Source organism: Pseudonaja textilis, chromosome 2, assembly GCF_049901715.1.
Source record: "Pseudonaja textilis isolate UNSWEBS1 chromosome 2, rPseTex1.2, whole genome shotgun sequence".
Classification (NCBI taxonomy): Eukaryota; Metazoa; Chordata; class Lepidosauria; order Squamata; family Elapidae; genus Pseudonaja; species Pseudonaja textilis.
In genome coordinates, this window is record NC_141991.1 from 143,772,235 (window position 1) to 143,915,802 (window position 143,568).

The 143,568-nt window shown below is 39.5% G+C and overlaps 7 protein-coding genes and 1 long non-coding RNA gene across 23 annotated transcripts; 3 read left to right on the forward strand and 5 right to left on the reverse strand.

Annotated features, from left to right (window-relative positions):
- Positions 1 to 16: 16 nt before the first annotated feature.
- On the reverse strand, positions 17 to 8,187 carry LOC113443362 (sperm acrosome membrane-associated protein 3-like). Its single transcript, XM_026711542.1, has 4 exons — positions 8,049 to 8,187; positions 7,067 to 7,225; positions 6,030 to 6,108; positions 17 to 83 (listed from the first exon to the last, which is right to left on the reverse strand). The coding sequence occupies exons 1-4, from the start codon at positions 8,185 to 8,187 to the stop codon at positions 17 to 19; spliced, it is 444 nt and encodes a 147-aa protein (XP_026567327.1).
- A 13,993-nt stretch (positions 8,188 to 22,180) lies between these two features.
- Positions 22,181 to 28,921, forward strand: LOC113443283 (immunoglobulin lambda-1 light chain-like). Its single transcript, XM_026711395.2, has 3 exons — positions 22,181 to 22,345; positions 24,305 to 24,667; positions 28,461 to 28,921. Exons 1-3 carry the CDS (start codon positions 22,186 to 22,188, stop codon positions 28,781 to 28,783), a joined length of 846 nt encoding a protein of 281 aa, XP_026567180.2. The 5' UTR covers positions 22,181 to 22,185; the 3' UTR covers positions 28,784 to 28,921.
- Positions 28,922 to 30,551: 1,630 nt separating this feature from the next.
- LOC113443421 (lysozyme C-1-like) lies at positions 30,552 to 38,556 on the reverse strand. Its single transcript, XM_026711626.2, has 4 exons — positions 38,427 to 38,556; positions 35,667 to 35,825; positions 33,509 to 33,587; positions 30,552 to 30,642 (listed from the first exon to the last, which is right to left on the reverse strand). Exons 1-4 carry the CDS (start codon positions 38,554 to 38,556, stop codon positions 30,576 to 30,578), a joined length of 435 nt encoding a protein of 144 aa, XP_026567411.2. The 3' UTR covers positions 30,552 to 30,575.
- Positions 38,557 to 46,027: 7,471 nt separating this feature from the next.
- On the reverse strand, positions 46,028 to 75,088 carry LOC113443434 (lysozyme C-like). 3 transcript variants are annotated; one of them, XM_087925622.1, is made up of 5 exons: positions 74,910 to 75,088; positions 60,306 to 60,522; positions 48,880 to 49,038; positions 46,696 to 46,774; positions 46,028 to 46,222 (listed from the first exon to the last, which is right to left on the reverse strand). In XM_087925622.1, the coding sequence occupies exons 1-5, from the start codon at positions 74,985 to 74,987 to the stop codon at positions 46,156 to 46,158; spliced, it is 600 nt and encodes a 199-aa protein (XP_087781748.1). In that variant the 5' UTR covers positions 74,988 to 75,088; the 3' UTR covers positions 46,028 to 46,155. The 3 variants fall into 3 exon arrangements, 2 of the variants coding, with proteins under 2 accessions (XP_087781748.1, XP_026567425.2); XM_026711640.2 differs by lacking the exon at positions 74,910 to 75,088 and adding an exon at positions 74,515 to 74,704; XR_015741960.1 differs by lacking the exons at positions 48,880 to 49,038; positions 60,306 to 60,522; positions 74,910 to 75,088 and adding an exon at positions 47,180 to 47,267 and having other exon boundaries at positions 46,163 to 46,222.
- A 20-nt stretch (positions 75,089 to 75,108) lies between these two features.
- Positions 75,109 to 83,046, forward strand: RBM3 (RNA binding motif protein 3). Of its 9 annotated transcripts, none has more exons than XR_015741961.1 (9): positions 75,109 to 75,147; positions 76,118 to 76,230; positions 76,318 to 76,424; positions 78,323 to 78,425; positions 78,530 to 78,638; positions 78,718 to 78,785; positions 81,431 to 81,538; positions 82,350 to 82,422; positions 82,584 to 83,046. XR_015741961.1 is itself a non-coding variant. In XM_026711668.2 (7 exons), the coding sequence occupies exons 2-6, from the start codon at positions 76,128 to 76,130 to the stop codon at positions 78,782 to 78,784; spliced, it is 489 nt and encodes a 162-aa protein (XP_026567453.1). In that variant the 5' UTR covers positions 75,109 to 75,147; positions 76,118 to 76,127; the 3' UTR covers position 78,785; positions 79,146 to 79,762. The 9 variants fall into 9 exon arrangements, 6 of the variants coding, with proteins under 6 accessions (XP_026567453.1, XP_026567456.1, XP_087781750.1 ...); XR_015741963.1 differs by having other exon boundaries at positions 78,721 to 78,785; XR_015741962.1 differs by lacking the exon at positions 75,109 to 75,147 and adding an exon at positions 75,352 to 75,597.
- A 3,458-nt stretch (positions 83,047 to 86,504) lies between these two features.
- On the reverse strand, positions 86,505 to 88,899 carry LOC148127137 (uncharacterized). Its single transcript, XR_015741966.1, has 2 exons — positions 88,804 to 88,899; positions 86,505 to 87,913 (listed from the first exon to the last, which is right to left on the reverse strand). It is a non-coding gene; the product is annotated as an uncharacterized LOC148127137 (long non-coding RNA).
- A 1,055-nt stretch (positions 88,900 to 89,954) lies between these two features.
- LOC113443394 (cold-inducible RNA-binding protein) lies at positions 89,955 to 103,137 on the forward strand. 6 transcript variants are annotated; one of them, XR_015741964.1, is made up of 8 exons: positions 89,955 to 90,022; positions 92,654 to 92,768; positions 93,624 to 93,730; positions 94,760 to 94,853; positions 94,950 to 95,028; positions 96,680 to 96,743; positions 100,369 to 100,442; positions 102,231 to 103,137. XR_015741964.1 is itself a non-coding variant. In XM_087925630.1 (7 exons), exons 2-6 carry the CDS (start codon positions 92,666 to 92,668, stop codon positions 96,741 to 96,743), a joined length of 447 nt encoding a protein of 148 aa, XP_087781756.1. In that variant the 5' UTR covers positions 89,955 to 90,022; positions 92,654 to 92,665; the 3' UTR covers positions 102,231 to 103,137. The 6 variants fall into 6 exon arrangements, 4 of the variants coding, with proteins under 4 accessions (XP_087781756.1, XP_087781755.1, XP_026567378.1 ...); XR_015741965.1 differs by lacking the exon at positions 89,955 to 90,022 and adding an exon at positions 90,177 to 90,290; XM_087925630.1 differs by lacking the exon at positions 100,369 to 100,442.
- A 10,749-nt stretch (positions 103,138 to 113,886) lies between these two features.
- Positions 113,887 to 117,832, reverse strand: ABT1 (activator of basal transcription 1). The gene is given in 5 exon segments (XM_026711569.2): positions 113,887 to 114,707; positions 115,656 to 115,814; positions 115,816 to 115,832; positions 116,388 to 116,722; positions 117,690 to 117,832. Coding segments are annotated over 4 exon segments (786 nt in total). The 5' UTR covers positions 116,659 to 116,722; positions 117,690 to 117,832; the 3' UTR covers positions 113,887 to 114,368.
- Positions 117,833 to 143,568: the final 25,736 nt, after the last annotated feature.

The window sequence follows — 143,568 nt, forward strand, 5'->3', positions numbered from 1 at the left end:
CTTTTTTCTCTTGGTCTCATAGTTTGCATCCTTTCAACCAGGCAGACAACTGTAGGCCTTCACAATTTTCTTTCCAACCCATCCTGAGCAAAGGAGACAGGGGAGGGGAGAGGAGAATCTTATTAGCAAATTCAACCAAAGTAAATAGCACAAATGGAAAGAGTACAGTTTAACCCTTTGTATAATCTCTACAAAGAACAATGCAATTACAAAAGCTCAATGAATGACTTGAAGAACGCTTAACTGTTCAACCCAAGAAATGCAAGGTAGACAGGTTTTTCTATCTGTAGCTTCACAATTATTGCTAGGCCAAAGCTGCACATGCATTCATGCTTAAGACATGCAGTCATCCATGCCTCATACATATAGGACTTTCATGTCTGACTTTACACAACCCCCTCAGTCTAGCAGCAATATTAGAATAAGGAATAAATGAGTCTTCAGTTCACCACCAGAAGCTTGTTTAAAGATCACTGGATCCCTCCTGTAAGAAGCAATTTTCAGTAGATGGGAAAGAAGATTATTGTAACCATTATAGGTAGTCGATTTAACAACCACAACTTGAACCAGCAACTCGGTCATTAAGTGAAACAGTCATTAAAAGAAACCACAACTGTTTATAATCTTACTTCAATTTACCGTTGCTTTATAGACCTGAAAAAGATCATAAAGGTGAGGATTTGTCACAAAATGGTCATTAAACAGAGCAGTTGCTAAACAAGGACTATCTGTATATTGATTGTGAGAATACAATTAGCTTGGGATGTATAAGGGAAATTTCAAGCTAGAAATGCCTAGATTGCATTGGAAATAAAACTTACAATTAGTTAAATGAAAATACCAATTTCTTGGAGGTTAGTTTTGGTAACTACTTGTGTCTTTTCATTTAACTAATCATAAAAGTTTTATTTCTGATGCAGACAATCTCATTTCTAGCTTGGCATTTTCATTATACATTCCCAGAAAACATTGGTGTTTGAAATAAGAAATCCAAATGGCATGGAGTATTACCACAAATGGGAAAAGATACACCAGGATATAGTCATTGGACTGTGAGCCAATATATGCCTACCAATATAGTTCAACTTGACAAATGCAGTACTGGAATGCTAGATATTTTCCCTTGGCTGAGGAACTTTGGGAATGGAAGAAGCCTGTGTGGAACCAGAATAGGTGTTATCCTAGATTGTCAACAATGTCTTGAGTATTTCATAGGGAAGAGCTGATCTCTGCCATCAGTCCTGTCCCATTTGCTCTGCCCTACACTTTGGAGAAGCTCTTATAATATGCATCCTAATTGCCTGGGAGACTCCATATAATGGAAGAGAGGTTTGTTAGTAAAAAGAAACTCCTTGGCAGACATTTTTCCATGCTCAAGGAAATGTGATGGGGCTACTTAGCACTGCCTAGCCTCCTGCTTTAAGAGGTTGCAATTTTGCAAATAGCTCCAACATAGGGTTAGTCCCATAGGGTTAATTCCTACTTAGCTGTGCCATATGCTCAGTAATCAAAGCTCCATTTCATCTTTCTCATAGGGTAGATATGATAGTTGGAAGGATACAACAGAAAGGGAACATGATAACAATCCCAATCTCTTTGGAGGTATAAAATAAAATGGTTAAGTAATCTATGGCAGTGGCTCTTAACCTGGGTGGAGACCATGACGTCGCCACAGAGGGTCCACAAAGACTTGGAGAAATATTATGATTTAAATCTTGAGTTAAATCTTGGTGGTCCATGGCCATGGTCCATGCCCACAAAAGATATTTAAAGGGGGTCTGTGATGAAGAAAAGATTGAGAACCACTGGCCTGTGGATAATATTAATGAGCCAAAACATTGCCAAATTCGGGTGCTGAAATGCAAATTCAGTGACTCCACACTTTCAGAGTAGCCACTAGATGGCAGCACATACAGTAGTCACTCTATGGCTATACAGTACAGTGTCTATACCTGCAGTACAGTTGTGTGATTAGCAATTAATTAGCACAAAGTAAATCCCCAGGGGAAGAAGCTTTGCAAATAGAATGGGAGAAGATCATTTTCATAAGTTGAAAATACCACCTAGGACATTTTTGCAAGTGTTATGAGATGTGAAGTTGTTGCATCAAGTTATGGTGTTCAGATATTGAAGAGAAAATGTAGGACATTCTCTTCATCAATTACTGTGTTGGTGTTTTTAAAACAATAGTTTGGGGCAACCATATCTAACCTGCAAAAAATCCATAAGACCACTAGATGGCAATCAAGAGATAAGAAAAATTCTACAGTTTTATTGCTCCTTCACTCTTTCCTCTCCCTCTCTCAAGCTCTGACTGCAGGTGACAACCCTACAGGTGAGTAATTTATAGTGTTTAGATATTTTATAGAAGTATTTAGTGCTGTTACCAGGACTGAAAATTAATAAGCGTTAATCAAATATGTGGAGCATTAATCTACGTAGATTCAAGTTAACTGTAAAAGACACCCGCCCCAAAATCTAGTGATTTTCAGCAATTATTATGTTGTTTTGATTAGTATGAAATTCCAAATATATTATTCAGAAATGTACTCAGTTAAGAAGAGATTTTCATTCTGATATTTGTAGATTTTTTTTTAAGTTGTCCTCTTCTTCAAGTTGCCATCTTTCATTATTTTAGTATAATATACGTGCAATGCATTTTCTGTCTGTCAAATTATGTTTTTGGTATTTTCGTGTATTCCTTGGTTAGTATCCAGAAAACTAAGCTTCATTCCGTCATATTCAAAGCAGCCTTCTCCAACCAATTATCCTCCTTACGGCTTTGATTAGAACTCCTAAATGGACTGGACTATCAGAAAGATACTCAGTTGGAGAAGGTTACAGAAGGTGCAGAAGATGGAATTAGCAGCAAATGTTGGATATCTGGATAGTGACTTGATTTTTTAAAAAGTCTTGCATAAGACAATGGGATATATACTCTTATTTGGGGTTTGGGGTTCCCCTCCCCCAAGTTCAAATTTCAGACCTCTTTCTCAAACAATTCCCAAATCCATCAATGGCTTTTCTTAAAAATAGGACAAAAATCATGATGTCCATGCTCAAGGTCTGTGGTGCACATGTGAGTGACCACGCAACAGCCAGTGCACCTTATACATAAGACTCATTTTCCTACTCATTATCAAAGATAATGCACTAATGAAGCATGTCTTTGCAAATCGAAAAGCAAAGGGGGAGAGAGAGAGAGAGAGAAAGAGGGAGAGAAGCCGCCTTTCTCCTTCAGGAGTTAGGCCGAAGCCTGAGCATCTTCTGGTAGACTCCAGGCAGAAGAAGGAATGGATCACTAGAGGGTAGAGGGATCAAAGCAAAGGGGAAAGTTAAGGGGAGAGAAAGGGAGGAGAGGTTCACACCTAGGAGCTTGGCTGAAGAAAATGTTAAACAATGTGTTTTTTTGATCCCACCCAAATGTTAAAGCATATAGATCTGTACAAGATGATAATGATATTAAGAAACATAAAAACCACAGGACTTTAAAAATTATCGTGGCTAAATTAATTAATTAATTGTACTGCAACTAAGTGCTAAGGAAGCCTGTAGCACATAGGCTAAGAAAAACATTTTCTTCCACTGAAGATAGTGGTATATAGTATGACTGTCACATGCAGAAACCAAATTTAGTTGTGATTGTGCTGGTCGAAAGTCATGGCATTCGTAAAAATTGATTGCCTAAAGAGACATTGCAATGAAAAAAAAAGAATCCCTTCTGGATGAAATGTGCAAAGTATGAAAAATTCAACAAGGCAATGGATAAAACAATTAGTAAGGAAGTGAAATACTAATGTGAGTTCAGACTTTGGTCTGCCATTTCCATGAATGCTTTAGTGCAAAACACCCACAATCACATAGCAAATTGGACTACACTTCCAAAAAGATGGGGCTGCAAAAGTTATACTTTGGAATTTGTTGCGTGTATTAACCATGTTGTCTTCCAAAATGTCATGAATGATATTGAATGTCTCTTATCACACATTAATGGTAGGTGAAAGTAGCAAGATTCCAATTAGTAAAGTCTGGGTTTTATCTATCAGTGATATCACCCACCTGTCCATGGACAGAGAGGTGAGGCGACAGCAGCGCTACTTCCCTGGCCGGCAGGTCTGGCAGAGAGAGCCCGAAGCCGCCTGTCCCTTCCTCCCCTCGCCCAGCCTGTCCCCATCCCCACGCATCTCCAAATGCGCTGGCAGCTCCAAACGCTGCAGCAGCATGAGCATTGGGCAGAGGCGCTCACTCAGCGGGGCTCAGCTTGGAGGACGACACAGAACAGGCCGTTGCCTTGCCTCCCTGTCCATGGATGGGTAGGCACTATCACTGCCTCGGGCAGCTGGAGGGACTTGGGAAGGAAGCCAAGCTTGGGTCCGCATGGCTCTGGCGGGATGAGTGGAGGGTCCGGCGGGGAGGTGCTCGCTGCCTTGGCGGGAGCTCCACCGCTGAGCAGAAGGGCCCGCCTATCAGCTGCGCTGGGCACCCCAGGCGAAGCTCTTCGTGCTCTGCCCAGTGCCAGGCAGGGATGGCGGCTGGGCACTTCTCCTGGGGTGGGCCGATCCTGCGCTGTGGCCCCGGGAGATTCGCCTCCTTATGTGGAGTTGGGCTGTCCTCTTGGGCAGGGGAGGCTTTGTCGTACTGGTGGTAGGGTGTCGTTTTTAAAAGAATTGGCTTTGCCTTCGAAGGCGAAGGGAAGGCGGCGACAGGAGCGCCTGAAGCCTAGTGTCTCTGCCGGACTCCAGTTGCAGGGAGGAGACCTGGCTGGCCACGCATGGCTGCGCCAAACGCCGTGGCGTTGCTCTAAACGCCGCGGCAGCACGGGGAGAAGGGAAAGCAAAGGTGGCGGAAGGTTTCCCGATATGAAGCGCCCCACCAATGCCGAGGTCAACATCCAAGCCGTTGCTGCCCGAGAATGCAAGGGGGGGGAATTAAGTCACCCCCGAAAAGACGGCCTAGCTGTTTTTGGAGGGGGGGGGTCAAAAAAAAAATAAGGCCCAGCCTTATTTTGTGAGAAACACGGTACATTGCTACTGCAGCTGAAAATGTTGTTTTGGCTGAATTGGTAGAAATACTGTATACTGTGCATTACACTAGTTGAGGCTTTGGAATTTGCTAAGGCCAGGATAGGAAATCTGCCCCAAAGTGAAAACATTATTACTAGCATTGGAGTAGTGATACTGTTCTCTGATTTCTAAGTAAGTATGTAACCATCTGGATCAGAGTTGGTATTCAGCAGGTTCTGACCACTTCTGGAGAACCGTTGGCAAAAATTTTGAGTTGTTCAAAATGGCAAATACCACCTCTGATGAGAGATTTTACGTTCTCCTTCCCCTGCCACGCCCACCAAGCCACGTCCACAGAACTGGTAGTAAAAAAGATTGAATCCCGCCACTGATCTGGATGCCGAACTGAAAGAGTGAGTTGCATTTAAAACACCAACATTACAAGAGCAAAATTATATATTTGGGAATGAAGAAATTCAAAATCGGGTGTGTAAGTATGCAAAGATTCTGAATTTGTCACCTTTAATCAGTGTTTGCTTAAAATGTGACCTATACTATAAAGGATATAAAATCCATCTATCCATATCTATCCATCTTAATAGATATAATAACTTTTTTTCTGGAAAAGTGACAAAAACAACAAAAACTATGAAGAATCAACAATTGGTCATGCTGATAATAAAAATAATCACTGATAAATTTGATTAAAAAATATTAAATTCAAGCATTCCTATTTAAATTATTTTTTTAATTGTTTTGATTCGCAGATGTAATTTGTGCACAATAATGTAATCAGCTGAATAAAAACATTAACTTCTCATTTAAAAAAGTAATAATTTAGAGAGCTTTATACATAAAGTATATTGTGCACTTCCCCCACCCCCCCCACCCACCCCTCAAAAATCACTGCCTCGCTGGCCCAGGAATGCTCAGACCAGCCCAATTGCTGCTTAGAAGGTATCATGCTTTGTGCATCTGCTTGCCTGTCTTAAAAGGGATCATTGCCCCTGCCCCAAATGATTTTACCAAGATCCCAGGCCTCTGGGTCCTTGTGCAATCCGCATGGCACAGACGATATCGTCGTTGATATTACTCGTCAGCAGATCTGTAATAACAGAGAAGACGGTATCAGGCACTGAACTGTAGCTCCTGTTCCTTCAGAGCTATAGAATTCCTGGGGGCCTTCCTCAACCATTTGCTTAGGATGCTATGTTAGGGAGGCCTTCTAGCTTAATCTAAAGTTCAGCACATCTCACCCTTACAGCAGCTCCTAGACCAGGGAACCAATGAAATTCGATTTTATTGAGGGCCATATCAGGGTTGTATTTGACCTCGGAGAGGGGGGGGACATGTCCAAGGTGGGCATGGCCAGCCTGAGGTCACTCATGTCAAGGGTGCCTGTGGTGCCTGAGCGCTCTGCCTGTGAAAACGGGCTCCCAAGTTCTGTTTTCGACTGCAACAGCCTCCTGCAGCCCTCTGCCAGTGAAAACAGAGCTCAGGTGGGCTGCGTGCAGCCCCCCCCCCATACCCCATTTTGGCCACGATGACCTCCCGCAGCCCTCCCCAAACTCAATTTTTGCTGGCAGAGGCTCCGTGGGCCGTTCCTTTGCTGTTTCCAGAGTGGCCCTGCAGGCCAGATCTAAGCAGCCCATGGGTCAGATCCAGTCCACGGGTCTTGAGTTTGACACCCCTATCCTAGACTATCTGGCACAGAGTACCAGCATGCAAGGAAAAAAAAAATTGTAAAGCTTGCTTGTGAGTTCTCTATAGTCTACTAGTGTTGCTTTTATCCAAGCATCTTCTAATAATGGGAGATAATAATTCTATTAGATCTTTCCATGTCATATATCTTGAGCCATTCAGTCTTCCCACTGACCGGTATGCACAGATCAGTGACTTCCTAGCAATAAATAAGGGAAGAATTACCCACTGAGTGGTAATTGTAAACAAAAACTAACAGTAAAGGCTGAGCTAGATCCTAGTGACGTTTTCTTATATGGCCGCCAGGCAGCCCAGTTAAATGTCACTGTAGAGAACTGAAGCCAACCCACTTGAGAGCTCACCGCTGCAATGCATTTGGCAGGCATTTGGTTCCCTGTGTTTGTAGTCTTCACACCACAAGTGACTGTTAATCTGAAAGATGCCATTACTGGTGCTGCCATCAGCTTCATGGTCCACAAGCCCCGAGTCAAAGTGGCTCTCATAGAAGGCTAAGCAGACCCCTGTATCATGGAGAAGAAAAACGGGCAATTTGGAACTCTTTCCAAATTAACACAACATAGGATCTAGGGAAAGCTTGATGATGGCCCTTGGAAGAGGTATACTAATTCATCTAAGCATTTCTGAACACAGACCCTTGCTTATTGTAATGCAGAGGTGGTATTCAGCAGGTTCTGACCAGTTCTGGAGAACCGGTAGTGGAAATTTTGAGTAGTTCAGAGAACCAGAAAATACCACCTCTGACTGGCCCTGCCCCCCATCTATTATCTGCCTCCTCAGTCCCAGCTGATCAGCTGGGTCTTCTTTTGTTGCCCTTCACAGGAGAATGGAGCTGGAAAGCAGGTTAGTGGGGTGGGGAGGGAATGGAGATTTTACAGAATCCTTCCCCTGCCATGCCCACCAAGCCACGCCCACCAAGCCACGCCCACCAAGCCATGCCCACAGAACCAGTAGTAAAATAAATTTGAATCCCACCACTGTTGTAACGGTTTTGGTTCAACTGTTCATGGGAATAAGTAAGTCACCAGCTGTTCTTAGACTATGACTTCCATCGCCTTGTTTGTTGGCCGTGTTGACTGGAGCTGTTGGAGTCTGGATCCCAATATTTGAAGGGTGACTTAAGAATCTAGTTTTTCTCCTTTTCTTTGGAAGATTAGCTTATAGTAGTTTGGACTGTGACTTTTTTCTGCTCACATGTTACTGTCGAAATGTATCAGTCTAGTGCCAATAGAATTACATTTCTAAATAATGGGATTCAGCTCTGGACTGATAGGATTGCTCTCGCCTAGAGGTGGGAAAATGGCAAAGAAAGGATGAAGGACTCACAATCAGCCAGGTTGTATCCACGATATCCCTCCAAGCCAGCTTTCTTCAACACTCGGGCCAATTCGCAGCGTCCAAAGATCTTCCCCACAACACTAACTGAAAGGCATATGAGGAGAGACAGAAGCAGAAGATACTTCATCCCTAAAAAAACATTGAGTAGAAGGAAGACTATCCCAGGTGAAGGGCTGTTAAGGTAAAGGCAGGAGGTTCCAAGGTGGCCTGTGAGGAAAGATAAATGCATTATGGACCTTCACAGGCAGAGATTCAAGCAGCCAGACCATCCATTTATTCCATTGCATTTCATTCATTCATTCGTTTATCTTTCCCTTGCTTGCTCTCTAACTCATGGGAAATGTCACCCGTGGGCCAACTTAACAAAGTGCATGTTTTATTTTGATGCTTCAGTGCTTCCCTTTAAAGGAAATCATCTGGCAGTGAATATTTGAAATGTTATCATCAGCAAAAAGCTATGTTCAGGTTTCAATTTGACTGTTTTCACCTTTTAATTTATTTTTCTTTAGAAAAGGCAGTTAGCTGTAGAAAATGTGCAGTTTTCCATACAATCCCTCATTCTACAGGAAACCTAGGCTTCAGCGCTCCCTAGAGGTGGAGATAGGTAACTACTGGCCTTAATTGCCTTATATAGAGGTCATCTTTAGCTACACATATCACTTCAGTTGCAATCAGCATAACTATCACTTCTCTTCTTCCCTGCCCAGAGTTCCTCCATGTAATGCCTTCTATGTTCCTGTTACCTTAGAGCAATTCTTCACAACTGTAGCAACTTAAAATGTGTAAATGTCAGCTCCCAGAATTCCCCAACAAGCATGCAGGAGTATTCTGGGAGCTGCAGTCCATAAATCTTAAAGTTGCTGGGGTTGTAAAACACTCCCTTACAGCAAAAAGAAAAAAAGAAGTGGGATAGATAGATAGATAGATAGATAGATAGATAGATAGATAGATAGATAGATAGATAGATAGATAGATAGATAGATAAAAGAAAGAAAGAAAGAAAGAAAGAAAGAAAGAAAGAAAGAAAGAAAGAAAGAAAGAAAGAAAGAAAGAAAGAAAGAAGGAAGGAAGAGAAGGATGGAGGGTCAGTTCCAATGCAGTTTCTTATTTTAAACAACTTCAATCATTATATCATTTTTATTTCCTGACTGCTGAAATAATAAGCATTTGTTTCTGCTGCCTGATGCATAAATACCAAATATTGCTTTTCTCTTGTAGCCTTTAACATACACACAATAACATAAGCAATTACAAATATGTATGCATTATAAAAGTAAAAAAAATAAAAATTTAAAAAAAATCTAACTGTAAAAAATGTTTTAAATTTTAAAACAAGTTTTAAAACTGGGGGGAGGGATCACAATACACTGCCCCAGTGAGCACTAACATCCCACGGCAGTAGTTGCTATTTTCATTCCCTTCCCTCTCTGACTGGTTATTGGGGATCCTAGGCTGCAAGGCTTCAAGCCAGCCCATGACACAGCTCTAACTGTCCCACTGCGAGTATATACAGGATTATAGGTAGTCTCTGGCTAAATACCACAAAATGGGGAGGAATTTCTATCAGAGGGGTGGGTTGTCTTACTCCCCTCCCAAAGGCAACTGAAACACCAATTCATAGAAAGGCTTTTTTTAAAAAAAAATACAACTGCCTAAATCTCCCACTCTTTCAATTCTGCCCCAGCTTCCATCATCCAAAGTGCTGCCAGATGTAGCTTTCCTCCAATTTCTTACCCCAAAAGGAAAGCACACTCCTCTCCCAAATCAGAACAGAGGTGGTATTCAACCAGTTCTAACCAGTTCTGAAGAACCAGTAGTGGAAATTTTGAGTAGTTCAGAGAACCGATAAATACCACCTCTGCTGGCCCCGCCCCATCTATTCGCTGCCTCCCGAGTCCCAGCTGATTGGCTGGGTCTTCTTTTGTTGCCCTGCACAGGAGAACGGAGCTGGAAAGCAGGTTAGTGGGGTGGGGAGGGAATGGGGATTTTGCAGTAACCTTCCCCTGCCATGCCCACCAACCCACCAAGCCTACCAAGCCACGGCCACAGAACCGGTAGTAAAAAAAATTGAATATCACCACTGAATCAGAACTGAAGAAGCTTCTTGGATGAGAAACAAAACATCTTCAAGGAAAAACAAAACCCAGTTGCCTTGTGAAAAAGGATCTTTGGGACAACCATGACCTTTGGGACTGAGAATCTCCATAGTCATCCTCCCCCAAATGTTTCTCACCTTTCAGAAGTTTGGGGGAACTATATACTAGAGTCAATTTTCTTTAGAGAGTTGGAGACAGACCCTTATCATTCCAGCACATTAAGCACATACAAAAGGCCTCGGCCCTGTTTCTCTTGCAGATAAACTACAATTTAGGAATCTAGCTTCATGCACCTCTGCCCTTCCGTTTGTCCCAGAAAACCACATGTCCATCCTAGAGTAGCGGATAAGGGTCAGTCTAAAGAATTCACACCCAACCTGGGGCTTGTACTGCCCTTACTGAGAGCCACTTACTGAACAATCATTGAATAAGTTAGACGAACAGTCTGATTCTCTCTGGAATTGAAAGCGGTGGGTTCTAAGTCACAGGTACTTCTAGAACCCAACTAGACTTCTGTGACATTGCTTTGTGTGGACTTGAACATTCCTTTACCTCTGCCCTGGACTCTTGCTGCAACTTGCACCCTCTGGCCTTTCCTTACTAGTGGGTGCTCAGAGCATTAGATATAACTCTTGATATAATGACACCTATTCCTGAAATGTTGCATTTTGTATTTTGCAGTGCAGAAAGCAAGAGGATGAATCCACGTAAACTCTGGGCTGAGGCAAGGCCAGTATCTTTTGGACAAGGGATAAAATTGCAAAGTCACTTGGTGATACTGCAGCACTCTGTTGTTGAATGTTGTGTGGTCACAGTTCTGCATATTCCAATATGATACTCCCTGTGGGCTACCTCGCTTTGTGCGATAGTTTAAATTTTATAGCTGACATAGCTCAGGATAAGGCAACTCTAATTAAGACTATGTTCAGCTAAGAGAACTATATTAGCCCACAAATATCTATCACCCAATCACCAATATTGTATAAGACAAATATAATATAAAGTATACGATATAAAGCAGTGGTCAGTCTTGACTCCCAAGAGACTATCCAAGGAGTTGATAAATGGCTGGAGAGCCAAAGAGAGGGTGAGTAAATAACTGGAGGTCAATAGGTGATTGATAAATAATGAAAAGTAAATTGGGGTCAGTTCAGTGGTGGGATTCAATTTTTTTTTACTACCGGTTCTGTGGGCATGGCTTGGTGGGTGTGGCAGGGGGAAGATACTGTAAAATCCCCATTCCCTCCCAACTCCTGGGAGAAGGATATACTGCAAAATCCCATTCCGTCCCCACCCCACTAACCTGCTTTCCAGCTCTGTTCTCCTGTGTAGGGCAACAAAAGAAGACCCAGCTAATCAGCTGGGGCTCAGGAAGCAGAGAATAGATGGGGGCAGGCCAACTATTGAAAATTTCCACTACTGGTTCTCCCAAACTAGTAGTAACCTGCTGAATACCACCTCTGAGTCAGTTAGTCTTTTGGGATCTCTGTACAGCTCCAAACCAGTCCCAGGCCCTGAAGATGTGGTGACTACCATAGTGGTAAGACTCAACCATCATCTAGAGCAGCCTTGAGTTGTCTCTCTTTATTGTAACAAATAATTATGGTTTGTCACACAGCAAGCCAAACGTTTAGACTGGATTTGGTATTTTTATCCAACTACTGTCCTTTCCCAGTGGCAGCCCTAAATCTATTTCAAGACGGATCTGGAGAATCTGAAATAGGCAGGTGTTGTTTGATGGTGTTAAAGATATTGTCACAGGATGTAACCTGTTTCAGGTAAAGCTGCCTTTTGCAATTGACTGATGGTGATTTTTGTCAATGCTAATAATGTTCAAGTGGGGCACCATTTGTTTTGCAATTGCACCCACAATGCCTATTACCTATATTGGTACTGTCTTTCCTTTCTTTTGCCACAGATGTTCTCCTTCTATTTGTAAGTCTTTTGATTTGTAATTTAATTCTGGATTTGATTTAATTTAATTCGTAGTAGTAGTAGTAGGTAAAGTATTATTTATTAAATCATTTCATATAATACATATTGAGGGGGTCACGGAGCAATCTGTAATGTCAAGAAGGGCTCAGTGGACTGGTGTTTGGAAAAACCTCTAATATAAAGTAGTCTTAAAATAAAAGGCCAATCTTTTTTCCAGTGTTGTACATTAACAGTTCTAAATACAAATGAAATAAAGACTACAAATGTATTTTTTTTTAAAAAAAATCATAAAATGTAAAAGAAAAATAGGATAGAATGGAGAAATGAGGTCTTTCATCAATGTTAAACAGAAGGGGAATAAAAATATATAGAAAAAGCTGTTAAGGAAGAGGGAAAGCGTGGAAAAGAAAAAAAAGGAAGAAATTCAGATACAACATAACTTGACAATATACCAAGCCACTAAACAAGAAAGGAACAAGTTAGTTAATATGTTACAGTTCAGATGAATTCAAGGAGGAAAATCAAAGGTATCAGTTTTCAATCCTGTTAGGAAGTCTTTTATTGAAGCCATTTAAGAAGGGGATTTTAAAAAACGATAACATTCATGTTGAATGTTATTCAACATCCTTTCAATATTTGAGGATAGAAATCAGGAACTGAAAGAGCAGAAGTACCTACTGTTTCAGCTTTAAGTCCCATTAAAAGGGTTTTAGCCGAAACTGGCGTTTGAAACTTTTGGACTCTCCCTGATAGTTCATACAAAATATAAGGGAGAACTGCCTAACATATTGCAGCTGGACAGATTTAGCAAGATTCCGTCCTTTGGAAGTTTCTTCTCTTGTCTGCAATCTCCTTGGAACATTTTGGGCAGGTAGATATTTTATTCTTCTTAGGACTCCGCTCCAGTTGAGTTTATGCTTACCCTTGTCTAGATCTGTGTGGTATCCCATATCTTGTGGTAACATGCAAAAATTCAACAACAGCAATATTTGAACTGGTCCCAGCAAAGAACTTCACACAACGGAAGCTCCCAGCTGGAGATGGCAGTGAGAACTTACACCTCTCGTATATTTTCTCTTTAAACTACATGAAATTCTGCACTGCGTGGACAAGATTTTGTCAAAGCAATTCAGTTTTGCTCTAAATATGTCAGCTAAAACCAAGAAAGTTTCTGCTACAACACCAGCATGAGTTGTGTCACCCTCTTTTATATCAAAAAGCAGGAGAGGAAGGTGTCTGAGTATTTATTAAAATAAATTATTTGCCAATTATAAGGTTGGAAATCAATTTAAGAACCTCTCTTTTCTTTGCAAGTAATAACTACAGAAATTAATAAACCTTTAAACAGATCCAAAAGAAAGTCTCTATCCTTGAGGATCAGATAAAAGGTCGGGAAATGGTGATGTGTTACCAGGTAAAGGAGAATATTTGTAGCTCGGGGTTGAAATGAGGGGTCCTTGATGCTCTCTGAGCTTGCTTGTTTTCTTGTAGACACTTCATTATCCTAACTAGGTAACATCATCAGTCATCATCTTCATTTAACAACCCCATAATCCATTGTGGAGTGGAGTCTAGGCAACTGAATGGAGCTAGTAGAGTGTTTTAATGGCCTGGATGCCCTTCCTGTCACCAATGCGGAGTTTTAGTTCAGCAGATATATTCTCAGTGTACCCAGAGAAAGAAATATCTGCCTCTATCTAGGGTTAAACTCATAGCATCCTGATTGTGAGGTGAGAGCTCTACCTCTAGACCACTGCACCACTAGTAGGTAACATCAGTGCTAGTATTGAATTATCACATTAGCCCCCTGGACTCTCAGCTACATGAAAAAATAAAAATCTGTGATTGACACTGAGAATATTCCTAATCAATTTTGCTTTGCAGAATTACTGGAGAATTTTTAAAAATACCTTCTTTCTTTGCCTTCTGATTTCTTAATTGAAAATGAACTCCACTGGATAGGTCTTGCCAGATGGCTGATCTCAGTGTGCATGTTCCTAGCCATGTTTCACTTCTTCAACCTGGAGAAATTCTAGATTGCAGTGGAAAATAGCTCTGATGTGTTGTTGTGTTGCAGTAGCAACCCCAAAAGCAACCTCATTCCAGAAAGGCGTGTACCTGACCGTTTATCCATTTTCAGCTAAGATTTACATTTATTCCATGAATGTCATACCAATGTTTTAATCGTAAAATACTGAGATGCTAAATCTCAATATAATAAAAGAAACATGCTAAGTATATCTGAAAAGAAAAGCCCAGGTTGTCAGTTGGCAAGAGGTCTAATATGGAGACAAAATCCTAACTTGGCAGTTTCATTTGGACACAAAAGGAAATCTTTTAATTTAATCAGTACATTCCCACATTCTTAGATTTCTCTTTTTATTTTTTAACATTTAAAACCTTGATATATTGGTTTACAATGTTGACAAGCAAAGGAGGAACTAAGTAAAGTGTTGAATAAACAACCAATTAGTACAAAAATCTCAAGAAAATGTCCTCCTCAGGGCCCGGTGAGCATCAAAGCATTATGATTTATGTTTAAAAAAACTATTATAATTTGCTCCTTCAAGAACTCAAAATACTTTAACATCATGTTTGCTTGGACCAATCTGGATTGGCAAAGAAGGGCGATTATTATCCGTTTGTTTATCTCCACACTCCACTAACTGATGTAAATCCTGCCTAGTGAACCATGGTGCTGTCAGTTGACATTTAAATTTGAAGTTGAGGCGATCACTCTGATGTGCAAAGTACACGGCCAATGTGTGAACTCTTTCTCCAGAATAAAAGAGTTGGGGGCGGCTATCTGGGTAGCATAGTCTTGCTTTATTCATGCCAGTCTCCTCCTTTTCTAATCATTCTTGGTGAGCTGCTGCTCGTATTTTGTCCTTTTTTCCTTCCCTGTATGGAAACTGTTGGGACAATTATTGAAAATCACGCCCGTGTCTGGTGTTCTTCAGGGTTTCCACCCTCCCCTCCCCCATTTCTATCAGATTGCTAGCACTTCAGGATCTTGCTACATGGTGATGGCAAGAAGGAGAAGAAATTTGGGTTCATCCCCCATTTTCTGACCCATCTCATTTTTGCATTTGGGTACAGTTTTAAATCCATCCCAACTACAACTTTCCATTTTGGGTGCAAACAGTAATGCAAGTAGCCAACATCTTTATTTACTCTACAAAATTTTCACTAACAATTTTTATGACATATTTTAAATGTATTTTCTCTTTTAAAGATATGTTGGCATATATGTAGCTGGCAGAAATAAATGTTTAGACTGCATGGCAACAGAAAAAGACTTTAAACATTATTTACTGGAATGCAAAAAGCTCTTTATAATATCCCTAGCATTTAATTCTAGTGATTTGAAATTGCCATAAAGGAGAACATATGTGGATAAGGGTTTCATTGTTGAGTTCTTGGTGATCTTTGAGTTTGTATCTTTCACTGCAGATCTTGCATTATAAGGCTAGGTAACATTATTATTGCATGAGAGAATGGAGTTTGCTAGCTCTTTATTTGTGGTAGCTTCTCTTACCATCTTTGATTGGGGTATTGTTTCTTCTTAATTTGGAGGGGGGCATTCTTTGTTCTTTTATTGTTCTTGCTTATCCAACTGGTACCTGCTTATCTGGGTGTTGGTAAATAGATGTGATAAGGAAAGGTCTGTGTAGGTCTTTGCCACTTTCCTTGATCTTGGGTTGCTTCCTTTCTTGAATGGTGTGAAGATGGAGCTTATCTCAATGGGTCTTTTAATGGCTGATTCATCGGAACTATGGGCATCTAGGAATTCCCTTCCAGTTTTGGATCTGGCTTACTCTAAGATGTCTATAGTTTCCCAATCAAAACTGGAGTTATTGTGAGATAAGGATGTTATATCCGGCCTTCTTGCTTAAAATTATACTAGAGAATTAGCAAGAAAGCACCACAGTGTTATTCTTACATTACTGTATTTAGATTTATTTTACTTTACATCTTATGAAGCATCACCTTCCCACTGAGACATCCTTTTTTAAGTCATTTTAAACTGAATCTTATACAAATTAATAGCTAACAAGTAACCCAGTACCTCAAGAGCCTCCAATACTAAGGATAAAACACTTATTTGGATTGTGCTGTTTGCTTTTTTTCAATGTGAAGCAAGTAAATTTAAATTGAAAAAAATAATCTATTCTGCACCTTTCTGTAAGATCCATGTGTAGAGTTAGATAACAATTATTCACTGAGAGCTGGGGAAAGAAGTGAAAATTGTTTGATTTAGCCTATTTAGCTGTGAGAGTAAATGACCAAATAACATGGACAGTGTCACAAATCTAAAAATGACAGTAGCCATTACATTTTTAAACACAGATTCTATTTCACAAAATAAATGACATTCAACACATTTTTGTAGAGAATGTGTCTTCCATTAAGAAAACGGATGTTTGCATTACCTTTTTAATGTAACATTTCCACATCAGATAAAACCCAAATGAGATTTGAGCCTATTTTCCCCAGTTTTATTCATTAGGCCATTGGTCACTTCATTTTTTTAAAAAAATATTTTAAGTAAACCATTAGAGTTGCCAATGAAAGATTTTGAAATCCATTACACAAGGTTTTTTTAAAAATAAATGCATTAAGACTACTCTTATCTGAAGTGATACAGTCTTCCCATCAAAGATTAAGTGAACAAGCATTCTAATCTGAGAATTTAATATACTGTTCCTCATAATTAAGCTCTGGTGATGCATGAGCTAAAAATTAGCATTATACTTTATTTTATGAAGCAATGAAGTTCATACTTTAGTAGAATGCAGCTGATTTAATAATTAAAAGGATTGAAACCTGAAGTTTTAACTGATTTATAAAGATGCTGCTGAACTGAAATGGATATAACTCTGGATTCTCTTTCTTATTCTCTATTTCCCTCTAGTTTCATATTTTTCCATTGCCCTCCCTCACAAGCAGTGATGAATAGAGGGTTGAGAGGGGTGAAGTGTGGATGTAATCCGAATTACAGAGGCCCATCTGTCAGGTCAAAGGAAAATTTCAAGATTTTGAGAAGATTCTGATCCGAAAGCCTAGCTAGGAATCCAACCATATACACTCCAATGAAATAAATACTAAAACAATTGGACACTTAGCCAAAAAAATGAACAAATCTTTATTAGGGTCAGAGACAAGAGTAAAGAAGTTGGGTTACAAACAATAATTTTAAAAGGCTAAAAAATAGAAAAACAAAAGTTACACAAGGTTAGAAAGCCCATGCATTTATAATTTATTTTAAATATATATGTATGGAAGGAAGGAAGAAAAATAAAAAGAATCTAAAGGGAGGAGTAAAAACTTTAAATGGCTCCAGGGGAAATATTAGTGTACGGCTAACTAAGTCTATCATAATGTAAGGCCCTCTTAGTGGCTTGATGCAAAGGCCATCCAATATCTGATGGATTTTAGATGCTATTGTGCAGAATCTGGCAACATTATATGGATAGGATTGTGCCATTTATCCTGCATATTTATATAATAATAGTGAGTTGAGGTGAGTGCAAATGTCTTGATCTCACCCCATTCCTAAGAGGTCTGTAAGGGGGCGTGCATAAGCCCATTATGTCCTACTATTCACTTTTATTCGTACCCATTTCATGTAATCATAATCATGTTCTAATTTTATCTGTTATCTAATAAATGTTTGATTAAATAAATAAATAAATAATAACAGTATGTATGCTGTTGTTTCTATGTGTCCAGAGTCACAGGGGCATGGTCTCTCTGGGTGGAGACCTAGCCCATATTTAATGATTGGAAACTACTTCAGTTCTGTTGGCTCCACCACGGTTTTTTGGAAGCCTTGCAGACACGCTCTGGAGCGCGCGAGTGGTTTGCGGTAAAGTATTTTTAAGCCTTTTAAGAAAACAAGTTGAGAAAAACATTGACCAGGTGTGTCAGAATCATCCATCCCCAGCCTATAATTAGCTCAGATGTATTCCAGATTGATCTCAATTCATTTGACTAATGGAACTGAAAAATAGCTGAATTTGCAAGACTAGGCCTCTTTGTCCATCAGGTCGCTCCTTCTTCACCAATCAGGTGCTGACGTGTCAGTTGTTAGGAACTCATGTATCTGCTGATACTTGGGTCCTTAGAAATCCCACCGTAGTATGCTGTCTCTGTTATGAATGATCAGAGGTCCTCATTTCATGAAATATTGCTCCCGTTCCTATCGTTATCTTTAATTTTGGAGTTGGCATCATGGTTTTCTAAAAAGCCTCCTGTTCGTATCTTAGCACTTTTAAAATTACTTTTAAAGACAGTGCCATACAGGAAATATGTTTCAGAATCAACTCAAATGTAACAATCCACTCTAGAGAGCTTCTATTTTGTACATGGATCTCACATTCCATGTATGCTTCTTATGTAGTTTTACCTTCAGAAGAATCACAGGCATCAGTTTCCAAACATGACAGACACATAACTGCGTGGAATTTGCTGAATGCTATTTTCTATCATATTGGCAATATGATTTCAAATAAATGTAATTATACAGCATGCTAGATGAGAATTTTTCAATCAGTTTATCAATAGATAAACTTTTAAAGTTTTCTCTCACAAAACTCCAATTTCAAATTTTCTTAATTTTTTTTACCTAATTATATATGAACTATTTTCCTATCTAGAAAAGTTTCTAGTGAAACTCCCCCTTGATGAAACGTTATTTAACTGGCTGGTTTTCAGAAAAATTATGAGAATGAATGACAGATACTTACTTCTTTCTTTTCACGTAAAATAACAATCTGTTTTCAAGATACAAATTATACATATCTAAGCTAATAGAAAATTATTAGTTCAAAAGAACAGTGATAAATAAATATTGAGCAATAAATCAGTAAATCCTCTGCTGAAAAAGCAAAATTTGATCATTTCACATGGACCAAATATAATTTAAGAGCTGAGTAGTATTTTGAGAAACTAAAGTAATCTTATCAATAAAAACTGTTAAATTAATCTGGTATTTCCAAAGGCATAGTGTGGTTTCTCATTCATCAATTTGAGATCAACACCTCTAACCTTGACAATAAAGTTCTCAAAAAACAAACAAACAGAGAATAATAAGGTTTAACCGAAGATATTTCAGTTTAAAACAAACTTTCGTTATGACACGTAATGGTCATCCAAAAAAGAAGATTAGAAATGTCTGCTTTTAGATAAACCAAAGGTGATAGTTCACTTATTCAGAACTTCACTATTCACACATGAAACACAATAGCAAGATAACTTAAGGAGGCCAGTATAGTATCATATTCCTTTGCTCTGGGAATGTGAAAGGAAATATCCTGTTTCCAAGCTTCCATGATGGGTTTATGACTGTAGAATGAGTTTATTCTCCATCCACTACAAGGCTTGCCTTAAATTCAAAGGATGAAGGTTCTTCAAGGTTTTGGGATTAAAGAAAGGAAAAGGAATAACTCCTAACACCTTATATGGGTAGGGACTAGCCAAACTTTAGAAAAAAATAAAGTAGCTTTGAATAATACAGGGTGACCATACAGTGAAAGCTACCAGATTATTTCCGCTCAACCCCTCCTTGCTAGTTGCATGACAAAGTCTCATTCTTATGCTCTGATGTTACTGTCTCCTGAACAAAAGGTCAAATGGAGACAAATGATTCAGAAGAAGGTAGATAGACCAAATATAGTTCAAGATTTACTGAAGGGTCTCTGAATAATATGCAAGGATTTTTCTGACTCCATTTTCTACACCGCAAAAACAAAATGATTTCTCTACTTTCTGAAATTATAGGCCACTGAAACAGAGTAACAGGGGGTGGGGGGGCGGGGGGGAGAATCTCAGTCTACACTGAAAAATTTTAAAAGGCAAATATTCCATTGCTTGATGATATGTAATTTAATAGACATCTGTGAAAACCTCTAAGCTCGACTTCTTAGTAGTTTCAGAGTGTATTAAAGCACAAATATATAACTATAGTAGCCATTGGTTTATAACATTATTTGGATTTTCCATATACTGTATATACTACAAAGAATAGATTTGTAGAAACTTTTATGAAATCAAACTTTAAAAGATTAATTTAAAAACTTAAGACAATTGTAATGTTCAACCAACAAATGATACAATTTTTAAAATTCTACCAGCAGCAAGGCATGTATATATCCTCTTCATTTATATCCTCTTCACACACACACAGACACACATAATAACAACCTAATGAAAACAACAGCAAAGATTTTCCAAGTCTGAAAAATGGACATTCCTTGTTTAAATTATTTGAGATGCCTAAACGAAGGGAAAAGATTAAAGATGGGTTTGCTTTTGTTGTATATACCTCTAATAGAAATCACACACAGAGAGAAAAATATAGACTGCTCCTCCCAAGTACAAAATGGTCTATTTCAGGTAGAATCTGCCTGACCAAAAGATGCTGTCAGGGAGGTCAATAGATGCCAGTCCCTTCCTGTCAGCAAGGAAGACATGTCCAAACAGGAAGTACAAATCATGAGTGCTAACATTACCTTCACTGCAAGTTTACAGTGACAGGATCTTGCCAGTCTATAAGTACTGCACTGCCCTTGACTTCACTTTCCAGAGAACTGGGGGAGGGGGGGTCCTTTTGAGATGCTTTGTACACTTCTTTTGCATGATGGTTGTCTAGGATGGGGCTCTTCCGTCTGTGTCCCAGGGTCATTCCCACAGACCATTACAACTTCCCACTCAGTGAGAGATAGGACAGCACAGCATCTGCCAACAGGGAACACAATCTGCTTGAGAGCTGGCACCGCATCACCTTCCAGGTCATGCATGTTTGTATGCACACACATAGGAAAGAGGTAGGACTTCAATTGTGGCACCACGCCTGCCATTTTGCCCATTTTTACTCCTGTATGAATACCCCTGGATAGGAAGAAGGACCCTGGAAATGAGAAGTTTCTGTTAGGACACCCTTTGAGAAATTTGACCCTGAGTGGCATTTGTCTCTGTTCCCCAAAACATATGAAAAGTGATTAAATTTATTTTTTCATAGAACTTTCAGGAACAGATGAGTGGCGTGCTTAACTATGGTATAAGCATGTTTTTCCCCATCTTTTGAGAGAAGAGTTCTGTGGAGAAAAGGAATTTAATATATATTTAGGCATGTTTTGCCAGTTGCCATTATTGTCATTTTGTCATTTTTTGTGTATTTGTAGACTATTTCTCTTTATGGATTAGATTCTGTATACTGCTCAGAGTTGTTATACTGAACTGAGGTAGAAATCTCAGTAATAAAGGGTCCTTTTAAATTCAATTTATTAAATTAAATATTAATTCTGAACGGTTTATTAAATTTTAAATAATTATTAATTTTTTAAAAATTACATATGAATACATTGCATATTAAATTTAAATTTTAAATTATTTACTGATTAGAATTATAGACCCTCCCAAAACTTAATGCATGTTGGAAATCAAATTTAAAGAGTACTTTTAAATCATATAGCACTTTTAAGAAAATTATCAGAACATTCAGTATTTCGGATATAAACCATACTGGGAAAATAATTATTCCCTTAGTTATACAAATGCCTGCATAACAAGATAAATGCTAAAGGACACTTTAAAGGAATGCTAAAAGGTGGGAAGGCTAGTTCAACATTTCCAGTAGAAACCAACTAATTCATCCTCAGAAGTTTGTAAGAATGGATGGAAAATAATTAACTAGATAGAATACGACACTAACAAAATTGCTAAGACTTTTTTTTAATCATTAAGAATCTAACAATTAGGAGCAGCAACCTTTCTTTTTTTTGTTCTTGTAATCCGGAAATCTGCTTTAAATAAAGGACTTATTTGTGAATGTTTGGTCTTTTCTGCCTGGATGCAAAGGATTTTTTTTTTTAAACGGAATAAAACACATTGTTAGGATAACTTCCATTATCCCAATTCAGTAGGACCACACTGTTTTGGAAGAAATAGAACCTGTGTACATTCAAAGCTTGAAGAAATCCCCCATGGAAATCCCCCAGTACAGTTATAATCAGCTTTATGCTCTGTTGCCTTAAGCTCATCACTAAGCTATATTGCCTGAAAGTCAGGAAAGAAGCTGGTTTTGTAAGCAAATGCTTGCAAATGAGTTTGAGACCCATAAAACACTGTGCCTGGTACGTGTTCTCTACGGTGAAGATCTGAAAACCGGCTTCGCTCCAGAGACCCACCCTGAGCAGAGAAGGATGAGTGCTAAGATCTTGCTGTGCCTCTCATTGGCTCTCTCCATCCAGGGTGAGTACATGTGCCAACTAAAAGAGTGAGAAAAGAGAAAATTAGGGCATAGATAGATAGATAGATAGATAGATAGATAGATAGATAGATAGATAGATATTTCCATTTTTTTTTCAGGTACATGGAATAAGCAGGAATCTCAATGACAAGTAGATAGAAACAATTATTGTCATATTGGTCCCCTGAGCAAATAATGCTCAAAGTGGCCTCTGATGGTCTGTGGGACAATACCACAAGATCAAGAGACCTCCACTTTGAAACGTCTGCAAAGTTCCTGCGGTGATGTGTATTGGAGATAAGGCTAAGAATCCCAAGCTCTCTCCCCTTTGTTACATAGCCAAATGCCAGTTTTGAGGTGTGCTGTAAATTGTTTTCCTTCTTGCTGTGATTTTTTTAAAAAAAATAAACTAAACTAGAACAGAAAATACTGTATTACCCCGCTTCCATCTTTCCAATCATTAAAACCTCTTTCAAGTTGTGCTTGACTTCTTGGAGACTAGCTTACAGCTCTGAATTTTCCCCTTGTCTCTCATCTAACTGCTAATTAGTTCCTTTCATTAGAGTATTTTTGTTCAACCAAGATTACCTAGATTTTGCCACCAAGCATGGTTCTGGCCATTCTTTAACCAATACTGAACTAGCAGCGTGGAAAGTTTCCTAGCAAGTATATTTTTTAGTTCTGTTATCAGGCCGTACATTGAATACACAAATACTTTGTATTTGTGGGACTGTGGGATATTGAAGTTATGATCTGTTTAAATGTATTAATGGGATTGTATTAAAGCTGACAAATATATAATGTTACCATTTATGATACACTCACAGCATGATTTTTTTGTTATCTTCTGTGGGACATGCATACATAAGTCTGCTTGGGACAAATTCTCACCAAAACCTCTGTCTAACTAGGCACATTTAAGTTTAGTATATAAGTCAACCAATTGTCCTGTGCTTCTGTGAATGGCTGAGAGAATGGCTGCCATTGCTGAAAAGCAAGATGCTACATAATGTTCTAAACAACATTTCCCTGCAGGTTTACAATGGAAGGTTGTTAGCAATATTATTGCAATGTATTTCCCTTTCTTTTGGTCACCTTAACATAGCTTGCAAAGTAGCAAAAGAGATTGTTCTCCCCCCCCCAAAAGGCACAGCCTCATATTACTATTAATTAAAAGGCCATGTAATACTATTTAAAACAGAATATCTATGGAATCACACTTGTGAATCTTGAAAGTCCCCTTCAAAAACATGAGCTTTGTTCACTTTGGCAGACCAATAGGCTTCTGAAAAAAAAAAATCAAGAGCTTTTGAGCCATGATAGAAAAGCTGCAGAAACAGAATATACTTAACATAACACTTAGCAATAGCAATAGCACGTAGATTATCTACCCCTTCATAGTGCTTTTACAGCCTTCTCTGAGTGTTTTACAAAGTCAGTATATTGTCCCCAACAATCTGGGTTCTCATTTTACCAACCTTGGAAGGATGGAAGGCTGAATCAATCTCGAACCCCATCAGGATTGAACTGCTGGTAGTGGGAATAAGAGTTAGCCGGCAATGCTGCAGATTCTAACCATTGCATCACCATGGACCTGTATGGCTATGAATTCCCTGTTTTAAGGAGAGGATGTCAGTGGTATTGCAGAGTATACTGAACCCTGAGCTAATCCATGGGTCAAGATAGGGATAACTAAGTAGCCCAAGTTAAAACCAAGTTTAGGATATTCTGCAAATTAGAGCTGCTCTGTCTTGAATTAATTTAATTAAGTGTGTTGCACAACCAAATAAAAATGCTTTGTTTAATGGGCCCAACCAATTTTCCTTCTCTGGAAAGGGAAGTTCTCCATACAGATCTCAGGCAGGCAGGGATGAGCAGATTCTTTCAAAAGAAAAACGAATCAAGGTGTTTCCAACTTTCAGCTGTAGGGTAGATCTCTGCTCCTCTTCTTCCTTCTTCAGGGGGAGCCTTGCAACCCGTGCCTATCCAGCCACCTCAGGCCTCATATGCTGAGGGCTCTACTGCTGTCCTGCAGTGCCCTCTGCAAAGCGGCAAGATCCAGGACTACCATGTCTTCTGGTTCCAGCAAAAGCCAAGCAAAAGCCCAGCCTTCATCCTGAAGCATGGCAACGATGGGAACATAGACCGATCCTCTTCATTTGACGCACGTTTTGTGCCCATCCGGGATGCCGACACCAATGCCTACGTCTTGCAGATCCAGAAGGTGCAAACAGAGGACAGTGCCACCTACTTCTGTCTAGCAGAGGGAAATTATTTCCAGATAGCAGTCTCAGGGAGTGGAACACGGCTCAGCATCACAGGAGGTGAGCAGGAATAATACATAACAGATGTAAAGTAAAGGCATTTTCTTTCTCTGTGTCTTTACAAAGGAGGGAGGGAGGGAGGGGACAAATGCTGCTAGAATACCAGAACAGGGAAAAAAGTAGTGAGATGCTCCCTTGAGCTGAACCCCCTGAAGCAAAAGAACTGAATGTTTTGTTTCTGCCGAAGATGAGGACAGTCTATAGCCATGATGGCGAACCTATGGCACGCGTGCCACATGTGGCACGCAGAGCCATTTGTGCCGGCACGCGAGCCGCAGGCAAACTTCCTTCACAGCGCATGCATGCGCCTCATGGCTGATTTTCGGCTGGCCTTTTTCGGCCTCCCGGAGGTTTGAGGAAAGCATCTGCAGGACCTTCAGGCCAAACAATAGACACATTTCATCACTTGCTGTATTTCCGGAAATACTGGAAGTGACAAAACGGGCCTATTATTCGGTCTGAAAAGCCTTCAGAGGCTTTCTTCAAGCCTTTGGGAGGCCGAAAAAGGCCTCAAACCGGCTGAAAATCAGTTGTGAGGCATAGTGCAGATAAGAGGGGTGGCAGGGGGGAGTGTGTGCATATGTGCAGGGAGCATGGGGGGCGTGCATTGCCTTCTGGGTGCTGGCATGCGAGTGTGAGCATACGAACACAGGAGCCCCAAAAAGGTTAGCCACCACTAGTCTATAGCATTTAAATGTTATGAAAATCTGGGTTGCCCTGAGGTTTTAGTGCAGGAGTCCCCAACACCCAGTCCATGGACTGGCAACCAGTCCATGGCATGCCAGAAATCAGTCGTTGCAAATAAGCGAAGCCCCATCCAGGGGATGCAAGCAGCACATGAAATCACAACCCCTCCGGTTCACGGAAAAACCTCTCTCCATAGAACCAATCCCTGATGCCCAAAAGGTTGGGTTTCACTGCTTTAATAACTAACAAATGGGGTTTGGTCTTATTGTGAGAACAGCAGCCATTGGCTAGGCCTCCCCTGAGAACTCTACATGCAGCTGAACCAAATAACTGAAGGCTGCCAGCTTATGGAATGCTCTATTTACAAGGGGCCACTAGATGGCAGCAAAGTTAATGTTGATATTGCTTGTTATCCTTTAGTGGGGATCCGGCTTAGACTGAATTTGCACAATGGTTCTGTTTCCACAACGCATATATCCCCCAATCCAGAGGTGGTATTCAGCAGTTTCTGACCAGTTCTGGAGAACTGGTAGTGTAAATTTTGAGTAGTTTGGAGAACCGGCAAATACCACCTCTGACTGGAGATTTTACAGTATCCTTCCCCTGCCATGCCCATCAAGTCACACCGACAGAACCAGTAGTAAAAAAAAATGAATCCCACCACTGCCCCAGTCAGCTATTAACTGAGTCAAATCTCCTTACCAGTGATTCTGACAGCACTCAATTCTGTCCTATTAATTGAGTGGAGAAACATGGAGGACAGAGTAGAGCAGGGGTGTCAAATTCATGGTGTCATGGCAGCATCACATGACATATATAGGGACTTTTTTTCCCCTTTGCTAAATTGGGTGTGGGTGTGGGCAGCGCATGATGCATCTGGCCTATGGGCAGGGAATTTGACAGCCCTGGAGCAGAGCAATTAGACCTGAATGGCAAAAATCTTTACTACTATCCAGTAGTGGTATTCAATTGTTTTTACTACCGGTTCTGTGGGTGTGGCTTGGTGGGCATGGCAGGGGAAGGATACTGCAAAATCCCCATTCCCTCCCCACTCCAGGGAAAGGATACTGTAAACTCCCCATTCCCTCCCCACCCCACTAACCTGCTTTCCAGCTCCATTCTCCTGTGCAGGGCAACAAAAGGAGACCCAGCTGATCAGCTGGGACTCGGGAGGCAGATAATAAATGGGGGCAGGGCCAGTCAGAGGTGCTATTTGTCGATTCTCTGAACTACTCAAAATTTTCTCTTCCAGTTCTTCAGAACTGGTCAGAACCTGCTGAGTATCACCTCTGCTACTATCTAATAGTAATGTGGATTTCTGCAGCTAGATCTGGAAAAAAATGTCCATACAGCTTCTCCAGGAACTGATATCCCGCAAGGCCTTGCACTAGAAGGGAACTGGCAAGATTACACGTTATCACTAATCCAGTTCCAATTAGCCCAGAAGAGAGCAATACAGGTAGTCCTCGACTTACGACCACAATTGAGCCCAAAATTTCTGTTGCTGAGTGAAACATTTGTTAAGTGAGTTTGCCCCCATTTTATGACCTTTTTTGCCACCGTTATTAAGTGAATCACTGTAGTTGTTAAATTAGTCAAACTGTTGTGAAGTGACTCTGGCTCCCCCATTGTCAGAAGGTCCCAGAAGGGGTTTACGTGACCCCAGGACACTAAAACTGTCATAAATATGAATCAGTTGCCAAGCACCTGAATTTTGATCACGTGGGGATGCTGGAACAGTCATTAAGTGTGAAAAATGGTCATAAGTCACTTTTTCAGTGCCCTTGTAACTTTGAAGGGTCACTAAATGAACAGTTGTAAGTTGAGGGCTACCTGTAGGTATAGCTTGACCATTTCAACTGTCTTGTGTCTGAAATGCCTAGTCTGTGTCACTAAGCTTCAGAAGTGAGTTCTGTAATAGAAAGGCTTAGATTTTTTTTTAATGGAGGACCAGAATTGCAAAGAGGCCAATTGATATGTTTTGATGGTTCCCACTTACAACTGACTGGTGTAAGGCATCCAGAAAGTATCCATGATATCAATCACTCCGAGACATATTCTCTCCAATTGATTTATTTAGGAACAGATCTGGTACATCTAAGGCAATTTCCCAAAGTGAAAGTATTTTCGTGCCTTACATAGAATCCACCTTCTCTCTTCCCACTTCTACACTTCATAAATCACGAGAACCAATTAACTGCAACTGGAATTTCTTAGTATGACATACAGAATAACCTTGAACTTTTCAACTCCTCCACCCCCCTTCCATTATATGTGGCAGCTGAATTTCAAAGCTGACAACTGGATCTGTTTGGATAATTTTTTTTTATAATTCTCACAACACATTAACCTCTCCTTGATTCAGAAGCAAGTTGTGAAAAGATGGCTAATAGATAGTAAAAATCATCCATAGAAGACATGAAAAGGCTCAGACTCATCGGGCAGCAACTGAAGATCTGTTGCTTTCTAAATGCCAGACTTCAACTGCAGAAGTCGCACCTTTACACCAGTGGTGGGATTCAAATATTGTTGCCACCGGTTCGGTGGGTGTGGCTTGGTGGGCGCACTTTGCGTGCGTGCACACACTTTGCATGCACACAGGCACCAAATGCGCACTTTGCACAGGCGCAGAGGCATTCTAACTCGCCTCCTGCAAGCCTGCACGATCCCAGTCGCTTCAGCAGCTGCCACGCAGCACTATTCTGTGCCACACAAAGCAGCTGCGCTTCAAATTTAGCAGATAAAAGTGAGTATGGGAACCTGGGCGGGCGGATGGGCCCAACAGCAGAGTGGCGGGGAGAACCAATTTGGTCTCTGCTGGTCATCGCTCCTACTGGCTCACCAGAACCAGGCCGAACTGGTCGAATTCCACCACTGCCTTTACAGATCTCAGTGTTGAGTGAGTGCTGCTGCAGCTAATCAGCCAATCCAGCAGGCTTTTAGACCAGATGACCTACAAGGTCCCTTCCAAGGTCTGTTAATCTGTACCTGTATCCGATCTCAAAAGGCAAGGGTTGACTCCAAATTGTAGAAGTATGGTTCCGAAACAACAATATTATGGCTGTTTGGGAGAATGGCAAGACTCAATTATCCTTGTTCTCCCCAGGACAATCAGTACAAGTACCATCATCCGTCATCATATTGTCTGACGTTTCCCAGAAGCCAGAATCTTCTGATGTCCACGCCATATGTGTAGTTGAAGACTTCTACCCAGGCTTACTAGAGATCAAGTGGAGTGCTGCTGGGAAAGATATAACTGAGGGAGTGACCTCTGGATCAGTGATCTTGAATGGGGATGGCACTTACACCACCTCCAGCATCCTGAACGTATCGCGCAATTTCTTTAACTCTGTCACCCCTATTCAGTGCTCTGTGAGTCATGAATCTTCTGGGGCCAAGATTGAACGGAGCCTGGAATGGTGCATGTAGAAGTAAATGGTTTCACCTCAACGCCTCCCTTCTTCCCATGCTGCTACTTCTCATTCCCCTTTAGCTCTCGGCAAAGTGTGCCCTGCTCCGTGCTTTGGCTCCCCCCACCCACCCAGTAAACATATATTCACCACTTAATGCTGTCTGATTATTTATTTATTTATTTATTTGGGAAGAGCACGGAAGGAAGTTGGGCAGTCTCTTGTAATTTGAATGGTGCTTGGTCAGTAGCTGCCTCCCCTTGAGTTCCACTGCTGCTGCTGCCTTGAATTCATGCATCTCCCCTATTGAAAGACTGACCTCTGATGAAGCCATTGTGCTTACATGGGGCTCGCCTTTAAACATGTTATGAGTTGGCACAAGCCCTTCCATCATAAATGAAATCAGTGGAGCTGAACTTACATTACTTGCTAAGTTCCATCCCCATTAGCCAAGGTTACTACTAACTGAACATCCAACCTTAAAAGTTATGTACGTGCATCTCTATGTTAAATGGAAGTTGTCAAATCTGATGATTTGAGTAAAGCTTTCAAAATGCCCATTTTTCATTGCCCCCTCCTTATCCTCCCCTTTATGGAAATGAAGGAAGAACTTAATAAGCCTGTTGTACGAAGGCATCCATGTGGCGTTGTCTGTATATTCAGCAGCATTGTCTATCATGTGGTTAAGTGTGATGAGACTACAGCCTTTCCATAACTTTTTTTGTTTATCCATGTTTCCCCCTTGTCGCCCCCTTTCCAAATTTTGCTCTCAGCTCACTCACAGTGACCATTTTTTTTGCCTGCCATGTTGCTCTACTGTCAACACATAAAATATTTCTCTGGTCTTTTAGAGTGGCCAACAGAAAGGGAGGGGGCAGTAGTGTAGCAGCTGCAAAACTGAAACTGCATTCCATGAATATTTCATAGATAGTTTCCAGGTGAAGTTTCTGCCGTGCAAAATTCTAACTGGAGAGTGTGATTGATGACTCTCGGCTATGGATGTGTCCCATTGGAGAATATGAATTATGATACACCCGGGGGTGGGGGAAAAACCAAGGTCAAGGGTGACAATGAATGATGTGCCTCAGAGTCAGCTACATCCAGGCAGCACTGGCACGTCTTCTCCTAATAAATCTTTGAGCTTTGAAAATCAGGCTAGGGGCTCATGATTTACATGGGGGGTCACTACCGGAGCCCTGGCATCTACCTTATGAGTAATATATATATGTACATACATATATATATATATATATATATATATATATGTGTGTGTGTGTGTGTGTGTGTGTGTGTGTGTGTGTGTGTGTGTGTTTTGTGTGTGTGTGTGTGTGTGTGTGTATTTGGTATCTGGCATCACATTCTTCACACTGGCCTTGCACACGTTAATGTCAAAACACTGGAACGGGAAATTGCACTAAAACAAACCAACATGATGGCAGTTCTAGTGGCCTGCAATTATAGTGCCGTGGGTAAATCAAACTGTGGCTTTCTTCTGCATCTTCCTACATCTCCTGCAGTTACAAGGTATGAACTTCCTCCTTACATTCTAAATACTAATGGTGTTGCGCAGAGCTCTTCATTAAGACATCTCTCCATCACAGTGTATCCCACATAGCAGGAGCTTCATTGCAGAATCTGCTGCCCCAGACTTTGGTGCAATTAGCAAGAGGACAAAGCGAAGGAATGTATTATGAGCATTTTCTGTCAATAAGTGGAAATTGAATAAACCAATGAAAGAACAAAGAAGGTAAGTTTTTTAAAAAAAGTTATTTGATACAGGAGAGGTGAAACAGACTGCAGCCAGTTCCTTTTCAAATCTTACACCCGTTTACCCACTTTCTCATATCATGGTTTTCACAGTGCTTTTTCCACTGGTGCCTGTAGTAAGAGAAAATGAATCAGAATAAACTGTATATGCACATGTACTATTTTGATACAAAGCACAGTATCAGCAAAAAAAAAAAAAAAGCCAATGTTTTTCTCCCAGTGGTAGGTTCATCCTTCCTTCCCCCACCCCCGCTTTAACTACTGGCCTTCTGCAAGATGATGAAAGCAATGTTATTAGATGGGCTTTTGAATCCTGTTAGTGGCTTCAGATTGCCACTTTCAGTGACAATCCTATTGGGTGGGGTGGGTTTTAAAATATTAAATTTGTAATTTTATTCTGATAGGTTTCTGCACCCTCATTTTATTTCACTTCTCTGAAAGCCTTCCATACATATCTTAATCATGCATATAGATACATTTCATAAATGTGGCCATATGCATGACCAGTCAGTACAGTAGTTGATAGGCATATTTATGCACATTCTAATTTTGCAGTGAAGGCCCCTAAAAGGTCTTTTTTTTAATTTTATTTTAAAATAAAACCATCACAGTTCAATTAATGGAGTCTATAAGATTACGTGTTTGTATCTTTGGAATTTGCTGGCTGGGCTCACACAATTCTGTAGACTAAAGTAAAATGGAGTTGCTGTTGTGGTTCAGCATATTGCAGTGATCCACCACAAGTTTAGTGAGTTGTGTAAATTAGACCATCATGTTAAGTCATAAATTAGCATTTATGTGTAGTACTATTTGGACATTATAACTGTGTTTTTTAACTTTTTTTTTTCTTCTTACTTAGGCTCCCATGTCTCTATCAGCCTGAATATAATTGCCTCTCAAAGCGACTAAAAACTGGGGTTTTGTAGCTATTTTGCTGTGAAAGACACATAAAATAACATTAGGAACTCTAATATTGCTTTTTTTTAGAATCCCTCTGAAGTAGATTCCACATGCAGACCCAGATGTGGTAAATCAGCTGTTCTTTATGCTGAAAATCCAGATAGATTACAGCAGAATTAGTTACCTGACAGTATAATATAAATTATTTGAAAATATGAGGAAATAAGCCCAAAAGAGGCAGGATTTCTACATCTTCAGTATAAATAGCCCTCATTTTTCTTATTCGGTGAGTTGCCGTTTCACATATTGGCAATGAGAAAGTAGAGATCAGATTTTGCAATTCATAGTGAAGAGTTTCATGTATTTATAGTTTGGTTTATGTGATTCTGTTTGAAGAGAACATTTGGAGTGGGGGTTTTAATGTTACGAATATGAAAAATTGCAGAGATGCATTTGCAGATGCATAAAGTACATTTTTTCAAGGTTTTCTTGAAAAGGTTTCCACAATTTTCTTATCCACAATTGTTAAATTGAGATTAAGAACCCACACAAATTACAAAATTCACCTGCATTTCACAAAAAGGAATAATGAAGCCCAAGTTGTTTAAAAGAGTTGGGAGAGGGAATTGTTAGGCAATCTGTACCTGCAGACTTTTCCTTTCTTTAAAACAACTCGTAATAGACAGGTCCACTAGTCTCCAGCAGTCGCCAACCGGTGGGCCGCAGCCCACTGGTGGGCCATGAGAAAATTCTGGTGGGCCGCAGAGAAATGTCACCCCCAGAACACCCCCCAAAGCAATTAATCCAGGATGAGCAGGAAGATGCCCACATGGCCCACGGGAACCCTCCCCGCCCAATCACTCCTTACCCGGCAAACTTGCCTGCTAAATTGCTATTTTTCCTTTTTTTTTTTTTTTGTCCACCAGTTGTTCTGCTTTGCTGGGAGATTTAGATTAGCTAGGAAGTAGGAAATGGTTGGATTTCTTGCTTTCTAGCTAGTCTTTAGATCTTCGGGTCTGCTTTTAAGCACAGCCGAAACTCCCTTAGGACTGAAGGTTCTATTATTCAGTGCAGACTCACGGCAAGCAAATTTTATGTGACAGACTGACCTAGCCAATGTCAGATAGATAGATCTCTGAATGAATCTGTGATTTTGTGAGCAACTCAATCTGCCTGCCTGTTTTGCCTGATTTTGGGTAAAAGTTGCTTTTTTAAAAAATAAAAAATTCAATATTTATATAAATATTTATAATATTTACATACAAGCCATGCCCATCACCACCAAGCCACACTCACAAATTAGGCCATGCCCACAGAACCGATTAGTGGTCCCTGGGATTTAAAATTATGAGTTTGGTGGTCCCTGAGGTCCAAAAGGTTGATGACCCCTGCTCTAGTCTGTCTATCACATTTTTTCTATTATAGGGGTGTTTCTTGTCATTTTGGTAACAACAGCTTCAGATACAAAATGCAAGTGAAAAAAAGTTACAGTGGTACTTTGCTATTCATCATTAATTGGTACCAGCCAGGAGGCACGATGAGTACCAAAAATGATGAGCACCAAACAATTTTCCCCTGTAGGAAATAATGTAGTGAGTCACAAGGCAGCCGACAAGTTCTAGTTTGTGCGTTGAGTACCAAACAAACAATTTTTCAGGACAAAATTTTCACATCAAAATGCATCAAGTACCCAATTCAAGGGATTTCAAACCAGTTGAGTACCCAGATACCACTGTACCTGTTTAATATTAGCCATAAAAAGGACAGGGGAAGGACAGGGCAGAGAACTGGCAATTCTATTTGAAAACACATTTCCAAAGGACATATTATCACATGTAGATAATGAGGCTGAAAGAGACAGCCAGGTGTTCTTCAGTATTTGAGATGCAACCCACAACCTAGAACAAAGCTTGTTAGAGAAGTTGTCTGAAACAGGATGCCATCCATGGAACCCAGGTTTTTTTAAAAAAAAACTGATCTAAAACATTCAGGCAGCACCAAATTATCCATCTGTGAGCTATGTGAGATTGTCCTAGTCTACTTATCATTAGACAGAGGCAGCCATTTGTTCTCCTACCAGGCAGCCATGCCAGTGGAGCCTTTCACAATCTTTTTGGCACACATGATGTCATCTTCAAGATCAGGATTCAGCAAATCTTAAGAGAGAGAGAGAGAGAGTGCACAAGCAACAGAGGGAGATGATAGAAATATGTGAATAAAGGCAGCAGACACAAAGTTGGAAGAAACTCTTTTGAGGCAGAGAAAAGACTTCAGGTAGTCCTCGACTCACAACAGCTCATTTAGTGACTATTCAAAATTACAACGGCACTGAAAAAAGTGGCTTATGACCATTTTTTTCACCCTTATGACCTTTGTAGCATCTCCATGGTCAGGTGGTCAAAATCAAAATGCTTGGCAACTGGTTCATATATACAATGATGGCAATGTCCCAAAATCATGTGATTACCTTTTGCAACCTTCTGACAAGCAAAGTCAATGGAGAAACCGGGTTCAGTTAACAAGCGTGTTACTTCAATGATTCACTTGACAATTGTGGCAACCATGGTTGCCAAATGGGGTAAAATTCATTTAACATCTGTCTTGTTTAGCAAAATACATTTTGGGCTCAATTGTGGTTGTAAGTCAAGGACTACCTGTACTTATTTATTCCATGACTTTAAAAAATGCTGACTCTATGTAGACTTCTGGTGGGTTTATAAAATAGTCTAGCTCTAGTCAAACTTCATTTACACCATAAAATAGCTCAATCCTCCTTCAGTGTACAATCTCAGTAGCAATAGCAATAGGACTTAGACTTATGTGCCACTTCACAGTGCTTCACAGCCCTCTCTAAGCACTTAACAGAGTCAGCATATTGCCCCTAACAATCTGGGTCCTCATTTTATCGACTGCAGAAGGCTGAGTCAGCCTTGAGCTGGTGAGGCCCGAACTGCCAAATTGCTGGCAGCTGATGATCAGCAGAAGTAGCCTGCAGTACTACATTCTAACCACTGTGCCACCGTGCAGAATTAAATATAAAAGGCTTCTCTCTTTATTGCCTTCCCAAATTCTATTAGGGAAGGCATACTCCAGATCTCCAGAGGAAAATAATTCCGTCGGAGTGGAGTGAAGAGTCACAAGGATTTTATCCTGGTCCCCTGGCCCCTTTCCAAAATCTCACACAGGAGGACTATCAATCATCACTATCAGTTCCGACATATATCAGATTCTGTCCACCCCGTAAAATTTTGCCAGCACCAGGGCTTGATAATGAACCTGTACAAAATTGAAGTTTATATTTAGATTTAGATTCAGAATGCCAATAAAGAGACCTAAACCCTTGGCAAAAAGAATCCTACCAAGTTTTGGTTGCTTGCTTCCCCAAGATCCTGGTTCATGATAAATCTGTTTTCTTTTTACCCTAATATAGCAAGAGGGCAAACTATTGTTTGCTTGCTTTTCTTAATTTTTCTGTACATCACCATATGTAATGGTAATTTATCTGATCCTGCCCCCCCCGCCAATCAAAACAATTGTACCACTCAAGAAGTATTGAAACATCGCCACCTGCTGGCTATTCAAATTACAGATTGGAGGGGTGTCAAATATTTAATTGAGAAAAGGTAACTAAATGCTCTCTGGGGTTTTTTTTTTTTTTTAGATTACTATTTTCTTCAGCCCATCCTAGCACGTTTAATGGGAAGGGACTTTCCAGTATGTTGGCCTTCACCTGTTTTGTGTGGCCCAAAAAACAGCCTGACAATGCCCTCAAAACAGCCCCATAACAGCCAGAAAAACAGTCCAGAAAATAGGCCATTTTTAAGACCATTTTCAGGCTGTTTTTAGGCCATTTTCAGGCCATTCAGGCCCGAAAAACAGTCTGAAAATGGCCCCCAAATGTCCTGAAAACAGTCTGAAAAATGGCCTGGAAATGGCCTGGAAAACAGTCCAAAAACATCCTGAAAACATCCCGAAAAACTGGTGGGGGGCAGGGCCAGCCAGGGGTGGGATTAGCCCCAACTGACTGAATCCTACCTCTTCCTTTTAGGCATGGGCCCAAAGGCAGGGCTGGGTGTGATGAGTGACGTCACCCACCCAGTCACATGACCAACTGGCCATGCCTACACAGTCAGAGAACCAGTGTTAAACAATTTGCAGCCCACCACTGGTTACTTAATTTTTTCTAGTCCTAGGGCACAAATCCACCTTGTGTGGGGGGAGAGCTGGAAACTGACCTAAGCAAGCTATATCACAAAGGGCCTTTGATAAGGAATTATTTTCTCTACACCACAAACCACTGTTGATATGGAAGATGCCATAGTCTTTGGTGCCACCTCTGTGATGATCAATCGTCTTGGTGTCAAAGCCAGTTTCATAAAATGCCATGCAGACCCCTACAAAGAAGAGAAATCAGACAAGTTCCTCGGGAGTTCATTTTACAGCCTTCCACTCATTCTGACTCAATATTCCAAAATGTAACCAAGAGGCAAGATTTTGTAAACTAGAGACCTAGATATGAAATATATGTATGGAGAGTATTCAACTACTTTCATCCCAATATTCTACTCTGACTTGCGGTCCTTTGTATTCGTGGGACTTCAGTCTCCATCATCCCTACTTTGCATGGTCATGCCAAGATGCCTTTGTAGAAAAAGCTTTTAAGAAAGCCCTCCTTTCAACGTTGATTCTAAATTTGTTTTTAATCTTCCCACTAGGCATTTTGAGACAAGCAGATCTTCCCTCCCCTATTTTTTTTTAAAAAGAGCAGACAGGAGTCATGTCAAAGGGTTATATGGAAAGCAACATTAATAGACTCTCCATGAACAGGTAATTAGAACTAATCTTTTGCTAATGATCTATGGAAATGGCAAAATGTGCATCAAACTGGTTTACAAAAGGGGAAAACATTACTGGAGTTTGAAATGCTTTGCCTGACCTCATCCAAAGCAAAATTGCTAGGGACTGATAGGAAGTCTGCCCAATTTTAAACTATTACCATTTACTTAGAAACAATTCCCTTTCCTTTCAAACTTGACATTGAAAATTATGGTACATCTTATCTAGAGCCCCAATGCCTTTGATTTCTTCAAATGTGAGTGCAGCTGTAGGTAAGGAAAGGTGCTCAACTTAGTTGGAGAAGCACCACTAAGGGTAAAATCTTTAGGCATAAAGAACATTGGGAAGAGAGTTTAACAATTGTTCTGAGCCACGTATTCTACTGAGCTGTCACTTGAAGACACATTATAGAGCATCCTTGTAGATGCAAATGACAGTATAAATGTTAAGGCGTTGGACTGGGACCAGGGAGCCCAAAGGTGAACCTCAACTTAGGTATGCAGCTCATTAGGTGATCTTGGGTCAGTTACTGCTCAGTCTCATCTATCTCACACAGTTGTTGTTTGTGAGGACAACATGAGGGTTATTCTCTCTTTCCTATGTATACCATTTTAAGAACTCAGAAGAAAGATAAGCTCTAAAGGTAATAAATACTACCAATAATAATAACAGTAAAATTATTTATGGCTTTGCATTACATCCTACAACACCTTGACTCTCCAAATACCTATGCAAGGGTCCTCCTTGTAGACTTCAGTTCAGCATTCAATACCATCATTTCAGACATACTTCTAACTAAACTAAAGCAGCTAGCGGTACCTGAACACACTTGTAAATGGATCATAAGCTTCCTCACAGACAGGAAGCAGCAGGTGAAGCTAGGCAGAATCATATCTTATACCTGTACAATTAGCACAGCACCCCCCCTCAAGGCTATGTGTTATCTCCACTTCTCTTCTCCCTATATACCAATGACTGCGTCTCAAGCGATCCATCTGTTAAAATACTGAAATTTGCAGATGATACAACAGTGATTGGTCTCATTCGAGACAATGACGAATCCGCATACAGGCGGGATGTTGTACAACTTGCCTGGTGGTGTAACCAGAACAATCTGGATCTGAACACACTCAAAACCATAGAAATGGTGGTAGACTTTAGGAGAAACCCTCCCATACTACCACCTCTTACAATACTAGACAATACAGTATCAACAGTAGAGACCTTCAAATTTCTAGGTTCTGTCATACTGTATCACAAGACTTAAAATGGAAACCTAACATCAAAAACGTCATTCAAAAAGCACAACAAAGAATGTTCTTTCTCAGAAAGTTCAAACTGCCCAAGGAGCTGCTGATACAGTTCTACAGAGGAATTATTGAGCTTGTCATCTGCTCCTCTATAACTGTCTGGTTTGGTTCTGTAACCCAACAGGACAGACACAGATTTCAGAGGATAATTAGGACTGCAGAAAAAACAATTACTATCAACGTACCTTCAATCGAGGACCTGTATACTGCATGAGTCAAAAAGAGGGCTGTGAAAATATTTACAGACCCCTCACATCCCGGACATAAACTGTTTCAACTCCTACCCTCAAAATGTGACGCTATAGAGCACTGCACACCAGAACAACTAGACACAGGGACAGTTTTTTCCTTAAAGCCATCACTCTGCTAACAAAACGAAAAAAAATTCTATTCCATTCCCTTCCAATTCCAATTCCTATTCTATTCTATTCTATTCTATTCTATTCTATTCTATTCTATTCTATTCTATTCTATTCTATAGTAGCCAGCAGTCAGATCTGACTACACCAGTTTGCAACTTACAGATAATCAGAGCTGGAAGGGACCTTCTTGAAAATCTCAAATGATGGCTTGCTAGGGATTTGATCAGCATAACCAGAAATGAGAACCTGTTAGCTTCAAATACTACTATTCAGATCCAGGAAAGAAGAGGCATTAATCATGTGAAATTGTGGGAAGAGATCTAACAAGCTGGAGCAAGTTCCAGAGCAAATAAAGCAATACCTACTTATGGAGATATAAAACAGGAAATGCTGCTTAATAAAAACTACATTGGGAATATTTAGTGTAGGCCGTTAGTCCAATTTTCATTACTTCAGTACTTGTTATCCAGTGAGGAAATGCACTCACAACTGGCTAGGTTGTAACCTTCATATCCATCCATCCCATTCTTCTTCAAGACATGAGCCAACTCACAGCGATGATAGATCTTGGTCTGTACAAAGCAAGCTAGAAGAAAAGTCTGTAGGAAGAATGTCATCATCTTGGCCCTGGGATGTATGATGGGAGGTAGCTGATCCTTAAATCAGAGCACACTCTACAGTCTTAGAAGGTCATTCCTTTGAGGGGAGAAGGCAGAAAAATGGGTATACAGATTTATTGAAATATAACATTTCAAAAGCAACAGACAGAATTGAAAATATCTTTTCTATCCTCCAAAAATAGAATATTTTCTCTCTCTAGATTAGAATATGAAAATACGTTGCAATACAAGTATGAACCAAAGAACTGTAGCAGTACGTCCTGGCCAGCATTAATGGTATCACTAACAAATAGTTCTGGATCAATGTCATTTCCTGAAGAAATTTCCCAACTATTGTTCAGGTGGATATGTTTCATGTTGATTGATGCTCAGTAACAGATAACTTCATGTAAACTATGTATAGGGATAAACCTATATGTATAGCTATAAAGTACAAGTGATCCTCATTTAGCAACTGGTTCATTTAGCCCCAGAAGAGAAGGGCTTTTAGGTTGGCTGGTCTTTGCTTGAGCTTGATAGCTACACTTTTAAGAGAAAATGTGACAATGCCTTAAAGCAGGGGTGTCAAGCTCAAGGCCTGTGGGTTGGATCCACCCCATGGGGTGCTTAGATCTGGCCCACAGGGCCACTCTGGAAACAGCAAAGGACTGGCCCGTGGTGCCTCTGCCAGCAAAAATGGAGCTCAAGAGCTGCGGCTTCATTGGCAGAAGGCTTCAGGAAGCCATTGCAGTTGAAAACAGAGTCCAAAAACAGAGCTCTCCCTGGTCCCACCTTCCTCTGCTGGAGACAATGGATCCCCCAACTCCACCCAGGCTACCACAAGTGCCCGTGACACAAGTGACGTTGAGCTGGCCATGCCCACCCTGGCTATGCCCACCCGGCCCTGAGGTCAAACACAAAAATGAAATTGCGTTTGACACTCTTGCCTTATTTACAGACCCCTCAAATCCCAGACATAAATTGTTTCAACTCCTACCCTCAAAATGATGCTATATAACACTGCACACTAGAACAACTAGACACAAGGACAGTTTTTCCCCCGAAAGTCAACACTCTGCTAAACAAATAATTCCCTCAACACTGTTCAACTATTACAAAGTCTGCACTACTATTGCTGTTAATCTTCTCATCACTCCTTATCACCCATCCCCTCCCACTTGTGACTGTATGATTGTAACTTTGTTACTTGTATCCTTACGATTTATATTGACTGTTTCCTAGTATGATTTGATTGCTTATTGTACCCGATGACTATCACTAAGTGTTGTACCTTATGATTCTTGACTAATGTATCTTTTCTTTTATGTATACTGAGAGTATTTGCACCAAGACAAATTCTTTGTGTGTCCAACCACACTTGGCCAATAAAGAATTCTATTCTATTCTTAAAGGCTGTGGAAAAAACCACTTGCAATGAATTTTTGGAGAATAATATTTGCCTCAAAATTAGAAGCGCCAGACAGAAGAATACATAGCAAGTGATCAGAAGACACAGCAAATTTTTTAAAAAAATCTTAGATGTAGGAAGTAATTTAATATTAATTATTTTTAAAGGTTGGACATCAAGTGAAATAATTTCCAGTTTCTATAGCCATTGAAGTTGCTTTGCTGGAGAATTGCTTCATTCTAGCAACCTGTAAAATGCTCTAGGAGAGAATCAGAACCCAGAATTTGTGGTATAATGTTCATGTTTGATGTAGGTTACCATCAGTGTGAAGTTGGCCCCTAAAACCAGTGATATTAAGAGCATCTGCTGTGAACTGTTAAGGCCTATCAGATGGATGTAACCTCCCCCCGCTCCTTTATTATCCTCTTTCCTTTCAATGAGGCAGCACAGGATACTGCAGCTCAGGTACTTGAGGGTCTCATCCAGTCACTTCAACCAACCCATCAAGCTCACCATCTGTAAGAAGAGAAGGCTTCTTAGGTCAATAGGTGGCACTGAAACTGGAGGAAACACAGCCACCCTTGTTTTGTCATAGAAGCTATAGATGCCCTGGGATACCAGCCCTCTTCTCCTCTTGAGAATATCTGGGGAATTCTAGAATGGCAGCAATTGTCTTAGAGTACATTTCATCCAAAGCCACACAGTGCTGCAGACTGCCAAGGGAGCAGGTGAAATTCTGCAGGATACAACTGGGGTGCTGCTGCTAAATATTTTGCTAAAATGCTCCCCTCAGAATAATGCACAATGATGGAAGAATAATGAAGTCCCCCAACGTGACAAAATGGAGGATGAAAATGTCAGGAATCACAAAAAATGGCAAACTGATCTGATGGTCAGAAGAAGAAAAAACAAATACTTTTTGAAAGACTGGAAATCTTATATCCATGAGGGTGAACCTATAGCACGCGTGCCACGGGTGGCACGCAGAGACATTTGTGTGGGCACACGAGCCCCAGGCAAACTTATCTCACTGCGCATGCGCACGCCTCCCAACTGATTTTCAGGCCTTTTTTGGCCTGCCAGAGACTTAAGCCTCTTCAGGCTTTGCAGGCTGAAAAATAGGCCCGTTTCATCACTTCCTGTATTTCCGGAAATACTGAAAGTGCCGAAACGTGCCCATTTTTCATCCTGCAAAGCCTGCAGAGGCTTTCTTCAAGCCTCTGGGAGGCTGAAAAAGGCCTCAAATGGGCCGAAAATCAGCTGGGAGGTACAGTGCAGGTAAGGGGATGGTGGTGGAAAATCGCACAGGCATGCGCAGGGGCCATGGGGGGACTGCATGCATCGCCTTCTGTATACTGGCACACGAGCATCTGAGCGCAAGCAATTTTTGCCACAGGAGCCCAAAAAGGTTAGCTACCACTGCCTTATATGAACATTTTACTAACAGAAGAAAGAAGCAAGAATGTACAGATTTGAAGATTAAGAAAGACAGGGATCAAATGAGGGGATGAAGGGACTTGTATAACATTTAAGAGGGAGGAGGGACAATAACATTATACAGGCAGTCCTCAATTTACGACCACAATTGAGCCCAAATTTTTTGTTGCTAAATGAGACTTCCATTAAGTCAAACCTGCTCCATTTTATGACCTTTCCTGCCACAGTTCTTAAATGACTCACTGCAGTTATTAAATTAGTGACATGGTGGTTCAGTGAATCTGGCTTCCGCATTGACTGTGCTTGTCAAAAGGTCACAAAAGGGTGGGACCTCGGGACACCATCATAAATATGAGTCAGTTGCCAAGCATCTGAATTTTGATCACATGACCATTGGGAAGTTGCAACAGTCGTACGTGTGAAAAATGGTCATAACCAGAGGTTGTATTCAGCAGGTTCTGACCAGTTCTGAAGAGCTGGTAGTGGAAATTTTGAGTAGTTCAGAGAACCAGCAAATACCACCTCTGACTGGAGATTCTACAGTATCCTTCCCCTGCCACACCCACCAAGCCACACCCACACAACCAGTAGTTAAAAAAAATGAATCCTACCACTGGTCATAACTCACGTTTTTCAGTGACATTGTAACTTTCCACAGTCGCTAAACGAACCCTTGTAAGTTGAGAACTACTTGTAATCATCTGCTCTGCTTGGACCACTCTTACTGTGGTACCTGATTGGTGGATTTCCCCATTATTTTACCCCTTCCACTCCTTCCTTTTCTTTTTTTTTTTTTGAAAGTTTTATTTGGGTTTTCACAAAAACAAAATACAAATATCTTTTTTGAAAATAGCATGGTCCCAGGTTATCACTTCTTCATACAGACACCAAACTCAATTTCATGCTCATTTTTATATTCTATTCCATATCTTATTACCGTTTTATATTTTCTACATAGTTTTTCCCCTCTTTTAATTTTCTCAGTTTTATTTTAATTATCTCATCTCAATCAAATCATTATATTTATGCTTTTGTCTGTCCTGTTTCAATTTCATATTATCTTTTCTTATTAAACAAGTTTTTCCCTGTAGTTACCAATTGGAGTATGACACCTTTATATCTTTTAATTTTATCCATTCAAACTCTTATTTAAGCTTCAGTGTATACCTTTAAGATTATAGCATTCAATATAATACATAACTTCCAATCGAATTCTGCTTGGTACATTCTTAAAATACACACTATATTCTTAAAAAGAAAAAATTATATATGTGTGTGTAAATAAAGCACACATTCCATTCCAATTCAATTCTATCATTAATATTCATTAAAATCTTAACATCTTTAATATTTCTTTTCAATTAAATATCATACTTCCTTGGGAACCCTTATAAACTTTCCATAGTTAATTCTTTTTTTTCCATATTTCTCACTTATATTTTTATAAATCATTACTAATAATTAAAAATGTTCCCATTTAATTCTCTCACTCATTTTAATTCATTTATTTATTACCAAACATTCAACTACATTGCAGTAAATATTTTATTCATCATTTTAATCATATTTTCTAAAAATATTTCTATTTATAATATAACAATGCTATCTTATGTACCTTTGCAGAATCTCTTTTGCAATTAAATTTTCTCCCATTATCTCTAAACAAGCTTATGGTTACAATCCTTATATCTTTTCCCTGTTTCTCCATTTCTTGTTTCTGTCTTTTACAACTTCTTTTCCTTGCCTTCTTCCCCCTCTTCTTCTCCCTCCCCTTTTTACCCGCCCCCCATCTCTCTACTTCTAACTCTCTCATCTGTAATCCCCTCTTCTGTTGCTTTCAAATATTATACTTATCTTTCAAATTATTATTCTTCTTTTTGGTTGTTTTTTCTAGTCTTAAACCTTTCACTCTCTTTCCCCCCTTTTCTTTTTCCCCCCCACTTAAAATTATTTGATAATTAAAGATGGCTTCTTTTTTGTCCCAATCTTCTTGTTCTGCAAGCGTTTCTTGTTGTTTCTCATAGTTCCAGATCTCCATTTCTAAGAATTGAAATACAAAGCCAAAAGAACCTCTCCCTTCTTGTGCATCTTCTTTCCATTTTTTAAGTTCCATTTTCAGTTGTTCTAAGAGTGATACCATTTTAAAGACTTTTAAACAACCACCTGGTTAATTTTAGTCATCCAGATGCAAAAAACAAAAATCACCAAGTAATCCACATAATCCAAGGTTGTTTCTTTCTGCTTCTTTTTTCCACTTTCTCTTCCTGGGGTTCTATTATTTTGTTACCAAGTTTCAATTAAGATGTATCTTTGAGGAATCTTGTTGAAATTTCACTGTAAGTTCCTTTTAGTTACAGTTCCATTCCTTAGTTCCAGGCAGTCTCCTCCATTTATCCAGATCCTGCTCTTTTATTCTTTTTTTTTCTCCTTTCCTACTTTTAAAAACTTTTAAATATCCAGAAATCTTTATTATCCCTTTGACTTTTATTTTCAGCTTAGATGCCTATTAATGTCAAAGTGGATTTTTTTCAATTTCTTGCTTAAGTCTCTTAGCTGTCAGTATAAGGAAGGGAAGAAAAAAAACCCTAATCCTTTCCCTTCTCTCTCTCCTTTGCAGCTTCAAAATCTTCTTTGGGAACAATGTAATTAAATTTAAATTCCAGGGTACCTTATTTGTTGCTTTCGCTGTTTGACCTGGTCAACCAAAACTTTCTCTTCTTATCTTCCTCCTGCACATTCTTTTCTGGTCGAGTTCTTCTTTGTGGTGGCCATTTCTGACCACCGCTGCAACCGCCTTCGGGAAAGGGAGTAATGGCCAGCTGGGGAGGAGATATGCGGCTCTCTTCAACCCTGCAGGCAGTCTCCCCCTTCTTCACCACCTCTACGGGGTGGCTTAGCCCCGAAACCAGCCGGCTCGGGGCGCTCCAGCGGCGAGCAAGGATCGAAGCCTCGCAGAGACGAGGTTTCGGTCTGTCACCGAAGAAGCTCAAACCGGAAGCCCACTCCTTCCCTTTCTATATAGATGGAACTTAGTGCACACATTGTTTTCACTGTGTATTGCGTGTCCCCTCTTCTGAGATAAAGCCATCTTCTTGTTCCACCTCTTTTCAGTTTCTGATGCTTGCTCCGCCAATAAATAAGGGAGAAATTGCTACGGTAGGAGAGAAATGAATCCATCTACCACTTTACTGCAGAGTCAATCCCCAAAAACTGAGGCAGCAGAGGACATTCTCAATGTCTAACAATTTTGTCACGTATCCTGTCAGTTCATTGGTTGGGGCAGGGGGTGGAGTGAGGGTGGGGGGACAAAGAAGCTGAACATAAAAGCTGGCATGGCAGCAGCTGCTACGTAAAAGACTTTCAGGACATACTAATGGCAACCAAGGGAAGGAAATACTCTAAAGATGGCGAAAAGCCAGGTGGAAAAATAATTTCTACCTTTTGTAAGCACCCTAAACATTTCTTAAAACAGGCAAGGAATTATGGCAGGTTTTCAAAGGCTGCAACTCTGTGAAGACCAAGGCGGAAAAATCTTCCAAATACAGACAGTCCCAGGTTTTGGATGATTGATCATAGGAAGCCATAACACAGTTACAGCGAAGAGGGGGAGACGTGGAGTTATGGACAATTGTGATAGATTCTTGTGTCAGTAGTATTATAGATGTGTTGTTTCAAGGAAAGAAATGCTGCTACACAAATGGCAGGCTATTATTTGTGTTTCCAAGGGTTATCTGTGTTCTCACAGCAGATAATTCTTGGCTCAGGCTGCCTCCCATCTCCCAGCATCTCAACTGCAGCTAACATGCAGAATTATGAACATTTCAGGAGTTAAAGGTTGGGATTGGGTGGGAGGTGTCACCATGATGTGCTAAGAGACATAAGGAAATGCTAATACAGTAATGTATACTTTTTAACATATACTGTTTCTGCTCAACTTCCGGTCAGAAAAGGCAAGCTTTCGTGGCTTAATGGTTCTTTTTGAACTATAAACTCACAAAGATATAAATATGCTTCTTGCCTTTTTCTGTCTAACCTGAGCTTTCTTATTGCTATCACAAACTGAGTTTAAGCATAATCTAGGTGTGGTTTCTTAGCTCTCAGCACCATCTTGTGGTCTGCCTAGGACATTGCATGCATTTTCTTGAATTGCTTTTAAAATACAGGTATACAGGTATATATATGCTACACATAAACAATCTTTTTTTTAAAAAAAAATCGATTTTATTGATCTCTTATGAGATTAACTTACCTCTGAAAAGGTAGGGAGAGAAGAGGAAACCCTAGTTTCATGCATCTATGCTACAACGTAAGAAGATTGCATCATATGAGTTCTTTCTCTTTTTTTCCATTTTAACCTTTTTATTGCTACAAAAGGCAGCATAGGTAGTGAGAACTTTATGTCTCTCACATACTGGGATTAGGGGAAGAGTTCCAGTGGAGGTTCCACTGAAAGACAGGTAGTAACTCTGTCACTAATCCAAAGCTGGGCTACAGAACTTGATGTTCCAGAAAGTTTCGGGGAGAGAAAGTTGAAAAGTCTGGCATCCTAAGTTTTGATCCAACCCTTCACCACCATCACCATTATCAACACCCCCACCTTTTGCCACAGCCATCCTTGATCAAACAAACACATGAAACTTAATATCTCAAAAAGAATCTTTATTCTGTAAAATGCCTTTGATCAGATTGTACTCTGTGATCACAACTGAAGAGCACAAGCAGATAAAGAAGCTGATTAGCAGATGGTAAATTCGGTTGGTGGTACAATAAATTCACAGTTTACAAGTAGCTGTCCAGTAATGCAGGTTTTTTCCACGGCAATGATTTCGCCAGCCATCCCTAGAGGACAAAATTAAGAAAAGAAAATACAGCTATGTGGAAATTAAAAAACAAAAGGCAGTGAGATAACAACAGAAGTAGACAACTATAAAGTAGCCCAGGGTCTTTCTTCCACAGTATATACACTTAGAGTGTTCCCTACCCATCTCTGAGTCAACAGAGAATATTCCACCATGAAATATGTTGCCCCCATTATGAATTCTTCTCCTGGTTGTGCTTCAAATCATTGCCTGCCTCCTGACTTTCCTTTGAAACAAAAGCCTACCCCACTCCCTCCCTCTCCCTCTCTGTCTGTCTGGGAACAAAATGAAGGCATGATGATGAGGGCTCAGCAGAAAAAGATGTTGCAGGGGCATGTTTGAGCCAGAATTGGGTGCAAATGGGGAAATGCTCAAACTGTATTCGATCTGTGACTGGATGGGCTGGGTGAAGGAGAATGGCAAAGCTGACGAAAGATAAATCTAATTTCTTACCAGGCTTCCAAACCATCTGGACCTGCTACAGCTCTCTTGACACAAATTATATCATCGATGATTTCATCAGTCAGCAAATCTAGTGAGTAAACAGGAAATAATTGTGGCGTGAATGGGACATATTTGAATAAACAGATCTAACAACTCTTCATATTGAGCTAGTCAACCTTTGCTTTTTAGGAGACTAGAATCCAAAGCTTCCCCAGTAAGGGAGATGCTCTTTAATTGGGAGATGCTCAGGATTGAAGGTGGGACTTTTAGCATGGTAATAAAAAATTAAAATGCATGCCTTCTTTAATTGGATGACAATTACAGTAGAAATGCAGCATTTGTCAGGACAAGTAAAATATCCTGTTCTATAAAATACCTTCTTATGGATTTAAGAAACAGTAAACCTTGAAGCTCAACCATATATATTTAAATGCTAAGGAACATGGATAAGGCTGGAAAAAACATCTGTTTCAGACTTGCAAGTTTCTCTTACCGTAACTTACAGTGAAGGTGGTGTTAGTATTCATGACTGATACTTCCTGTCTGGACTATCTCAAAAGGCTGACTTGCAAATCTCAAAGTACATTTCCCTCTGCTGATGAGGAGTGGCCATGATTGGCAACACTAATGGGTTACCTGTGAGGTAGGCCAAATATAAACCTTCTCCACAAAAATAGTAAAAAGGAAGGATAGGGCCACATTAACCCCTTGCAGTAGGAAACCAGAGATGGATTCATACATGTCAGAACCAATAGCACCCAGCTGGCAAAACGAATCTCTTTCCCAGTTTAAATGGACTTTTTGGTAACACAGGACTACAACCCAGTACTGTTTTTAAAATACAGCTTTAGCATGAAAAAAAAATACCCTAGCATTCTAAAGAGTGCACTAAATCCATGAATGTGGGATATTTGGTGTGTGTGTGTGTATAAGGAATCTAAGCAACTGCATGTCTGTCATTGATTCATTGGTCCTGTTTATGGGCTCACTACTTCAACCTAAGAATGGAGATTTTTTCCAATTTTATGATTCCAATTACTCTACAATTTAAATGTTCACTTGCATATTTCTAAACTTTATAATCAAGGTCATTAATATATGGGTGTTGTTGGGGAGGTAGATGTGTGAACAAAGATGTTTTATATTGAAAGTGGTACAAAATACATAGACTGAGAGTAATATGCATGGGAAATAACATGCAACATTTGTGAAAAGTAAATATGTTCAATGAATAGCTGTGGAGTGCTTTGGTGTTCTCTGAGCTTGGTTGTTTCCTTATAGATATTTCATTATCTGACTAGATAACATCATCAATGTTAGTGAATGTGGAGTTTGTGTTCTGTTTATACATAGTACCCTGCATGTCAATGTTGTTGGCTAATAGAGAGAATGTGTTTTGGTCTTTTTGTTTCTCTCTTAGCTTTTTTTATAGGGGGCCATGGTGAGCTGCTGGTTAGAATGCAGTATAATAGGCTAACTCTGCCCACAACCAAGAGTTCAATCCTGACAGAGCTGAAGGTTGACTCAGCCTTTCATCCGAGGTTGGTAAAATGAGGGGCCAGATTGTTGGGTGTAATATGCTGACTGCCAAGACAGTGCTGTAAAGCACTATGGAGTGGTATATAAGTCTAAGTGCTATTGCTATTGTCTTTTCTGAATGGTGAATAGCCATGGTTTATCTCTCTGTGTCTGTTGATGGCTGATTTATCTCAATGCCAAGCTTCCAGGAAATCCCTAGCATTTTTAGATTTAGCTTGGCGTAGGATCTCATGGTTTTCCAGTTGAAAGAATGGTTGAATCTGTCCATGTCTTATGAAACTAAGGAGTTTTCATCATGTCTTCTGCCTGCTAGTTTGTGTTCATGGATGTTCTCTGCTAGTCTTCTGCCTGTCTGTCATACAGCATATATAGTGGCTGTCCCAGTCCTTACACTGTATGTTGTAGATGACTCCTGTTTTTTTCTTCTCAGGCTACTGGGTCTTTTGTCAGGTACAGTAATTAAACATCTGCAAGAAAACAACCAAGCTCAGAGAGCACCAAGGACTCCACAGTTCAATCTTGACCTACCTATATTCTCTTTAATGAAAAGCTTTGACAACCAAAATGAGAAATTAAAAGAAACCCAGACCCAGACCCAATATTCTATCTTTATAAACTGGACTTTAACATGAATATTTTCAAAGGAACACTTACCACGACAAGATAAGCTACAGAGGTTCCTTGAAGTGCTGTGTTGATCAGCACACCAGGAGCGACTGTTGATCTGGAAAATGCCATATTCAGTAGAACCATCAATGTTCTGGGTCACCTTACCTGTGTTGAAACCACTCGCAAAGTATGCCAAGCAGACCCCTGAAGGGAGAAAGTGATGTACAGATTGACATCTGCATAGAAGTTTTCAGAAAAGAAGCAGATAAGAAATAAGATCGTGCTAGAAATAAGACCGTTCTTTTACAGGCAGATTTTTTTAGCATTACATGATGAATCCAGTTTGCCTAAGACTTGAATGACAATGGCACACAGGGTAGCTGGTGGCATCTGTGTGAAGATATGTGTTGTGGTTCGCCGGCAGCAGGTGTGGACAGCTGAGGTCTCGGAGAATGAGGACTCAGATGAGGGGCCTGCGTGTGATGCAGGGATGGGGCCAGGACCATCAGGGAGTGGCACGATGCCTTCGGAGATTGTGGAGGATGGCATCAATGATGAAGAGGTCCCCGAGGAGCCTGTGCCCAGTGCAGGTACATGCAGGGCGGCTCGAAGAAAAGAGCAGCTGCTGCAGCAGGGGCGACTCAGAAGTAAGGCTGCAAGGTAATGACCCCTCCCTTAAGAGAGCTGAGAAATTTAGAAATATTAATGGGGAAACAAACAATCTGGTGCATAAGCAGGCTTCAAGATCAGCAACAGAAGACAAAAAACATGAATGTAGAAGGTCAAACAGAACTGATGAATAAAACAGGTTTTTAAGATTGAGAAGAAAATAAAATATCTGGGTATCAATTGGACAAATATGAACGGTATATTATTTCAAAAGAACTATGTTAAGACATGGAATAAAAACCTTGCAGAGAGAGAACCTGTGTAAGAAAATGAACTAGTGGAAAAATGATGTTTGCAGGACAGGATATCAAATATTTGCAGATATGTAAACATTTATACTCATAAATGTTTGGAGCCTTATTCTTAAGCATTATGTTGCTCAAACATGTGAAATGAAAGTTTTTGGCTGAACCGGGATAACAAGTAACATCTAAATACCCTGGAAACTTAACTTTGTTAAAGATACATTTTTCCCAAAGAAGATCGTAAAAAGCGGTGGACAAAACTTAAAAGGGAAAGTTTGTTTTTTCTCACTCTCCTTCCCTACGGAGATAGCAGATGGAAATCGGAAAAACCCGTTTTGGCACCAGCAGGTAATTAAATTTGAAAATTAAAGCCAAGGGGACATTAAAGATTTCTGAACATTGGAATTAAAATATATATATATATTTGCTATAAGAGGGAAGGGAGAGGAAAAGAATTAATATTAAGATTTTGCTGGAGGAGGTTGCATGGAACTTATAAGATCAGAGTTAAATTGTAACAAGACTTCTAAAAGATATACTTTGGAACTTTGCAATTGAACTGTACCTCAGGAAGAGAAAGTATAAAAAGAAGAAAGTGCTAAATGAAACTGTTTGTGTCTATTTGGATTGCTTGGTGACTTTGGGACCTTTGGAAATTATTATTTGAAAGATTAAAAACATTTGGGTTGTTGAAAAATTTTTCACAATGGCATTACTTGTTGATGAACTGAAAATGGAATTTAAAAAGCTAAAAGAAGAGGAACAAGAACGGAAGGCCTCTTCTGGATCTGTTTTTCATTTCTTAGAAATGGCGAGTTCTACCTACCAGAAATTACAAGAACAAGAAGGTTGGGATGAAGAAGAAGAAGCCATCTTTAATGAACAAACAACTTTAGCTGGGGAAGAAAAGGGAAAGAGGGGAAAGAGAATGGAGAATTTAAGACTTAAAAAAACAACCAAAAAAGGGAAAAATAAGGTGAAAAATCGATATAATGTCAGAAAGCAACAGATAAGAGGAATACAGAAGAAAGTGCAGATTAAGAGGGTGGAGATCAAGAGACAGGGGGTAAAAAGACTAGACTGGAGAAGAAAGGAAGGGGAAAAGGGAAGAGAAGTTACAAAGGTTTGAAACAAGATGTAAAGAAACAGGATTTAATCAGAGATAATGGGTAAAAATATAATTTAAAAAAGATTCTGCAAAAGTACATAAGATTGTATTGTTGTATTTGTATTTGAAATAATGTTAGAAAACTGGAACACTATATGATTATAAAATGGGATAAAATATTAAAAGGAATATGTAAAATGTTTAAGATTTAATGATAGAGTTTAATTTGCTATGGATTATTGTTTTAATTATATTATAAACTTATTATTTTCCTATTTTAAAATATAGTACGTAGCTTTGGAATGTACTAAGCAGAATCAGAATGAAAATTTTATATTATTTTAAGTGTTAAATTTAGGGGAAAGATATAAAGGCGTCATACTTCAATCAGTGATTACAGGAGAAATTTTGTGTTAATGAGAAAAGATAATTGATAATTGAAATAGAACAGACAAAAGATACAAGTATAATTATTTAAATTGAGATGAAATAAATAAAATAGAATTAAGAGAGTGAAAAGAGGGGAGAAGCTATATTGAAAATGTAGAATGGTAAACAAGATATGAAATGGTATATAAAGTGAGCATGAATTTGATTTATGTCTGTACAAAAAGATGTATCCCAGGATTAAGCCGCTTTCCAAAAAGAAAGCGTTTTGTTTGTGTATATTTGTTTATTGAAAATTAATAATTTTTTTATAATAAAAATAGAATAGAATAGAATAGAATAGAATAGAATAGAATAGAATAGAATAGAATAGAATAGAATTGAATTGAATTCTTTATTGGCCAAGTGTGATTGGACACACAAGGAATTTGTCTTGGTGCAAATGCTCTCAGTGTACATAAAAGAAAAGATACATTCGTCAAGAGTCAAGAACTATAAGGTACAACACTTAATGATAGTCACAGGGTACAATAAGCAATCAAATCATACTAGGAAACAGTCAATATAAATTGTAAGGATACAAGCAACAAAGTTACAGTCATACAATCACAAGTGGGAGGGGAAATAAGGAGTGATGAGAAGATTAACAGTAATACCGTGTTTCTCACAAAATAAGGCCGGGCCTTATTTTTTTTTTTTGACCCCTGAAAAAACGGGTAGGCCATCTTTTCGGGGGTGACTTAATTTCCTCCCCCACCTAGAGTGGTCCATACACACGTACCTCGCCACGAGGCCGCTTCTATCAGCCGACGAAAGCTCCCCGAAGGCAGAGTCCCCAGCTGCTTCAGGGCGTGGCGTGGCTGCCCATGTCCCCTTGCCTTTAGGCAGTCTCTTTCAGGCAATGGAAGCTCCCCAAATGCAGTCACCAGCCACTTTGATCGGCTGGTAGAAGCGGCCTTGGGGTGAGCACGCACACACACACACTCCCCTCGCCCCGAGGCCGCTTCTATCAGCAGACAAAAGCTCCCTTGCAGGCAGAGTCCCCAGCCGCTTCGGGGCGAGGTGTGACACACACACACTCCCCTCGCTGCAAGGCCACTTCTACCAGCTGATTGAAGTAGCTGGTGACTGCATTTGGGGAGCTTCCATCGTCCGAAAGAGACTGCCCTAAAGGCGAGGGGACACGGGCAGCCACGCCTCACCCCAAAAGCGGCTGGGGACTCTGCCTTCAAGGGAGCTTTGGTCTGCCGATAGAAGCGGCCTCGTGGCGAGGGGAGTGTGTGCGTGCACTCGCCCCGAGGCCACTTCTACCGGCCTATCGAAGTGGCTAGTGACTGCATTTGGGGAGCTTCCATCGCCCGAAAGAGACTGCCTAAAGGCAAGGGGACATGGGCAGCCACGCCTTGCCCTGAAGCGGCTGGGGACTCTGCCTTCAAGAGGGCTTTCATCTGCCGATAGAAGCGGCCTCGCATCGAAGGGAATGTGTGTGTGTGCACTCGCCCCAAGGCCGCTTCTACCGGCCGATCGAAGTGGCTGGTGACTGCATTTGGGGAGCTTCCATTGCCCAAAAGAGACTGCCTAAAGGCAAGGGGACATGGGCAGCCACGCCTTGCCCTGAAGCGGCTGGGGACTCTGCCTTCAAGAGGGCTTTCATCTGCCGATAGAAGCAGCCTCGCATCGAAGGGAATGTGTGTGTGTGTGCACTCGCCCTGAGGCCGTTTCCACCAGCCGATCGAAGTGGCTGGTGACTACACTTGGGAAGCTTCAATCGTCCAAAAGAGACTGCCCTAAAGGCAAGGGAATAGCCATGCCATACCCTGAAGCTGGGGACTCTGCCTTCAAGGGAGCTTTCGTCTGCCGATAGAAGCGGCCTCGTGGTGAGGGGAGTGTGTGTGTGTGTGCACGCTCACCCCAAGGCCGCTTCTACCGGCCGATCGAAGTGGCTGGTGACTGCATTTGGGGAGTTTCCATTGCCCAAAAGAGACTGCCTAAAGGCAAGGGGACATGGGCAGCCACGCCTTGCCCTGAAGCAGCTGGGGACTCTGCCTTCAAGAGGGCTTTCATCTGCCGATAGAAGCAGCCTCGCATCGAAGGGAATGTTTGTGTGTGTATGCACTCACCCTGAGGCCGCTTCCACCAGCCGATCGAAGTGGCTGGTGACTACACTTGGGAAGCTTCAATCGTCCAAAAGACACTGCCCTAAAGGCAAGGGAATAGCCACACCACACCCTGAAGCTGGGGACTCTGCCTTCAGGGAGCTTTCATCGGCTGATAGAAGCAGCCTCATGGTGAGGGGAGTGTGTGTGTGTGCTCGCCCCGAGGCCACTTCTACTGGCCGATCGAAGCTCCCTTGAAGGCAGAGTCCCCAGCTCCTTCGGGGTGAGGTGTGGCACACACACACTCCCCTCACTGAGAGGCCACTTCTACCGGCTGATTGAAGTAGCTGGTGACTGCATTTGGGGGGCTTCCATCGTCCGAAAGAGACTGCCCTAAAGGCGAGGCAACATGGGTAGCCACGCCACGCCCTGAAGCAGCTGGGGACTCTGCCTTCAGGGAGCTTCTATCGGCTATCTGGGTATTCTAGCCTAGGCTACCTGCAGGGCACTCCTAAAGGCAAGTTTTCTCCCCATCCCCCCCACCCTTCCCCCACCCATTTCTCTTCACCTCATGTAGTTCTAACAAACAATGTGAGAAATGGCGGGGAAAAGCATGGTTTGAATAGGCCTAAATTTGGGGGGTGGGGCTTAATTTCACCTCATGCCTAGAAATCATGCTGGGCCTTCCTATTGGTGGAGGCTGTATTGTTGGAGAAACACGGTAGTTGTGCAGACTTTGTAAATAGTTGAAAAGTGTTGAGGGAATTATTTGTTTAGCAGAGTGATGGCATTTGGGAAAAAACTGTTCTTGTGTCTAGTTGTTCTGGTGTATAGCACTCTATAGCGTCAGAGAGGCAGCCATTAAAGCTGCTGAAGTTGGGACAGCTCCAATCAGAAGAGACTGGAAAGAGAAAGTGCATCGGTTTGGTGAGAACTTTTTTTTTATCATTATTCTAAGACTTAAAGGGACACCCTTTATTTTTGTAATATTTCTATTTTTGCTTTTTATTTTAAAGGGAAAGCCTCAAAATTTTTCTTTTTCTTTTTTTCCCCTTCTTCTCTGGGATTTTTTGCTTTTTCCATCCATACTTTTGGTTCATTTTTATGTTTTTATTTTTCTATTTTTGAGACCTTTTAATTGGATTAAGGTGGTGAAGAACCTGAAGAATTTCTTTTTTTCTCCTTTTCTTTTTTTGTTCCTTCCTTTCCTTTTCACTTAACTATTGATTGGATTAAGGCTTAGAAGAACCTGAAGAAATTTTCTCTCCTCTCTTTTTTTTTTATTATTATTGGGCTTTTCTCTACCATTTTTATTTTTTTATCTTGGATTATAATTGGCTACTTCATAATTGGGTTAAAGTTCAGAAGAACCTGATGATCTTCAATTGTTTAAAATGAGCAGGAAATTTATAGCTTCTGGCCCCTCAACTTCTACTTCCGCCTCCCCACCTGGAGGACAACGTTCAATCCAGACAATGTTGAAGCAAGACAAAGAACAAGAAAAAGTGACCTTACAGATGATTATGCAAGGAATCCAAGAAATTAAAACAAAACCAGACACTATTGAAAAGAGAATAGATAATATTGAACAAAGAACAGAGAAAACTGATGAAAAAGTGGAGAATATTCAACAAATGATGGTGAAGTATGATGAGAGATTCCAAAAAATGGAAGAAGATAAACAAAGAGACAAAAAGATTGGAGACATTGATACCAGATTAACAGTGATTGAACAAGATAAAAGTGGGATTTTGAAATGGGAGATGGACAGATCAGAATTTTATCTCACATTCCAAAACAGAGCAAGAGAAAGGACAAAATCTAGCTGAGATAATGATAGAAATATTGGCTGAAGCTTTGGAAATAACAGAAGAGAAGATGATGGATGGAGTAGATGAAGTATACCGAGTTTTTACAAGATATGCAATGAGAAATAACCTACCAAGAGAAATTTATATCAGATTTACAAAAAAAGTCATTAAAACACAAATATTGCAAGTGGCAAGAGAGAAAACGCTGAAATATAATGGCAAGGAGATTGTGGTTTTAAAACAAATACCCAGAAAAGTGAGAGAGATAAGAAAAGAATACCAATTTTTAACTAAAAAGTTGCTGAAAAAAGAGGTGAACTACAGATGGCTAATTCCAGAAGGATTAATGTTTACATAGCAAGAACAGAGACATAGAATTGATTCAGTTGAGAAAGCAGAATTATTCTATGCAGAATTCTTTGGAAAGAGAGAGGAAGAGGCAGAAAAAGTGGTCTCCTTAATTGAATTTCAAGAGGACCAAATGGAGACTGAAAAAGAAGAAGGCGCAGTAGGTGGACAGGTAGAAATTAAAGAACAACGTGAGCCAAGATCCACGAGAGCTACCAAACCGAACTACAAAGTATAATCATGGAAGAGAAAAAACTGATTACAATGAATATAAATGTACTTAATTCGGCTGTTAAAAGAAGGAACATTTTTCATAAATTAGAGAAATTAAAATTTGATATAATTTGTCTACAAAAAGTACATATTAAAAAACAATATGAACAATTGTTGGTCCAACCAAAATTAGGGAAAATATTTACTTCTTTGACTCAATGTAAGAAAAGAGGAGTGGTTTTATATATTAAAGAGACCATCTTAGCAAAATTGATTCATACTGATGAAGATGGAAGAGTATTAATGGTGGAAATAATGGATAATAATATGAAAACACTCCTGATTGCAATTTATGCTCCAAATGATAAACAAGAAGAATTCTATAAAAAATTACATAGGAAAATAATTGAACTGGACTATGTTAATATAGTTATGATGGGAGATTTCAATGGAATTGTAAACAACATATTGGATTATATAGCAACAGTAACAAAACAAAATAGAAAGAATCTCCCTAAATCCTTTTTTAAAATGACAGATGAAATAAAAGATATATGGAGAGAAAAAAATGCTAAAATCAAACAATATACTTTTTACTCAAATAGACAGTTATCATGGTCCAGAATAGATATGATTTGGATTTCAACAGAACTAATATCTAATATTCAAGAAACAAATATTGAAACAAGTACTTGGGCAGACCACAATCCAGTGACAATTAAATGGAAGGGACAAAAAAGAAGATCGAGATGGATGTTAAATAATACTATTTTAAAGGAAGAAGACTTCACACAGCGGATGGAGAAAGAATTGGCCTTTTTCTTTAGAGAAAATAAAAAAGAAGATACTTCAATTCAGAATGTTTGGGACACAATGAAGGCATATGCCGGAGGCTTGATAATAGACTATACAAGGAAAAGGAACATCAGGAAAAGGCAAGCTACTAAAGTTTTAGAAGACAAGCATAAAAGACTTGAAAAAGAACTACAGAAAACGCCACAGAAAAAAGACATTAAACTAAAATTGGACATAATTAAACACAAAATGGGTCAAATAGAGAAAGAAGAATTAGCACAGAAAATTAGAAGTGCTAAACAGAATTACTTTGAAGATGCAAACAAACCAGGTAGATGGTTAGCATACAAATTGAGAAAGAATCAAGGAAAATATTGCAGTTAATAGATGATCAAGGTCAAGTTTGCTACGGCAATAAAGAGAAAAAGGAAATTATTCGAGACTTCTATGGGCAACTATATAAGCAAGAGAATATTGATGAAGAAAGAGTCAAACAGTACTTACAGAATGCTAATCTACCTAAGATACCTAAAGAGACTGAAAAAATGTTAGAAAGCAATATAACAATGATGGAATTAACTGACGCACTTAAGAAGCAAAACAATGGGAAGGAACCAGGTCCAGATGGGCTTCCGGAAGAATTCTAATAAAACATTACAAGAATCGCTGAGCCTTCCTTTGTTAGAAGTCATGAACGAAGTTATGTCAAAGAAGAAGATACCTAAAACATGGTCAGAAGCCTATATTACACTTATTCCAAAAGAAGAGGCTGATCCACTGCAAATTAAGAATTATAGACCTATTTCTTTACTAAATGCAGACTATAAAAGTTTCACTTCAATTTTGGCAGAAAGACTTAAAAAATACTTAAATAATTTTATTCATCCTGATCAAAATGGATTTCTGCCAAAGAGACAAATCAAAGGTAACATGAGAGTAATTTTGGATACTTTGGAATATTATGAGGCACACCCCAAAAAGCAAATGGCATTGATATTTTTAGATGCACAAAAGGCATTTGATAATGTGAATTGGAGATTCATGCTATTATTGTTGGAACAGATGGGTTTTGCCAGAAAATTCATTCAAGCAATAGAAGCCATATACCATAAGCAAACGGCAAAGGTTTGAGAGGGAGAATTGACAGATTCCATCAATATAAGAAAAGGTACAAGACAAGGATGCCCACTATCACCTTTGCTATTTGTATTAACTTTGGAAGTGTTGAATAGAAATATTAGAGACGATAAGAGTATAAAAGGAATGAAAATTAAAAAGGAAGAATTTAAATTGCAAGCCTTTGCGGACGATTTGGCTTTCATTTTAGAAGACCTTTTAGAAACAGCACCAAAATTATTGGAAAAGATAGAGGCATATGGTAAGGTGGCTGGTTTGAAAATAAAGATAAAACAGAGAACCTGACAAAGAATATGCTATTAAGACAAAAAGAAGAACTGGCAGACCTATTGAAAATTCAAGTCACGAACAAGGTCAAGTATTTGGGGATACATTTGACAGCAAGATGTAGTACATTAAAAGAGAACAATTACATTAAACTTAAACAACAGATAGCGTCAGATTTGATGAAATGGGAAAATCTACAATTGTCATTAATAGGGAGAATCTCAACAATCAAGATGAATATCTTACCCAGAATTTTATACCTGTTTCAAACAATACCAATTAGGCTTGGAAAGGACTATTTTGAAGATTTAAATAAAATTGTCTTGAAATATATATGGCGAGGTAAGGAAGCGAGAATAAAGTTAAAACTTTTGCAAGACGCTAGAATTAGAGGAGGATTTGGTTTGCCTAATTGGGAGTTGTACTACCAAGCTACAAACTTGATGTGGGCTAAGGAATGGATAACATTAAGAAATACTATATTGTTGACATTAGAAGGACATGATTTGCTGTTGGGGTGGCATGCTTTTCTATGGTATAAGGGAACTAAAACACAGGGCTATTTTAGAAGACATCATATACAGGAGTCTCTGTGGTTAAATTGGGAGAAGATTAAAAGACAATGCTATTTAAAAATTCCAGTCTGGTTATCGACTGTTGAAGCATTTTCCTATCCCATAATATATAATAAGGAACAAACAGTTAGATATGGGGAAATATTGGATGAAAAGGGTGAACTTAAATTGATGCAAAATCTAGAAGAACAAGGTATAAAGATGAATTGGTTTTCATATGCTCATCAAGATATGATGAAGATCTCAAAACAGAAGGATTTTATGACAAATTGACTGACTTAGATAAGATTTTGACAGGTACTGATGAAAAGATGATTAAAAAATTATATGGTTATTTATTGGAAACTAAACTAGAGGAAGAACAAGTTAAAGAAACTATGATTGCTTGGGGGAAGAATTTTGGATATGGGATTGATTTAGAGAAATGGCAAAAATTGTGGTCTCAAAATTATAAAATGACAATGTCAACAGCATATAAAGAAAATTTGTATGTTTTACAGGTGGCATTTTCCCCCGACAAGAATCGCAAGAATGTTCAAGAATAAATCCAAAAAATGTTGGAAATGTCATCAGATACCTGGCTCATATTACCATATGTGGTGGACTTGTGAGGTCATTAGAAAATACTGGACTAAAATCCGCATGTGGTTGGAAAAAATGACAAAGAAACCTATAGACTTGAAACCAGAGATATTTTTATTGGGAATTTTACCTGATACATACAGTAAAGATTTGAAATATTTGATTGTAAATGTATTAACAGCGGCTAGGATTGTATTTGCTAAAAATTGGAAAAATGAGAAAATACCATCACAGGAGGAAATTATTAAGAAAATACTGGAATGTGCTGAAATGAGTAGATTGACATTTGAAATTAGAGAACAAGAGGATAAACAATTTTATAAAATTTGGGACCTTTTCTATCAATGGTTAGATAATAAAATACAATAATAGAATATTTAGAATTTTAGAAAATAAGGAATATATAAAAGTGTATTTCTTTTTTTGTTATCATATCTATAAAATGTTTTTAGGATAGATTTGGGAGGATTATATGAATTGTTATAAAATAAACTAAGTAAATTATAGTTATCTCACAAAGTATGAATGAACAAAATTATAGTCAAATGATTGATTAATAGTGATACTAGGGTATTCAATTTTTGATTGATAATATGAGTTATTATGCAATGTAACTATAATTGAGACTATGAAATGGATGCACAAAAAGTTTGTAAACCAACCGACACACTGCTTGTACATTTATGAAAGAAAGTTGGATGTTTTTATGTTTTGTTTGTTTTTGTTTGTCTTTAAAAACCAATAAAACTTGTTTTTTTTTAAAAAAAAGAATTCTATGTGAATATTTTAAGAAGGGATCGTTGATATGTAACACCATAAAGCGATCATCTAAGCCCCACATTTCTATTGCTGATAGGCAAAAGGTACCAAAGGTGTTCCAACCAATTATTTACCATTCTATTTTTAAATATGTATATATTTTTGAATTCATTATTAAATTTCTATCACCCATCTTGCCGAGGCAGCTCTATATAAACGAGCCTTGTACTAGCTGACTCCTGCACAGTGTGGGCACGTGAAAAGGTTCCAGAATCAAACACCGCACTTGAAAAGAGCTGGAAGAATGCAGGATTCAGAGCCATTTGTATTCCTGCCTCAGGCTTTCTACAGTCCGTTCTAAAACTATGAGCAGGTTCAGCAAAAGCAGTATGTTCTATTTTGCCACCCTTTCAGGTAGAAAGCGGTGATCATGATTTTAAAAAAAAGAACAATCGGGACACTCCATGGAGGTTACTCACAGTCATCCAAAGTGTAGCCCTCGTGCCCCTCCATTCCCCAACGTCGCATTACTGATGCCAGTTCACAGCGATTGAAGATCTTGCCATAGACTTTCACCACAAGGCAGGTCAACACAGCTAACCACAGGCAGAGGCCTTTCATTGCTCCTCGACGATGTGCTTCTGCTATCTCCAGTAGCCTGAAAATGGGAGGGGGGGCTTTCCCAGGCTGACAGTTCTACAAAGAGAAGAGAAACATCTAGAAACAAACTGTTGATGAGAAGGTTGCGTTTGATATGGAGAGTTGTTTTTGTACAGTGTGAAGCAAGAATGCAGTTCAGAGACACACACAATGGAAGTGCAGAGATGGCATAGCCAAATGGCCAGAATTGACTTGTGGATTGTAGAAAGAGTAGTCAGCTCATGAAACACTTCAAAATATTCATTTAAGAGATGCATATATAGGGAAGAGGCTCAAGTCTTGCTTGGTTTCTGTACCAAAAATACATTATCTTATTAACAGCAGTCAACCTTGCTCACCTCCCGACTTTTGCAACCGGAATAGTTTCTAGGTTGATTTACTCAGAACGTTCTGAATAAGAAAACTCATCAAAGTTTTGAGAAGACTGGGAAAGAATATGCATGTGAGGCAGCGGTGCAGCATTTCAAATATTTTTAACCACCGGTTCAGTGGGCGTGGCTTGGTGGGCGTGCTTTGTGCGCATGTGCCAAATGTGTACTTTGCGCAGGCGCAGAGGGCTTCTAACTCACCTCCTGCAATCCTGCACTCTCCCTGCCGCTTCAGCAGCTGCGTCGCAGCAATCTGCTGCGTGCGCAAAGCAGTTGCGCTTCAAAAGCAGGGAATAAAGGTTAGTATGGGACCCCAGGCCCAACAGCAGCTCCTCAAGAGAGAACCAGTTTGGTCTCCACTGCTCATTGGTGCTACCGGCTCAGTAGAACTGGGCAGAACCGGTAGAATACCACCATTGATGTGAGGCTACACAAGTGTTTCAGAAACCAAAAGAAAAATCACATGGGAGAAAGCAAGGAAGAAGCTGTGGTTTGAGACAGAACTAGTAATGCTGTTTAACATCTTCATGAGGCCACTGGACATTAGGTGAGGTTATCCAACAAGTTAGGATGAGGTATCAACAGTATGCTGATGATGCCTAGCTTTTTATCTCCATTCCAGGCTGCCACAATGATGTCATGAACATCCTGTCCCAGGGTCTGGAGGCTGCGGAGGCCCAAATAGGATGCAGCAGCCTCTAGCTCAAGACTAGGTCATGAATGTTTGGACCTTCTAATATGAGGAGTTTCCAGTTTTGGTTTGGGATGGGGCAGCACTGCCTCAGACAGACCCAATGTGCAAACTAGGGGTCGGTTTGGACACACAGCTACAGAGCAGGTGACAGCTGCACTTATGCACACCTTTTTATTGTGTATCGGTTGCACCCATTCCTGGATTAGAAGGCCCTGCTCACTGTCATTTACACCCTCATGACTTCCCATCTAGACCAGTGCAATACACTCTACATGGGGCAGCCCTCAAAGAACATTTGGAAACTTCAATTGGTGCAGAATGCAGCTGCATGGATAGTAAATGGTGTCAGTTACTGTGTGCACTGCACCACTATGTGCACTGCATTGGTTGCCAATGTACAATTCAAGTCCTGCATGGCTTGGGACTGGGTTACCTGAGGGCTTGTTTTCTCCCAATAATTTCTACCCATTCAGTTTGGTCAGCCAGTATGTTCTGGGTCCTGTCAACCAAGGAATATTGGTGGTGGGAACCAGCAGATATGACTTCTCTACCTTACCACCTGCCCTCTGGAAACTTCTCCCTCCAGAGATTAGGATGGCCCCAATCCTACTGGTCCTTTGTAAGGCCCTGAACACCTGACTATGTGCCCAGGCCTGAGGGTAAGCTAGATTTGGACATGATTTGTTTAATGACTATGGTGGTGATTGACTTAGCAACCACCATAAAAATAAGTCGTGTGGTGACCCAACTGCAACAACTTACAGCAAACTTCCAGACTCAATTGTGGTCATATATCAAGGACTACCTGTATTGGAAGTCATTTCTTTGTATTTTTTTTTCCTTTTCTATTTTTCTTTAGCTTTTTTCTTGCACTTTTTTCTTTCTCTTTGTGTTTTTCCCTTTCCTTCCTTATTTTATATTTATTTATTTGTAAATTTTATTGGCTGCCCATCTTCCCAACCATATTACTTTCTTTGTGTGTGTGTTTGTGTTTGTGTGTGTGTGTGTGTGTGTGTAAAACATGAAGGGATTTGGAGGCTAAATCCTACAAATAGTACCAACTTTAAGAAGTTGGTATGTTTAACTTATAGAAGAGAAGATTGAGTGGAGACATGATAGCAGTCTTTCTCTATGTGAAGGGATGAAGAGATGTCCCAGGAAAGAGAGAAGAGATTTATTCTCCCTAACACCAATGAAAGAACCAATGAGTGAAAGCTTTATGGTGAGATATCCAAACATAAACTAAGGATGAATTTGCTGACATAAGGCTCCCTTGTGCGTAGGGCTCCAATGAATTCACGGATCTATTGAATCTGATCTAATCAACAGTGTTCTTAGTCAGGGCTCTCCAACCTTGGCAGCTTTAAGACTTGTGGACTTCAACTCCCAGAATTCCTCAGCCAGCTGCTGGCTGAGGAATTCTGGGAGTTGAAGTCCACAAGTCTTAAAGCTGCCAAGGTTGGAGAGCCCTGTTCTTAGTTACAGTCACGGAACAAGGGATTGCAGGGAGCAACTCTCAGTACAAGGCTAAAAGAAACAGACTCATGTACTTCAGGATCTGACTAGGAGACCTTTCAGATTCAAGTGCTGGCCTGGCCTACCCTAGCCCCTTTCAGTTATATCTTAAATGGGCATATGATTTATACACTGGTTTACTTGGATACGTATCAGATGATTATCACTATATGTTATGGTCTACTGGTCATGCTCCTGATGGGTGTCCCAGTCAGTTCCATAGAGAAATGAGGTAGAAACAGTACTGCATGATAACACTAAGGAAGAAACTCAGGCTAAATCAACTGCCCTCTGCTTATGATGTGGAATATACAATTATATACAGATATCATACGTCCCATCAGCACTCAATGATAAACATGTACAAAGATCATGGGTACACATAAATAAGCAATACTTTCAGTTCAGTGTGGTGTGGATGGTTGTATAATCACTCATTGTCCAGTCTCTGTGAATGGACATTCAGAGGTATGCCTGCCAGGCCCTTTCAGGTGTTGCTGAGCTCCACCTGCTCTCAACTTCAACAAATGGTGAGGGATACTGCTTTTCCAAACTTAATTGACTGTACAGGTACATCTCACACTCAACAAAGGTAGAAAGAGCTGCTCAACAGAAGTGATCTACAGCAGGCAGTTTATATTTCAAGCTAGTCCTCTGGCTTCTGATGCAGGGCAACAACCCAATAATTTTCACCTTCTGAGGGGGACAAAGAAATGAGGAAGGCTTATTTTATCAATGGCCCATCTCTTACCTCAGCCCCGAAGTTCAGAATGATTAACCATAAGTAAATAACTTGCCTCATGCAGGTCAAGTCCAAGCAAATTTCAAGTTAGCATAGCAGCCAGGTAAAATGAAAGGAAGAAGTATTCAGGGTATTATCCTTTGTGGATGCCAAGTCAAGAGCTCCAGAAGATTCTGAGTGACAGCTGACAAAGTGAGGCTCCAACTTTCCAGCTCGAACTTCTCCAGGCCACAACAAAGTTCTTAATCGGCCCAGCAAGACACACTTGCCAATGTACCCCATGAAGAGATGGCAGTTCACCTGACTTCTAGAACCTCAGCTCTGAGGTCATCCTTTGATGTCATAGCCTGTATCTGCTCTCACCTCAAGCCCAACCTCTTGGAATGGGAAATGGTATTCTCATCTGTCATATTCATGCAATGGCAGCCACTCCTGATTTCATCTCTCCTCTGAAAATCCATCTTCTTAACTTTGATGAATGAAGCTAACCCTGAATTATTTGACTGGCTGGCTGGTTGATTGATTGGTTGATTGATTTAGAAGATGCTCAGTTCTAAAATGTCTATGGATGGTTCACATATAAAACAAGAAAGCAATAAAAAGAATCTCAACATTTGGATAGACTGCTCAACAGCCAGCCAAATAGGGCTCCACCAGCACTCTGTCTCAAGGCTTAGGTAGGAGCATCTGGGTTTTAAACATTGTGGGGGGTGGGAATCTTACCATACAGATAGAAATAATCAAAGATGGGTAGTCCCTCAAGTATCCTGGCCAATGCCATGAAGAGCCTATAGCTTATAAAAGCTATACTTTGAAATGAACCAAAATCCTACTAGCAACTCTGCAGGCTACGGAAAAACTGTGTCACATGGGCATATTGAAGCATGACCAACACTGCCTGTATTTTGGACCAGCTGCAGCTTCTGAATGGCCTTCAACAGCAACCCCACATATAGTACACTGCAGTAGTCAAACCATGAAGTAACTAGGATATGGATTACCATCTGAAGGGGCTCCCAATGGAGCTTTTTACTTCATGGTGCAACTACCAGATTAACAAAAGCTGTGTAAACAACCTCTTGGTCACAGTTTTCACCTGTTCTTTAAGCAAAAGTTGTGAATCCAAGATGTCCTCCCTGGACTTAGCACCAGTTTTGAATGGGAAAGAGTAACCCCATCTAAGACAGAAAATCCCCAAGTTCCAAGGGCCCAAAATCCACAGCCACTCAATCTTGGCAGGATTGAGCTTGAGTCTACTCCTCCCCATCCAGGCTCACCCAGACTCCAGACACTGAGATAGGACACTGATAGCATCACTTGGCCAGCTCAGATTCAAGGCGTACAAAATGGGGCACCTTCCACCTATTGATGATACCAGACCCCAAACTGATGGATGATCTCATTTGTGTGATATAGATGATAAAAAGGAGAGATGAGACTACCAAGTTCTGAAACACCCTGAAAACTCTGTAATTCAAGATGATAGATTGCAACCCCACCTTCTATTCAAACATGATCTCATGCTCAGCAGAAAAGACAGGAAAGGACTGGTGCATTCAGTTATATGTGCATATTTTTCACTTTCAACCAAACAGGACCAGCAGATATGTAGAGGTCATGAGTGTAGCCTTCTATGTTTACCATCTGCATGTAAATTAGAATCTATTTTCTGGCTTCTGGAAGGCCACTGAACATAATGAGATACAGATATAGCTGTGATAGTTTCCCCCGCCCACCCCATAGCCCATCTTTCCCCTTTGCAACTCACCACATTGAAACAATGATGAGGTAAAGGCATACAAGGGAACTGAAAAACAGCCTTCTAGCCTCTTGTTGACCCTATGAATGAAATTTTGCCTATTTGAAAAACTGGGAGCTCTTTCACACTCCTTCCTGTTCTATATTACTGTTCTATCCTGGGCAGCCAGGGCAGCCAAGGAACAGACATAAGCAAAAACCAATTTGGCTGAGTAGGAGATAAAAACCATTATTGAAACTCATTCCATAGTCAGAAAGCATTACCCACAAATCTGGACTAATTGAGAATTCCACTCTCACACATCTATACATCTATACTCTCGCACATCTCCACATTCACACAGCTGCTAGACCTGTTTGCTTCCATCTTGCCCTTTTGTGCCTGGATTTGTTCTTAAGCTGCGCAATTGTTAATATTAAAGCCCTGCAGAATAACAAGAGCTGGACCGCTGGGGACACACCGCCTCTGTGTGGGATATCCAGAATCTGAATGTGGTGAGGCCATGAGGCCATGAATTAAAGTCAAAACAGCAGAGGTAGGAGGTAGTGAGGTAGGCAGGGTCTTCTTTTGAGGCTGGTAGTTCTGCTATTTCAAGGGATTTGTCCTGACAATAGAAAGCCATGATTGCTGGAACCTTATCTCAGTCCTGGGCAGCCACCCACAGAGGGGCCTCCAATGCACTGTTAGGCAGGGAAACTGTTCAACCCATTCCTGCAGGGATTGGCATGCCTCAGTGCTCCTAGATCAATCAGAGAACATTGTAAAAATAGTAAGAAAAACACACTCACACCAGCCTATCCTCAACGGAGAGTTGCAATAAACTCTTTAACAAAGACCCTGGCCTCCAGAAGGAATTATTGGGAATTTTAGCTGAGCCAAGACTCATCTAAAGTACCTGTGCACATATGTAGTCTGTGTAAAGGATAGCTATCTTTATAGTCTTTATAGATACACAAACTGACTTCCAAGCTGCAGCCATGCCCGGATTTCAAATATTCCATGCTCCTTAGTCTTGTTTTGTCCCTTCCCTTTGTTGAACATTTCCACCATTAAATGGTGCCCTCCAGGCCCAGAGAGAGGAGGCATCAAGTAAATCTGCAAGATGCCCTGACACACCCCCACACAGTCAGGTGAAAAAAGGTGACGTCAGCGTTCACTTATAAGTTTAGGAGTGGGGAGCACTGAAGATCTTAAAGGAGATGGAGGGTGGACAAGCAGGCAAGAGGAAGAGTGTGGGGTTCACTGAAGCATATCCTGAGAGAGCTGGTGAGTTGAAGAACCTTGGTCTACGGGCAACAGGGATATTCAACGGGCACCTAGATGCAAAGCAGATTGAGTAGAAGAGGGTAGGTTGAAGAACAGGTCATCCAACAACTTAAGAGAAAGCTTGCCTGTGTGAAGAGGGTTTCAGGGTTGTACTTACTGGGAGTCAGCACATTGCTGATCCATTCCCAAATGAGAGATCAGGTAGGTAGTAGTTAGGAGACCATGAACATGTTCAAGATAAATTGAGGAATGCTTTTTTTCTAAACCACTGGGGTTGAAATAGCTTTCATTTCATTTCATTTCATTTCATTTCATTTCTTTAATTCTCTATTAAATTAACCATGCTTGCTGTGATTTATTTTCCTTCCTTCCTTTCTTTCTTTCCTTCCTTCACTTCTTCCTTCCCTTCCCTCCTTCCCTTCCTTCCTTCCTTCCTTCCTTCCCTTCCCTTCCCTTCCCTTCCCTTTCTTCTTTCTCTCCTCTCCTCCCTCCCATTTAATCTCCCCAAGGTATAGTACAGCAAAAATATGACTGGAAATTACATTATTTAAATTTGAAGCAGGCCATTTTAGCTATCTGGTCCACTCTTTCTTCCAGAGCAGAACTCCAAATTAAAACATCCCTGACCAATATATTTCTTCTAAAGCAAAATTTGACTTGAACAGAATAACACAATAAAAAGGCATATATCCAGGCAATATCTGCACTTTTGATTGATTCTGCCCTCTGAGTCCAACTCTGCTCTTGCAGCCAACACAAAATCCCCAGATAGGGTGTCTTGCATTTGCCTCGTCTTTCTCTTTGCACTGCAATGATGGGGGCAGAAGCGGGGGGGACCCACATTCTACAGGGCTGCTTACCACTGTGACCTCCTAGTAGTTCCTAGAAAAGGGCTTTCTCAGACTTTTGGAGGAGCAGGGTTGGTTAATCTGGGATTCCTGTATTCAGGACAGGACCATGGTCCCGCTCCGTGTGGTTTGGCTGGCAGCTCTGTTAAGCTGGGTAACTTTCTTACATCCTCAACAAAAACATGGCATTGGGTGGAGGGAGGGGGAATTTTTTTTCCCCATCACAGAAGGCCCCCTCAACCAGAGCTAGAAGATAGTAGGGGGAGAATGAAAGTGCTTAGGAGACATAAAATCCTCAGTGCAAGTCCTCCCCAAAGTGAGGGATGCACACTTCTTAATGAGAAAGGTCTTTGGCTCCAAACCTAGATTCTCAAATTCCTCAACATTGCCGACCCAAATTAATTAGTTTCTCAGGCAAGGCCATTGTGTTGCCTTGGCTCTCACGATCTCAAGTTCTGCCAGAGAGTGGGGGCTGAAGCATCATATTTCCCAAGCTTTAATCCTAGCTATTTGTGTGAGATGCAACTGAGAGAGAAAAATACTGTTTCTACCACAGGATTTCATTTATCAATATATCACAGTGTCTGATGCTGCCAGCTGCCAGCATTAAAAAAAAAAATTACAATATAAACTGTTTAGCCAAAGTTACACAACATGTTGGCTTTTCTTAAGAGGTATTTTGCTGTACTAAACAGTGCCAGTGAAAGTAAGGTATGGTTTTCGGCTGGTTTTGTTTTTGTACACCACTCAGAATCTGATAGACTACAAGGTCTATAAATATGGTAAATAAATAAAGTAGGGGAATATTCTGAATGATGTAACTAGCTTCTGGTTTGTGGGGGCCTGGGAAGACCTTTTCATGATGATCATGTTAATTCAGGTCTTCCTGATGACAGCAGCATTCCAAATCTGTGGATTGCTATGCCAGTTTCTTACAATCCCTGCTGCCCTTTATAGTACTATATTAAAAATGGAAGTTCACAGACCCAGTTGCTAGTGGAGAAACTTCATTTCTTCAGAGCCCAGTGAGGCTTTCCCCATTTGCATTTAATCAAGATGACAAAACATGCTTACAACATCTTGTTTTGGCCGTGTGCCCACAGCCTTTCATCTGTACCCCATAAGTGAGCAAATTTGAGTCACTTTTCATTGTACCTGACTTAAAGTAAAAGACATTTCCATATCTTGAGGCTGCTCTTATGTTGAAAATGCTAGCCTCAAGATATGTAAAGTCTGCTAAGCTTCATTGTCTAGGACTTCTGAGGAAAGTCAGGAGATTGCAGTGACTGAGAATTAATATGATAGGACCCAACATTCATGGAACTAGTAGTCATTTTCATTATAGAAAAGCCTTTCTAAACATTGACCTTTTTTCTTTTTTGTTATTGTACTTTTGGGGCAGGACTTTTTTGAAATTAAATAATCAATAGTCATGAATAACTATGTAAATTGGGTCCCAGTGTTTATTTTGGGAAAACTAGTCATCTAGATATAACACCTAAGAGGATGAGGGAATTGACAGTCTGGACAAGGCCCTACCTTTATTATAAATCCATCTCCAAAGCTTTTGTGCTCCTATTCAATGTATAACGAATGATACTCCTGGATATGGTACTAGGTACTAGTTACCTCACCAAAGTACTGGTTACCACATTCACAAGGATGGGAATTATTCAGGTAATTGCAGCAGGTCACATTTAGAATATCTGAATATTCTGAATATGGAATATTGAAATAAGAGGTTCCTTGCAGATTAGAAGAATAAGACATCAGGGAATTTTCTTATTTCTTTCCAGATGTTGACATATCCCTCTATAAGAAATTCCCTGGCCTGGTTGGAGGCTCCCTGCGTTCTCCTGCAGACCCTGACTCCTTGAATACAACTGCCATTCCTACCCGCCGTCGACACCGCACTACCTTCAGCCAGGACCAACTAGACCATCTGGAGACAGCTTTTACAAAAAATAATTATCCTGATATTTATTGCCGAGAGGAACTGGCCAGGGTTACTAAACTCAATGAAGCTCGCATCCAGGTACCTGATCAACAGAGCCAGAGAACTTCTGATTAATGGGCTACTTAGACATATTAAACTAGCCTGAAAAGGCTTTTTAGAATTTGGGTAAATAAAGCAGCCATGGATTGTCCCTTGCTTTATATCAAAGAATCTGTTTTCCACCAGGAGTGCTAATGGAAATTCACCCTGGATACCATTCACAGAACATGGACAGAACCATCTATTCCCCTTTAAAATATTTCCTGGCAACCCTTCTTCTTTTACTTCTCAAATGGCTGTCAGGCAAGCAAGATACTGTGTTTGCTAGAGATGTGAGTTCATTGCTAATATGAGGCTGCTAGGCCAAGGACCACAAGAAACTGAGGCTCATTAATCATGTGCCCACCCACTCACTGCCCATCCCTGCTACATACCACAAGTGAAAGGATGTTTGATTTTTAACTATTTAAAGCCACATGCTTTCCTTTTATATTTTGAATTCTAAGTGAATTTATTCCCCAGTAATATTTTAGTATTTTCTTAATCTTTAAGAATTCTTAATGGGTTAATCAGCTTGAAATTTGGCATCCATTTAACCTTAAATATTTGATGTCATGCATACATTTGAGGCATTCACAATCTATATGATGAAGTAGCAGCTAAATCACTTACCAATCTGTAAAGGATTTCAGCTGAGAATGCAAAATACCAGTAGTTGCCAAGAACCTCCTGTGGCCCTTTAGACAAACATGGCTCTTCTATAATTTTGCCCTTATTGTATTATTTATTTTTGCTCTGTCTTTGTCAGGTGTGGTTCCAGAACCGTCGGGCAAAGCAGCGAAAGCAAGAACGGGCTCTACCAAAGCAAACCACGCCTGCTGTTCTCTCTATCTGCCCCATTCCTGTACCTCCTCCTCCTCGACAATACCAATATTCCCCCACACTTGGACCACATCCTCATTTACCCCATTTCCCTTCCACCTACACTCTACCACCCCCCTCTCCTACTTCTGCCCCTTTTCCTTGTTCTGTCCCCCATCACCCTCAAAGCCCTTGTAGTCATGAAGACTGGTATAATTCACTACGCACTTTCAGCTCTTCTACAGCTACCCCATCGACTTCTGTGTTCTCTCTTAATCTTGATCCCGGTGTATACTGGGACTAGGAGCTGTTTGCTTGCAGGAACTGAGGAAAAGTACAGGTAGAGGAGATCATGATAAAGATTCCCAAAGATGTCCTATTCATTTTTTTCTGGCAAAGCTGTTTGCTAGGCACGATTTCAGTCTCAAACGGTTTGTGCTTCAAACTTCTTTATTCCAACTTGACACAGAATAGAAACCAAAGTCAGCTGGGCTGCAGTTGACAAAACTTAAAACTCTGAGGACCAATGTGTATTTCAATACATCTAATTTTAACAAATAAATAATGAAACAAATGTGACTTGTATTTCTAAATAAAATGTACAAGTAGTCCTCTACATATAAGCATTTGCTTAATGACCGTTCAAAGTGAGAAAGGCCTGGAAAAAGTGACTTATGATCTTTTTTCTCACTTCTGACCATTTCAGCATCCCCATGGTCACATGATCAAAACTTCGATATGTACCAACTGGCATGTATTTAAGACAGTTGCGGTGCCTTGGGGGCCATGCAATCACCTATTGTATCTTTCTGACAAGCAAAGCCAATGGGAAAGTCAGTTTCACTTAACAACCGTGTCACAACTTTAACAACTGCAGTAATTCACTTAATAACTGTGGCAAAAAGGACATAAAGTGGGGCAAAACTCACTTAACAACTGTCTTGATTAGTAATGCAACTTTGGGGCTTGATTGTAGTCATAAGTCAATGTACAAGGAATGCAAAGGAATAAGAGTCAACTCAGCCCAGTATGAGAAAGAGGGTGAAGCCCCTCACAGAATATATTGTAGATGCAGATAGAGTGCCCAGTCTGGCAAGATTTTTGTCTATAGGTGTGGAACAATAAAGAACTCTGTTTGAAAAAAATCACGTGTCATTCTTGGTTTTCGGCCTGACAATTATCCTCGCACAGCATAATGCTCATAATATCAGAGAGTGAAAAATGTTTTAGTTCAACAACTGGAAAGTACACGTTTGCAGAGAGATGATAACATTTTTTGTGCACCATGGACAACAACATTCTGTAGTTCTGCACATCTGCCTTTTTTTCTCAAGTACTGTCAAACCTAACTTTAAATACAGGTAAGGGGGATAAAATCGTAACCCTGACTTTAAATCCAGGTAAAAGAGATATGAAAATAGAATCAAGATTCAATCTCTTTCTAGCCTACCACTTCTGCTCTACCTAGAAAGCAATAGTTCTATTTCTTTCTTACCTAGAAAGATTTTTTTTCTTTTCTAGAAATTTTCTTACCTAGAAAATATTTCTTTCTTACCTAGAAATAGTTCCATTTCAGCTCCCAAGAATATTTTCACACATTTGATGCTGGTTATTCAATGACAATTTTGCCTTTTAAAGTAATTGTTTCATGCTACTTCTCAGCTTCTGACACTCTCTTGCTTCACTTTGCAAACTACAATAAAAATGTGAGTGGGGAAAGTGGGCTTCAATCCCCCCCCAAAGTATACATCCAATATCATACAACCACTTCAGCAAGTTTCTGCCCGTTTTCTCCAGCCCACATTGTTGCGGGGTGGGAGAGAGAGGGATTTTTGATTCACTGCTTTCAGAGCACTTCTGAAATGGAGAAAATATCTATTTGGAACGTCAATAACAGTTTATGTAATGGTCAATATCAAAATAAATCCAGATTTTTTTACTCTAAGCCACCTGCACGTCAGGCATTCATGCATTGCTTGATATTTTGGAAAAGGAAAAAGCTGCTAAGAAAAGAGTGCCATGTATTTCCATGTATGGATTTACATCCACTTCCTTGCATGAGTGAATATCCCAGTGCATCCAGGCAGTTATCCAAAATCTTTAGGCTGCAATCCACTATACATTCAGTTATGCTCACATCTCAGTAGGTATGTGCAAGACACGCATTAACTCAGTAGGTATGTGCAAGACACACATTAACTCTCTAGATGCTGGAGGCAAATTTGGACCTTGAGGAAATCTGAAATTGGGATTTTTTTTCTGGGAAAGATTAAAAATTAAGATATTCCCTTTATGTATAAATTGTAATCAGCTTTTGAGCATAATTCAAGGGGATAGTTATTACCTATGAATCACTGTATGACATTGGGCCTGGATACCTGAGGGACCACTTGCCTCCAGTCATTTCAGTAAATTTCAGCAGAGTGGATGTGCTGCAGGTCTTCTTTATGCTATTGTTCTAATTTAGACAAAAGTGGCAAGATCCCTATTGTCCCTATTTTCTGTGGGAGGGATGTATATGCTGGTCTAACCCTGGGCATACAGCAATATAGATGTATTAGTTATAATAGCCCCACAAAATAACTCCTTTCTACTCCTATCATCTGCAAATCCAGTAACAGCAGAAGATCAAGGAATATTTCCAGATTGCAGATGTGTCCTTTCCAAATAACAGAATAACCGAGTTGGAAGGGACCTTGGAGATCTCCTAGTCCAACCACCTTCTTTAGCAGAAAACTCTATACCACTCCAGACAAGTGGCTGTCGAGTTTCTTCTTAAAATCCTTCAGTGATAGAGCACCCACAACTTTTAAAGACAAGACCAGTGTTCCACTGGTTAATTGTTCTCACTATTAAGAAATTTTTCCTTATTTCTTGGTTGCTTCTCTCCTTGATTAGTTTCCATTCACTGTTTCTTGTCTTGCCTTCTGGTGCTTTAGAAAATAGGTTCAATCCTCTTTTTTGTGGAAACCCCTCAAATATTGGAACACTGCTATCCCGTTACTCATAGTCCTTCTTTTCACTAGACTGGACAAATCCAATTCCTGCAACCATTCTTCATGTTTTAGCTATCTTGTTTATATGTCTTCATGTTTTAGAATCTTGTTTGCTATTTACAAACATCACTTATTTGGGGGCCAATATATTCAAGATATTCTAGCAGGAGCAAATCATGATCCTCTTAGCAGCACTTCCTGTCTTGAAATGTAGGCCAAGCCAGGGGAGGGGGGAAGAGATGTGATGGCAACCCTTTCTGCTTATCCTAGCAACTACGGTACATGCCAGAGATGTTTGTAAAACTCAAGTTATCTTGTCTGCTAGAATGAAAAAAGTTCGGAATGAAATGACAAAACTTGCATCTCCATAGTCACACAAGATAGGACACAAGATAGGATAGCAGATGGTACACTTTTAGGTCCCATCTGCTCTTTCAGATTGGAGACAGAATTGAGGTGACAGCATACTATTCAGTGAGGGAACCCTACACCAACAACTGATTGTGCTGACTGAGTGATTGTGGAGGAGTAAGCATTCACTATAATGTATTTAGAAAGCATCATGCTGATCAACCTGCTCTCCCCTTTGAAAGGACCTTCTGAATAGACATGCACATACCGGTAATTAGATTGTTAAGCTCTGACCAACAAAAGCTCATTTTTAAAAAAAAAATTCAGAAAAAAATATTACTGGATTTATAAGACCACTCAACTCAATAATGGTGGCATGCAAAAAAAAGACCACCACCCCCAAAAAAAGAACCACGTATGATAGAACTTTCTTTCCAACCATTCTTCCTTTCGTAGTCAAGCAGGCATTTCTTCTCCTCTTGCCTAAAAATTGGGCAACTTTGACGGAATATACCGACTCAAGACCTGCAAATCCCCATTACTCGAACGGGAAAAAGACTAGATGCTAGAGCATTAATTTCTCTTCACTCTTTCATAGGCTGCCATCATCTCAGCAAAAAGAAAAAAAAAACCTGGCAGGAACAAGAAGTAGTAGCTCTTGAAGTGCTGGAGAGCTCTGGCTCTCTGCCGCCATCTCGCGGTTGCCCGGAGTTCTGCACTCTGGTTATGACAATCATACTCGATCTCAGAAACATCTGTCTGTTTTCTTGATGTTCGCGTCCTCTTGCTACACACGTGGAATCGTGCAGTCAGAAAAGTAAATGAAAGAAGATCCGCTTAACTTGAGATACGTGTACTTGTAAAGTAAAATCCCGCCTTTTAAAGGCGGGATTTTACTTTACAAGTACACGTATCTCAACGTAACATGGGGAAGTATCCAGAAGATACTTTCCCTTCAAATAAGCTAGCGATCGTGCGTGCATCAGTCACCACTTAAGGCACACCTACAAGTCAACCCTATATATACGGCTCCATTCTGCCACCGGAGCTTCTTTTCCGGGGCACTACACATCCGGCAAGAGGAAACGGTAGCAAAAAGCGCCATCAGCGATCCAACCGCTTTAACTCTCGGTGCAGCACCCGACAGCCATACAACGACCCTGTGGCGGCCACGTGATCGCGATAGGGGGCGGGATCAAATATAAGCGTCGCGCGGGCGGTGTCCGGGCCGCATTTTGAGTACGGTCCAGCTCAGGCGACTTCTTGTAAGTAAACTCCGAAGTTTCTTGGCCCCCCCCCAGTAAGGGTGAAAAAAACTCGCCCTTGGCGTAATTACGGGGGGGAGATGAAGGCCTCCTACTCTTGAGGAGCGGGAGGCGCGCGCACGGCAAGGCTTTCGGAAGGCGAAGAAAAGCTCGCGCCTTGCTAACTGCCAAAGGAAATAACGTAGCCGTGCGGTGCGCGTGCGTGGTGGAGGGCATGGAGTGGGGGATGGGGGCACGAGGGAACAGAACGGTCCCTCGCGCGGGGTTAACAAAATGGCGCTCGGAGCGCAGCTGTAGAAACTCCGGTCTCCTCTCCTTCGTTAATCTTCTCGAGCCGCCTCCCGGCTTTGTTCCTGAGCAGCGGATAGCTTGGGGCGTCGTTGCTGGCGTGGGAGCGTGTCTTAAGGCGTCCGTCCCTCTTTAAGGATCCTGAACCCAAACGGGGCGCTGGTAAAGTTAAACTTTGAAATGACGAGGAGGGCAGAACAGGCTCGTGGGCAGCTTCCGCTTAGCGGGCTGGCGGAAAGGTTAAGGTCACGTGGAATTCCGGATGCCCTGTGACGTTCGGAGCCATGTGCTCGGTTCAGGCCTAGTGATTCTCCATTGGTAGGTTCGCCGGAATTACCCGCGCCGTGGCGTGCGGAATAATGGAAAGTCGTTTAGGGTAGTTCAGCAGTTTATACTAGGTTATTGTTCCAGGTGGACTCAGTCGCCTAGTTTATGTCTCCCGTAAGCAAATATGGCTGGTATATTGTGTAGCATAATATACGTGATTTTTTTATATATATACACATATTTGTGTGTATGCATGTGTATCTTGTGTGTGTGTATGTGTATATATATATATGAGATATTGAGAGCGGGCACCAGAAATTCCATATTTTTATGTGTGCTAGTGTGTTCACAGAAAAAAATGACAATAAAGGTTATCTTACTTATACAGCATTCATTCTTTTGGTTTATTGTTTAGACTTATCATCATGTCTTCTGAAGAAGGAAAACTATTTGTTGGGGGGCTGAACTTTGATACTGATGAACAAGGCCTTGAACAGCATTTCAGCTCCTTTGGTCCTATTTCTGAAGGTAATGTGTTCTGCTAATAAAGGGGGGAGAGTTAATGTTGAAGATTACCAAAAGAGATGAATGACTTTTTTTTTTCTGTACTCACAGTCGTTGTGATCAAAGACAAAGAAACACAACGATCAAGAGGCTTTGGCTTTATTACCTTTGCCAATCCTGATCATGCATCAGATGCCATGAGAGCAATGAATGGAGAGGTGAGATTTTTTTCAAAATTCTGTTATTGGTTATGGCCACAGTCTAAATATATCTAGCTATATGTATTTAGTGAGATGTTTCTAGGAAGTAAAACTAGCACGGTGATATTTAGGTTTTAAAGCATCAGGAATCATTGATGTTGGACATTTTTTCCCTTTTTAATGTATCAAAGCTTTCAGATTTTTTTACCTAATTGACTAAATTACCAGAATCTGTGATACCCATGGTATGCATATCATTTTTGGCTATTAGAAGGAAATAAGTTTTGATATACAATTTGGACAGTATTCACATATACAAATATAGTTTCCTTCAAAGATTATCACTTATTCCATGCAAGTTAGAATGAGTCTGTCTTGCAAAATAACTTTCTGTTGCCTGCCTTTCATCAGCAAAAAAGTTCTGACAGTGAAGATGCTGAAGAGGGAACAAATGAGGATTGAACTATAGAACAAATCTATGAAGGAAGAGTGAATTGCATTGAGACTGAATTTATGTACACGCTCAAAATATTCCTGAGAAGTAAAAAGTTTAAACAGTAAAGGGCAGTATATGAGCTAACATGGGCATCTTAGAAGTAAGACTGTGTTGCAAGAATGGAGAGGTATAGTGAGTTGTGTGTGTGTGTGTTTATTAAATTCACCATTCTGAGAGCCAACAGTATTTCTGTAATAAAAAGGCAAACTCCAGCCACTTCTACAGAAGCATACTTCTCCACCTACTAATTTCTGAGATATTTTGAGGGTTGTTGAGCATTTCCTAGAATATACTGTTAAGGACATTTCTGGTAGAGTAGCTACGTTCTTTTCCCTAACGTTATTTGTGTGCTTTTATTAGATGTTTCCCCAAAATGTCTTGTAAGAATAGTCTCCTTTCTATGATTAAATATTTCTAAATTTCCTGGATCAAGAAGACTAGTATTTAAAAGACCTTAAATATTAATAAGTGAATACAGCAAGATCAATTAGGTAGATCACTGTGCTTAGATTGATATAGAAAGTTTGGTACTAATGTGGCATGACTTTTTGGAATAAATCTCTAGCAGTTGAAAATAATTATTTCTATATTGTAGTCTTCTAAAGAGCTGGTATGGTTAATGACTAGCCTGGCCTTCCCTCTTAAGCCCTCCAGTTATGTTTTAACCATAATCTCCAGTCAGATCCCAATATGCCTGGAAGATACTAGTTTGAAGAGGTTTAGGATAGCAAATTGAATTTGAAAGTTCATCTTAGAGTATTTACATTTTATTGGTTGGACTTTTATATGATTGTGTAAATCATTACAAGCAGTGTAAGTTTACCACACATTATGTATTGTAGCAACTATTTGTTGTTCTCCCAGGCTTTGGGGGTAGAGTGGTTGGAGCTACTGCTGATTGTGATTTATATGGGATATCTGTTAGAGAGATAGCAGGTTTGAGGTAGTGATTAAGGCATCAGACTAGAAACCATGAGTTCAGGCCCTGCCTTAGACACAAAGCAGTCAAGTCATCTTGGGTCAGTCATAGGAAGCAAGCAAGGGCAAACTATTTTGGAAAATCTTGCCAGGAAAAGTGTAGGGACTTATCTACACAGTCTCCAGGAGTCAAACGTTGATTTGAAGCTACACTCGCCAAAAGGATGTTTTTTCCTAGCATGAGTTTTTAAATGTTTCCCATTCTTTTAAAGGTGCCTAGAATTCTAATGATGTGGGGCCTTTATATTTAATAAATAAATTATGAGTGGCAGCTTTATTACTTATGTTAATTTGATAATGTCACTTAGCATTCATATTACTTCATTGACTAAAATCCTGTTTTAAGACATAAAATGGTTTTATGTTTTAAAAAATGTGCATAAGAATAATCTGTTCCATTCCCTGATGTTTAATCACATCTAAAATATTTGTTCATTATCAGTCTATAGATGGGCGCCAGATCAGAGTTGATCATGCTGGAAAATCTCGTGGATCCAGGGGTGGCTACTTCGGAGGCAGGGGACGAGGCCGTGGCTATTCCCGAGGTAAGAACAAGACACCTATGATAAATACTTCATGCATTAAACTAAGGGTGATAGAGGTGGGTTTCTGCAATTCATCTGCCATTGAAACTTTTTTATTATTATAGGTGGAGATAGAAGCTATGGGGGAGACAGAAGCTACGGGGGAGACAGAAGCTATGGTGGACGTTACGATAGTCGAAGTGGAGGCTACAGTAGTTCCCGTGACTACAGCAGGTAATTGTGGTAGTACACATTTTATTTTGCAAATCCATTCTATAGGGAACAGGCATAAAATATTATCCCTTGTTTTCAGAAGTCAAGGAGGCTATAATGATCGATACTCCTCAGGAGGTTCTTATAGAGACAACTATGACAACTAAGGTAAGTAGGCGTTGGAAAGGGAGTGAAAAAAATTGTCTTTTCAAAATGTCCTTAAGCTTTCAGTGCTCCAACTTACACTGGATAGTGACAGGAACTTACAGCTACTGAGTTAGAATCAAACATGTTTTTTCCTTGTATTTGCCCATTGATTGCAGGCCTTCGGTCACATTACTGATGAATAATTTGAGTGCATGTTGAACCTTAAAGAGTTAAAATTTTAATTGAGAAGTTATCTGAGTGCTAACTGGGGGAGGGTCTGAGATTCCTAGCAACACTAATCTAAAAGTATAGGAGTGATGAATTGCTGCAACATGTCCATAAACTTGTGCCTTTATGATTATACCTGCTTCTTGTCCTCAGCTTACACCGAGTAAAAATCCTTCCTGACTCGAGATCGTCCTTCCAATGGCTGTATTTATAAAGATTTTTGGAGCTTCGCTGAATCTTGTTTAATTACCTACATGATCTTCCCCTTATATAGCTTTTATCACATGTAGCCTGAAAGCTTCCTCTACAAGATGGCCTGTTAGACTTTACTCAAGGGGTTTTTTTAAGTGGTTTTTAAGCATTTTTTAAATCCAGTTTTATTTGTCTTGCCTTTGCGATCTAAGTTTTTTTTTAACTTGACACATGGGGCCCTACAAAGTAAACCTGTTGGAAGCTGACCAGTCTTTTGAAAAAGTACAATCATTTGATGTTCATCTCTTGGCATAACAAGCAAGGGTGACAAGGCAAAAATTTGGTATTATTAAAGATATTGGTATTACTACATTGATCATAGTAAAAGCTATTTTACTGTAAAGTAAACCTATAACTCAAATGCTTTGAGAGGTTCTTGAAAATGTTTGTTTATATTGTCCATTTTTTTACTGGAAGAAATATGCATAATTTCAATTAATTGTATTTGAAGTGGATAAGGAATTTCCTGTACTGAGGTTTTGGCTTTACGAAGCCCATTAAAATCCCACCTGAAACAATTCTCTGTTCCTGATGTTTGCACTACACATCTTTGATAGTTTAGTAGCTAATAAGTAAAAGCATTTTAAATAAGGCCCTGAAGTGGTATCTGAGTAATGAGGGTTTTATGTACGCCAGGTATTTAAAAAGTAAGAAATACAAATGTAAAAATCTGACAAATTGGGAGGGATAATTAGAGATACTTGTGTTTCTCACTAAAGCAATGTCCTAGCATGATTTAACACCATAATCTCTATACAAGAGTCTAAATGTATCTTGATATCAGATGAATATTCGATTGTTAATGGATACTATCATATGGCTCAAGTATGGCCAATATATTTTTTGTTCTAGAATGTTTCAAAGTTTTGGGATGAACATTGCAATGCTACTTGGGGAAATCATTTTTACTTCTAGGAGGGGGTAGTGGCTGAAATAAAAATTGCAGCCCAGTGATGACTGTTGGTGAAAGCTCTTCAGACTTGCTAACAAGGATCCCAGTGGGATTTCTCAATACAATGGCACGTAAACAGTTTTTAAATGTGTCATTCAATAGTGAATTTAACTTAGAATTGACACTGAAGAGTATTGATTAATTATTAATTTCTGGATTGCAAGTCTATATTGCCATAGAAGAAACTATGCTAAGTTTGTAAGCTGTATGGTGATGCTTGAATTTGTAATGTTTCTAAATTTTTCAAATATGTTCATTGAGTAACCTTAATGGGTTGCTACTTGCTTTAATTGTAATGCACTTTAATATTGGTATTCTTAGAGTGGAGGGCATGGAAAATAACTTCCCTTGCTTGTACAAACACTTCCAAAAGTAGGGAATGCCCTACTTGGTGGTTTGAGAAACAAATGGCTTTGAGCTGGTAGAGAAATACGCTTTTGACATTTGGAAGGCCTAAAGCTTCTGTTCAGCTTTAAGGCTGAACTGATGCTTAGCTGGCCTTACCTGTAGTTAGGTCTGTCCTGTTCTTACACTGTGAGAATTCTCTGCTAGCATGTGGAAGCCAGTGTCCTTGGAGACCCCGAAGTGTGTTGTCCTCCTTCAGTGCGATCCATGTGAGACGAAAGCTGCTCTTGGCTAGTTCATTTGTGGAAATAGTCCTGTATTTCGAGGTAACTCTTTTGCTCATGTCTGCATCTTTTCTCCCATAGAGCTCCATTCTTGTTGCTGCAGCAAACAGATCTTTGTTATTGGCAAATTTATTGGGAAAATCTGGGGTCTCTTTGGACCCTAGCAGAACTTGGACTCGATATGTTTGGGGTTTTGTTTTGTTTTTTAATCCTGGGGGGGAGGTTCTGCCTGGCTCCTGTAACTTGACATTCTACTTCAAGAAGGAAGAAGGCAGTCCGCTAAAACAATATTCAGATCCATTCAGCCACCTCTCTGTTCATTTCCAGTATCTTGTGTTTTATGAAAACTTGGATTGTTACTTGGATTGATGTTTCCTAATAAAATCTAGCTTGGGTGTGGAAGCCTTCTATTCCCACTTAAATTAACTTCATATAATTTTGAAAAAGGCTTAAATATGGGAGAACAATCATGTTAATTTGGGGAATCTTCTGAGGACTTGGTGAACAGTGTCACCCAGGCCTGAAGTATCTTGTTTAGAATTGTAATCACTGAAATTTTTGAAATTTTGAACGAACTTCTTTTAAGTGATACTTATTGTTTGCAGGCAAGAAGATTATAGTGGTTATTCTGCCCTAAAATAACCATTGACCTCTGAAGTATTGAACAGTGAGATTGCTTCTTCACCCAAGGGTCTAAAAAACCACACTATAAAGTAAGTAGATTTTCTTTCTTCAAAGAAATACTAAATAATACACCTACTCTATTGGCCACTATCACATAATATATCTACTCTAAGATTATAATTGTTTATGGATTAAATTTACATGGTTGCCTGTTTTATACATGGGTGGCATATAACCAAACGAACAAAGCACTATACAAATGTAATTTAAAACAAGTATAAATGTAATAAGAGGGAATGCATTCAAATCTTGTGCGTGATGCAGCAAACACAGGCATCCTATTGGTAGGGGTTCACCAGGCCTGCTAAAACTACATTTTAAGAGATTTTGGAAAGTCATAAGGATTGGGGCTAGTCTTCCCTAAGGTGGGATGAAGTGTGCTTCCTGTAGTGTGCTGCATAGAAGTTTACCTTTATAGATGAAAAGTACAAAAGAATGAAAATAGTAAAATTTTACAGGCAAAATACGATTGTGTTGTTCTATCAATGCCTTATATGAAAAATTATGACTGACTCTAGAAAACAAAATTTGTTAGATTTCCAGCTTCACTTTTTTATTGTTTTTTTAATGTGTTATTCTTTCTGTGTTCTGCATAATGGATAGAGCCCTGTGATCCTTAAACACCCCTTCTGTTTGAAATATATTCTAGTATTACAATGGTGTAACCACTAACGGGCGTAGCAGTTTCTTAAAAAAAAAAAAATCAGAATAGGAGATACTAGTTCCAAGCATATGTGACATTGTTCTACCTTGATAGTCTGTCACAAAATATATCTATGGGCATCAAAGGTTTCTTTTCTCTGTTGTATAATGATTGACTAGTACATCCTTTCTTCACAGGACTTTCTGCTTTATTTGCTGGAATAGTGTAAAAATGAACTGGAGAAGATGTGAGCCAAGATGATCCAATCAGGTTTGTTTAACAATTTCTATATTTTCTTCAAATAAGGGCGAAAAAAAAATGATAGAAAAAAAAATTGAATCCAATTTGGGGGTTAAACATGCCTTCTGTATAACAGTTGATGGTACATACTTAATTTTCAGCATGTGCTAATTGTTCTTATATTTTATCAGATTGCAGGAATGCACACCTATCAGGATTATTGTAACAAGTGTCATCATAACAGACCAAGAGGACTTGTCACTACGTTATATTAGATTGCTGGAAAATATATGCATCCACAAGGACTTTTTCTGACTAGCCGACATATTAAGAATCCATACAAAATTGGAAAACATCTTAACCATCTTACTGAAATTGTATATTGATGAATAATTATTCTGATCCTGTTGTGGTTTTAGAAGTTGGGGAAATGGGTGTATATAACTGCAATGCAGTTGTGTAATTCTTGCCCTAAAATTTTCCATGAAGAATGTCAGATTAAGAGAATCCTTAATGCTTTTGTTTAGATTGCGCATGATTGCTATACAGTGGGTATTTGTTTTTTTAAGTATGTTTTCTGTGCCCTTAAAACTTATTTTCATTTCCAAAACTCAACATGGCAAAATTTCTAATAAAAGTGTACTGATTGAACAATTACTGGCTTAATAATGTATTCTAGTTGCTTTCGGTGATATAATTGGTGGCACAACCAGGACTGTTAGTTAAGCTGGCTGTTACATCTAGAGAGAAAGATGCCAGCACCTGTGCCTGCATAGTAGGAAATCACACTGACAAAAGCTCTATACCATAGAAGGAGGATGAGTTGAACACCAACCAGGGCGTGGATGAGAGTTACCCAGACAACTGAGACCATCTGGACGTAAAAGTTGCAGTGGGCAAAGGACTGGAGCAAGGAGGTGATTGCCCCAGAGCCCTGTAGCTGTAGCTCTTTTGCCCCCTCCAATGCTGGGAGCCATTTTGAATACTCTGGAGGACAGTAACTCAAATATGGGAGCCATTTTGAGTCTTAGCTGAAGGATAGTAAAATGTGTATTCAGTGATTATAAACTGGTGAAGAAAACAAAACGAACTCTGCAAGAAGATTGGGATTTATATCAGCTGGAAGGTTTGGCGAGTGGAGAAGTTCACCTTGAGTGAAAGCCATGAAGGGAAGGTGTAGTTAGTGGTGAGATACTCAGCAATCCAGTGAGAACCCCAAATCCTGTTGGATTATAATTAGAAGGCTTGAGTAAGTTTTCTGATTGCTGAGGTCAATGCAGAAGAGCTTTGCATAGCAAAGACCTTGGGAATTGTGTGTGGGAGGTGAGAGCCACAGGTCAGGTTATGTACTGCTATGAACGGAATGGGGAAAGGGGGTCTGAAGGAATAGAAGCAGGCTATAAAATTCCAATAGTAATGAATAGAGGAAAATGTGAGAGTTGGGCCCAACTCAGCAATGGTTAACACCCAATCTGAATTTTCTGCCAGAGCAATGATAGGATGTTCTGAATTTGGGGGAGATTTGACTTTTTCCCTGCCATGCATAGATCATTCACTGGTGAACCTCAAATTCTTGGATACCCCACCCCCTCTTTATGGAGATCAAGCCTATTGGATCGGCTCACTCCAAGCAACTACTGGACTGATTGAGTTTCTTCCAGATTATTTTAGAAACATTGCTACCTGAAGCCTTTAGATCGAATTGCACCTGAGCAGCCTCTCCAATTATGCCCAGGGTTCTCGAAGCTCCCTAGGTATTTGATGGGGTTGAAGGAATTTAAACAGGAAAAGCATTGCTGGCAAGAGACAAGGAGCAAAGACAATCAGAATGGAGTAAAGTTACTACTGTATTAAGCTCTACCTCATGGAAGTAAGGGTGATGAAATATAACTATCCGCTCATTGCATCTACTGATAGTCGCCCAATGGCTGTTTTGGGTAATTAATTCAGTCCCTCCTCAGAGGGAGAAATACTAAAAGTATATCTAAAGGGTTTGCTGTCAAGAACATAAACATCTGGTAGACAAAATTTGCCTTACATTGGACTCCAGTCTTATAGCAGAGTCAATGGAAGTAGTGGGTGTTATACTTTGCAAGGTGACCTGGGAACAGTTGGAGCCTGCAGAACCTGAGGAAGTGGATAGGGCCCTCTCAGCTGCTAGTTAGGCCTTTTGTGTGTTAGATACTGCCCCTCCTGGCTAATTAAGGCTGCATAGGAGAGGATGCATGAGTGGGTCTAGACCAGGCTTGTCCAACCCACGGCCCACGGGCCGCATGCGGCCCAGGTCAGCTTGTAATGCGGCCCAGTGCCCACCCCAACCTTCATGCAAGAGGACAAGCCAGCGAGGAGGAGGAGAGGCAGGCGCGAGGCGGGGCGAGGCGAGCGCCACGCCAAGCAGCAATAGAAAAGGCGGGCGCCGTCAGAGCGCTCCTCATGCCGAGGCAGCCGCAGCCCAAGAGTCCCGCTCCGCCACCTCCTGCTGTTGCCGCCGCCATCGCTGCTGCCACCGGAGCTGTTGTAGCGGCTTCTGCCCCCCCGCCGCCGCCGCCGCTGCTGCTGCTGCACCGAGCCTCCCGGTCCTCACCTTCCAGTCCTGCCGCATCCAGCCGGGCCATTTGCAGGAGGAGAGGTAGGTGCGAGGTGGGCGAGCTTTCTCCCCCGCGTTCCTTTCTCCCTGGTTGACTATTTTTTTATGATATCTTATGAAAAAAATGTTTTCTATGGGTTTTTTGGATGATCAGGTATCGCTACTGTTATTTTATTTTATGTGCGGCCCAAACCAAATTTTCATCTTCTAATGTGGCCCAGGGAAGGTGAAAGGTTGGACAAGCCTGGTCTAGACAGTAGTTAAACACCGCCTTTTAGATAAGGACTGGTCCCACAAGCTCTTAAAGGTGGTATGCCCTCTCAATAGACCATGAAGTAGCCTGGATAGTTTTTGTCCAATCTTTTTAAGGATGGTGGTGGAAAGAGTGGTCACATGGCAGCTTCAAAGAAACCTGAATAAGGCAGATTATATAAACCTCTGAGTTTTTCACCTCATGGTATCCTGGGTCGGCTTCAGGAATTGGTGCTGGTTCTCCCTCCGGAGCAGGTTCTAGTCAATGTTGATGGAACAAAATCCAGCAGCCTGCATCTCCTAATTTGTGCGTGTCTCAGGGTTCTATTTTTTCCCTTCTATTTTAATATTTACATGAGGATGCTGTGTGAGATAATCCATGAACTTTGGTGAAATATCAATATGCAGATGATACCCTTTATATCTCTACCCCAGGCTCTTTGAAAATCTCAGTGTCTCAGTGTCTGGAGGCTGTTGGCATTGGTTGGGGCTTAATGGTCTCCATCTCAACCAAAGCAAGACGGAGTGGCTCTGAGTATTTGGAACCACTGGAAACAAGATTCTTCCATCTTTAGTTAATTCTAATTATTTATTGATTAACCCTTGGGCCATTTTCAAAGTGCAAAATTCCCGAAATAAATTATTACTAAAATTTGATAAAAGCAATTTAAGATGAAATTGGAATAAAATACAATTTAAAATGAAATTGGAATAAAATACAGTCTAAAATGAAATTGGAATAGAACACAATAATTTAAGATACAAAATTATATTTCGGTGTCACCCCTGCAATCTACCCCAATGAGTCCCACATATGCAGATCTCAACTGAACCATTTTGCTTTAGTTCTGGATGGGGTTGTGCCACCTCAGACTGACCCGGGGGCACAATCTGGGATCCTAGACTTGTGGTTCCTATTCAAAGATCAGGTGCCAACCATGGATAGGAAGGCTTTTGCACGCTTTTGGGTGATGCACTGGTTGAACCCATTCTTGGACTAGGAGGCTCTGCTCACAGTAACTCATGCCCATATAACCTCTTGTTTAGACTACTGTAACACTACACTGTTTGCAGAATTATTAGGCAAGCTGTATTTTGCACGATTAATTTTATTATTGAACAACTACAGTGCTGTCAATCCAAAATGTTAATAAACCTCAAACCTGAATATTTAAGAAAGTAAAAGCGAGGTTTTGGCTTTCTTAGGAGAATATGTGCCCACAATTATTGGGCAACTATTAGTATGCAAAATTATTACACAACTACCGGTAAATAAAAAACGAAAATCTGCCCTTCTTTATTTGCATCTGCTAAAATGAGAATAATAAATGAAATGTACAATAAACACTTCTGACATTTCAAAACAAAATCAGTGACCAATATAGCCACCCTTCTTTTCAATAAGTCATAAGCCTTCCATTCACGGAGCCTGTCAGTTTCTTGATCTGTTGACGATCAACTTTATGTGCAGCAGCAATCACAGCCTCCCACACACTGTTCAGAGTGGTGTACTGTTTTCCTTCAACATAAATCTCCCATTTAAGGACTCACAAGTTTTCAATAAGGTTTAGGTCAGGTGAGGAAGGGGACCATGTCATTATTTCATCTTTAAGGCCTTCCCTGGCTAGCCATGCAGTGGAGTACTTTGATAAATGTGATGAAGCATTGTCCTGTATAAAAATCATGGTCTTGAAAGATGCAGACTTTTTCTTGTACCACTGCTTGAAGAAAGTGTCTTCTAAAAACTGACAGTAAGGTTGGGAGTTAATTTTGAGTCCATCTTCAACCCCAAAAGGTCCTTTAATAATACCAGCCCATACCAGTACCCCTCCACCTTACTGGTGTCTGAGTTAAAGTGGAGCTCTGTGCCCGCTACTGATCCAGCAACGGGCCCATCCATCTGCTCTATTAAGAATCACTCTCATCTCATCAGTCCATAAAACCTTTGAAAAGTCTGTCTTCAGCTATTTCTTTGGCCCAGTCTTGCCATTTCAACTTACATGTCTTGTTCACTGGTGGTTGGGTTTCAGCCTTCCTTTCCTTGGTCATGTCTCTGAGCACTGACCACCTTGTACTTCTGGGCACTCCAGGTAAGTTGCAGTTCTGGAATATGACAGCACTGGAGGATAATGGGTTCCTGGTAGCCTCACATTTGATTCTTCTTAAATCTTTGGTAGTTAATATGCGTCTTTTTTTCTCAACACGTTTCTTGCGACCCTGTTGACTATTTGCAACAAAACGTTTCATGGTTCTGTGATCACGCCCAGGTATCTTAGCAATTTCAGGAGTGCTGGATCCCTCTGAAAGACTTTTTACAATTTTTCACTTTCCAGAGCCAGTTAAATCTCTTTTTTGGCCCATTTTGCCTGAGGAAAAGAAGCTGCCTAATAATTATGCACACCTTGCTATAGGATGTTGATCTCCTTAGGCCACACCCACTTTCATTACACAAATGCACATCACCCAATGTTCATATCCAGGGGTAGGATGCTGCCGGTATGACAACCGGTTTGGTGATTGTACACTGAGTTACCAAGGGATCATCTTTTTCCAGTCTCTGTCCAACCCAACATGGCAAAATGGGCATGCTGCAGATCCTGTGAGCTTTCGCAGTGTTGACCAACCTGGCTTATAGAATGGCTTTCTTTTATATTCTTTTATAAGTGGTGTCTTGAATATGTTCTGTAAATATTTATAAAATGCTGCTTAATTTGATGATTGGTAAAACATATCAATGGATAATTATTAGATTTTTATTCTGCCTTTCTTATATATTTCAGGATGGCAAACATATCTAATACAGGTAGTCCTTGACATGCGACCACAGTGTAGCCCAACATTTCTAGTGCTAAGCAAGACAGTTGTTAAGTAAGTTGTGCCCCATTTTACAACTTTTTGCCACAGTTACTAAGTGAATCACTGCAGCTGTTAAGTGAATTGTGGTTAAGTAAATCTGGCTCCCCCCATTGACTTTGCTTGTTGGAAGCCAGCTGGGAAGGCTATAAATGATAATCACCTGATCCCAGGACAGTGCAACTTTCAAAAATAGATGCTAGTTGTCAAGTGCCCAAGTTTTGATCACATGACCATGGGGATGCTGCAACAACCGTAAGTGTGAAAATGGGTCATGAGTCACTTTTTTCAGTACTATTGTAACTTCGAACAGTCACTAAACAAATTGTTGTAATTTGAGGATTACCTGTACTATACCATTGTCTCTTATTTTCTCTGCAACAACCTTGTAAGGAGAGCTGAGCGTGACTGGCCCAAAGACTCCTTTCATATCTAAGGGAGGCCTAGAACTTCATGTCCATTCAGTCTCCTTGGTTTCTAGGCCAGTACCATAACCAATATACCAAACTGGCTCTCTTGAATTGGACTAATAGAACATCAAATCAGAAACCTTTTAAGTTATTTCAGTGTTTTTTAATATAATACTTATATTCTTCTGACAAAACAGATTTTTAAAATTTAAATACTTTAAATATGTAGCAACTAGTTACATCTTGATTTGAGGGAATTTTTTACCCCATCTTCCTGTTCCACCTCAGTGTAGTAAAATGTGAACATACCAGTATTCTTATATCCATTTACATGAGTCAACTGCACTGTTTTCCATAATACTTCAATATGCAATCTCCAGTGAAGGAATATCATAGTCTACTGATCTGATGGAAAGAAAAAAAAAAGAAAGTTCCAAATTCTGCAAATGAATTGAATTGTGAAAGCACGGAAAAAGGTGATGTTGCTTGATGCCACACAATCAACATTTTATACTAGCTCTACTATTCTGGAATCAGGCATAACATTGAAAGGTGACAAAACTTAATATGCAATCGCACAAACATTTGGAATTTTGGGATGCTTCAAATATGACTTAATCTGACAAACAGAACATCCCTTGTTTCCATTTTGTTGGTGTAACAGGATTCCTTATTGTGGACCATGATGAAATGAATTACAGAGTACAGCAGTCCGGCATAAACTGCAATGATGAAAAATGTGAAATTGTCATCCAAACCAGGATCCAAAGAGTCTGCGGGGCATACTTTGGATTCAAAGTATGTATCTCAAAATATGTATCTCAGATTTTCATTGTGATGTAAGGATATAAGTTTCCCCCCTCCCCCCCAATTATCTTTAGTTTCCATGCATCGTTGTTGGCAATCTTTTGATAATTAGGTTTTTTTTAAGCCAATTGCTGGTTTTTCTCTGCATCTTCACGAAAATGATTCAGTATCTATAATCAGGATATCCTTTCAACATTTGATCAGCGGTTTACTTTCTCCATTAGAGGTTTACTGACTTCCCTTCAATGAAACATTCCTTTTATTATTATTATTTCCCCTAAATTGGAGATAAGGCGTTATACAAATTTGGGCTCTCTCTCCCAGTTTTATTACTCTCTTGGAAAATGAAAAAAAAACAAAACCGACGAATCGGAGGCCTGCTATGGCAGCTGCGACACGTACGCGGCCGTGCTCCCTTAATAAGGATCGTTCGCGTACGCCTTAGACAAATGTGATTGCTAGCAAGGAAACCCTGATAGGGCTGCAGTGAGACGCCGCAGGAAAAGCGTGTTTTTTTTTCCTGGAGCGGATGGGCGTCTCCGCTATTTCGGCTAAGCCTCGCCCACTGGCGACTCCAACCAATGGCTGCTCGGGAGCCGCGCAGAATCGTGTGTAACCAGCCTCGCTTTAACACTCGTGTTCCCCTCGCCGCCATCGCGATACCTCTTGCTTCGGTAGCTGACGGGTCTTTTGCGTGGCTCTTGCTTCGAGGCCTATTTTGGTGAGTGCTTTTGATCGGAGCGCGCTCGGGCTCTTGTGGGAGGAGTGGGTACCGGGGTGAGGCTCAGCGAAGAAACCGGAGACAAAAGGCTTTCTTGAAGGAGCGGAGGGAAAGGTGCAGGGAAAGAAAGGAGAGACGCTTCACAAAATGGCGGTTGCCCAGAAAGAACTACTGTGCCCTTGTGCGCATGCGCCAGTTTTGAAACTCATTTTTCACCGTCTTGCGCCTAACGGACGGTGAGGAAGCAGGCGCCGCTGTGAGCAACGGGGTAAGTTTCATAAGCTTGGTAACCTGCGGTGAGAACGGGGTGCGGAGGAAAAAGCCTGTTCACCCCGAAGCAGGGCGGCGAGGGAGCGGATTCAGCGCATGCTTAGTTGGGTTTTTTCTCTGGAACGTGAGCCGCGCTCCACTTGCCTTCCCGCATTCTGTGCGGACCACGTGCTCGTGGCCATTTTACCGGGAGGGGGGGAAATTCGTTGGGAGGGAAAATGCCGCTAAGGTAGTCCCTTAACCGTAGCGGTACTTCATTTCCTTACCCTGTTAATGCAAGAAGGTTAAATACAGATTTCATTTCTTATAGGAAACCATGCAGTGAGGCAGGCTGATTTACAGTTACTTTTGTCATCCTTATCTGACAAAAGCAGCATCAGATTCTCATAATTGTTTTAATAATCCTAAATAGATTTTTTATATTAATTTGTTATATGACACTTATTAGTTTTATTGTTTCTGTATGAGGTTTTATATTCTGTAAGCCACCTTGAGTCGCCATGTGCGAATAGGCGGCAATATAAATTACATAAATAAACGGTGCCTGTTGGGGATCATTAAGGTTTTAACCAAATCCTGGGTGTATTGTATTTAGATGGGAACCTCCAGATACAAGTGCTCATATAAATATTTTTAAGTTCTTTTTCAACAGGAAATGTATACTTCACAACTTTATGAATGTAACAATACCATGAAGGCTGTAAATAAGTGGTGCTTTTGAAAGGGACAGGTTTGATAATGGTACCTTAAATCCCAGTTTACAAGAAGAAATATTGTAGTTGGCCTAAAAGACGGTTTCCTCAAGAGGAGGCACAGACCTTCAATTTTCCAGAGATGAAAAAGATGATGGCATACATTAGCAAAAGAGGTGTACACATTTTATAAATGAAAAATAAAATAACGTAGTTGGTGAACAAATTATCCCTGTCTTCAAAAAGTGGCATTGGAAAAGACATAACAGAAAAAGGTTTTCAAGACTTTCAGCAACTTTTACAGGTCTACATGCATTATCAGATGGTGCTATTGATATGGAGAAATAGGAATCTTTATGCTTTTGTGATGAAATCAAAGGATTCTTGATTAATGTATAGTAGCTAATTGCACTGTTGTGGTTGATTCATTACTCTTTGATTACCTTTGCTTCATTTGGACATAGGTCACCTCTCTCAGCCTCCTGTATCCATTTGTTTCTAAATAAAAGGAATGTAACATAAAAATTGGCACTGTCTAGTAAATACCAATTAATATGGTCTTTTCCACACTAAGGAGATCTATGTTTAATTCTTGCCCTGAAAGAATAAAAGATGCTCCTTGCTTACCTTGAAATCCACAAAATACGTGTTTTTTTAAATATTTTGCATATATTTAGATTTTTTAAAGTACCAAGTACTGCTTATCTCCAAAAACAACCCCTATATATTTCTGCTATAGATAGTAAGGTTTAGTGAAACAGCCTTTTAAATGCATATAATTAAGAAGCTTCTATCCCTTCCTCAAAGTAAACATTGAGAGATAAAGAGGAAACATGGCTACAGGCATCCATCATCCTCTGCAAGTGTGTCTTAGGAAAGACAACAGAAACACATCCTAGTTTCAGCACAGGATATTTTTAAGGCTTTCATTTGTATAAACTGACTGATAATAAACCAGTTGCAGGCCTAAAGTTGAACTTATATGTGGATGATGGAAGTCTATACTGTGACAATTGCCTTTTTAAAAAGAGACATAACCTTGCTGGAATTGAAATTAAATGTGTATTTGGCATTTAGTTGTCTAGGACAGTGTTTCTCAACTTCACCAATATTAAGCTCTCTGGATTTCAACTCTCAATTTCCTAACCAGCATGTATGTATATCTTGAAGTTGCTGAAATTGACAAACACCGATGTAGAGAAATGTCTAGTCAGTAATGTTACTACACAATCTGTTAATTGTAATAGGTTACTTAGAAATATAAACTGTCGGGAAAAAAAAAAACTACACAAAACAATTCAAATTAAAAGTTCCATCCTTGTCAAAATTTCAAGTTGGAAATTACCCCAATTAAAGATAAAAAGCATTTATAGTTTCATGTTCAGATTACAAATACCTAGTCAGATGTTTGGAAAATTTATTTTGAAATCTTTTTCTAACCTTTTAAATCTGATTTTTTAAAAATAATTCTAAACAATAGAATATGCTTCTGAGCAATCTGTTAAAAGCTTGTATTAGTGTATGCATGTTTACTGAATTTGTTATTGCTATGAGCTGCTTAAAAGTTATAGTAGTTGAAGCAACACAAAGCTATTTTAACCAGTGTGGGTTTTGCCCTTATGTGTATATCCTTGCATTTTCTCAGAATTAAAGAGCCTTTTGTTTACAGATCACGTAGAAAATGGCATCAGATGAAGGAAAGCTCTTTATTGGAGGACTCAGTTTTGACACCAATGAACAAAATTTGGAGCAATTGTTCTCGCCCTATGGTGACATTGCAGAAGGTGAGAAAATGTTTCAGATATTAGATTGCACAAAATCACATTCATTTCCTTTAATTATACTGCTTTTATACTAAGGTGTAATATCAGTAACATGTACTGTGATGCAGTGCATAAAATAGCTGTTCAGGTGGACAAAACTTTTTTGTTATAAATGACAAACATTTTGGTTTGTTTTAACATGACTGCAATTGGCTAAAAAAAGATGTAGCATGCAATTCAACAGTTAACTCTAAAATCATAAAAATCAACCATCACTGTCAATTCCTACTGATAAGATTTTTTTTCAATTATTATATAAACCTTAATTTAATTCTTGACATAGTTTTACTTTTGAGGTAATTTTGCCTCAAGCCTAAGCAAATAATTTGCCTTTTTATTACTTTCATTTGGCATCTTAATTTAAAATCATATAAAAGCATACACATAATTGTAAGATTTATTTCATATGATGGAAGACTTCCTCTGATGAGTGTTTGGTAAGCTGGTTAATACGTAAGGACTAAGATACTGTTAATAAATTTTACTTTTATGGTAATCAACTGAACATAGTTAATGTAGGCAATAATTGGGCAGAGCCTGAGGGGAGGATCATCTGTTTGGAGTTGTTATATTCCCACATAAGACCTAAGTGCAACCCTCTGAATTCTGTTGATCCTTATCTAATACCAGTTTGGTTTTACTGTTAGATTATTTTGTATAAGTTGCATGAAATAAACTTACAGCACATTAAATCCTACAGTTCCTGGTTTCTTTGCCTGACAGTTAATGGGTTGATAACAGGGAGGTGTTGAAAACGTTTATGTAGATATGAACATCTGTGGTCTAAGTGAGCATGCTTCTCTTTATAATCTCAAGTGGTTGTGGTGAAAGACAGAGAGACCCAGCGATCCCGGGGATTTGGTTTTATTACCTATTGCCGTCCTGAAGATGCCAAGGATGCCATGCGAGCCATGAATGGAGAGGTGAGAACTTTAGTTGATGACTATGCTTATAATGAGGTTTTGTGCTTTGCTATTTCCCAGCATACTTGTCCTGTAATACAGATTTTTAATTATAATATCACATTATGTTCCCTCCAATCCTGTATCTATGTCCACTTACACAACTATCTGTACTTATAGTAGACACCACTGTAAAAAACTTCTAGAATCTGGAGTTCAAAAGTACTTCAGAAATCATCTAATCCAACCATTTTAATCTCTTTTGTTAAAGCAGTGCCTCATAGAAAAATGTCTTCTAAACTCTAAATAGTAGTAAGAAGGAATTAAGAAAGTGCTTTAACTTTGTAGTGACTGCATACATTTTAAGTTTTTTCAAAAAAACAATCTTGTTAACTTAAAGTTGAAAATAGACTATGTTTTAATTTGCACAATATTGTTACCAGACTTGCAAAAACTCATAAAACAACTCAAAATTAATGTCAGGTAATGGGTGAATAACATGATGGCAAATACCAGCTCCATAAAATAGTTCATTGGAATTATTGTAATTTCCCTTAACCTAATGTGCACAGCTAGCTGAAAGTTACAATAAACAAATCCTGGTCCTATTAAGATATTTTTTGCAGATAATTATTGCATTATTGATATTTAAATATTTTTGAGGAGTGGCCTGAGTCTGGATACTTACCTGCTTGGCTTAGAGAAGGCAAATTGTTTCTGGAAGCAAGTATAGATAGGCTGCAGAAAGTTAGAATATCATTTACTTGGTTGTATTTGTTCTCTTGGGCATTATATATTATACATTAGAGAGTTCGTTGTTCTTCTCAAGTTGTAAAATGGAGAAATGCAGTCTGCAACTGAACAACCCTTAGAGCCCCTCCAAAAATTGCTATCAAATTGGGCTTGTGGCAAGAAAAGGAACATGCATACTATAATCAAATGTAGTATTTGACCTAACTATGCCCGTATAATTATCACCCCAGATAGCTTCCTTTTGGTAGTAGATACAATTGTATCAAACAAAAATCTTATTTGATTCTTTCTTATAAGTCTGTTGACGGACGTCAGATCAGAGTTGACCAGGCTGGAAAATCCTCCCGTGGCTCTTCTGGAGGCAGAGGGCGTGGACGTGGATTTTCTAGAGGTGAGCTTTCCTACAATATTATACTTGCCCTTTTATCATAAATCTCCACTTCATTGAAATGATTAGATTTAACAGATACTTTTATCTTTGCAATAGGAGGCGGTGGATATGGAGGTGGCCGTTACGATAACAGAAGCGGTGGATATGGTGGATCCAGAGACTATTATGGCAGCAGGTAAGCTTTTTGAGAAGTAAATTGTGATCCTTGCATATTGGGTATAGAAAATGTGCAAAATATTCCATGCCTCAACTGAAACATACATATTGGTTCAATAAACAACAAAGTAGGAATGTTCTGGGCCAGATGCAGATTGAAATATGATTATTCCAGGCAGAAGTAGTTTGGAGGTCAGTGAAAAAATTACGAAAAGTCAAGGACATCAGCAGTCGATAAGGGGAGCATTGGAATTGAGCGTGGGCAGGCCAGCAGGGTATTGCATGGTGGAAACCTGTTTCATTCTAGAGTCTATTCCTGTACATTAAAGAACGGGCACATGGGCCAATCCTTTGACAACCGGGGAAGAAAAATGCCATGCTGGGAGCTGCTGAGGAGAAAGAGGGAGCATTGCAGACTAGTCCCCCTGCTTGCCCTGTAAAATGGTTGAAGGTCCCACTTTCTACTTCATTCCTAGCAATGGCAATGACATTTTTTTTAAAATGAGCTGTGGTTTTAAAAATAATACAGCAAAGCCTTTGTTAGAAACTATCTTATTGTCACTCCTGATACTTAGCTTTGCTCCAGATTAATTTCAGCACAAAATATCCTCAGATGGATTGCTATTCTTTTTCCATAGAAAGGATTTGGGGGTTAATCTTATTTTGAATTTGATGTGAGAACTGTTGGTGCTGTGTGCTCCCCTGCTGTGAATAATTGTCTTAAAGAAATGAAAATAATATGCCATTTTAAATCACTTGGAATAGATAGGTACAAAATTATAATATGCTGGATTTGTCCTGTACTATAGCTGGGTTCAGTAGAAGGGGGGGGTACTAAAAATTCTTTTAGCCCTAGATGGATGTAAACATTTAGTAGGTGTTGGCAAAAGTTATATTAATATATTAAATAATCCTAGCAAGACCAAGTCGCTGCAGATGTTTGGATTGTTGGATCTGAAAATACCACATCTTTTACCTTGGACGAGATAGCACTTCCCCATTCAATTGTGGTACATAATTTGGAAGTCTTCTTGGAGTTTAACTCCTTCATGGGCAAGTTGTAGCAGTGGCCAGGAAGAGTTTTGCATAGCTTGATCTGGTATGCCAGTTGTGCCCTTCAGTCAATCATTCATGGCCTGGTCACTTCATGGCTTTTTTACTGCAATGCGCTACATGTGTGGCTCGCCTTGAATACCATGCAAAAGTTATAACTGATCCTGAATGCATCGGGTAGACAATGGTTGCTATGCCTTGGTATGCCCTTGCAACATCTCTGCTTCAATCAAACATATCTTAGTGGGATAGCATGATAGTAACCAAATAACCCTCGGGAAAAGTGCAGCTGCTTTAGGTGTTTCTGGACAGGTGTTAATTGTCTGCCTGTCTGTATTCCAGATCACATTCATGCTTTACATCAGCTCCTCCACTTAGTACTACAACAAATGAAAAAAATAATCTGAGAAGTACATAATTAATAGGTGCATCAAAGTAATTGGCCTATCCATATAATTGGTATTAGATGATAAAATATATCCAAATCACGCAACTATCATTTGCACAAAGAGGATAAAGCAATTTTTTACATGCACATATTTAAGTTTTGCTCTTAGTATTTGCACAATTTAACTAATCTAGTACTGGACTAAATCAGTCTTGTGCTTTTCTTCCAGAAATCAGGGAGGCTATGGGGACCGTTACTCTGGAAGCTCTTACAGAGACAATTATGATAATTAGGTGAGTATGTTTTTAGTATGTTCAAGTGGGTTTAAGAAGTCTGTTCCTGTTACGTAGTAGGTAGTAAAACATAGTAATTAGCCTTCTAAATACATATTACTTTGCCAGCAGAATATAGCCTAAATGAACTGTCTTGCTGAAGAAAAATAATGGGACAGTTTAACATCTTAACAAATTGATTCATAAAGGAACTATTGAGCAAGTCTATAAAAATTCTGACTGCCTTCTTTGCGCACAGAAACATCCTCTGGACTATACATTTTGATAAACCATCACATACCTCTTAGAGCATGCATTTTTGAAAACAAAAAAAAAGTTTGCAAACCTGGCCCTTAACAAAGGAAACTTAGCTTTACTCCCCTCCCCATGCCCTTCCTCATGCTCCTTCTCAGGTTAGTTGACAGTACCATCACCCAAGGCTGTAAACAATTTGGCCTGGGTTGGGAGGAGGGAGACTAGTTTAGTAAAATGTACCGGTTTCTTCAGTGTGCTTTACAATTTGTACCTACTTCTCGTTCTCAGCTTGCACCGAGCATAAATCCTTCCTGACTCAAGATCGTCCTTCCAATGGCTGTATTTATAAAGATTTTTGGAGCTTCGCTGAATCTTGTTTAGTTCTCTTCCTGTATCTTCCCTTTTTTGTAGTCTTATCACAAGCAGCCCAACAGCTTCTGCTACAGGATGGCCTATTAGATCTTTTGGAGGATTTTTTTTTAATTTGCTTTTTTTTCCTTTTTTATTTTTTACAGGTGTGTTTAAGCATTTTGAATAATACATTTATTGTTTTTTTTTCCCCTGATTTCTTTCAACAAGCCAAGGTGGGGTGGGTCTGACCTATATATCACCTATAATTCCCCAGAGCCTGAGCAAGGTGTGAAGATCCTCCTTGTTTTTATAAATGCATTAATACCTTGTAGTTTTGTAAAAGTACTATGATGTAGTGAGGAAGGGGCATGGTGGAAGGCAGCCCCCCCTTGATTATTAAGGGAGACTCGTGTTGATCTTCAGAAACAAATTTATACTGTATGATGTACCTAGAACCTGAAGCTTGCAAAACCTGCAAGTTCTTGAAAAACTGTTTGTTTATATTTTTCTTTTAAACTGGAAGACTCACATGTAATTCAATATTGTACTAAAAGTGGTTAAGGTATTCCTGTATTCAGTTCTTTGGCTTCACGAAGCCTATTAAATGCCCTTCTGAAAATGAATTCTGTTCTTGACATTGTAACACTTCAACTCTTTGCAGTCAAGTTAAGGCTGCAGTAACTACATGGGTACTTGGATAAACAGAAATCTTGATAGAGGACTCAATCACATAAGTGGGCCGGCTACAAGCATAATTTTTTACAAAATAATTTCATATAGATGTTGCAGTAAAAGCTTAAAAATCAAGCTTTTAGAACTAGGAGGGTTGTTTCTGTGTTACCTTATAGAAGTGTGCAAATACTTGGGTTTTGAAACATTTCAGGTGTAAAATTTTATGAAAGTCTTTATGAAACAGATATTTTGAAGTTTATACTGCATCCCAGATGCTTGAAATGGCTAATTTCTCACATAGATGTTTAACTTTTTTTTTTGGCATTGAACGTTTTATGGTAAAGTGCTGTTAAAATTTGCATAGAAAATACCATTGTGGCCTTTTTTTAAGGATTCCCTGCCAAGTTATGCATTACTTAGATATAGCAAATAAATACATTTTAAAGGATATCAGAAATGTGAGATTCAATTTAAATAAGATGAAATAATTACCTTCTGGTTCCATTTTCCCAAGCACTATCATTTGTTGCCTCAGTTTTTTATGCATTAGTTAAAAGCAGAGGTCTCCAAACTTGGCAACTTTAAGACATGTGGACTTCAATTCCCAGAATTCTCCAGCGAGCTGTGCTGGAGAATTCTGGGAGTTGAAATACACAAGTCTTAAAAGTTGCCAAGTTTGGGGACCCCGGTTAATAGTATGTAAGTTGTCATAAAGGATGATTGTCGGTCATTATTCATCTTGCCCATTGAGTCTCTCAGAAGTTTTAGTTCCTAAAATATTTTGAAACAATCACAATGCATACACAGAGGGGCTGTATGCATAATCACTATAAAGAAACACCAAACTCATTAGGTCTGCATAATCTAAAATGAGGTTTCATTTCAGAGGCACTAGAATATTTTTTCTAAATACACTGTTAAAATATCCTTGAATATATATGTTTCTTGCTAAAATATTAGAGCAAGGGACTATTAAAGCAGGATTATAGTTCCTTGCAGAAATCCTTCATTGTCCTTCAATCAGTAATGTAATTATACAATATTAAAGGAAAAAATAATGCACATTTCCTCAGTATAGTTCATAGCACTGACTAATTCAGCTGTTTCTGCAGATTCTTAATACCGAGTGTAAAAAAAAGTTATGTCTATATGAACTGGGGGTGGGGAATAGTTAAGTAGTCTACTTTTGTTGTGTTTATAAAAACACCATTTTGTGACAAAAGTGGGCTCTTGTTTTTTGAGTCCCAAATCTTAACTTGAAAACCAACTACATGTTGATCCCTTGCTGATTTTGTGGTATCAATTTATGCCACAAAATAAATTTTGTGCAGGTATGTTATAGAAAATGTTAAAATAATGCAAATACTGAAACGATGCACATAATGAAACTGGAAGACTTTATACCAATTATAAATATTGAAGTATTTTAGTGTAATAACCCCCATCCCATGGGCCAACATGACAGCATGAATAAAGTAAGATACCTGAAGAGTGATAGCATGTGTATATTGATAACATGTCTTAACTTGTAACTCCATTATACCTGGTGAAAGTAGTTGGTGGGACTTGTTACAAGAATTTAATATGCCCATCCAGAAGGGAAACTTCCAGGTTTCAAATAATTTTAAGCTTCAGTTATAGTAAATTGTGCATGGGTCCATAACATTCTATGATTGTTACGTTGAAGTGGAAGTGGCTACAGCTGAATCTTCCATGTTCTATATTAAGACCCAATGTAGAGACAACTTCTTGCAGGAAGTCCTTGACTTAGGAGCAGAATTTCCATCACTAAGCAAGATGGCTGTTAAATGAGTTGCACCCAATACTACCACCTTTTTTGCCAGGGTTAAATTATTGTAGTTTAAGTGAATTTTGTGGTTGTTAAATCTGGCTACTCCCCTGACAGCTTATCAGAAGCTAGTTGGGAAGGTTGCAAATGGCAATCCCGTAACCCTCAGACACTTATCATCATAAATGCTAGTTGCCAAGCACCAGAATTTTCATCGTGATGGGATACTGCCTTGGTTGTAAGTGCGAGGAGTTGTCTCCAGTCACATTTTCAGTGCCATTTTAATTTTGAATGGTCACTAAGTGAGTGGTTGTAAGTTGAGGGCTATCTAGTTCTAAAATGAAGTTGCTGATCTTTTTGATTTTTGTCTTGAACGTGTAGAGTTGCCTTGGACTGTGAGCTGGGCAGCAAATAAATTGGATAATAATGATCCTGTCCTTGGAACCTGGATGAACATAGTGTAATGTTTAATATAAGTTATCCCCAGGATATTGAGGATTCACCTGGAAGGCTCCGTTATCAAAATACTATCACCCAATGAATACTGAATTAGAATTGTAACCTGGCTTTATTTGGCAGGTGGAGGGGGCACCTCTGGATCCTGGAAGAAAGTTTACCTCAAGGCTGGAGTTGAAAACAGACTTGCTCTTTGGGTACCTCTTGAGTTTCTGTCTTGTGCGTATGTTGATGTGGTCATTTGCAGACTTGAATATTAGGTGGTCAAGTCAGCCAGTGTAATAGGTTTGGGGGAGAGGACTAATTCCATACATTGCCACACAAAGCCCTTAACCAAGGCAGGCATTGTTAGTCAAACAACCAAATGGCAACCTAAGGCAAAGCTCATGAAACTTGGAATATAATTTTTTAAAGATTGGGCATCTCATCTTTATTAAAATACTTGCTGTGGCTTTAAAGGATTTTGCTTCAAAAATCTTTTGCTATTTGTAGAGTTCATCAAAACAAATGTGAGGGTTATAAAAAGATTTCCCATTTTTGAGCAATTAAATGATAAATGCCACAGCTCTCAATTGTTCCCAATTCATCCTCTTAATAAGAGTTATCCTTCAGTTCCATCCCTTACAAATATCACTTGTTCGAATGACCTGTAGAACAAACTGATAATAGCTTTCCCATGCTGCTGCTTTTATGCCACATTTTGTGTTCTGTGGCTTAAACAGTGAGTAGGTTGTACTTGGCTTGTACCCCCACAGCACTACTCAAGACACTATAAATTCATGCAAGCAGTAGCTTAATATTGCAGGTAGCCCTCAGCTTACAACCATAATTGGGACCAGAGCTGCTGTTGCTGAGTGATGCCATTATTAAGTGTTACACCTTTACCATGGTCATTCAGTGAATCATGTCATTCAGTGAATTTGGTTTCCCATTGACTTATCGGAAGCTCCCTGGAAAGGCAGTAAACTGCAATTGTGACCTCAGAACTATGCAACCCTATATAATACACGCCAAGTGCCCAAATTTTGATCATATAACAGGATGTGATGGTTGTGTGAGTATTGGTCACAAGTCACTTTTTTGACTGCCATCTTACCTTTGAATAGTCATTAAAAAAAGTCCTAGGTTAAGAGCTATACCTTTATTTTAAAAATCCACAAAAGAAGCAAAAAAAAAAAACCTGCACCCACACCCCTTGGGGGTAATACCATGCCACCTGTAGTCCTCAAAAGACACTTTTCAGGACAATCCACAGCAACAATAACAAAAATTCCTGGCTTACATTTCATTGCATCTTTTTCTGCAATGCCTTACAAAAATGTTTTACCCTGATTTTATAGATTTCTTTACCAGATGCCATCATACTGTTTACAACCAAATGACCACAAAACAAAAGAGAGTTCTTTTGGTCTTAATGCCAAGAACTTTTAAAAAAAAAAATTCCTCATTTACTTCACAAATTTTGGATAAATGACAAAGTAAGAATTCTTTAAAATATTTAATCAGGAAAATTGTATGATATGGGGATTTTTTTCAGTGTGTGTGGAAGCATGAATGATACAGGTTATATTCCCTCTATATTGCCTTCTGGTTTTAATTATCAACTATCCAACTAAGGTAATGTACATTTTTTTCAGTTGTGGGAAGCTGTCTTTTTTAGGTTAGATGCAAAGTATTTTTAATCACAAGTGTAAGTTAATTCTGGGTGTTGATTGTAATTGTTTTCCATCATGTAGAGAATTATTTTATGATGCACATTTATTCAACTGAAACAGGACAAAATACAATTGTACTTACATGTCAGTAAGTAAGTCAGGAAAAGGAAGCTTAGCTTCTGAGGAACAAAAAGTCTGCCTAAAGTCTTCTTTTGTAGCTTTGAAATCTACTGTAGGGGACCAGTTTGGTGTAATTATGTTTTCCTCTCTTCCAAAGGTCGGTGAAAGCTTCAAGACAAAAGTATTATACTTCCTTTCTTTGTCTTTCAGAATGAGCCAGCAGGTGTCAAGTGCGGGAAATCAGGATTCCGGGCAGTTCAAAAGAATATGTAGGCTTATTGCATGCTAAAGCTCTTTACAAGAGCTCTGAACTAACAGTCAAAGCGAATTGGCAGTAGATAAGAGTCAACGGAATTCAAGGTGGGCTGGACTTAAATCTGTTGTGGGCGTGAAGGGACTCGAGACTGATGGCATGTTTGGCCCCTCGAGCTCAGCCTGGTCATCTACAGTGGAAGATCCCAAGAGGAGCTACTGTCACAAAAACCTTTAAGGATTATATCCTGATAGTGTCCAAATTACAAGAAAGAAGACCAAGAGCTGCATTCCATTGGCCAGAGTACCATGAAATAGAATAATGGTCCTAAATCATAGAATACAGATTACAATTGAATGTTGGGGGCTGATGAGCAGGGTGGGAAAAGAGGGATAGGAACAATTTAATGAATCCAAATAATGATTCCTCTTGACTGGATCCTGGCAAGCAGTAATGAGACTCCTTTCTGGCATGCTTTAATGTATTCTCAGTCTGAAAGGTTGAATTTAAAAGCCTAAGTAGTCCCTTTCAGCATGACTATTCTATGAATTCTAGGACAAAGACTGGCATAATATTACAAATGTATAGTAATAGTTGGGCTCAGTGTTTCTCAGGCAAGAAAATACTTCAGTTTATATCAAAATTTGGTTTTTTTATCACCTATAAATAGTGGTAAAACAAGATTGAGCATTGTATTAAGAAAGGTGGCTTCGTTTTAAACTTCTGAGGTGGGAAGCAGAATGTGTGTGTGTGTGTGTGTGTGTGGATTTTTTAGTGCCCTCAAAATTAATTTTGAGCATTTGGACCAGATCATAAAAGTGTTGCAAGGATATATATTTTAAAATAAATTTATTCTAGAAGTCATTCAGCGTCTTTCATTTTGAATCATTTCCTATTGTTCAGGCAATAATGTGGCATTTCAACTTCAGAGATATTTTAAATAAAAATTTAGTCCCATTTCATTAGTGTTTTCAACTTTTTTTTTTTTTTGAGACTGAGATGATCCCAGTTCAAATTGTTAGTCAGAGTATGTCAGGATCTACTCAGTGTTGGACCACTGTGACCGCTATTGCTTCAACCATGATGTCCTTTCTAACCAGTTTACTGGAAAGAGTTTTGCATGACACTCTTTTCCCTCTTTCAGAATTCTCCCCCCAGAAGAAGATACATGTTCAGTACAGTTGCATTTAAAATGCACGAGTATGGTTTGACAGTTTGGGGAATCAATGAGGCCACTATTGTCCATGACTAGAGGGAATGCTGCTGGATATCTCTGGGAATATCTCCTTCCACCCTCTGGGCATTTTGGCCATCTTCAGAGACTTGATTTTGTTTGTCATCACCATGAAAAATTAGGTAGGTGACTATAGGAGCCCTGCTTCCAGAATGCCCTTTTAAAGAAATGTGGGGAACCTGCCTTTCAGTCTTTTTAGAGCTAGGGTAAGATGTGTTGATATGTTTTATTTTTTCCCTGTATATAGTTTGGTTCAGTATCACAACAACTAGAAAAGTTCTTACATTGATTGTGATCTTTATTTACTTATTTACTGTACTTATTTAATTCAGTTTAAATGTTGTCCAACTCCAAACTGACTCTTGAGAGGTTCCCAAATAAAGAATAAAATACAATACAGATCAAAGCAAGCTGGGATCCAGTCACTTTATTTAAACAAATGAAATGAAAATAGACAAAATGTCATCTAACAAGGGCTTCGTCAAACTTAACTCAAGGCCAGAGAACAACCAGATTGTCAAGGCCTTATGGAATGCCAACAGGATGGACCATAGTGGGAAATCTCATTTCAGAAAACAGGAACCACAACAGAAAAGGCATCATAGCATATCCTGGCCAGGCAAAGATAGACAGTTCCTGAAATAATCATGAAGGGTTGGTGTCTAGCACTTTATATCACTTCCAGAAACATACTGGAAAAATAGCGCAGTTTGTGAAGCAGAGGTGTCACATGGGCATTCTGAGGCATGCCCGTTATTGCCCACACTGCTGCACTCCAAAAGTTTCAAAGTTTTCAAGGGAATCTATAGGTGCATTGCAGTAATTGAGCTGTGAGGCGACCAGGGCATAGTGATCGAAAGACGTCCCATTCCAAGAAGGAACACCATGCCAGATGCAGCCATATAAAGGCCCTCGGATACAGCTGCCACCTGCTATTTGAGCAGCATTCTTGAATGTATCATTCTTGAATGTGCAAATGCTATACCATTTAAGAGTATAGACAGAAAATCCTTGGGTCCAGGAGGCCCTAATATCCACAGTCATTCAGACTTCATAAGATTGGGTGAGTCAGTTGTTCCTCATCCAGGATGAACTGCCTCTGGGCTGAGTTAGGACCTCAATAGCATCATTTAACCAATTGAGGTTGATAAATATAAATCTCAATCACGGGTGTCAAACTCACATGACATATTGTGACATTTTTTTGCCTTTGCGGAGTCAGGATAGGCATGGCCTGTGTGTGATGCATCCTGCCCATGAATTGCCAGTTTGACACCCCTGATCTACATATTAATGATACCAAATCCCAACCAGCCGAGGATCTCATCCAGCAGCTTCATGTACAGCTTAAACAGATGGGAAGAGAGCATCAACCCTGTGGTACCCCATATAACTTCTCCCCCATCTTCCAATACCAACTGGAATTGGCTGTGAAGGAAGAGAAACACTATAAGTTAAGGTGCCCTGAATTCCCAATCCCCACAACCAACTGAAAAAGATAACTATGGCTAATGGTATTAAAGGCCACTGAGATATCAAGGAGCACAAAGATAGAAGTACCACTTCCATCTTGGCTCTGCAATAGATCCTCAGCAGCTGCAATCAATTTTTTTTTTCAATTCAGTCCCATTCTGGAAGCTGGTTGAAATTGATTTAAATAACATGCTTCCTCAAGGTCTTCTGCAACTGCAATCTGACTGCCTTTCCCCCCCAAAGAAAAGTTGTAGCCAGGATGGTAGTGATTTAAAATCACTGTGACCAAGGTCAGCCTCTTGAGTAAGAGATGTACTGACACCACCTTCAAGATTGAAGACAGCAGCTTCTATCTCAATGAGTCCAACATAATAGCATGAACCCAACAGAGACTTCCCTGGCCTCAGCAAGGGCCTAGTTTCAATAAATAGGTGGATATGGTGGATTTTCTTTATGAAGGGGGAGGTGATACGAGTTACAACATGTGTGTCCAACCTGCCGCCCATAAGTCACATGCAGCCCTGGACAGCTTGGCCCCCCAAGATTGTAAATTTCCAACTTATTTATATACATTAACTATACTGACTATTTTATATGTGGCCCAAGACCATTTCTCTTCACTCCATGTAGCCCAGGCAAGCCAAAATGACTACAGTGGACTACAGTGAAACAGCAGTTTCCCAGGAGGGAACACTTTCCAAGGAGCAGGATGAGACAGGAGACAACACAGTCCAGAGCTGGAATGGTGAAAGGAGAGGTTTACAATAGAGACTCCCCAGAATCTCCCACTTTCTTTCTGGAGGCTTAGTTGCTGCCTGTCTGACTATTGTTTAGTCTGTGGCTCTTCCACTTGTCTCACAGAGTCATTCCTACAGACCGTTACTGCTGGACAGCTTTCAGTGTCTGTAATAATGTTGAGGATATATATTGATATTTCATTACACTTACTGGAATGAGATAATTCCAGATTGTGAACTCTTATAAGTTATAAGAGTTTGGTCACATTTACTTCAGGTTTTTCTCCAACAGCACTACAGGCATCTTTTCTGGAGCTTTATTTCTCAGAGCATCTCAGTAAGGTACTTCATGGGATTGTCATGCAGCAAAAGGCATAGATTGGGGAAGGAAGGGCACTACAGCCATCTGCTCACTCCAGACAACAACCAAGGCTTTCATTGAGCCTTCTGTCAGATCCTCAGGGTCAATCCCAAGCTCTCAATGGACTCCCACTGTCCTTCAGCATCTATAAGGGTGCAGATAGCAGATCTTAAGAGTCTCCACAATGCATGTTTGCTGAAAATATGCTGAGATCAGTACAACTTCTGTAAAGCACGAGAGAGGCCATCTAGTTGTTATATATGGGAAGCAAGCCCCCTGCATATAAAAGCAGCAGTTCTGGGACAAGCTTCTTTTATTCCCTTCCTCCTCCCTCCCTCTCTCTCCCTCCATTTTCAATAGAGAAAACAGAATAAAAGCTGGGGGGAGGCACAGACTTGTTGACCTTCTTCCCCTGCATCTCCCCCCCTAAAATAGGACCTAAACTCTGTCTCTGCCCAATCTTGAATCCTCTTTAATAACTTAATTTGCTAAACTTACTACAGTATGTGCACCTGGAAAGAGGCTGACAAAATATGTAACTTACTTGGATGAGTAAATCAATGTTCTCTATTGTTCAAGTCTCGTATATAATTAATATCTTCGTTTGATTACTTACTTTCTGATGTATCACCCAATGTATGTATCATTTGTTTCTGTACCTTATAAAAAGACTTGATATCCCCCCTCTCTTAATAAATACTTTTTACTTTGTCCAAATTACTTGGTGATTTGTATTTTCAGATGGACAAAGCAGTCCCTGTAAAAAGGTAAAAGTTTCTCCCTCAAATTTAGGGATCAAGTTCTTATCAGCTCCACATTAGACACAGGATTAGGTTTTAAGGCAACAGGGTCTGACAGAAATATTTTAACATCCATAATGTCCTTCACCATTTTTATTATTGTATAAGCATTGAAAGAATTAAACTTAAATTATAAGATGGACTGGGCATAAAATCAATCTCTGATCATTTTATTGATATTTTATTTATTTTAATGCATTCAGACATTCCTGCTGAATCTTATTTTACTGAAGTAAAGGATCTATCCCATTCCAATGTCAGGACTTACCGATGTTCTTTAAAATGGATAGTCCTTAAATCCTCTTTGGAATGTGAAAATAACCTAGAGGCCAAAGTGTGCACCTCCAGCCCATCTTCTTCTTCTCCATTGCTGGTTTTTTATTTTCAGTTCTTTTGTGTATATTTTGATCCCTCTTTTTTGTTGTAAAGCATCTCTTCTGAACATTTTGTACATTTAAATTGCTTTGGAAGGGAATTCTGTAGAGATAAACAGTTATTCTCTTATTTAACACAGCATCTTCTGTTGGGACTAGATGTATTGGATTTATCTATTTTGGTTGCATATAAATGTGTGTACTGATTTGAAAGAGAAGATCGTAACTGTTCAGGGAGATTTGCTATTGGAATTCTATAGTTTGTCAGTTAAGGAGTGGCAGTTGGAATGTCCAGTGACAGTTGAAAGTGGACATTTGGGAGAAGAATGAAAGAGATGCTGATCATTAGGCACTGGACACACTACTACTACTAACTGCTACTATCTGTTCATGGTTACCATTTCAGGAATTTTCATTTTTTACTTCAAATATAATGACCTACCAGTCTCTCAGCAGGACCAGGTGGGAAGGATGTTCAGAATTATTATGCAACAACTTTTGGAAAGCCACCGGTTCCCCAATATTGGAATGGTGAAAACTTAGTTAATTTCTATTCTGATAAATTATTATAGATTCTTTATAATAGGGTCTAGCTGAATATATGGTTGTTCTTTTAAAGGATTTTTTTTTTAGATTTGTAGAAATCAAAATTGAATTCTATGCTAAAGCCACTGGGTGACTACTACTGTTAATACAGTAGGTGCCAATGAACACTGGCTTGCTTAAGTTTTGGGTTCTTCTTTCCTGGAATAACAGTTAAATTACTCTTAACCTATTTATATTTAGAGGAAAACACAACTGAACTTTTAAATTGTTAAAGAGATGTTGCTTAGGTGTTCAGAAAAAGAGTATAGAATCTTCAAAAATCTGAAAAGCATTCCCTTGGGGCTTTCCAAGTTCATACCTAGCACCAATAAGTACTGTGGATTTCATATAATGTACAACAAGCTCTGTTGTCTCTTTTTTTCTTTTTAATTTGAGTGTTAGGAGACTAAAAGCAATTTTCAAGTAATAATGTCCCAGAAAGGAAGATTAACTGGGTTCCACTTTGTGTTTAAACCAGTCACTTTGCCCTTATAATATTTTCCCAATGAAAATGTCTCGCTGCAAATTGTTCCCTGCAGATCAAAATATCCAGTCAATCAAAAAACATAATAAACAAGCGTAAATATGGCCTAAGAGGACAATGAGAACAATAAATCAGTTGGCACCCTTTCAAAGAGGGACAAAACACAGCTAGACAAAACGCAAAGAGAAAAGTGACCATGGAGCTATAAATGCCAACCAACTTTTTGGTCTCTTTTTACAGAGAATCAGGTAGGCTGCTAGTGAAAAATATTATGATCAATTCCCAAAGCAGATATCAGTTTAGAGCAGTAAATTTATGTTTTAGCTAGCCATACCCTTCTGGGATTCGAAATCGGAATAAAATACAATTTAAAATGAGATTGGAATAAAATACAATAATTTTTTTACTACCAGTTAAATAAAATGTGATAAAAATATTTCAGTGTCACCCCTACGATCTACTCCAATCAGTCCCACATATGCGGATCTCAGCCGAACCATTTGCTGTATTAAATGCTGTTTTCACATTCTGGCTGCACATAGCAATAGCAATAGCACTTAGACTTATATACTGCTTCACAGTGCTTTACAGCCCTCCCTAAGCGGTTTACAGAGTCAGCCTATTGTCCCCAACAATCTGGGTCCTCATTTTATCGACCTTGGAAGAATAGAAGGGTGAGTCAACCTTGAGCCTGGTGAGATTTGAACTGTTAGATTGCAGGAACCCGGCAGCAGAAGTAGCCTGCAGTACTGCATTCTAATTACTGCACCACTATGGCTCATAAGGTAAGTTGTTTTGATACAGAGTTCTCAATGGATCATTTGTTTAGTATATAGACCGAGGTACCTGTCTCTTGCCCTCTTATACAGGCAGCAATCAGATAGGATGTAAAATTCATCATCAATCAACTGCAAAAGACAGCGGTCACAGTTCCAAGCCAAGCCTGCAAAAGAAAAGGCTACACTGAGCAGAACAGATCTCTTTACTGAAGCCTCGGCTTGGTATGTGGTGAACAATACAAGTAAAAGGGTTTCTAGCCAGCATTACTGGCTTCTGCTAGCCAGCTGGCTATAAGGACTCGGCACGCCCTGGCACCACAGGTGGTATTCAGCAGGTTCTGACCAGTTCTGGAGAACCGGTAGCGGAAATTTTGAGTAGTTTGGAGAACCGGCAAATACCACCTCTGACTGGAGATTTTACAGTATCCTTCCCCTGCCATGCCCACCAAGCCACGCCCACAGAACCGGTAGTAAAAAAAATTGAATCCCGGCACGTCCCACCCTCCTCTTCCCAGTTGCTCCTAGCCGACTCTAGCAAGTACTCTTTGGGCCTGGATGGCTTCTGAACCAACTGCCGCTGGCTTGCCTTCCTGGATCCTTGTTCTTCCGGACTTCTCCCAGTGTGAGTCCCATCACCCGATATCCATTTGTGCACCTCATGCACCCCATGTGTGGCAACTCCAAAATGGTGCATTGTGGCAACTTTGAATGGCGCGCTGTCTCGGATGTTGACAGCAGCTTTACTTGGAACAGCTTACTTCCTGTGAATACCTCTAACACCATCAATATGGTGGCATAAACATCAGGGGTCCCCAACCCCCAGTGCACTACGGGCTCTGAGCCACAGAAATGGGTAAGCATGACCACGCACTCACCCGCCGTTTGTGCGGAACTATCCCCTCCCCTCCCCCTGGTCTGGAAAGGTTTGGGAACTCTGGTTTATGCAGTTACCTTGCAGTCTCAACACTTTTCTGTATATACTGTATGTTATGCTTATATGTATATATATATAAAACTTTTCAACCTGCTGTAGTGAATATTCTTCTGTTCATTCAGATCAGATCCTGTTCATTCAGGCCAGTAAATAGAACTTTGTGAGGAAGAAAAAAGCACAATTCTGAAATAATTCTTAAGATTATACTGGTTAATTTGACATCCCTAGATGAAAAATCCCTCTGAACATTTCGATTTTGGCATAGAGAGCCCTTCACAAGTGCAGGGTCAGTGCAATTGCTAACTCACTGTCCCTAAAGAATGGCCTTGCAGATGCCGAGTTAAGACTATGATCCCTATTCCAGAATGGGATGAACCACTGAATATAAACAAAGTAATCCACACTGTTGAGGCCTACTGGGTCACAGTGACACCTCAGATCAGAATACAGCCAAACTTCCACACCTGTTTCTTTTAAAAGAATTGTAGTCTCTCCTAGAACAGAAACTGCTAATGTTATTCCTATACCTTGCTTGGATCCCTTTTCCTGTATCCCTCAACCCATCCTATTATTGATTCCGAGTATGGCTTTGCTGTCAAGACTCTTCTATAATTGTGGCAGGATATAAATTTGATTAACAAATAAATATTTTTCCATTTGCATCTCCTTACAAGAATCAGCCAAAAATAAGGCATCATCAACAGCCTTGATTCCAAGGAAATACCTTCCAGCTTGTTAGGGAAATGCTGGAGGAATCTAAGAACCAGGTTGCATCTCCTTGAAGGACACAAGAAAGTAATGTTTACAAATTACTTAAGCCTCTTAGAAATATAAAAATTGTCAACTGATCTGTAGCTGTTGCAGAGCTCGGCTTTCTTTTTAAAAAAATGCAACAGTATATTGAATCTTATTAATACACTATGCTATTATATCCCTTATCAATTTAAAAAATATTCTGGACTCTTGCATGAAGCTTTAGAAGTATTTTCATAGCAGCAACTCAAGAGTGCCTTTGGGAATTGTAGTGTTATTGCCAATGGTGGGATTCAACCAGTGTAACAACCAGTTCAGTGAGCATGCGCTTTGCTGTGCATGCAGGGTACATTTGAAAATAGCAAGAAAACTTACCTTTTATTGAAGCCTCGGTGAGTAAAAACAGCTGAGGCGCAGCAATCCGTGCTACCACATGGATCAGCTGGCCTTCAAACAAAGGAAATATAGGACAGAATAGCGCAGGGGTGGGTGGGTGAAGCCAACTAATCACCGAAACTACTGGTTCACCTGAACCGGTCTGTACTAGCTGAATCCCACCCCTGGTTATTGCCCTGGGGTCATTCCAGAATTTTCACATTAATCCTTCTAGAGTCCCTCTGGGATCAGTCAGGGCACTGTTGCAAGATTCACTTTGAAAATGATTGCATCCCCAGATCTTTTGGGAAATTCTCAAGCCATCTTGTTAGGAGCAAACTACATAACCCAAACTTGAAAGGTGACATATTTAATTTTCTGCCGACAATAGATAGCTATAACATCTATGGAGAATCTCAAGTCATCCAGGTCATGGTTGTCCCAAAGGTGCTTTTTTCAAGAGGCAACTGGACTTTCTGGTTTTTCTTTGAAGATGGTTCGCTTCTCATCCAGGAGAAAAGCACCTTTGGAAGATGGCTACAACATACACAAGAAAAAGGTGGAATATTGGGCGTAAGCAATTGTAATAATCCCGATAATGGGAGAGAACATCCCTTGCTTCTAATCCCAAAAGCAACTGAAGCTCCAAAGAAAATTCAGGAAACATAGCAGATTAGAACTGGCAACACAAAAGCAGGGCAAAAAGATTTTTCATCAGGGAAGGAGGAACACCTTCTATCCAGTGTATGCTCTATTTTCCTGCAGTAGAGAAGTGTCGTCTGAAAACTGAGGTGTTAATACAGACCCTGGAGACAGAACGGGAGGTGTAATTCTGCAAGAAAAATTAGTAAATTCCTTTGCAAAAGGAAGACATCTAAGTCAATTTAGCAGCTCTACGTGTTTCTCAAGGGAGCATTAATGGGGGGGGGGGGCGACTAAAGGGGCCACCCTCCTCATAGGTTACAAAATCTGTCTCCCAACTGGTTAGCATTGAAGTTTCATAAGATGGAGAACTATGGAGCTGGATCCAGCTCAGTAATGTGGCTGTGGAAACCTTTTCATAAGGAGATCTATCTAAAAAAAATGATACAACTTATATCTTCAAACTATGACAAACCTTGTCTAGAATAGTATAGTCATAAAACAGCAATGGTACAATATTGGGAAAGAAAATGTTTTTTAAAAAATTAAAGGACACCCAAACAAGTACATGAATTAATAAGTTACTAAAAGAGCCAATTCTGAAGATAGTAAACTGGCAAAGAGACTGGGCTATATAGGTTACATACACAGGCGCACAATATCTGGGGAATCTATCAGCCTAGATAAAGTATTGAATAAGGAGATTTTGCCCAAGAACTGAACATTAAATAAGCTTGGGGGTGGGTCAAATCTGCAGACCAGAAAAAGGAATGCATAATTCTTTTTCATTTCCAGACATTAACTTCTTAACTCTTATCCACCTGTAAGAGTTTCTCTTTAAGAAAACAAGCACTGTTAACAGTTAACCATGACCTCTCTCATGGAGGAGTGGAAGACGCTTTCTGAAAAAAAAGGAAAAAGCTGGACTCCCCTAATGCCTCAGGTGTGATGGTCAACTGGATCTGGCAAAATGCATTCTCATTCACTAGGTTGCAGCAGTTCAGTGGTGCTGTGAACCAATGTTTACAAAGAGAACTGAAAGAACTGCCTAGTGTAGAGAACTCCAGATGCCATTCCCTTCTGACAGGGAAGACTCTCAATTGAAAACAACCTCTGACTGAGATGTTCAGAGGATGGAATAAAAATTGCCTCATAGAAAAAAGACTCAACTGGAAGTCCAGGAGACTAAGAAGACTTTAGACAAAGGTCAAGTAAACTTGTCGTAAGGTGGTAACTATCTGAATATCTGGAAGCACAAACCAAAACATTACCGAATCGGTAGATATATATTGGCTTGCTTTGTCAAAATTGTAGGAAGCCTGAAAAAAGAAAGTGGAGGGCAGAGGTTGAAAGTAGTATAATTTAACAAAGGTGGATTTAAACAAAAATCAAATGTACAGGTACAGCCTAATAATAGTACTGTGTAATAGATCCTGGAATAGTGGTTGATTGGGAACTGAGATTGAGCCGGTAATATGATGTGATTGCAAAAACGATTAATTCAATCTATATATACAAAAGCTAAGTACCACTTATTCATGAAATTTGGCACGTATCTTCCTCTTGGCTTCTAAGTGCTCACTAAGAGAGGATTTTCTAAAATGACCATTAGATCATTACTATTTCTTAATACAGTAATTAACACGCTAAGGAGTTCTTCTTCGCTATCACGCTCCATTATCCTATAGCTCTAAAAATCAGCAGCAGACACGGTCTTTTGAAAGCACCCTTGGTCTTTGCATTGCTCTGAGGTATAGTGATGTAATAGCCATCTTCTCCACAGCACAACATCAGAGGGTACTGGAGAGCTCAAGAGTGGTCTGGGGCTCCGTATAATAAACATCAGTACCTCACCAAAATGTCTATGCCTTCCACCTATGGAACTCAAGGCAGCGGGAGTGATATTCCCTTATGTGTGTTTCAATCACCGACCACTGAGCCAACGGATTGTGAAACAGATTTCTCCTGCATAGCCCAATCACATAGTGTCGTCACGAAGCACAAGTATTCAGCTAGTTTATAAACCTTTAAATTGTAAATGTAGTTGGTCAGATTGATTAGCATATTCAATGACACATCATCTTGTAACATCACAGTCTTTATTTCCACATAGCAAGCAGAAATTCTGGACATTTTCTTATTTAACAATGCTTTGTATCAGTTCTACAAATGGAGGCAGGATTAAAATATCTTGGTCTTCACTAGATTAGACCAACCTTCGCAAAAGGGTTTAGCCTTTTCTTTATTTCCTTGGCTTTTCAATCAGCAAAGGAACAACCAAAAGAGAAAGTTGCCTCCTGCCAAATCTCATCAAGCAAGAAAAATGTGATCCATACTCTACATAAGAGTGTGAGAAGAAAAACATGGTTTCCTAAAGAAATGTTCTTCTCTGGAGGCAAGTCTGCAACTACTATATCACCAATACAGCAGGCCAAGTACTTGCCCGGCAACAAGTACTTGAAACAACCTGAGCATTTTCTTCTAGTAGGATTGATGGCAGACCGAGTTTGTTTTGCTCATAAAAGTTAGCTGCCAAGAGCCAGACCAGTGACATGAGTGGGTACTTATTGCTGGATATTGAAGATTTTGGTCAACAGAGATTTGTTTGACTGGGATTTCTGCTGGATCTCGGCAGACCGGGCTAGCTGTTCCTTGAGCCGTTTCTTTCCTTTGCTTGTCTGAATTTCATCTTCAGTACAGCGCTGAACAAAGCCCCAGCTCTTCTCAGCATGTTCTTTCTGACTGTCCTTCTTCAAAAAGTGCTTACTCTTCTCCACATTCTGCAGGTAGAAATTAGTCTCTCGTTTGGCCTGAGAAACTTCAGCACGCATGCGCTGCTGCCGCACTTGCCTTTCATATGCAAGCTGCTCGCTCAAGTGAGTCCATTTGAAGCGATTCAAATACTAAGAAAAATATGAAAACTAGTTAGTGTGCCAAAAGATTATCATATCAGCATATAACAACTCATGGTTGAGAAGATCTAACCATAGTTTAAATACTTTCCATATTGTCTGAGGCTACTCTATCCCCATATTAATCTAAGGGTTGGAACAATTTGGCCTCCTTAGACCTGGCTAAAATCTGTAATAAAGAATCTGGTAGTAGAAGTTCAGTGATAAATGTGGGACCAGTCTCACCCCTCAGTCTAACCAGAATAGCTTACTGCAAGCACTTGTCTTGATACAAATCTGAGTTATCTGTCACATTCCCAGAGAAGAAAAGAGAGTGAAAAAACAAATCATTCAATGTACTATAGACTTGTGATCTGAAATTAATAATCTTCATATAATTCATCCCTTGATCAAAAATACCATTCTTGAACAGTAAACCGTACTCTATCAAATGCATGCATACCCAGAGGGATTCATTACATCTTTCATAGCAAGTAAAACATCACAAATTGATTTTTAAAATTTGGACTGTCACATCCTAGATAAAATTTATTTTGAGCATATACACTGGCTTATGAGGTGCTGTCTGACCATCTGTTGCTTCAACCCATTGCATCTTGAGCAAGGACACTATGTGGAAACATAGATGTAGGACATATAAAATTGATTAAATCCTTTCAGTATCTCTATATATGGCTGAGCTGTCTTTCAATTCAAATGTAAGTTTAGAAAAGCAACTTATCTTGTACCAAATTTCCTGAATAGAAACTGGAAATGCAGGAGAAACAGCGCTTTCACAACATCAAGTCAGAATCAGTTGACCCAGAAGGAAGTAAAAGCTGGTATCAACCATTAACTTTTGATTCCTTTGAAGAGCCAATAAAAAAACAGATTGAATTGTTCCCAACATCAATTTAGATTATGAATAGATAACAGAGTACTCAGTCCCAGGTAACACACCTTTATATTCCATAGGTCATAATGGAATTTACTTCTCTTACGAACACCGATAGGAGTATTGTGTAAACTAGCAGCTACCAACTTTGCCACACGCTTATCCCGGAATTCTACCCAACCTTCTGTGAAGTTTTTGGCATTACTACCAGCCTTCTTTTTTTTTCTTTCGGATAAATCGCTCTGGGGAATGCAAAAAGACAAAATAATCATAAAGTGTACAGGCTTTGAATTAAGGTAGCTTAGTCACACATACCTGTTGATTTATGAATATTTCATCTTTAAATCCACTTACCCAAGTGTAAAATGTAACCATTAATAATTGTCAAGTGCTGAGAAATCAGGAGACTCAAACAGTTCAAATGAATATAAAGATTTACTGCAAGCTTAAGATCTCTACAAGAATTCTGACCAACTGGTAGTTAAAGGAAATGAGCGAGATAAGAGGTGAGCTGGACTTAAGATCTCTTGCAGGCACGCAGGGACTCATGAGTATAATTTCCTTTTGAGATCATAAAAACTGCATCACATTTGAAACAAAAGTCCACCCATCTGAAGATAGCTTCATCTGAAAACCATGCCCATCATCTGCCTCTCACATCAAGAATAAGTGTAATGAGGAATGATATTCTATGATTCCCCTGCTGCTAACCCACTCTTCTGCACTGGAAGATACATTCACTTTATTTAGTATTCTCTTGTCTGCTTACTGTCTCTAATGCACTCATACAATCTCACCTTCAGGCTGCAAGAAAATGCGTCCCACTTCACCATGAACGCAAAGGAGGTTTCGGACATGCCGAGGCCGGAAGCGTGGAGGAATATGACCAAGATAAACTATGCCAGGCACAACCTTTTTGCCTTCATTTTGATTAGAGGAATCCAACTGAGAATCTTCTTCTGTTTCCTTATCTTCTGAAACTATCTCTACTTCTTCGTCTTCACTGTTCATTACTGAATCTTCAGTCATGGATGTCAGTTGAAGTTTTCCTGCACCTTCATCAACCATCTGGTTTTTGTTCTTAAGTTATTATTGGGCAATGTATTGATATAACTGGGCAACTGTTTTCTTTCTATAATATAAAAGCAGAATACAGTAATGAAAATTTAGGACAAAACTGCTTTGTTATACCCACACTCAACATTTGTCCACATCCTCAAAAATTAATTCTATAAAATCAATTATCTGAAATTTATATTGCCATTTCTCCAAAAGCCCATCATGTCTTACCACTGCTGCTCAACCAGTACATAGCCTTTCTGTTCCCCCAAAAACAGGCAAACTGGCATCTTGCACGTTTGCACCATAGTGCCAACAACTTATTGGCCAGGACACGGGGGCTTAATGGTGTTATATTTGATTGATTTATTATTTAGATTTAGATGGCTGACCATTTCATAGTTATGCTCTTTTCTAATCTTAATTTTGATGTTTTTAATTATACAATAGTTTTTAATATTTGTCTGTTTTATAATATTTTGACTGTACACTAGATGGGCAGCTACATACAGCAATTTGATTGACTGACTGACTGATACATGGAAACAGAGTAGAATATGGAAAGGAGTCATGATATAAGAGAATAAAGAATAAAGAGAATAAAATACAGATGCAAATAACAGATACATAACAGATGTAAAGAAAATGGGAAGCCATTTTATATCTTTTTTCCTTCTTTAGCTCACTTTTATTTATTTCTTAAAATTTGTATTTTTTTACTCTATAAAACAACTTCTATAAAAATTAATTTAAACTTAAATGAATACGTTATAAGTAAGACTCCGGAGGGTTACAGACAATTAAAATAAAAATGAAAACAGCAAAATAATCCAAAATATTTTGAGGATACCGGATTCTTCCTAACCCTTTACTAATTTACCTTTAAATTACTGCTGTATCCTATCCTCCCTTATCCCAAAAGTGCTTTTTCAAAAGGCAACTGGACTTTGTTGGAAAAACAAGTCCGGTTGCTTTTTGAAAAAGCACCTTTGGAACAACCACGATCTGGACAACTGAGAATCTCCATACACATTTACCACCTCTTACGTCCTCCAAGGAGTTTCTCCTATTCGCGTACTTCTCAAACGTGCTCCCCCGCAGGCTGAGCGACACTTTCACTAACGGCACTGTCGGAACGGGCAGCGAGCATTTCCTCCCATAGAGCTAAAACGGAGGGAGGACTACTACCGAGCCGGTGTTAACGCAGGGTAACTATAGAAATGTTACCTCTTCCTAAAAAGTCTACGGTCACTAAAGCTAAGGGTGGGGAAGCGATGCTTCTTGGGTCAAGAAATCGATGGAAAAGGAGGCGGAGCTTGAGCAACTTCGACCAATGAAGAAGTAGAGGCGAGGGAACGAGGTTGAGAGGGAATGAATGCCAAAGCAGCCAATGGGAAGCTGCGGCTGATTAAGCGCGCGCGGGGGTGGGGGGATTTGTTTGCTGTGGTGTTGCCGGTTGCAACGTTTCGCTTGCGCGCGTGAATCAAAAACTCGCCTTTTACAGACGTTGAACGTGAACCCTTGCAGTTCCCAGTGAGAGTGATCTTTGGTTCTGCAGCTGCATTCTGATGAAAGCTAAAGATCAACAAATCTGGAAAAGCAGAATTCATCCCTCACTTGATTGTCATTTTTTCATCTTTTATTATGTTTCTAAATCAAACGTGCATCATTATTAAAACTCAGTTTATTCATCGGAGGTGCAGGATATGCTGTGCCTTTCATATTCTATAAAAGAAATCACAGTACAGCTTATTTTTATTGTGCAAATCTCACACAGTATTCTCTTATTCAAATGGACAAGGCACCTTAAAACAATACTCTTCTAGCATTTATAGATCAGTCTTAAATCAGTCACTTTCCCTCAATGTCTACTAAGAAATGCTTATGAATCAGCAGAATGACAGTGCAGAGTGGGTGAGGGTTACAGGTAGTTTTTGACTGACAACAGTTCATTTAGTAACAAGTTACAACATCACTGAAAAAAGTGGCTTTTGACCATTGTAGCATCTCATGGTTGCATGATTTACATTTGATTGTTTGACGACTGACTCATATTTATGATGGTTGCAAGGTCCCGGGGTCATGTGATCACCTTTTGCCACCTTCTGACAAACAAAGTCAATGGGGAAGCCAGATTCACTTAACAACCATGTATTTAAGAACTGCAGTGATTCACTTAACATGTGGCAAAATAGTCATAAAATGGGGGTAAAACTCACTTAACAAATTTCTTACTTAACAACATAAATGTTGAGCTTAATTGTGGTCATAAGTTGAGGTATATCTGTATACAGAGTTTAGACACCATCATTATTTAAATATTAGACGTGTATTTTATTGCTACATTTCAATATTTTACAAATGGGAAAATGTGTATATTGTAACATCTTTAATAAGATTGCCTATCTGGCAATAGAATAGACTAGAATAAAATTTAGAATAGAATAGAATAGAATAGAATAGAATAGAATAGAATAGAATAGAATAGAATAGAATCTTTAAATGTAAACTAATCAGCATACATTGAAATGAAATTTTGTTGCATTCAGCTCTCAAAAGATAACCATTATGCATATACCTACATACACACACATATATGACACAGAGAAACATCACAGTATAGTTCCAATATATACATATATGAGACAAAAACAATGCTTTGAGCTCTAAGCACATAGCACTTATAACCAGTATCCTGAATGATGGGAGGTGAGCTTCCTATAATCTCAGCTGTCTTTACCACTCTCTGTAAGGACCTTCTATCTGAGGCACTGCTACCACCAAACCAAACAGTGATACAGGTCGTTAAAACACTCTCAAATGTACCTTTGTAAAAAGTGGCCAGGACAGAAGGAGAAAGATGTGTTCCCCTCATCTGACGCAGGAAATGCAAATGCTGGTTTGCACGCTTCACTAAAGATAATATATGAAGAGACCAATTGTTAGTGAACTGCACCCCTAGGTATTTAATACTGTTGACCACCTCCACAGCTGCAGCCTTGATACAAAGTGGAGTATGATTATGCTGACTCTTTCTAAAATGATCTCCTTTGCTATTTTTTTAACAATTCAAAACCAAGTTATTTTATTTCACCAGTCCACCAGAGCCTTCACCTCCTCCCTATAAGAATCTTCATTGTCATCTCGGATAAGACCCATCACTGTCGTGTCATCCGCATACTTCACAATATGATTCATGGCAAGCTTAAACATTGCTGCATGTTCTCCATTTGCCTTGAACTGCACCAGTTTAATGTATGTTCCGATCAGATTTTGAAATTGAGACTTTTTCTGGAGGAAAGATAAACAGGTAAGAAAACCTATAGCATGTTAGTAGTCATAAATGAATCAAACATGTGCTATCAGTGTGTTCTCTGATACCATCAGATAGCTTATGAATATTTTACATATATTTTGGTTTATCTCAGCACACTTTACCACTAGCTATATTGATTGGCCCCCTTACAAATTTTCATTCAATATTTGGAGGGCTAAAGATTTTTTATGCTTCAATCTGTAATAGATTTGTTGATAATTGTCAGCATATATATATATATGTTTTCTTAAGTTTTCGCGGGTACTTACATGTATGGCATTCAGCTTTGTTCAGGTATTTTCCCACGTCATTGTAGTTGTGCTTTTAAAGTTGTAGCAACGTTTCAGCAGAATCTCATCTGCCATGAGAAGCCTGATGATGGCAGATGAGATTCTGCTGAAACGTTGCTACAACTTTAAAAGCACAACTACAATGACGTGGGAAAATACCCAAACAAAGCTGAATGCCATACATATACATACATATACATATACACATACACATACACATACATACATACATACATACATACATACATACATACATATATTGACTCCGGGATTTGAATCTGGTCCGTCTGCAGATGTGAGCTTGAGTGAAGAGGATCTGGCACTGAGATTTGAGCCTGCATTGTTGAGTGATTTTGAAGGTAGCCAAGATGAGGAAGTAGACTTAGCTATGAGAGACGAACCTAATTTATTGAAGGGGCCAGAGTCCTCCCCCGAAGATCCCTCTCTGATTACACAGCAGCTGGGAACAGATAATCAGGAAAATGTGCGAGAGGTTTCAAGTGAGGAAGAGGGCTTTGAGGCATCTTGGCTTGACGTGAGAAATAGATGGAGATTGAGACGTCAATCTCAATTGGGAAAGAAGCGTCAAACCAGTGATTAATGAGACTAACACGCCCTCTTTAGGGGATAAAAAGAAACGGATTGGCTTGAGAAATTTGCCAGAAGCAAAGTGTATTGTTGGAGTGAAAGTACTGTGAAGATTCTCTGAGGCATTGTGATTTATAGGCACTTCAGGATTGCCAAACAGATTTCGGAATTACTGCTGAGGACTGGAAAAACCTCAGCAGTTATCTTTGTTGGGGTTTGCTTTCGGTTGCTTATATTTTTGGAACTTTAGAGTTTTGATTGCTCACCTGTGGATACAGACATTATATATATATAATGTTTTCTTATGTTTTCGCAGGTATTTATATGTATGGTATTTAGGTTTCTTTGGATATTTTCCCACATCTTAATATTTGTGCTTTTATTATAGCGACGTTTTGGCAGAATCTCATCTGCCATCCTCAGGCTCGTGTATTTTCCAATACACAAGCCTAAGGATGGCAGATGAGATTCTGGCGAAATGTCGCTGTAATAAAAGCACAAATATTAAGAAGTGGGAAAATACCCGAAAAACTTAAATACCATACATACATACATACATACGTACATACATACTTACACATATATATGACTAATAAAACTTATTATGTAATAAAATTTTGTGGAACAAGCCTGCTCCGTCAAATGAATGGAGTAAATTCCTGCTATAAAGATTTTATAAGTAAGTTGATTATTAAGGGAAATGGGAAAAGAGACAGAAAGGAAAAGGCAGGATTATTTTGGAATGTAGATGTCAGAGCAACAAAATAAGATAGCAGTGGTCATAAATCAAATACAAACAAGTGCCTTTGCCAGACTGATACAATAAAAACAACAACTTACAGTCCACCCCAAAATCTGCAACACTCTTTTATAATGAAATTTGTATACTTGAAAGTATGAATATCATAGCTGTAATGTGGGATGATAGAAAATAGAAGCTAGGGAAAATACAGCATGGTTTGGAAACTGTAAAATATACTATTTATGAAAGTCAGAACATTTGACAAGTAATGATGTAATACAGAATATTTTGGTTCATATTCAAACTCGCTGCTCAAGGTGTATAAAATAAGGCAATCTCTTGTATAAACTGTGGAGTACTACATAAAAGCTGTAGGTGGCAGTAAAGTCTCTTGGGTCTGAAGGAATCAGTTGTTGAATGTTCATCACAGTTGACCATAGAAATCTGTTGTTTGTGGATGAATATTATACTTGGGGAAACTGGAGACATGTAAATATAGAGATCAAGCAGTTGATTTCCTTTATAAAATACGGAGACTAATTCATTGTTCATCACAATAATTTCAGAAAATATGTTTGGCTTCCTTGTGCCTTTCATTTATATTTTTTTACCAGTAAAATTGAAAGTTTCTGAACTTTTAAAGATGAGAGAAACAAAGAAGTGGAGAGGTGAGGATCTAAGAATATACAATTTGTCACATATAGTGTTGATTAATCATTTTCACTTTTTAAATTTTAATTCTCCCTCTCAGAAGTTTCTACATCTTGTTATCTTTTCATTCATTTCTGAAAACTGAAATTTTACTTATAAAGAGAAAGTTATCACCCACTTCATCAGGTTAATTTCCTGTTTGAAATGTACATTTCCAACATTGATTAAATTATTTCATATCCTAACCATCTTATGTATTATTTTAAAATATTTTAAAATACTTCATTGTCTTTTTTTTCTTGGGGGGGAAACCAAGAGGAAAAGAAAATAAATATTTTCCCCCAAAGCAGGAATGAGAAGCACTGTTTTGAGTCTTTTAGTGATTTTTCCATTTATCTGCAGATTTCTATTTTCACTCCAAATCTGAAATAATAGTGGCAGAACTTGGTTGTTCTCTTATCTAAGAATATTATGAAGAACAATATTCTTGATGGATTGTAATCTGTTATCACCTGGGATGTTGGTATTAAGGGCTTCAATATCTGCAGTGGCTAGAAGGGTTTTTCCTTGGAAGTTATTTTTGCCTTGTGATTTTCTCAGAAGCTAATGTATAATTTGGATTAGAAAGTGGCACATAGTCTGAGGATTGAGTCCGTAAAGCCAAATATCCCACTGTAATTGTATCAATTCCAGAAACAGTGGGGTATCCCTTACAAATGTAGCTATTTCCCACTATTGATTTAAACTACTCTTTATCCCTTCATGGGCTCTTGCACACAATTCACTTAATATGCTGTTCCTCAGTCTCTGAGCTGGCAGAAAATTATTCTGGCATGTCCAATATACAGATACAAAAAGACTACATAGCCCTGTTAAAATGCCATGTTTTTGAGACGCAAAAAAAAAAAGTCTAAGATAAATCACTTTGCACCTTTAATATGACTTATAAACTGTACAATTCAATTGAACAACAAACTGAAACCTTTACAGGAAAAAAAATAACAAAAGGCCAGATGTTATGAAATGCCAGTAGGGTTGAAGCCATCTGAACTTTGGGTGGTGCAGGAGAAGCTGTTCCATATCAGACATCATGAGAGAAAAGGCATACTTCCTGGGTCCTAGTAGGTAACATTGTTTAACATTGTTAACATTGTTTAACATTATACTTAAAGAATTAGAATTAACCAGATATACAGGAGCTTCCAAGTGGTCTCAAGGACACCTTGTGAGATGCAATAATTGAAAGGGGAGGTTACCAAGGAATAAGAGACAGTGAGTGGAGCCTCCCAATTTAGGAACAAGTGCAGTTGGTACAAAAGATGCATAAAGAGTGCCTAGAGCAGGTCCATTAGAGATGCCTCGGGAGCAGCCTTATCCAGTTATCTGGGAACAGTTTGATTTTGTTGGATCCGATGAAGTAGACTTGGTGCTCAATGCTGACAGCACAACTATCTGTCATTTAGATCCCTGTCTTTCCTGGTTGATGAAAGCCTTCAGGACTATGATCTCCAACTCAGTGTGGGATTCAAATTTTTTTACTAACGGTTCTGTGGTTGAAGCTTGGTGGGCATGGCATGGTTTGATGGGCGTGACAGGGGAAGGTTACTGCAAAATTCCATTCCTACCCCACCCCACGAACCTACTTTCCAGTTCTGTTCTCCTGTGCAGGGCAACCAAGAAGACCCAGTTGATCAGCTGGGACTCGGGAGGCAGAGAATAGATGGGGGCGGGGCCAGTCAGAGGTGGTATTTGCTGGTTCTCTGAACTACTCAAAATTTCCACTACCGGTTCTCCAGAACTGGTCAGAACCTGCTGAATATCACCTCTGCTCCAAATGGATTCAGGCAGATCACTGCAGGAGGGGACAGTCCCAGGACCTTTTAAGGAGGGCCTGGTTCACCTAGTCAGAAAGCCTATATTAGATCCCACCTGCTTGGACAATTTTTGTCCAGTTTTTCATCTTCTCTTTTTAGGAAACTTGGTGGAAAAGATGCTTGCAAAGCAGCTTCAGAGGGTCCTGGATGAAATGGATTACCCCTAGTAGGGTTTCAGGCCTGGTTTCAGGCCTGGTTATGGTCACACTTGTTGATGATATCTGGAGGGAGTGGTATCAGGATAGCGCATCCATCCTTGCTCTTCTTGACCCTCTCAGTGGCTTCTAATACCATTGACCATGGTATCCTTTTGGGCCTGTTGTGGGATCTGGGGCTGGGCAGCACAGTCTTGTGCTGGTTCATACCTTTCTCCAAAGCTTGTACAGTATTCTCTCTACTCCTTTTTAACATTTACATAAAGCTACTGAGATCATTCACCACATAGGATGAAGTATTATCAGCTTTATGTCTCTATTCTCAGTTACCCAAATATTGCTGTCACTCCCCACTTATGGTGCCTGGCTGTGCAAATGGGCTTCGTCTGAACCTTGATAAGTCCGAGTGACTAAGAAACCTTTTGCACAACTTTGTGTTATGTGTGCCAGTCGCACCCTTTCCTAGATCATGAGTCCCTGCACTCAGTCACTCATGGTCACCTTGTGTTTGGACTATTACTGCACTGTACATGGGGTATCCTTGAAGAATATTTGAAAGCATGCACCTTATAATGGTGTAGTCAGTTCTAGGGGCCCCTGAAGTGGCCTGTGTAATACCACTGTTGTGCAAGCTGCATGGGTTGCCAATTTGCTTCCAAATTAAAGTTGTTGGTTATCACCATTAAAGCCTTTTATGGCATGAGTCCAGGCTATCTGAAGAATCAATGGGGTTGGCCCACCCCACTCATTCTGGTCCAAGGGGCATACTGTGGACTCTGTTGATTTCTGGCTGGTGGGATCCAGAAGAAGAGCCTTTTCTGCTATGGCTCCTGCCCTCTGCAACATTGTTCACCTCAAGATAAGATCTACCCCCATCCTCTTGGCCATCCAAAAGAGCCTCCAAACCCAACTCTATCAATAGTCCTGGGGCCCCAACAAAGGTATTTTACCCTGGAAGTGGTTAGTGGCTAGGAAAATCCCACTGTCACCCTATTGTATTCTGGATCCTAAATCCTAATTTATTTAATTTTTTGTATTCTATATTAATGTTTTAATGTTTCTATCACTGCTTTTATGATGTTGTAAGCCTCCCTCCCAGAGGTGCCTGACAATGAGATGGACCACATATAATTTTAATAAATAAATGAATAAATAAATAAAGTACACAAGAGAGACAGTTTGGTCTCGTGATTAAGGCTAGAAACTGGGCAACTGTGAGTTCTAATTCTGGCTGGGCGACTTTGGCCCAGTCATTTTCTCTCAGCCCAACTTGCTTCACAGAGGGATTATTTTAGAGAAAATAGGAAGAGAAGGGAGTATTGGGTATGTTCGTTGCCATTATTTATAAAATGAAGATGGGAAAATAAGTAAGTACAAAGGCTTTCCCAAGTCATGGCTGCCATCTGTTTTCTGATGAATTAGTGTAGTTTCCCCAGCATGATACTCAAGAGGTGTTTAAGCAATAACTCCTCAAAATCTTCATCAAATTCATAAATACTATTGCTTAAGTACCAGGCTGGAGAAGGATGAAGAGAGAAGTGGGGGAAAGAAACATCACTGAAACTGACTGAATACTGTAGATTACTGGTTAAAAAATCTCACCCTTACTTAATTCAGTAGAGACTGCCTACAAGGAAATAGGTCAGTCATTTGCAAAGCAACATACTCCAAAATTACTAAGAAGCAGCAAGAAATTACTGAAATCACCAAAGGCATTTGTGAACTTGACATAGCCGCTCACAAGCTTTCCAACTGTGCTTCTGTATAATGGGTCATACTTCCTTTACTATCCCAGTCCTGTCAATCATGTCTATTTGGAGCAGATAATTCAGCAGCCACTTCACAGTCAATTTGATCAAATGTCACACAGTGAGACACTGAAATTACCCACTGTCAGAGGAAATGCACCCCCTCCTCTTTATGAATCCCTACTCCACACAAACTTCCTTTCATTACTGTAACATTTCCTTGATCACTTGTATTTGCAAACAGCAGCCTGGGCTTCTGTAGGATTTGGCATTTGTTATAATGATTAGCATTTTTTAAAAAAATGTTTGCCACTAAATTTAATTTCTTTTTTTTAATTTAGAAATTTTTTTATTAAACGTTAAAAAGATATATACAAAATACAATGCTTTGTAAATTTAATTTCTAAAATATATATTGAACCCCAAAAAGAGTTTCAGTGAGAAATCACATCTAGAGGAACATAACAGACCATCCTAGTATCTCTTATCTGATGCTGCACCCTTTCAATGGCACATAAAAGGACCCCTTCATACCTTCAGTGTCCATATAGAGATATCCCTTAGATCAGGGGTATCAAACTCGCAACAACATGTTGTCATCATGTGACATTCTGCAACTTGGCTGGGGCCGTGGCCAGCACATGACAGCTCTGGCATCCAGGCTGTGAGTTTGACATCTCTGCCTTAGATTAAAGACTGAATAAGATGGGCTAATTCATTAAGGTTCTAGTTTGGGAATAAGAGCTGACTAATTAAAGAAAGAGAAGCAATGCAAACAGTATGTAACTACAATTAAAATTAAAGTAAAATAAACTAAATAAAACTAAAAAAAAACCTAGTATGAAATTAGAAGATTGAGAGTCTTGTTTGAGGATGCTGAGTGTTTGGCCATCCAGGGCAAACATTTTCCTCCCTCACTCTGTTTCTCTCCCTCCCTCTCTTATTTTTCCTTTTCTTTTTGATAAGGGAAAAAAAAGAATGTGGACGATAATCTTTGAAGCAGGGTCATGGAACACAGAGACCCTCATAAAATGAAGCCTTGGTGTGATGCTCTGAGACTAGACTTGTCCATAAATAGCATCCATCAACATGTCATGTGAAAGACACTTGAGGGTGAAAAATATACTCAGTTTCCTGAAACAAAAAAAAATTGGACAACAAGCTAAACAATTTTATAACAGCTTCAGTCAATTAATTGGTCTGAGGCTAATCTCAGTGGTGCTTCTCTGCGTGCAATGCAATTACATTTGCATTTTAGTGGAATTATCGTCATAGAAAGGATTCTGCTCTGAGATTCCCTATGCTCCTGGTGAGAAATGAAATGTAATAAGTAAAAAAAAATATATTGTTGCATGCCAATGAGTCAGGGGAGAGGGCAATCAATTCACTCACTTCTGAGGTCATTAAAGAGCCCTTTGATCCCCAAAAGAGGAATGCAGGGGAAATGTAATTGGGAGAAAAATCAAAGCTCAACAATTTGGAAAGGGAAAGAGAAATACATATAGGTGCACTAGCTTAATAGTACATAAGAGTATGAAAATTCTGCAGATACCAAGCAAATTTTCATTTTCTAACATTTTCTCTTGCACTATTAGAAAAACAGCAGACCTTTTCTTCTTTACTGTGGCCAGTGCATTATAAAACCAGCCTTCCCAAATTGGTATTATCCAGGTTTGTGGAACTTCTAATTCCCAAATCTTCAGCTTGCAAATGGAGAAAGGGGTAATAAATCATCACATACTGTATTTATGGTGGCAAATGAATTTTCTATCACCATCCTTCACTAGATGGTGCTAGACTACTAATAGCTAGACAACTGCTATGTGTAAGGGCAGAACTTAAGTTATGTAGGAATTGACTTCCAGTTTGCAGGGCTTCGGTGGCAGACAGGAATCCACGATCATGCACGGTTTCTGCCTGGGCTCGCTGCTGGAGCGCCCCGAGCCAGCTGACTTTGGGGCTAAGCCACCCCATAGAGGTGGTGAAGATGGGGGAGCACCAGCAGGGTCGAGGGGAGCCACATCTCTCCTCAGCTGGCTAAATTCCCTTTTCCGAAGGCGGTAAGAGCGGCGGTCAGAAATGGCCGCCTCAAAGAAGCACTCAGCTGGAAAAGAAAGTGCAGGAGGAAGTTAAGAAGTGAAAGTTTTGGCTGACAGGGATAAGAAGCAATAACTAAGGTATCCTGGAATTCAAATTTTATAAAAGATACATCGCTCCCAAAGAAGACTCAGAAGCAGCAAATGAAAGTGAAAAGGGAAAGTTTTTTTTTCACTCTCCTTCCTTGCGTTTGACAGCGAAGAGAGCTGAATGAGAAATCAGAAAAATCCACTTTGGCATCAATATGTAATTAAACTGGAAATATAATTAAATGCCAAGGGGACAATAAAGATTTCTGAACATTAAAAAATCATTTTTTTTGCTATAAGTGGGAAGGGAGAGGAAAAGAATAAGGGCAGGATTTGGAAGGAGGAGTCTGCCTGGAATTCAAAAGAATCTAAAGTGAAATCTTAATAAGACTTCTAAAAGATACATTTTAACTGGAACTTCGCAACTAAATAGTAACCCCAGGAAGAGAAAGTGAAAAAAGAAGAAAGTGTTAAAAGAAACAGCTTGTGTGTATTTGGATTGCTTGGTGACTTTGGGACTTCTGGAAATTATATTTGAATGACTAAAAACAATTGGGTGGTTGTTTAAAAAAAATTCTACAATGGCATCACTTTTCGACGAACTGAAAATGGAATTTAAAAAATATGCAGAAGAGGCACAAGAAGGGAAGGGCTCTTTTGGCTCCGTTTTTCAATTCTTAGAAATGGCAATCTGCACCTACGAGAAACTACAAGAAAAGACAGCGCAACAAGAAGATTGGGATAAAGAAGAAGCCATCTTTAATGAACAAGTAACTTTATCTGGGGAAGAAAGGGGAAAGCGGGGAAAGAGAATGGAGAATTTAAGATTTTAAAAAACAGCCAAAAAAGGGAAAAATAATGTGAAAAGTGGATATGAAGTTGGAAAGCAACAGAAAAGGGGAACACAGAAGAGGGAAATGGAGGTGGAGAGACAAGGGGGTAAAAGGGGAGAGAGAAGGAGAAAGGGGAGAATGAAGGGAAGAGAAGTTACAAAGGTTTGGAGCAAGATGTAAAGAAACAGGACTTATTCAGAGATAATGGGTGAAAATTTAACTGAAAAAGGGATTCTGTAAAGGTACATAAGATTGTATTGTTATATTTGTATTAGAAATAATGTTAGAAAATTGGAAACAACATATGCTTAAAAAGTGGGATAAAATAGCCAGTGTAATTCAGTGAAACTTTTGTGAACAAAATAAATGAAATGAAATAAATGAGAGAATTGAATTAGGAAGGAATGGAAACATTTTTACTACTCAATGTTTTATAAAAGATAAGTGAATTAGGGGGGAAGTAACTATGGAAAGTTTATAAGTGTTCCCATAGAAGTACGATATTTATTTGAAAAGTAATGTGTAAAATGTTTAAGATTTAAATGAATATTAATATTAATGATAGAATTGAATTGGTATGGATTGTTGTTTTAATTATATATTCATAATTTTTTCTTTTTTAAAAATATAGTGTGTAGTTTTAGAATGTACCAAGCAGAATCCAAACGGAAGTTATGTATTATATTAAGTGTTATAATTTTAGGGGAAAGATATAAAAGTGTCATACTCCAATCAGTGATTACAGGAGAAATTTTGTTTAATAAGAAAAGATAATAGACAGCTGAAACAGGACAGACAAAGAATATAAGTATAATGATCTGAATTGAGATGAAATAAATAAAATAAAATTAAGAAAGTTAAAAGAGGGGAGAAGCTATATAGAAAATGTAGAATGGTAATAAGATATGGAATGGTATATAAAAATGAGCATGAACTTGAATTTGTGTCTGTACGAAGAGATGTAACCCGGGATCAAGCTGCTTTCAAAAAAGATATTTTATGTTTTTATGTTTTATGTTTTATGTTTTGTTTGTTTATGTTTGTTTTTAAAAATCAATAAAATTTTCAAAAAAAAAAGATATGTAGGAATTCAAACCCAGGAAGTTGCATTTTAAGGGCACAATCAGAGTACTGTACTTTAAAACTCAAGCAACAGCAGATATTAGGAAAGTAAGATGAACGGATATAGAAATCTCATGTATTTCAAGTGTAATTGAATAATTATTAATTAGGATGAAATTAATAAATGTTGATTAGCTGTTATGAGTGGAGGGAATGGGACTAATATTTCAGAACATGTTTGAGTAAGGTTATGTAAAGTCATCTCCTGTATTAGAGATAAGCAACATGATAGCTATGGGCACCAAAATGAACTCAGCTGACCTGCTGTAAAGCAAACACAGCCTTTAGCATTATCTTTATATACAGGATGCCTCTGAGCTTCATCTAACCTGCTAAGTGAAAGCAATCGGAGGCTTAGAGCCCCATGCTTTGTTTCAGAGCATGCTGAGCTGACCTATTCAAGCAAAAATCCAGTTTTATTCTGATTGTATTTCCTAGGCATGTACAGAAAGAGCCAATAAGGCAAGAGTAGCAGAGGTGGCATTCAGCAGGTTCTGATCAGTTCTGGAGAACTGGTAGCGGAAATTTTGAGTTGTTCGGAGAACTGGCAAATGCCACCTCTGACTGGAGATTTTACAGTATCTCCTGCCATGCCCACCAAGCCATGCCCACAGAATAAATAAGAATTTTAAAGGGAGAATAGCCCACAGCAAAGGTTTGGAATCAATGTTTTACTTTTAATTCTGGAAGGTTTAAGTCAGGCTTGTCCAACCAGAGGCCCATGGGCCGCATGCGGCCCAGGTCAGCTCGTAATGTGGCCCAGTGCCCACCCCAACCTTTGTGCAAGAGGACGAGCCAGTGAGGAGGAGGAGGAGAGGCAGGCGCAAGGCGGGGCGAGGCGAGCGCCACGCCAAGCAGCAACAGAAAAGGCGAGCGCCGTCAGAGCACTCCTCGTGACGAGGCAGCCGCAGCCCAAGAGTCCCACTCCGCCACCTCCTGCTGTTGCCGCCACCACCGCTACTGCCACTGGAGCTGTTGTAGCGGCTTCTGCCCCCGCCACCACTGCTGCTGCCGCTGGAGCTGTTGTAGCGGTTTCTGCCCCCGCCGCCACCAACGCCATTTCTCCATTTACATCTGACTCATTTCCAATATAAAAAAGAATAGTTTCCCCTGGAATCACTAATCAGAGTATGATGCCTTTCTATCATTCCCCTAAATTAAAATTTAAAATAACACCTAAATCCCAATCAGATTCTGCTTAGTACATTCTACTATTTCAAAAACCAATACTAGAATAATAAATCCATAACAGTCAACACATTAATCCATTAAACTCTATATTTAAACTAACATTTTAAACATTCCCTTTAGTATTTTATTAAAACTTAAAATCATTCATTATTAAACATTTTAAAGTTATACCTTAATATTTTAGTCTTTTATTAGGTCTTTAAAAGTTCTGATTATCTACTTATAATACAAATACCACTGTTACAATACTCATGTGTACTTTGCAGAATCCCCCTTTTTTTTAAGAAAAAAACCCCCATACATTACCCATTATCCCTAAAAAAATTCTTCTTTTCTCCATCTTGTTTTATATCTTTGTAACTTTTTTCCCCCTTTTCCCTTTCCTTCTTAGCCCGCCTAAACTTTTTACCCCCTCCTCTCCAAACCTCTGCCTTCTTGGTTTCCCCTTTCTGTTGCATTCCTCTTTCCTTTTGCTTTCTAGCATTCTGTTGTTTTTGCATCTTATTTTTCTCTTTCATAAATATTTTTTTATTTCTTAAGTCCTTCCTTTTCGCTCCTCTCTTTCTCCTTTCTTTCTTAGTCACACCATTTAGTTCATTAAAAATGGCTTCTTCTTCCTCGGCTTCTTCCAGCTGTTGTTTAATTTGCTGACACATGACAAGCGCCATATCTAGGAAACAAAGGGCTTCTCCCATAACATCTTTGCCTTCTTTCCTTATTTTTAAATATTGTTTTTTTAGTTCATCAAGAGATAGAACCATTTTAAACTGTTCTTCTTCTTTTTCTGTATCCTCTTCTTATTATTAAGCCAATCAGTTATTTCCAAACTTAAAACAGTTCCCAAAAGTCCCAAAATCCCGAAGTCATCAAACAGTCCAGGCAGAGTACAAACTTCTTCCTTTTAAAATTTCTCTTCCAGGGGTGAAGTCAAATTAGGGAAAGAAAAAACGTCCAGTCTGTGCTTTAAATCTTTTTTACAATTAATTTCTATTCTCTTTATCTTCAAGGCATCTCCTCCAGCAAAGTCTTAGAATAATTTTTTTTTTCCAAGCCTCTCCCTTCCCACTTATAACGAAGGAGTTTAGGTTTTACCTTCTATTAAAAAGCAGGTTTTCCTTGTCCATTTGTTAATTCCATAAGGGAGGGAGAGTAACTTTTCCTTTTCATCACTTTTCTTCGCCGCTGAAAACATCAATCGGGAACATTGTAGCGTCCAGAAGAAAGCCAATACTTTCCCAGGTGTTGAATATGTCCTTAAGGTCCCAGTTCGACCAAGAAAAAACTTTCGTTTTAAAACCCCTTCTTCTTCCTCCTGCACATTCTTTATCCAGTTGCCGGCTTCTTCATGGCGGCCATTAAGACCGCCGCTCCACCGTCTTGAGAGAAGGGGGTTATTGCCGGCTGGGGAGGGGGTTTGCGATACTCCTCAACCCCTGTCCAGATCCCCCCTTTCTTCAGCTGCCCCAACAGGGCAGCCTTAGCCTCCAAATCCATCAGGATCGGAGGCACCAAGGCAGCTATAACAGCAGGGATTGCGGAGAAACGCGAATCCCTGCTGTCACCGAAGCCGACAAACCGGAATTTTCATCTTCTAATGTGGCCCAGGGAAGGTGAAAGGTTGGACAAGCCTGGTTTAAGTTATCTAAATTGCTATAGCATTAACAATTTCAAGTTTATATTGTATCATGCTGCTGTACCCTGCCACTATCTACATTATATAATGCATTATTTGCATCATATTAAAATACATAACTTGGGAAAAATCTGGAAATTAATTTGAATTTGGCCTGAGAGATTTTGGTATTGGATGTAGAATAATTCAAATGCTGTCTTTCTCATTGGCAAAAAAGGAAGAAGAATAAAATAATAAATTTATGATACCCAAAATAACCAGTTGAGATTTATCCTCTTCTGGCCTAATGCTAACTAAAATTTGAAGCCTTAGAATAAAAATCTAGGACTTTTGTGTATGTATGTGCAAAAGATTTATTAGCATAATACCTCATAGCTCATTCCTTTAAATACATTTAAAAAACAATTTATAGAAATATATAGTTGGATACTCCCTGTGCAATGAAGCATATTAGCCGCAAAATCTCTCACTCTGGAATCATGCTGAGAACAAAGAAAAATCCATTATCTAAGTGGAGGAATTGCATTACTTAAAAATACAAATAATATTATTCATAGTTGCAAAGGTATCTAAACTAGGGACACCCACAGCCTTGTCATTACACCAAATACCAAGTAAAATTAATTCCCGGTTGGATACAAAATTGGTTGTCTGGTATGTGCCCAATACATGTGAAGGACAACAGGGTGAAAATGGCTATTTTACAACACACCTTTTAAACTGAACAATTCAATACCCTGGGTTCCTCAGAAACTTTGCAGAGGCTCTTCAGTTGGAGAATCTATAATGGCAGACAAGATACATGGTTACTTTAGCGCTTACCTACTTATATTCAACTTCTCCTGGTATCTACAGCTGCAAGGAACAATGGGTTTCCAAATGAACTGGTAGACAGGTATGAGAGGGCCCAACAAGACCGTGGGTACCTATGTCCATATGGCTTCCAAATTCTCAGCAGTGTACTGAAGTTGCACAGCAACCATCCAAGAATATGCAAACAGATGCATGAAAGTGGTTGGGGAACCCTATACAGTGGTGGTAGAAAATTTGACAGAAACTGCCGTGGGGAAATTGTCCAGGTTCTCTCAAGGACAGAGGCCAGGATTATTTATAGAACATATAAGGCATGGAGATTCTACCCTTTTGTTTTTGGATTTACAGTTCCTATGAGCCAGTGAGTATATGGATAAATCCATCAATCTCACGCTGCTTTCCCCTGCACTTTAAATGGGAGATAATCAAATTTAGCAACTTCATTAAGATCGGCATGGATAACATCAACATTTTTTTTCTATGGAAGAGGCCAGGGGATTAATGTTCTCCTGGAATTCTTTGTTGCCGTCCTGTAAATCATAATCCGGATGATATGACGTCCCAGCAGGTTATGGCAGGAAACGGCTGCAGTAGGACATGGAATTAAGTCTGGTGAACCCACAAAGGATGCCGCAGAGGGGGAGAGAACTTGTCAGTAAACCGTCTTAGTTACAGAAAGAAGCCAGGAAGAAGGTGGAGAAGGGAGAGGGATTGCCACCCACGGGGAATCTATCATATTTTAGAAATATTTCAGAAAAAAATATGTAGGTGTAAATCCACAGCTGGCAAATCTTGTTTCCCTTTATTCAGAGATATCAGTCTCATCCTGATAAGAATTTCTTTCTGTAATCTGGCTCTATTTCATATGTACTATTACTGCACATTAGCAGAATGATCATGATTGGGGAAACCCACACTGAGAATTTTTTTTGGGGGGGGGATAGATATCTCCAATAAGTAATTTCCCTCTGAGAAGATAATGGCTCCAGCTTTACATCAGGTCAAGAGTACAGCAGCCAATTCTCATTTAAAAAGAAAAATGGTTCTGAGAGTCCTGGATATTGAATGCAGTATACTGCCATCAGGACTAGTAGCCATGGATAACTTCATCCTTCATGAATTTGTCTAATTGCTTCCCTTTTTAAAAACCATCCAGAAATTCTTCAGGCTCACCATATGATCCTGAAGACATCTTTCCTTTTATTCCTTGTGAACCTCCCATGGCTTAACTAGATAATTCTGGGCTCTAGAATTTGAGAAGAGAAAATATAATCCTTCAAACTGCAGTTTTGCTTCCAGTCCTTTTTGTGGCCTATTTTTAGATTTTGAAATCTGAGGCTGTACTTCCTGCCCCCCCCCAAAAAAAAAATAATAATTGGAGGGGGTCAGGACAAAACTACATCTGATTTCAGTTTTATTAAAATTAATTCATTGATTGTTTGTAAAGATATGATTGATTAAATGGGGTTGCATTTGCTCTTGTGCCTACTCTCTACTTTTTGGAGCACATTTCCAAGGTGCCACTTAAAGGCCATATCATGCCCCCTGCAATCATTGCAAATGCCTGATATGGCATCATTATCAAATCCAAATCAGTGTTGATTTTATTCAAGTCAGCTTTGACATTTGTCAGATCAGAAGGTAAGAAAAACCTGACCTGGAAGCTTTACTAAAGGCCAAGACCTACCACTTGATTTGTGCTACTGTATTGTTGCTAAAAAGCTTCCTCACAGGTCTGGCTGTAATTGTCACTTTCCACTTTAATCTTTGGGAAGAGCTGGATGATAATACACAGGCCCCATCACAACTCAACCATAGAGCCCAAAGTCATAATTTACAGAAAATTATGCCCAAAATCTAAGTAAGAAACCACCTTGTTAAAGATAAACCATATCACAAAGCAAGATGAATGAAGCAACATAACCAGAGAAACTGATTCAAAAACTATTTCGTACAATCCATCAGAATTTCTATCTGAGCTGGCAATTCATTAACAGAGTGGGGTGTCACTTTAGTTTGACAGACCCATCCTGGTATCTTGTATTTCAGTTAATACTTTTATTTTGATTATTTGAACCAGTCTGAGGCAGGAGGAGGCAGGGAGAGAGAAAGATAGAGATGCTCTGGCTTCATAGGTAAAACAAATGCTTTTACAGCTTGAGCTAAAGATATATTTTTAATAAGGAATAATGGATGGTATAATTAGACCAGTGATTGAGATGTATTTCTGTGGATGATTTTGTTTCCTCTCCTGTATAAGCCCACTGCATCTAATGCCAGGTTCCCCTTTTTTAATCCAGCCTCCCTCCCCATCCATGTATCAGTAAGTGAGACAGCTGTCTCTTCCTCTGCTAATACAGTCAAATCCGTTCCCAAACTCCTCAGCTGCTGGAAAAGCCAGCGCTTGCAACCCAGGTCGCAGCCAATATTAATTATATCCAGCTGAGTAAACATTGGGCTTTTTATTTTAATTAAGAGGGATGATCTAATTGTCAGGGGAAGATGGGGAGGGGGAAGGCAAGAACAGTTAGACAAAGTTCAGGTGATCCAAGGTCTTCTCATGTGCATGGAGGAGAAGGATGGGCTATAGAAGTGATTGTGGTTGTTTAAATATTAATTCAGCCCATTTCCTATGGAAGTGGTCCTCTATGCCAGTGGCCCCCACCCTTTTGGGCACCAGGGACAGGTTCCGTGGAGAGAAGTTTTTCAGCAGACCAGGGGTGGTGTGGTTTTGCATGCTGCCTGCACCCCATGGATGGGCCTTTGCTTGTTTGTGTGGCACGGTTTCTGGCATGCCGTGGACCAGTGCTGGTCCATGGACTGGGGGTTGGGGATCCCTACTCTATGCAGTTCACAGAGCTGCTGTGCAGGACCATTAAACCAAAGGAAAAGATTGGTTAAAACAATATAAAACCATCACTCTTGTGTCCTCCAGGTACATTAGAGTAGGCCACAAATCTCATCAATCGGGGAGATATTGGGTTCTTCCTCACATCCATTAGTCAAAACACTAACCATCTTCAGAGGATATATCTTGATGATGTCACCTTCAACTCCTCCAACCATCTTTCAAAAGATTCTTTTCCCTGTTCTCCTAACACAAGTCTTGCCATACAAAAGGTCTATTTCAGTTAGTGAGGACACTGTTAGAGACTGAGGTCTTCCAGCCTTTATTGACCAGTTTTGGCTGGCGTGGGCATGCCTTCTCTCCCCTCTTGTCTGGGCACTGCTTTCCAGGTGCTTCCTCTTTCTAACTAGGCTTCCCCCTTTAATCAACAAGTTGCCCCTCCCTTGGAACCCTCTGCAGGCTGATGGAATGGTGGACACTTCCAGATAAAGGAAAGTCTCTTGTGTCCTGCTTTACTAGACAGCCTCAACTCCACCTGTGAATTGGGCACTGCACCTGATCTTCTGGGGTTGGGTGCTGACAATAAAGCAGGAAAGCAACACCAGCTTTGATAGACAGAAAGGATCCAGACCTGCAGATCAGCTATTTGGGGACCAGCTTATGGCAAATAACCATCTGTTAAAAACTCCCTCCTCCTTAAGGAAAATGATCGATAGTTATTGTTTCTGTTGGTAAGTGATTCCAGGGGAATCTGCCACCTGCTCACCCTGATGAGTCCTGCTTTAAATCTGGAAGGCAACATCTGTCACTGGCTCATTGCTGGGATAGAATATGCCACAACATCAAAGCACATAAAATATGTCAACATAATTTGGGTCCAGCTTGTTGACTGGAGAAAAGTGCATTGACACAGCTGTGAGGAACAGCCCATAAATGAACTCCCTAGCTGGGAAGAATTGTTGTACTGTAAAAGAACAGAGCTCCAGGAAGTCTCCCTATACTTAATTTAACTTCATTCTAGTACAATTGTTTTATTGTTTATGGGTATTTATCATTCAATTAAGAAATCATCTACCCATAAACTCATTTCCCTGGTTATCAATTCAGATGTTCATGCTCTGCCACAAAACAGTATGTGATCCACTTCTGTCTTCCTACATCTAAAATGAGTTTTCAAGATGGGAAGTTTGTATGAGGGCAGGAGTGGAGCAATTTTTGGGTGGTGTTGGGATGCAATTCATTTTGGGGGGCGGGAAGGCACTGGGGGGAGAGGTGATGACATAAAGTTAGCAGGTGTATCATAAATGTGAGCATGCACTTTCCTGGGAGGGAGGTGCAAGGGAGCTGGAAGTATTTAATTAACAAATTTCTATGCTGCCATCCAATACAGCGACACTGGCTGGCTTACAAGATAGTAATAAAAAAAATTCAAAAGGACTAAAAAAAGTGAGAATAAAAAGATTAAAAATTAAGAACCAAGATGATGGCTAGCCTGGGGGTGAGAATCTTCTCTACCCCATCAGCTACTCTCACTTGGACCCAGACCAAGTGGCAAAGACAAGTTTTTTGGATCTCTTGGAAGGCTGGAAGTATGTGGATATATCTCACTTCTGATGGGAAAAAATTCCAGCGGGCTGGGGCCCCAGTACAAAAGGGTCTTATCCTGGACCCCACCAGCCAAAATTTTTTTGCTGATGGAATCTAAAGTAGGCCCTTCTGCCAGAACAAGTGGGGTAGGTTAGTCCCATTGGGATAAGGAAATTCCTCAGATACCCTGGACCTATTTCATAAAGAGTTTTAAAGGTGACGACCAACACCTGGAATTGGACCCGGAAGCAAATGGATTCTGCACCAGTGGTAGTTTCCAAATAGTCTTCAAGGGTATCCCCATGAAGGGAGAGTTGCAGTAATCTAACCGGGAGATGACCAGGGCATGAATGAGTGTGTGCAGGGCTTCATGATCCAGGAAAGTATTAGGCAAATGTCTCAAAGTATGTCTCCTAAGAATATACTTCTGCATCCAAATTGAATTGAATTGAATTTAACTGAATTGGCATCCTTCGGTCTCAAAAGACTATGGTATCGTGTTATGAAACTAGTAACTGCCATTTCCCATGTTGTTTCAATGCTGTATGCAAAGCTGGAGTGTTGTTTCCAGAACACAAGGCCTGGGTGATTTAAAATGGAGGATAAACTGTTACCCAAGCAGCAGATTCCCCACTTTCCACATCACTGAAATAGTCTAATGGAGCGGCAGAGCTGATACGATTAGTTCCAGTTGCGTCGCAGGAGTTACCAGAACCTGATTGTACATAGTCACAAACTGCTTCCGGGACTCCGGCTTCAGATTTTGCCTCGAGGTTGACTCCTGAAGCCTTTTTCAATAATAGATATAGCCACAAGGCAGTGGAGATTTGAAATCAGAGTTTCCCTTCTCCTAGAAGATGGTTCTACTATTTTATCTGCCGTTGGGGCATAAAGCGCTCTTCTGCTTTCAGAACTGTTGACCATCTTCTCCTGTAACCCTGGAAAGGAGCCCTTACAAGGTGCTACCAGCCGGGCCAGCTGGACCAAGGTTTTTTAAGGAGGTATTACTCCTCCGGCACTCCTCCCAGCTCGGCTCCATTTGCAGTGTCCATTATCTTCCAACTGTCACTTTCCGACCATTCCACTCTACCAGCATCCAGACTATACTCTCTTTTATTGATGGCTTTTTTCCCCTCACAGAACTCTTCCTCACAGTTATGTTAAAGCTGTGTATGACCCACCAGTCTTTGAGATTGTGGGAAATGTTACTATTGGCGATGCTGTCCTTGCAGGTTTAATGCAGGACAAGTAAAGGAAAGTGGGCTCCTTTGGTTTCATTTCTCCTCCCACTAAATGTTGCCATTTTGCAAGAAAATATCCACTAGTCATTCTTTTAATGTGGGATGAGGCCAGGAATGAGACCTGTCAAAACCTGCTATCAACAGAGCTGATCACAAAGTGGATGTAAGATTTCTTATCAGAAGAGGCTCTCCCCTCAGTCTCCATTCTATAAGTTGGTCTAGCCCTAGTACAGCTGTGAATTTAAGCACACACAAAGAAATGCATACTGACATTCACACTTTCCCCCCCACATGAGCCACAGTTGTGTTTGAGTTAAATAGTAGAATAAGAGATTAACTGGTATTTTAAATTTCTTGTATGGAAAATACATTGAGATGGAATTAAATATCCTGAAACAAAAAATTGAACCTTGAACCCTTCAGTCTGCATGACTTTATAGGTCAATCAAATGAGCAAAAAATAAAAGCCACTCTCCATATTTATGTGGGGAAAGTCCCATTAAAAACTACTTGTACACCTTCTGAAATATACAGCAAGGATTGGGCTGTACATTTATCATCAGAAATAATACAGAATGAGAATTTGGGGAGAAAGAATGTGATAGAGTGAGATGAATAGATAATTATGCAAAAAGGGAATACCACATAAATTCCACAAACGGAGAACTGCTTCACCTAACACAAACAATTCACAAAACTGTAGGAATAAGAATCTATCAAACCCTACAAAAGAAGAAATGTTTCTAATTTTAGGAGCATCTTTATGCATCCAAGTATGTATTCTGAAGTCTCTGAGTCACAAACAGTTGCCAAATCTTTAAATGCCACCTCAATTTCTCACCAAAACTGAACTTTAATAATAAAGACAGACAATATAATGAACTACTTTAAGAATAATGATATGAATTTTTCAATGTGGAATCAGAATTGCTTACTAATTGGCTCAGATTTTGTGGTATTCTCAGCTAAATCTTCCCTCTATCACTACCCATTCCTTCCCAAATCTAAAACAACTTTCTTTGGCTTATATTTAAAGCTTATCTATCTTTGGACCAGTTTGGAGTTTTATTCTTCCATTATATCCCTTCTTTTAGGAGCTTACATTATCCATTCCTATTTCCATTTCTACTATGTTCAGCTTACATTCTTATTGAAGGCCATATGAAGGGGCTTATTTCCAACAAACGGAAGCAGAAATGTACATTAAAATACTCCTGGGGAGGAACAGGAATTGCTGTAAAAAAAAACCTATCTTCTGCAAAACCTTAATTCCGTCATCATGACTTGTGTAACTGAAATTCTTTATTTGTTCTTGATGGTGGATAAAAGAAGAATGGGCTCAGAGCTGAGAATGGGAAAGAGCAGGGCCAAGGCCATTGCTGATTCTTTCAGTATAAAATCGAATTCCTTTAATAGTAAAGTAGAAAATAGTAAATTGGAATTTAATTCATACTTGAACCTGATATCACTCATTCATATTTACAGACAGAACAGTTGAAGAAATGGCATTTTGCCATAGATTATCCAATAGCTGAGAATTATATTTTCCAATACTTCAGGCAAAGATTTTTTTTTAAAAAAAATTATTTATTAACTATGTACTTGTTTTGCTGCTTTTTTGTTCTCCTTGAGAAATGTTTATCCAACAATTTAAACCTCATAAGTCATTATTTAGAATTCTGTAATTCTTTGTTTCTCTACCTTGTTTTCTTTCATGGCATTCCCCACTAAATTATATTGCAGAATTGCACACAACATTAAACCCACCTGTACACCATATGATTTGGGGTTCAGGAGGATTCAGGTTTTGACCGATAGCTAGACTGGTAGGTCTATCCAGCAGTTAAAACTCACCCTGTCTTTATAGAAGTGTTTAACATGGCAGCAATCAAAGGGAACCAAATATCAACTCCTTTTCATTGTGGGTTTAGCACTAAACCTCTTTCAAAGGAAGCTAAACACAAGTCCAGTGCTCTTCTAGAAGAGTGCTTAACCTGTATTCAAAAGGAGACAAACTCACCACTCTTCCCGAAGAATGGTACATTCATGTTCAAAAACTGCTTAGCAATACTTAATACAAATAGGGGAGTTGTTGTACCACAAAGCATCTGAGAGATAGTTGCCTCTTCATATAGCCCACCACCACCGCTGCTCTGATGCTGTTCAGATTTATCTTCAAGCTGAGGATTGACTATAATCCATGATGTAACAATTATGTTTTTATTGGGAATTTTACCTGATACATATAGTAAAGAACTGAAATACCTGATTGTAAATGTATTAATAGCGGCTAGGATTGTATTTGGTAAAAATTGGAAAAATAAGAAAATACCATCGCAGGAAGAAATCATTAAGAAAATATTGGAATGTACTGAAATGAGTAGATTGACATTTGAAATTAGAGAACAAGAGGATAAACAATTTTATAAAATCTGGGACCTTTTCTATCAATGGTTAGATAATAAAACACAATAATAGAATATCTAGAATTTCAGAAAATAATGAATATATAAAGATATATTTCTTTTTTTGATATCATATCTATAAAATGTTTTTAGGATAGATCTGGTAGGATTATATGAATTGTTATAAAATAAACTAAGTAAATTATAGTTATCTCGCAAAGTATGAATGAATAAAATTATAGTCAAATGATTGTTTAATAGTGATACTAGGGTATTTAATCTTTGATTGATAATATGAGTTATTATGTAATATAACTGTAATTGAGACTACAAAATGGATGCACAAAAAATTGGTAAGCCAACCGACACACTGCTTGTACATTTATGAAAGAAAGCTGGATGTTTTTATGTTTTGTTTGTTCTGTTTGTTTTTAAAAACCAATAAAATTGTTTTTTAAAAAAACAATTATTATATTAGTTCCAGTAATGCACTTTGTATTTCCTAAGAAATACTGCAATGTTATTCCAACTTTTAAAGTCTTGGAATGAACTCTGGGCAAATGTTAGCTGAGATTTTGTAGGGACGGCTTTTCTTACACTCACATCTGAGGAAGCTTCCATCTTTTTCTACTGTGTTGCTCTAACAATTCCATTATTTTGTCCCCAACTGCGACCTCTGTAGGCTTAAAGTTAGCTTGAACTATTAACTTTAACTGACGTTAAAATACTGTCATCTTCCCTTCAAATACAACCTTTCCCGGCCTGTCATTTTCAAGAACTAAGCACTGCTAAAAAAAGTCAAGTCCCATTTTTTCCCCCTTACACATCAGGAGGAAGCCCGTCGCATGGCAGCTGGCTGCAGACTGAACCGAACAACTATTAGCCTGTTTGCCCAAGCATGTATGTTTCCTCTACTCCAATTCATACCAATAAATTGCTTAAACACCTTTCCTATTTTTCCTTCCCTGAAACAGGCCAGCTTCTTGGCCTCCAACAGGCATCTTTCGTCATCTCACAGCAGAGAGCCAAATGCAAGGGCTGCCATCCAGAGAGAAAGGAAATCAAAGGACAGTTTCCAAAGCAACCTTTCCTTAATCGATGCTCCTTTGCCCTGGGCACCTTAAGCACCAACCTTCACAAGGACAGAGGGAAAAACAACACGGACAAGACAAATGGTTCAAAACAATGAGAATTAGGGGCGGGAAAGCAGGGAGAGCAGATGCTTGTCTTTTTTCATCCACCCCTTCTAAGTGAGAATAGCGATGGATTCCTCTTTTATTTAATGTCCCTTGAGAATGTCTGATCAATGTCCCCGAAGCATCTGGCAATCCCTAACATAACTCGAGTTGGGAATGGGCAAAGATAAGCCCCAGTTATTTTGCCCTCTCGTCGTACATTCTATGGGTGGGCCCAAGGGGACTGCTCCCATGTCTCAGAAGTTGTCCCTTGCCAGGAGCATCTTTTGCTCCAATACAGTATTGCTAAAGACCATCGCACTGGCTTGAAAGCTGAATTCTCAACCTCTGATGTCTCACTTGATTGCATTGCATCTTTGGCCATTTCCCCAGTAGTGATTTAAAGGGCCTCCAACCACTGCTACGTCAATGTTACATCAACGATGGCAGGGTGATGCTGTGAAAATGTTACATCTCACTACCGTGTGTGTGTGTGTGTGTGTGTGTGTGTGTGTGTGTGTGTGTAAATCTCTTTTTGAGCCATGATGTGGCCTCTTCCATTTGGCAGCCAAAAAGTGCAG

Bases quoted from the DNA above. Each gene is read 5' to 3' on its own strand.
- LOC113443362 (XM_026711542.1), bottom strand. From the start codon at position 8,187: ATGAAGTATCTTCTGCTTCTGTCTCTCCTCATATGCCTTTCAGTTAGT. The intron at 7,226-8,048 runs GTGAGTCCTTCA...TCCATGATACAG, and splicing joins TGGATACAACCTGGCTGATT to GGGTCTGCTTAGCCTTCTAT. The intron at 84-6,029 runs GTAAAATCATTT...TCCTTTGCTCAG, and splicing joins CCCAGAGGCCTGGGATCTTG to GATGGGTTGGAAAGAAAATT.
- LOC113443283 (XM_026711395.2), top strand. From the start codon at position 22,186: ATGCTTGCAAATGAGTTTGAGACCCATAAAACACTGTGCCTGGTACGT. The intron at 22,346-24,304 runs GTGAGTACATGT...TTCCTTCTTCAG, and splicing joins ATTGGCTCTCTCCATCCAGG to GGGGAGCCTTGCAACCCGTG. The intron at 24,668-28,460 runs GTGAGCAGGAAT...TGTTCTCCCCAG, and splicing joins ACGGCTCAGCATCACAGGAG to GACAATCAGTACAAGTACCA.
- LOC113443421 (XM_026711626.2), bottom strand. From the start codon at position 38,556: ATGACATTCTTCCTACAGACTTTTCTTCTAGCTTGCTTTGTACAGACC. The intron at 35,826-38,426 runs GTGAGTGCATTT...TCTTCTTTGTAG, and splicing joins AGGTTACAACCTAGCCAGTT to GGGTCTGCATGGCATTTTAT. The intron at 33,588-35,666 runs GTCAGTTTCCAG...CTCTCTCTTAAG, and splicing joins TTGTGATATAGCTTGCTTAG to ATTTGCTGAATCCTGATCTT.
- LOC113443434 (XM_026711640.2), bottom strand. From the start codon at position 74,637: ATGTTTCTGAGATCGAGTATGATTGTCATAACCAGAGTGCAGAACTCC. The intron at 49,039-60,305 runs GTGAGTAACCTC...TTCTCCCTTCAG, and splicing joins GGGCTACACTTTGGATGACT to GGGTCTGCTTGGCATACTTT. The intron at 46,775-48,879 runs GTAAGTGTTCCT...TTTACTCACTAG, and splicing joins CTGTAGCTTATCTTGTCGTG to ATTTGCTGACTGATGAAATC.
- RBM3 (XM_026711668.2), top strand. From the start codon at position 76,128: ATGTCTTCTGAAGAAGGAAAACTATTTGTTGGGGGGCTGAACTTTGAT. The intron at 76,425-78,322 runs GTGAGATTTTTT...GTTCATTATCAG, and splicing joins TGAGAGCAATGAATGGAGAG to TCTATAGATGGGCGCCAGAT. The intron at 78,639-78,717 runs GTAATTGTGGTA...CCTTGTTTTCAG, and splicing joins AGTTCCCGTGACTACAGCAG to AAGTCAAGGAGGCTATAATG.
- LOC113443394 (XM_087925630.1), top strand. From the start codon at position 92,666: ATGGCATCAGATGAAGGAAAGCTCTTTATTGGAGGACTCAGTTTTGAC. The intron at 93,731-94,759 runs GTGAGAACTTTA...CTTTCTTATAAG, and splicing joins TGCGAGCCATGAATGGAGAG to TCTGTTGACGGACGTCAGAT. The intron at 95,029-96,679 runs GTAAGCTTTTTG...CTTTTCTTCCAG, and splicing joins AGAGACTATTATGGCAGCAG to AAATCAGGGAGGCTATGGGG.